The sequence below is a fragment of the Meleagris gallopavo genome, chromosome 2, assembly GCF_905368555.1.
Source record: "Meleagris gallopavo chromosome 2, MGAL_WU_HG_1.1, whole genome shotgun sequence".
Classification (NCBI taxonomy): Eukaryota; Metazoa; Chordata; class Aves; order Galliformes; family Phasianidae; genus Meleagris; species Meleagris gallopavo.
In genome coordinates, this window is record NC_139405.1 from 95726812 (window position 1) to 95865902 (window position 139091).

Genomic DNA, 139091 nt, shown 5'->3' on the forward strand with positions numbered 1-139091 from the left:
CCCAGTCTTGCCAGAATAATTATTGGAGGAGTATTGGCACCTTCCTGTTGCCTCCTTTGAAATACAGGTGTGCTGTGCTGGCAGAAGACAACCCTTGTGTTTATTAGGTTGCAGAGGACAAGTCTCACATTTTCAGTTCAGTGAGACTGACTCACATATCTACAAAATGCCTCATGCTGCTCAGAGTGGAGCAGCAGCAACCGTACGGGTCAGTAGAGAATAGAAACAGGATATTAGAAGAGCCCAAGTCCAGCCTTTGAAGGTGAAAAGGGCTGTTCAGCACTCAGCTCTCGGCCTCGGTTAGCTTTGGAGATGATTAGATCACCTTTGGAAATGGAATGCAGGTGTTGAAAGAGCAGATATGTTGTTGAAAATATGTCTGTTGATGTTTAAAGGAGATTCCCCCTATTCTTAGCTGCAAAGTGTACAGGTCAACCAAGTCAATACACAAACACCTTTACAGGAAAGCACATTCAGTGTTGTGCTCACTGCTCCAGTGCAAATGAATTTTCTTAATAACTGTCATGGACATGTTCTGAAGATGAAACTCAAGCATCTGTAGTTTTGAAAATTTGCCCCAACTCATTGTAATACGAGGAGTCCCCCATTCTCCTTTTAAAAGGCTAAATTATATTTTAAGTCAATTAATCTTCCTTCTCATTTCTCAAAAAACCTACCCCAGATGCTATTTCAAAATCCATCCCACCATTTGATGCCTGCTTTCACCTTTAAACGTCACATTTCTGCTTTCAAACTGTTACATACACAACCTTTATGAAGGCCACACAGTGCCTTGCACTTGAGGGCAGCAGAGCCAGCTGGTGCATCTTGCAAATACCATCTATACGCCTACAACCGTTTGATGAGATTTTGTACTGCATATTTTTCTCTGTTATTGATCAGAAGGTAGAATAACCTCTGAACAGTTCAGTAAACTGGTACTGGAAAGGGGAGACTTTCAGACAGTGTCAAGGGCATCCACATGTCTGGATCATTTTGGAAGTCAGTGGGAGTGGAGGACAGACTATCTTTGCAAGGCCTTTGGTCATGGCTCTCTGTGTCAAAGACTGTCCTGGCTCCACTGGACCATGCTCACATGAATATCCTCGGAAAGCTATTTGGTGAGATTTGTGTCCCTGACTTCTCCAGAGTTTCTGCCTGGCCAATGGAGTCCTCTGGGCATTGTTTCTGTCTACTTTCCTGACAGCAAAGTGCATCAAGAAACGTCTGATGGGTAAAGCCATTTTTTGCTTCTGCCCCTTGGCCATGCTGTAATGTGTCTCACTCCAGGAATGGCCGGTAGGTGGCTGTGAGAGGAGAGGCCTTTGGTCTGCATGGGGCAGACCATTCTGTTTCATCCTTGTGTGCATGGCAGGACACGAAAGCAAGGCCAGGGAGAGGGCAGTGGCCTGGAATGGCTGTTGACAACTGCTGCCTTTTCCTACTTCTGAGGCGCTTGTGGGGCACCAGGAGCAGCAGGTTGCACAGTGTGGTGGTTGTCCTTCCTGGAGCAGCTTGCCCTCCAGACTGAAAGAAAGAGTGCAAGCAAATAACTGATCTCTCTCTAAAACCAAGTCACCTGGAAGGACTGACCCATCCCATGAATTTCCTATGATTAATACTGCTGTTTCCATAGAGATCCTCAATTTCACATCTCGGTGATGCTTGAAAAATCAGAAATTGCTAGATTGCATTGTGCAATGCAGACCTTTCATCACTTGGTAAAACTGAATGCTGCTATTGGAATGTCTGTATATTACAAGGGGACAATCTCAGCTGTGAACTTCTCATGGCTTGACTGGGATAGAGCAATTTCCAGGACATTGATGCTCATGATGAAGCAGCTTCTTGTCTCTTTCCCCAGAAGGGTCTGCAGTTTGTTAGTTTGGCATACTGGCACCTTGGTACCACTCTCTGCACCCCATAAGCAGGAAACCATCTACTTTTGTGCTGATGGCACTGACATAGCACCCCCGATTTGATGATACATCATGATGTTTCCTCACTCCACCAAATCCATGGCATCTTCTGGTGAAGACTGGGGGCTTATGAAGGGGGTTCACAGGATGCCTGCAGGTTACAGACCACCCCTTGACCTATGGCTGGTGGGTGATCCTGCCAGCTGCCCTGCATGCTCGGTGGCCACGTCACCGGCCAACGCTGATGGCTGTGCTGGCACACTGAAGGTCTCAGTCAGATAGACCTGTGCAGTTGCCCAGATGTGCTAGGAAGGAACTAAGCTAGCTGGCAAGTGCAGAGCATTTGTCTAAGTAAAACTGCGACCAAGCAACTGGCCAGGCCCTTGGGAACAATCACATAAGATGATAAATTTCTCCTCTATTAATAAATGCCAGGTGACAGCTAGATAGCTAGACAGAAGCTTGTTAAATTTGTTGCTTAGGTTTCCTCTTGCAGCTTTTTCTTTATCTTGCACAAGCAACCATGAACTGAAGGTTAAGGCACACAATCAAATTTCTTTGTTTATTTTCCTTGGTTTAGGGTGAATGCTAACCTCGAAACACTCAGATTTAATTAATTAGAAGTGCTGTGGGAGAGCTGGAACTGGAGCACCCTGGAGCCCGAGCCAGCTCCTTGCTCTGCCCAGTCTCCCACCTCTGAGCAGCAGGCAGATGAGACCCCCTTCTCCTCCATCTCCCTTCTCTCCCTTATCAGCTGCAGGCCAGGGGAAATCTCTGCGTGTCCAGGGCTGGCTCTGAGTGGAAGCAGTTGTCTCTCTTACCAGGTTAGCTCCTCAGCCCATGGAAATGGAAGGAGATTTCTGATGTGGGCAAGGGTATTAGACCAAGCACAAGACCAGAAGTTCTGACAGCTATTGCAAATGCTGGGAGGAAAGAAATGTGCATTTTCCCAAATCCTGTGAAGTGCTGTGGCTCTCTGCATCCTCTGCCTTTACTCCAGCTGGCACTAGACTTAATTTTCTCTTTGGTTTAGAGAAAAATGGGAACTTCAGTAGGAAAATGAACATTCTGGTTTTTGTTTTTCCTTGGTATGGAAAAATCTGAAATCCTGAGAGAAACTTTTATGTGTTTTTTTTTTTTTTCCTTCTCTCTGAATTAACAGAGGAAAGATTTCATTTCTTTTCCCTGTTGCTAATATGTATTTCAGAACTTCTTACGGTAGTTAATTACGGTCTCTATAGACATAACCTTCCTTTTGCTTAAATGTCATTTATTTTCAGAATTTTAATTTGTGCTCCACATATTAAAGATATATCAGGAGGCAAAAATGCATTTAATCTGTGTGCAGTGTAGCTTCCTCCCTACTAAACAGCAATTCAAGACATTCAGCGACATTATTTAAAATTAAAGAAAGTGTTTTCATTTATTTTATAATATTCTTAGTGGTATTTTCTATCAACCACAAGTTCTTTATTACTTTAACCTATGTGAGAGCTAAAACAACTGCCACAACATTAATAGGGCACGTGAGGGCAAAAGATATGGTAGAAATACACGGTGGTGTTGGAGCACGAGATATCCAGTGTTTAGAGGCTTTCCTGTAATTTGACAGCTCTTCTCTTCTGTCTAAACTCCTGTGGTTTTTCCAGTCCTTGCTGTCAGATTTCAGGACTTTGGTGCACACTGGAGCTCAAGTACAGATTTATTGAGAGTATTAGCACGCTGAAACAGAACCTGTCAGAAAATGTTTGTGCTGTGGCATTTATGAAACATGGATAATCTTAAAGCCTTGAGAATTGTCTTGCCATCCTCAGTGCTTTAATGAAACACATCTTCAATTTAATTGATATGCTGCTGTATTTACCATATGCTCTCCTTATAAACTAGTCTGTCATCACCATAAAGTCATATAATTGCATGATCTAGTGATACAGCATTCTGGAAATGCCAAGTAATAACTAATTTTTATAGGGAAGCAAATCTTTGCATTCACAGAGACCACTGTCTGCCATTTGAGTAACTCAAATATTTGGAGCTGAAAAATGGAGCAGTGTGTGATGATATTCTTTATGATACCTCAGGGAGAAATTTTAAACTATGGTTTTGCTTGTGACATAGCAAGTATTAGAGCTGGTTGGGAAAAGAATCTTTCCCCCACCATGACATTTCTGCCTCAAACTTTTCTTTAGCTGAAATGTGTATGTAGTCAACTATTTTTTTCACTGAAAAATGTCATCAGGAGACACCGATCATGAACAAGGCAGCTCTGGATCTAACAGTGCCTTGAGCTGAATGATAGGATAATGATGTACATGCATCTGTTGCATGCACAGGTAAGTGTGTAAATATTTTTGCACATATAGGATGGAAAATTTGTTATTATTTGTTATTATTTTTGTACACTGAAATTACCACGTGTAGTCCTGCAGTCTAACAGTCAGCAAGGAAGGGATGAGGTCCATCAGTAAAACTAAGGAGTAACTTGTGTATTTCTAATTCTTCTCATGTTAATGAACCTGTTAATGTTAGATTCTGCTAAACTGAGATACCCATCACATGAGGCAATGGTGGTGATTGACATATTCATATTATGCCAGTGTGGCACCTAAGGGCACAATAGGGAGATGGCTTCCTCATGGAGTGGTTTCCAAGCTAAATCACATTCCAGAGGGCCCATCTTTCCCCAGTGACCAGAAGGAATTATTTAGGAGAAATATCTACCCAGCTGAGCTTGTGAAATCAGGCTGTGCAGGCTGACTGGGATGAAAATCTTTTTCTTCCTTTTTCCTCAATTCTGCAGTTCTCCCTAGCAAGCTGATGGAAAGGTCGTTGTGTCTGAGAAGCAGCTGTGAATCCCATTCTCAGGGAAAGAGGCTGTCCTTAGAAGGGGAAGAATCCCACTCACTGTCTTTGACTGCCCTGCAAGTGGTCACGGTGTCCTCTTCCTCTGCTGCAACAGTGAACATATTAAGAGAGAGAGACGTGCTGGCGATTGATTTCTTATCTTTAATAATGATAATAATAATATCTTCTTACGATAAATAATAAGTAATAATAACTCAGGGCTTATGCTGTCCCGGGGAGTGGACAATAATTTGCCTCTTGAGTACAAAGGACCTTTAGGATAGCTAGATGGGTAACCTGGGGACAATCAGCAGTTATGGTCTGTATTGGGTCCAGTCACATGTGGAAGCATGGGAGCTATGCTCTAAAGGCTAAATGCAAGTGCTGGGAAGGAGACTGAAATCCACGACCTCCGTGCAGTGTTGGCTGAGAGACGGGCAGACTTCCTACATCCCACTGAGTGAATGAGACAGTGATGCAGGCAAGAGGGAAATAGGACGTAAAAGGAATCTGTGGAGTGAGAAGGTTACACAGGAAAGTTTGGCCATACCTTACAATGGCACTGGGAAGTGAGTGCAGTAGGAAAGCCACTCTTGAAGCTGTAGGAAAGTTGATGGGCACGGAAGAACCTGGACTGATGTGAGCTCCAAGGTGAAGATAGCTAATGTTCCTTTAAATGAACCTCTGAGGAGACCATGAGGGACATAAACAGTGTAACAGATACAGATAAGAGAGACCAATTATTGCATGTCTGCAGTGCTAAATGACTGAGGGCACAGTTTCCAAGTGCTTTTATACCAGTGCTAGAAGTCTGAAAACATAAGATGAAAGAACTAAGACAACCTGGTGCTGTGGGGATCTCAGGGATGTGATGGAAGGAGGGGAAAAAAGGAAATTGAAACAGAGATTCTCAAGCTATAAGGCTTACAGAAATGTTAGAATTAAGTGTGTAAGTGAAGGAGTGGCATGCTATGTGGAGGATTACATAAAGTGAAACACCATGAAATTAGTGTTGCAAAAGAAGCCATCCATCTGGATTTGGTCTACAGTAGTGCACAAGGTCTAACCTGGGAGTATTAGTGGGAGAAAGAATCTATACAGATTCACAAGTAGTTTTAACACTGTGGTGGCAGAGAACAGATCACATTGATGCAGCAGGTAGATATGAAATCCAGAAACTGGGAGCAACGTTAAGAGGAGGTAATTAGTTAAAGAAAACACACAGAACAATCTGAAACAAATACTCTGAAAAGCTAAAGGCCCAGGTGAAATATGTACTACAAATAAAAAAGAAACCAAAGTAGTCCAATAAAGCACAGCATGGTCTATAAAAGTTCAGGGTGACTTTCTGAAAGAAAAGATGAGTGTTCAAAATGAATAGAGCCATTTTACAAAAAAAGTGTAGTAGCAAAGCCCATAGATTACGTGGGATTGAATGCAAAGCAGGAAAATAAGAGGTTTGAAAAAAGAATTTGGAGAACACCTCAGGAAGGATGCTCAAGAGCAAAAATTTCATTAAGTATGTCAAAAGGTACCAAGAGAAGAATTAGTGGGAAAGTATACTTGGGCCTCAGGGATAGGAAGGCATAGCTGAATGGCTAAATGAATTCCTGATGAACTGACTGCTGAAAATGCTGGAGACATTCCCACATCAAATGCACTCCTTAGGACCCTTGCGTCAGAGGAGTGAAATCAATGTCAAGTTAATACATTGCAAATATTAGATCAAATAGATGAGTTATAAACTGCTGGCCAAGGTCTGTTTATAAACTATCATCATGCCAGATAACTTCTGAACTGCCTGTTTAATTCCCAGCCACCCAAGAAGCTGTAGAGATGCTCTTGGATATGACAAACCAGTGAGACTGACTTCCATTCCTTGTAAGATGGTGGACTCCATAACAAAGAGTAAGTTTTCTGAGTACTCCTCAGTAATCAGAACAGGGAAGGGGGTTCTGCTGCTTTCTGGAAAGGGAACTTCTGCTCCACCATCCTGCTATAGTTTTGGAAAGTAGCAGAAAGTATGTGGATAGTGGGGTTTGTCACGTCCTGCCCAGGAAGGGAGGGAGAGATGATTGATTTGCGAATCCCCCCCTGGTTAGATTAAGGTGAAACTCACACTCAAGGTCACCCTCAGATGAGCTTTTCTAATGCTGCTGAAGGCAGGCCATCCATCAAATCTTGAGAGAGCCCTTTCTGGATTCTGTCAGCCCATAACAGAGATCTCCTTGCCCCCAGGGTGTGGGGAGGAGGACAATTTCTTCATTATTCCATTCTCCTAAGGATAGGCTTAGATTTAACATTAGTCAGGTAATTTTCCCCCAAGTTCATGGGCTCTTTGTTTTTCCTGTCTCCTTCAACTAGTTTGTAGGGCCGGGGCATCCCACAAATGGTCTTGTAACTGAACTGCATATAACTTCAATGAGATCCTGGGTCAGGGTGGGTCATTCTATTAGGGGTGGCTATTAATAACACAGGAGAAGACACTTGCCAGATTGATAGACGTTTATCTATCATATATCAGCTGGAGACAAGAATCCTTCTGCACATTTTCTGTAAAATGATTTACAGTTGGGATCTCAATATAAATTGGATTTTTCCTTTCCAAGGGAGCCAGGTTTCCAGCCCAATAGGCAGTCCCTTGAGGCTTCTGGTTCTTAACTTCTGGTCTGCTGAACCATTGGTAGTCAAGAATACTCCAAGCCTCCAGTATCCTCATACTTCATCTTCTGATTACAAAACTCAATCTCTGCCAGCCAGAAATACCCTATTTACATATTCTGTCTCAGCACACTTTGTGGCTTTTCCTTTTCCCAGCTACATTCTCCACTCCTTAGCAAGGGTTGTAATTCTTTCTACATTGGGATGGTGCCAATTGTCTCAAGTGATCCCCGGTGTGGAAGAGCTTGCCTTATATATCTTCAACTTCTCAATAACAGCAGAACAGTCAAGCATTATCATTTCCCAGGCAGTCACTGCTGATACCCCTCTTGGCTTATAGCCTTTGTGGTGTATAGCTGAGAGGTAGCCTCCAGACTTTTCAACACTGATGGGATCCTGCTGACTACATCAAATTTAGATGTCATGTCCCACCCCTGAAGTAAGGAAGGGGTGACCAGATTCACAGATCCCCCTGGTTAGATTAAGGTGAAGCTAATACTCAAGGTCCAAACATAATCATCAGTTTTAATGAGAATCTCTGTACTACAATTATCTTCAAAGTATTGGCACTCTTACAATTATATCTATTTAAGTTGTGCAGCTAAATTATATGATTTTATAAGAATTCAAATTAAGCCTTGCATTACTTAATAACTTTATGAGGGAAAAAGAAAGAAGAGAGAGAGATGGACAGGGAAAGAGATCACTGGTCTGGGTTCCAGCCTTGGTCCTTAGTCTGTGAGAGCGCTCATTCAGAAGTTCCAAAGTACTGAAGTCTCAAAGCTCCCCTGAGCTTCTCTTGGGCATTTTTTTACACCTGCTAAATTTATGGTGTTGTCAACAAATTAGCTGTAAATAAGTAAAACTTCTGCAGCAAACAGGGAAGTTTTGGACAGAACAAGACTGTCTGTCACCACAAGTCTCCCTGCTCCAACCACATCTTCAGCCTTCAGCCAGTTGTCATGGTGATGGTCTTGCAAGAGTTTGAGACAATTCTAGGTATACAACAGATAAAGTGTTTTTTGATGGTCTGCCGCAGGGCTCCAGTGAGTATCATAGGTTGGATAGATACTTGGATGACCACCATATGTTGTTCTGAAGAGCTAATTCCTGTTATGGTCTGAAAACTGGTTAGCCAACAGGAAGAAGAGGCCAGGTCTTTGCAGCCATTATTCAAGTGGGAGAAGGTGCACTGGGCAGCAAAAAGGGCAGGGATAAAGTGAAGGTAGAGCTACAATTAACCAGATCTATCAGCAAATAGCTGACACTCAGTGGGGTAGGTAGTATGAAATCCCTAATACAGCATTTGCTGAGGGTTTTGTGAGGGAAATGGATCAGAGAAAGCTGCAAGACCTGCATGTTGTCCCTAAACATCATATCCTACTGGAACCACTGTTCTGACCCAGCTGGGCCCCTCTGCTCCTGTGCAATGCCTGAAGACAGGGACACGAGGAATAAGGCATTTCTGGGTCTATCTGGGCTTTTGCACTCTTTGTCAGTCACTGAGCTGGGCATCTCCTGGCTAGGGAGAGAATATGGTGGAGAAAAGAGCCATGATTGGGCTCCTAAGCTGGAGATGTTGCTGTGTATGTCTCACTTCCTTGCCACAGTTCAGCCCCAGGGCACTGCATCTGTGTAGAAGACTAGGGTGCCAGAAGCCTTATTTACCATAGTGAAACAAGAATGAATTTGTTCTAGAAATATTAGCAAGATGGAGGACTGTGGGGTGGGGGAATGCAAGTACACCACCCTTCGGGGTTATAAACAGGGCTCTGTAGTGCTACAGGTGGATAGACAACAAATCACAGATGTGCCCAGCCTCGGCTGGATGCACAAAGCAGGGTGTGGAGTATCTGGAATGCTTGTATTTGTATAACACTCTGTGTCTAACAAAGATTCAAAGGCCATTTGTGTGCATGCTGTGTGCCATGAACTGCATATTCTGTTCATTTACCTCTCAGACCGGCAGTGCTGGTGAGGAGCTCACACTTTAACAATGGCTAATGACAAATTTATAAGCTTGCAGTACTCAGTTTTCTCATCTGAGGGGGAAACAATAAGGATGAACTTCATCCTGACATTTAATCTATTACCGTGTTTGCAGCAGTTCAGAGGCTAGACTAATAAGTCTGAGCATGCTCGTAAGGGACTTTTGGCTGATACCATTTATTTGGTGTATGCTGGCATCCTTGGAGAAAGAGCATCAGGTTTTAATGGAAGGGTCCAATGAAATCATGTACACTTATGCTCCTGGTAATGTACTGAGTTCTTCCAGCTGGAAATAAATAATCTATTTTTCTTCATTTAAAGCAAAGTGGAGAAGGAGAGGTGTGAGATACTAGTCAGAAGAGTGCAGAAACATATATAATAAGGTGTACAAATTAATGATGATGTAGTTTTTAAAAGTTTGGTAAATGTTGGTTTCATGTGTCAAGGAGACATGTAAATAGCTTCAGGACATGCACAACATCATGCTAGAAACGACCCTTTTAGCGTCACTGTTTAGCAGAGAAGGGATAATTTTTGTTACTATTTTTAAATAGTTAAAAATATGACAGCAAGAATAGGTATTCACTATGTACTGCTTAAGATTCAGCTTCTGAAATGGATTCCTGTTGTTTTTTATCATATGAGCACAGTGTCTAGAGGTAGCTTCTTTGATATTGAGCAGATAACTGTTGTGTGTGAGACTCATTTCTTTTGCTATGTACTGTAAATACACCCATTGGGCTTCTAATTGGAAAAACTGAGCACCTTGTCCCTTGGCAACGACTGCATCCTGCTCTTCAGCGAGCTCCTTTCTTAATGGCATCACAACAAACTACATAGGAGTCTGCAATAAAAGGAGTTATTGTGTTTGCAGAAGGTGCGAGGCTATGTGCTTAGTATCAGAAAAAGGGTCAGCCTAAAGCAGGAATTGCTGTACCATTTTGTTTCCAAATACTTGTTAATGACTTATGGACAAACAAGTCAGTGCATATTCGCACTCAAATCAGCAGAGGAAAAGGCCTAAGCTACCAACTAATTGTACATATTCCAGTAAATCGGCTTCTTTACCAGTAATGAGACATTTTTGTTTATATTCATTGAAGAATTGTGTTCTTAAACAATTTCTTAAAGGAAGTACTGCAGTGTTTTTACAGAAGAAGAAACAACCCAAGAAAACAGAACAGTTCTGCAGCCCTAAGCCTGACATCTGGTATAATTGAAGCTGCTGAAACTCAGATCAGAACCCGAGCAGGATCACTTCACCTTGTCAAGACCCTCTATGAGAATTAAATCATAGAAAATCACAAGAAAATCAAATGGGATTTGATTTAGCTTGTGGCCTTATCTGTTGTGTAAGGACATTAAACATCCCCTTTGGGCTTTCAGCTCTGTCCACCACCTACCCAACCATCTTCCTCCCCGCTGTGGAGTGGGCACAACACAGCTCCACGAATGCACATCAGCAGTCCTGACATGCAGCACTGCATCCCAAATTCATGGAAAACAGTAGCTACGTGCAGAATATAAACCAGCCCTGGCCACGGTCAGCCCTGAGGTCTTGATCTCTCAATCATTTGTATCAGTACGTTGTCTAAACCATGTCCGTACGAACTGATTTTCCTCCCATTGAAGCCTGCTCATGGGAGGGTGATTCATAGCCCTTTGTATTTCATCCTGATGCCAGGTTGAGATGCAGAGAGGTCCATGGGTTTTGCTGCTCACAGCCTGTGGAGCTTCCCAATGACTGATGGCTCTCGGGTCAGGCCCCTCATTTTAACAGCACTTTGGGATGAAAGGATTGTGTCAAAGGGAAAGCTGTCAGCTGTGGCTGTAAGTTCTCACTCTTGCAGAAAGGAGCTGGTATTAATAGCTCTGCTGTGTACATCACCTGCACTTAGGTTTTTTTGTACAACATAATCTGAATGGTGATAAATGCTATCAGCGAAGATATCAGGGAAAGAGAGGAAATGGTAGGAAATGCTCATAAGTGTAATGATTAATGCAGTGCAGAAGTTTTAAGGTGGTTTGAGGGACTCTGTGTGGCTGGGAAATGCATCTTAGTATTGCAAAGTGTTGTTAGGTGTTTGAAAGATAAACTGCCTAATTAGCTGTGCTGGACACAAGGGTCAGAGCATTTTAGTAATGGTCTGAATAGCCTTAATGGCTTAAAAGACGAAGATCTCTAAGAAGACCTCTTCCTCAAAGATGATCTCCTCTTAAAATGAAGGAGTTCAGCTCCTGATCCCATATCAGGATAGTTCAGTAAAACTTCTTCTTTCAAAGAGACAGTTCATCTAAAACCATGAATAATGCTTTGGAGATTCAAAATATTTATCATTTTTCAAGGCAGAAGGGAAGTTACACGTTAAGTGTTTTTTTTTTCAGTTGACCTTATAGTTCTTTTGTCACGAAGATCAAGATAAGCATTTTATTGCAATTCTGAGATAGATGTGTGCTGTGAATCTTTAAGTAAATCAGATTAACAACAGCCCTCAAACTAACCCTGGAGCTTGTCCTTCAGAGCCATTTAAATCAATGGAATTAGAAGCTGCTTTGTCCATGTGAGAGCATATTGCAATACATTTTCTGACATCTACTCTTTCTTCCAGAGCCTCGCCTCCTCTCCTCTCCTCTCCTCTCCTCTCCTCTCCTCTCCTCTCCTCCTCTCCTCTCCTCTCCTCTCCTCTCCTCTCCTCTCCTCTCCTCTCCTCTCCTCTCCTCTCCTCTCCTCTCCTCTCCTCTCCTCTCCTCTCCTCTCCTCTCCTCTCACTACTGTATTCACGTGAAGGATGCATTCTCAGGCATTTCTCCAGACTCACATTTCCCAACTCTCCAGTGTACTCCTTGGTTGAATTTGGCATATAGATTACCTAAGGCCCACTTCTCACTGTGTGAAATGACAGAACAACTTCAACACCCCAGTAGACCTTCCTTCTCCAAACCACTGGCACCTGTTAATGAGCTCTTCTATTTTCATTTCCTATAGAGTAATGGGGAAAAATATAAGTATAGCTCCCTTGGAATCACACTACAGTGAGTGCTTAACACTAGAGCATCCTGCAAGCTGCCGGGAGTGCTGCAATTGCTCTTCATGTCTGCCTCTGGTGCTGATGGGTCCCATGATTGCTGGAGCACAGAAATGTCAGTGATTGCATGTCTTTGGTGGCTTCTGACAGCGATGACCCTTCGAGCAGCTGGTGCCCAGGAAAGAGACGTGTGAGATGGCTGTCTGGGTTTGGGATGTGAATGACTTTTCTATCGCACGGTGGTTTGGAAATGTCAGCTGTAATTGAAACTTAATCTTCTAACAAGTTTTAGCTGGCTGCTATTTGCAGACAATGCGAGTGTTGCATTTTAGTAAATGGCATCTGAATTGAAAGGTTCTGTCGATTCATCCCGTCTTTTTTTTTTATCCAAAAGGACACTGGCAGCCAGGGTTTGGGTCCTAGATTATCACTAATGAGGTACTTCCTGTTTTCCAGATATTATATTTTTAAAAATAGGCTGTATAGCAAGAAAACAACACTCCGAAACTGTGAGCTGCCCCAGCAGGACCTGCAGTACTGCTGCTATTTGGGAACTGGCAGAGCTGAAGTGTTCAAGCTAAAAGGTGAATCTGAACGTGTGTTTGCAGCTAGCAGCTAGCTGGTGGGTAGTACATAAAAGCAAGAAGCAAGTAAATTTAGGTCAATACAGCCAGCATTTATCCAACACCTAGCTATGAGAGAAATAAAATGTGTTTCAAGATGAAAGCCTACAACCAGAAAAGGCTGTGATACCTTGCTTAAGGGGTTTCGGGAAGCCTTTGATCACACATGCTTATTGATAAGGACAGAGATACCTCCTTTCCCTTCCTCCATCCCTGCAAACTGAACCTGACTTGTTTGGGGAGCCAAGAGGGTTTGGTTTGCTCCAGGTCTGTCAGACCCCAGCAGGTGTGGATGCAGCCCACTTCCTGCAGCAGTCTCCACAAATGTAATGGTTTGGGCTTCATCACCAGTTCTGCAGCCGGTCGTGAGTGAGAGCTGTTCAAATATGGAGAACATTCTGTGAAGTTGAACAAGCTTTGTGTGAAATTTCCACTCACTGTGGTTATAGTGGTAGATGAAGCGAGTCTCTCAGCATGCACGGTTTCTGCTCATGTTGCAAACACGTGGATGATGCACACATTCAGGGTGCACAGAGCCACCACAGAGCAAAAAAAGGAAGAAATCAGCAGAGCTATCTGTGGATCTGGTTTCTGTGGTCCCAGATCCTCGGTGATGGAATCTGAGCTCTGCAGCCTGTCCTCTCCACTGTGTGAAGTTTGTTTAGAAAGAATCCATCCCAAAAAGGAAAGCATGTCGGAGATGGAGAGTTTGGAGTCAGACTTTCAAATCTTCTCTTTATAATCCAGTCTCTGAATTGTGCCCGTGGAAAAATGTACATGCACACATTGGACTGCAGTTAACTCTTGGAGTATGAGCCCTGTTTTGAACTTGAAAGTTGTATTCAAGCCTCCCTTAAAATGTTGTGTTTTATAGTTTATTTAATCAGAGAGGAAAAGACAGCAACCCAAACTGTCACTCTACATTAGAAATCCATGAGATGCTGACATTCTGGATATTGTCTACATTGTCATTTCATTTTGGAAAACAGCCCTGGTCCAACATGATAAGTTTCAGAGAAGAGTGTTAATCTGAAATGTGAAACCCACATCCATATCAGGATGTACTGAACAGATCAGACTTTGAGCACCAAAAGGAGATGACTGAGGGGTGATGTCAGATGGTCGGAGAGCAAGGAAACAAAGGACAGTTATTCACTACCTTTCATAATACAGGTGTCACCAGAATATAAGGCATTAGTAGAAGGAAATTTCAAATGAGTAACAGAAAGAACTTCTCATACATACGTGTGATTAAACTATAGAACTCATGACAAAACATTGTGGAGGTAAAAAGCAAAGAGAGGCTGGAAGATATGGTCAGTTGTGTCAATGAAGCATGAAAGTCAGGTGTAGCCCCCAACTTAAGACATCTCCATACTGCTGATTGCAAGGAGCCAGGAAGAGGTGGGAGGGATGAGCATTATATACTTCCCACATTCCTTATGCATTTTCATTGCTGCCTATTGCTGGTTAGCATTAGGGACTTATATGGCAGCTTTGCACTTGATAATAAGATTTGGCTTTAATTGCATTTTGAGTAGCATCCATGGAAGGGCTTCTCTGGTCATCTTAGCAAGGATCCCACCACTCTGAACCCCATCCAAATCTCAGACAAGCCCATCCATCTGCTTTCCAGGACTGCCCAGACACATCTCCATGCTCAGCCTTGGGTCTCCCTGGTTAATAATGTATTTCCTCAGCTGTATATAGGTGTGCCTGTCCCTGGGAGTGGGGCACCTCAAAAGTTCTTGTGGTCTAGGGCTGGGCAGAGTCACTTGAACTGACCTAAAGAAGCCAGAATAGTTAGGTGTGGTTGCATAGATAGACCGTAATTTAGGATGGTGACAGCTACCTATCTCAGTGTTACGGTCTAGTAGTGCATTAAGCATTTCTCCAGGGACTTCAGACATGACTAGGCTATGTGATACTGTACCTACATCTTCTATACTTGATTACTGTCCTAACGGCTAGGCCATGGAGATTCTATCCTAGGGGGTTTGCACTTGCCACTGCCTCTCCCAAAATGGAGCCACTTGGTAGCTATGCTGGCTAGTGCACAGGCTCTGTGAAGGAAGATGGCCTTGGCTCTCCTGCTGCCCACCTCTACCCCTGAGGAGGCAAGGCAGAGCTGGGTCTTGCAAGGACTGTGTTGTCCATCTTATTGCTGGTGGCGTCTTTCTCCTTGATCTGCTGGCCTGTGGAGTGTCAGGACTATGTGTCCCATGCATCCTTTGCACATCTTCAGCAGCATCCACACATCTCCACGAACTGTAAAGAAGACTCCACAGGGTATTTATGGCTGCTAGAATGCTCTGTTCCTCTTCCAGATGCCTAAAATTTCAATGGAGCTTTGCCTAAATGAGACTGACTGGAGTCTGTCCAATGTGTCTGCTCTAATGGGTGGTTTTATTGCCTCAGCTACAATTGTTTTGGAATGTGCTTTGTTTATAGCAATAATTGATCATGTCTTTGTTAGCAGTGAATTAGTGGCAGCTGGAAGATCTAATCTTTTATTTTCCTTCGAATAGGAAGACGTTTTATAATTTCCATTGCTCATGTATGAGAAATTTTTTTTTCCTTCTTCTTTTCCTTTTTTTTTTTTTCCTCTTCTCTCCATGGTTTTGGAAATGTTTTTCTAAATGTGCAACTCACAACTGGGGCTCATCTTTTTGATTTAAAAAGATTGTTTGATATTGCTCTTTGTTAGAGAGAATCTAACGGAATGCTTTACAAATATTAATCCAACATAATCCAGCTTTCATAAGGAATCTAAAAGGGAGCATTCCTGGGTGGCACAAGAATAGAAACGTCTGAGCTCATTACCATTAGCTAGGGCAATTTGGTATGCACAGAGAATACACTGATGAGGGGACCAGGAGGCGTGATCTACCTTAAGCATACCCACTTGGGCTCATCAAGGTCTGCAAGATAGGTAGAATTTCTGTGAGATGAATGAAAACATCTGCATAACGAAACCCTGACATTTGGAATGGAATGTTTTAATACTGGCTTCCAATTGTCACAGAAAGCAAAATTAGCAGTCCGGCTAAATACTGTGGCATTTTAAAAGCCACTCCAGGCTGTGTACGGAGCTGCTGCAATTTTCTGGCAGCTCTGGCAGCGAGCAGGGCCCTTGGTTAAGCACCTTGCCCACCTCTGACTGCCTGCATCATGATGGGACGAGGTGGGCACCTCCCAGATGATCCATCTCTCAGGAGAGGTGCATTGTGCTGTCAATTTCTCTGTTTCTCTCCACTCCTTAGAGAAGGCAACAAGGAATTGTAGGATAGGTCTGGGACAACCATATCATGGGCTCTAGGGAAGCTGTTTGGCTTTCCTGTCTTTGTTTTGCTGCTTAGGAACGTAGCTAAACAACAAAAAAGAATGGCTGCACAACTCTGCTGTGAGAATTAGAGTATATGCATAGGGCTTAGGCAGAGAACGTGGTTTAAAATACAGCCAGGTTGTAGAGCACTGGCTGATTTTTCAAGTAATAAGGATATTCACTTTGAGTCAGGAAGGTCAGCTGAAACCTGATTTTAAGTTTGAATCGATTCCTCCTCCTATGCTCTCATAAAAGAAACTTGTTTTGCTAGGCTAGAGCAGGAAATGAGCAGAAGCCAATAACAACACAAACCAACCTCCAGTTTCCATCAGCTACGGGCAATGAGCAGGTGTCATGTACTTCCTGCTCTTTGATCCCTTTACTTTGAATACTTCACAGCAAAAAAAGAAAAAAAAAAAAAGCTAAAAAGCTGCTGAAGAAGTCTTGTGTTACATGGTATGCCAGGACACAATGCTGCTATGCTCTTCTCTGCTTGAAGTAAAATACTGGACAGAGCAGCTGTTCCAGTGCCCATTACCCCGAGTTCAAAAACATTGTGTTGGCTAGTTTGTCATCTTACACTCTCATCATACTTTTGTTTGCAGAGACAGGAGTTAACAAGCTTGATGGAAATTATTTTTTATTTTATTTGTAAAGACAAACATTCAAACGCATCACTCAGGGTTACTGGAAAAAGTCTTTTCCGACTCAGAGATTTTGCAGGCTCTGGGCAGTCCCCTACACTGTCTGTATTCGTGTGCTTCACGGACAGTTTCTCCAGAAACCAGGGCTGTTGTTTCAGGCACCTCTGTGTCTCAAAGCCTCAAGAAGGCCCAGGCTTTGGTACCCCTCCTGGCTGGAGGCCCAGGCCACAGGTAACTGTACTCCCCAGCAATGTAAGGTGAGGAACAACTTGTAGCTGTCAGCATCCAGCCTCACGCACTGAGCTCTTTTGAAATGGGGCTTTTATTTTTTAGTAACCTTTTAAGAGCCCAGAGCTCTTGGAAGGCTAAGAGACAAGATACATTTGAAAATAGGTATTTTGTTGCAAAACATCTGAACTAAAATTTCTTCCGTCTCTGTTCACAAGTCCCCAAAGAGCTGGCCTCCTGTAATTATTGATCCCAGCTGGAAGAGCTTAGTGCCTCTGGTGGGGATATTTACACAGCCGGACAAGGACAGCCTCAGACCTTTGGTGCCCATCAGGGAAAGGAGGAGCCTTGCAATGTATTGGTCTGGGTTCTGGTTCTGAATGGTTATGCTGAGATGTTCTTCTCCTACTGCTCACCATGTGAAACCTAGCGTGGCTGGTTGGGAAGACTTGTTGAGCTGTCCTGTTTGCTTCAAAGGTATTGATGTCCTTAATTACTCTGCAGTGGGTTCTTCCTCACCTTTACAGCTGGGATTAGATTAAATGAAAGGAACAGTGCTTTAATCTTGAAAAATTAGAGACTATTGCTGATTTTGAAAAATGAGTCCTTTGCATTTCATTAATAGACTTTTTAAATTCAAGTTTAACGAAGGTGACAGGAAGAGCTCTGAAAAATGCACCCATCCATGACAAAACATATGAGTTCCCTCACAAGCTGGAGGTTAGTGTCTGTAAGCTGGAGTCCCACTGTGTGGTGGTGTATAGACAATGCCAAAGAATTCTGTCTGTATTGGCAGGTCAGAGAACAGACTTAAGCCTTTCAGAGTGGGTGCTGATGTTCTGAAGCCACATCTGTTCTTTAAAAACTTCACTGTTGTTAAATTTCTCCAATTCTAGAGGCAGCGGGGCTGCATTGCTGGAGTCTGGACATGCTCTGCTGCCTCTGCCAGCACTGTTTGAGTGCTGCTGTTGGAGCGTTCTGCTGTTTGTGTTGGAGGGGGAGGGGTTAATATGTGTTGGGCTTTCGCTGTCAGGGTCTGGTGTTCCCACCTCCTTTGTTGCTCCAACACACTGTGCAGATGGCAGCTTGCTGACCAGAGGGTGAGATTCTAATAGCTTGAATCTTGTCTAGACAGAGAAAATGGGCAGGGTACTATGTTGCTCTGAAGCTCACAGGTGGAACAAAAATGTGTTGGGTGTGTGGGCACACCTATGAAAGTGCTTGCACTTGAATCGTGCTCTATTTGCCTGTGGCAATTGTCCTGTGGCAATAGACACCTGCATATAGGCACTGAAATTAAGAGTGGGACTTCTTTTTCTGAGCTGATTTTGACTTTAAGGACTAGTCCTTCCAGCAGATCTTCATCTTGTGCTGGACAGTCCAAGTGCCTGTTTCTCTCTGTTGCTATGAAGGGAGCTCATGGTGACTGCTGTAGGAGGCAATGTCTGGGCAGCTGGGTCTCAGCACTGTGGGATTTTTGTTCCCCTGCACCACCTGGGACCTTGCTGGACCAGGGGATGCTGTTGTTCCCTGTTGTAGCTTTGCCTTTCAGCAGCTCAGGAGGTCGAACTTCTTATATGAATGAATGATAGTAACAAAAACAGACAACAAAGGAATGAAATGGCAGGATTTATGTGATACACGTGAAAAGTCCCTGGAGTGTGTCCCTTAAAAACATTTCATATCCTACGCAGAGAAAGCCAGGCATCTTTCCAGACAGCTTGCTTTGGAAAAGCTGTGCTGCTGCTCACATGGCAAATGGCACAGGATTTCTAGCATGTGTTCTATTTTAAAGCCACCAGCTGCCCAATGACCCCTTGTCCAGGTGGGCTGGGGTGCTGCCACCTCTTTCCTGGATGTACTCTTGCTCCCTGTATGGAAATCTTTCCCAGGTAAGTCTTGCTGTGGTGCTGCAACGGCACAACCCTCTGGCCCTGAGGCCTGCCCCATCCTCATAACAAACACTGTGCAGCAGTGTGGGTGCTGTGCCTTGCTTGCATGATGCAGCAGCATCACCCTGACCTGGGGTGCTGCAAAACACTACATGGGACATGGCTACTGCTGTGACTGGGACTGAAACCAATGTATTGCAGTCAGAGCTTCGTGCTCATCAGCATTAGATCTTTTGTACCCCAAATCTGAATACAGGCTTCTGCTTTGGCACTTGTAAGATGCTTCTTATTTAGATGCTTAAATACCCCTTTGCAACACCCATTAATTTAGGGTCTTGTATCTGGCTCGTGTCAGGCTACCCTGGCAGTTTCCTGTGACTGGGGACTGTAAATTTGCTTTGTCTTATTTGAAAAGTTATCTTTGTAAGGAAATGTAGGATTTCCTCTATTCCTGAGCGTATTTCTCAAAAAGTAACACTATTGTTTATATACCTCATGCTGCATTTCCCACCATGATCTTATCAAGCCTCAGGCTGGAGGGAAAGGAAGCAGCCACAGGCAGCAGAGCAGCACAACCCAGCAATACAGCCTCACTTCAAAAAATATCCTGGCTCCTGGTAGGGTTTTGGCTATTTGCAGCACTGTGTGATGAGCTGCCAGAGGTGGTTGTGGACACTTTTAAGCACAGTTAGCTTCCAAAGCATCAGGAGCTTTCTTACTTACTTTTCCTGAACATCCATCATAGATGTTCCTGGAAAATGTGGCTTGTGCCTGTACTAGAGTTGTGTTTCAGCATAAAATTGGAGCATGGAGCACTGAGGTGAAATGGTGAACAAGGAAAACATTGTGGACGAGCTGTTGAGCCTGAGGGATGCTTTGCTGAGTCACAGCTCTGGGGCACTTTGGGCTGTTCTGCATGTAGTTCTGGTGTAGTAGATCTAGGAAGAACACCACACTTCTCATCAAATAAGAGGAGATAAGCAAACAGGAAATCAAAGTTGATTTTCAGACCTAAATCAAAATGTTTTCTTCTTCCAACTGTGGATTAAAAAGCAGGAAATTCCAATTGAACTTTATTATTTTACTGATCAGTTTCCACAGAAGCTCCCTCATGACTTCATCTCAGAAGGTACAGCTTGTCAGAGAGATTTTTGGCAGGGCACCAGGCTAACCAAGCTTGGTACCTCTCTCTACTGCCAAACAGCAGTGTGTGCCTCTCTGCAATACGGAGTACCGTTACTGGGTGTCTGATGCAGGTGTGTACACAGTTTTGCATTTTTGCTCTTTCTATGCATATAAATCATCAGTATTATAGTTTCCTATTATTTTCTACAGTGAAATGCAGATGTCTTTTTGCTGTTACAAGGTATCTTTCCAGGGTCAATGATAGGAATTTTTTTTTCTTTTTAATTAATATAGCACTTTATTTCAGCTTTCCTAACAATTTAAAGGCAACTAATGAGAATCTGCTTTGCTGGATGTGATAGGTAAGCTCTGTTCTTGAGAAATGGATTTCAACTTATGTTCGACCATTTGTGTCTCTAAGAAACAAAATAATATACTTTTCTACTAAATTAAGGAGATTGTTTGTTTGTTTTTGTTTTTTTTTGTTTTGAGCCAGTAGTAGTTTTGAGTATTCTCTATGGACATTTGTACTGGTTAATAACAGAGCCGAGGGCTGATTACGGAGTGTGAGGCCAAGGAATGTGGGCTGGCTCATGTCATTCTGCTCCCTCTGAAGCAGGCTTCTTGCATCTCCACCTAACAGCACTTGGCCCTGGGTCTGGTCTGGGACCCACGAGGGGAGATTTTGGCCATAAAAACATGATTATTACTTTTTATTGTGTTTTTTTCCAGTTCTACATGTCTGAAAGGAAATGAGTGAAGAGCTGCAGTGGGCTGCAGCAGTGGTTTCTTCACATGATCCTGGTGATATGTTTTGCTTATACTTTGCACAAGGGCATATGAGGTTGCAAAACCACTTGGGAGAGTGCTGGAGTGGAACAGAGGGAAGCAACCACAGCACAGTCTGGTCTAGTGAGACTAATGGTCACATTAGGGGAAAAGTCCTGCTATGACCCAGCCTCAGTGTGCATGGCCAAGCCCTGAGCAGGCAGCTGCTGGGAAAGGCCCAGGGTAGAATCAGAAGTGAGCAAAGTTGTGCTAAGAAGTTGAGATTTAGAGCTGGACTTTCTCCCCATCTTCTTTACTTAAGATGCCAATGTATCTTGTATGCAAAGGAATTTGCCAAATGGTTCACCTTGCTGCAGCCTGCACCTTGTGTCTGTGCTCTGTGGTTTGTGGTTGAGATGAATGCTTTGGCAATTGCCCTTCAGAGCTGCTAGCATCCTGGAAGCCATCTTATAGCCACACGAAAGCCATCTCAACAGGATGTCCTCTCCAGCTTCCAGGACCCCCAGGATGCATCCCTCTTGCCAGTGAGATCCTTACTTCTGTGGCTGATGGGCTCTGGGTGAACCCAGTCTGGAGAAGGGCTGCTGTCTCACCTTTCTCCAGCACCTGTGATGGGATGAGTTCCCCTCCCACTAATGAGCAGCAGGCTGTGGAGAGAGGGAGGAAAGACATGGCTGGGGCAGCCCAGAGGCATTGGCAGAGCTCTGCTCTTGCCATGGGAGTAGGATTACAGCCTTCAAGATAGATTTTTCCCAGTGCAAACCAATGCCGAAACAGTGCTGCGTGTGGCAAGGGCTTGGATGCAATGCAGCTGTAAGGAATAACTGAGCTGTGTATGTAAATCTATTATTTTTGCAGATATTGTGGCTTCTGCTTTGTCTCCATTATCTGAGAAGGCAACTCCTGGCATTCTAATAAAACTATGGAGTTAATTTTAATTACTGACATCTGCAGCTTGTGTTGCTATAGAAACACAGAGAACTGCCACTTCTACAAGTTTCATCTGTAACTTGCTGTCTGGAAATGTATGAGGTCTGATTCTTCCCTCTCATCTCACAGTAGCAAAGCAGGGATGGCTGCTGCATCAGTCAACTGTAAATGCTGCACAGTGAGTGTAGGTGAGAGGAAAATCTCCATCTTATCTGTGCCATTTCTCTAATTGTCAAATAAAATCAGTATGTTCCCAGTTTTCTAATGACTTTAAAAACAGTCCTCAGTCAGTTGATGAAGGAAACTAGAGCACAAAATCGTTGATACTAGAGTTGAAAAGCAGCTATTAGGTCATGCAGTCCCTATGCAAAATTATTCCTATGCTACTTTTTCCTACTACTTTTCACTGTCTAATTATAAATGCAGCTGCATTTGTAATAAACCCCCCCTCAGTTTTAGTTTTAGGGCCAGAATATTGTACCTGGAGCACGAGTTATTGCACAAAGGTGATTATCCAAATGTTTCCATTCTGAACTCCCTTTTCAGTTTGTGGCTACCTTTGTAGGCTGAGGTTTTTAAGTTTTTATTCTTTTGTCTGGGAGTTAATACATAGATTGCTCTGAAAGTAATGCTTCCTATTTATTCCCATGGAAACTACAACAGATGCAAAGAGAGCACAATAACACAATTGTATAGTGCAAATTCTCAGCTACAAAACACTACTTTTCAGTATAGTAACCTTTATGAGCTACGTATTTTTGCCAGTAATGAATGAGAGCCTGCATGCTGTGCTTGTAAAATCAGCACCAGCAGAGGTGACCCACTGTCACCACTGCTGAAACGTGCCACCCATTGCCTTGCTGTGCTCACACCCATTGTTTGGTCTCCATAAGCGTTTAGCAAATGTCCATGAATGTCAGTGCGTGCAATAAGCTTTTGGAGTAGCCCTTGTTCATCAGTATTTGCTTTTCACAAACCTACTGTGCTGCATGCTAAAGAGATTGTTGAGATAGATGAGGATGGTCTAGCTTCTTTAGGGCCTTTAGCTACATAGATACTTTGCATAATTTTTGCATTGCATTGCATTTGTGAAAGGCCAAAGGAATACGTGCTGTTAATGAGTGTAACTCTGCTAACTTCAATAAAATTTCAGTGCTAACTCTAAAGCTTGGTTCATCACCCTGGTTGCAGAAATAAGTCTTTATATATGTATAGCTGTTAGGCAGATAAACCAGTCAGGTCCCAGCTTTCCAAAGTTACAAGTACTTTTTAAAAAGGATTGCGAGTAGGATTAGAATTGTCTTCAGCTTCCTCATAATAAATATATTACAGGTTTCTGCTATGTCTATAATGTTTCATCACTGCACTGTGGTACTTGAGTACAATTCCCACTGATTTCAACTGATTGTCCCATTTTTGGTAGCCAAGTGCAAGCTTTCTCTCATACTGACCTGAAGAACTATACGTGAATTATGCTTCACTTATATTTCTATGCAGGATCATAGACCTGGTTTTACATCACTAGCAATGCTTTTAATGTGGTCTTGTGAACCATTTGGAAATGCAGTTAGCTCTACTTCCATTGAGGTTTGGAAGCTCTTTCCTAGCAAGGCAATGTTTGGTGGTACTGTATAACATGACAGCAAAGTGATATTGAGATAAAGGAAGAATCACAGGTCGGCTGTCCGTGGCAAAGTAATTTAAACATGATGTACAGTCTTTTATCCTTGCCTTGTCTGGGATAATGAGCAGATAGCTTGAAAATGAGGTAGAAAATGCACCCTGATTTTTATAAGCCTGCAATTACTTTTTTTTTTTTTATTGCTAAGTTCTTATCTTCTAGGAGTTACTGTCATGCCTGGTTTTCAGAGCTTTACTTGGGAGAAAATGAATCTTGAGCTTGGTGAAGCTGTCAGGGAACATCTGGCAAGTGTGGGAGGACAGGATGAGGACCAGTGCTGATGGGATACTTAACCACACCACAGTGCTGGCTTCTAATGTCCTTACACACCACACATGAGATTGGTTCCATGTTTGGACACGTGTGGTTGTATTCAGTCAGTGGATTTCAGTGGTAGCTGAAAAGCCCTATGACATCCTGTTTGGCCTTCAGCTGCCTCTCCAGGTGTTCAAGGATCTTCTGTATGTCCCAAGTCAGACGTGCCATGTCATTAACGTGATACGCCTTTCCTCAAGTGTCTAACTTGTTACGATGGACAATAGCTGCTGGGGAAAGCTGAAGATCTATGCCCCTGGAAGTACTCAGCAGTCAATTGATGAGGCCCTGTGCAGCTTGCTTTCTCTGCCCTGGATCTGAGCAGGCCTGAACTAGGTGGCCTCCAGAGATCCCCTCTACCAAGGGGCATTTTAGGATTCAGTGACTCCAATGGAGAGAGTAGTTCCTACTGCAGACTTGAGAAAGTGGCTTAGTTAGTCAAACATACATATGGGATTGTAGTCTACCCAAGGATGGGCTGAATTCTTCTCAACGCTCTACTGACTGCATGTGCTGAATTGACTCAGGAGCACAGTCACCTCCAAACTGTGGGGCAAAGGGTCATAAAAGCTGACTTTGTTCCTTGATTTATTTAGATTTCAAATTGTAGGATGTATTACTGATACTGTGGACAGAAACTTTAGAGGTCTCTGGGATGTTCAAGACCAGGGAAACAGCCTGAGTGGGTATTCAGGGGAGACAGAGCTCTGAACTGATGGTACAGGTGTTCAGAGCAATGCGTGACAATTAATTAAAGTTCAGTTATATCTAGAACATCCCTTTAGTTTGTCAAAATAGGCAGAATGTCTTAATAAATGAAAAAATTGGGTCTTATACCTTTCTACTGGTACATTTGGAGAACTGATAAAAAGCACAGACTCTGTGGTAACTTCTGTGGAAAGCCTTTATAAGGCTGACAACTCACATTTGAGCTGATGAATGACTCAAATAAGAGCTTAGCTCTCGATCTTGCAGCTGTCACCCACGAGGAATCTGATTTCAGACATGTTCTTTGTGATTAAGAAATCTATAGCATACTTCAGTTCTGAGCTGTTGGCAGACCATAGGAAGATGTAAGCACACCTCCCCAGAAAGACACCTCTGGCTTTTGAGGGGATGTATTTTCAGGAAAGGGCTGATGTGGTGGGGACCAGGCAAATTCATTTTTGTGCTGCCTGCATGCACTACTTCTGCCTTAGGGTCTGAATGGCAGCTTTTTCTGAGGAGCCAGGAATGACAGAAGGAGATGCCAAGTACTGCTGTGACTGACTTGACTTGTCGTGGCTGGGAAAGGCTCCCACAGCTTTGCTTTCTACAGCTCAGGGGCCACAGCCTGTCTGTTGGCTTCTTTTCTTCAGGGGATCTTTTTTTTTTTTACCTGAGCAGTGTCTACCTGCACTACTGTGGTCTAAGATTGCCTTACCCCCAAAGCTTAGTGCTTGCTATCTGCTTGAGTGTGGGATGGCTTGATACTTCCTCTGGTGATGGAAGGGAACTCTGGAGGAGTTGGACACGGTTCACTTCTCTTCAAGTGGTCTGAGGGTGTGATGGCTGCTCCTCCCCTCTGACAAGGTGAATGATCTCTTCTCTTACATCAGCTTATTTGGGTTTCTGAGTGTTCCTCTAGGTGTCTTCAAGACAAAGCTCCTTATTGTCTACTTCTTGACTTTCTTTTCATAGAATCACAGAATGGTTTGTATTGAAAGGAACCTTTTAAAGATAATTTGATCAATTCCCTCCTTACTTGCCATGGGTAGGGACACCTTCCACTAGACCAAGTTCCTCAACATCCCACCTAGCCTGAGCATGAACACATCCAGGGATGGAGCTTCTCTGGGCCACTGTCTTACTACCAACGTAGTGAAATTTCTAAATAATTTTGTAAATTTATACAGTCCTTCTCACTGGGATATCAAAAGCTGTTATGATTATAGCTACTGTACCTCTTGTACAACTTGGGGTTTTTGTTGTCAGAACTGTGGGGTAATAGAGGTGAACTTCTACCTCTACAACCAGATGTGGTTGTTTTCCAGCAGAACAAATCATGCAGCTGTAGCATGTTCTTTCCCTTCAGTTTTGCTGTTTTCTAGTCTCTTAAACAAATTGTTTGCTTCAGGCCTGCTTAAAGTGAAGATGTCAAACTAAATGAAGCTTCTTTTGCCTGCATGGTTTTTCATATGACTGCTATTTTCACACAGTCTGAGTTGTTTCTGGATAAAATTTACAACTGGCTTTTGGTCCGCTCTCATCTGTGCTAGTATGAAGCCAGTCAACTTTTTCATATGACCACAAAGACGGTAAGAGGCAGGCTAAGTTTTGTAGTACTTCCAAAAGAAAGATTATCACAGGAAGTTCATAATGAAATACTAAATTAGCATGTTTTTTTTGCTAATCAAGTACTTTCATTGCAACGCCCTTAAAGTGAACATGTCAAAAATGTTCCCTTAAATGAAGAAGTTGCCTGTAAGACTATTCAGCAAACAAGTAAGAAAAACACGATCCTGACTTCTATAACTAGAAAGGGGAAAAAAATCCTGAGCAATTTCTCAGTATGATTACAAAAAAAAAAAAAAAAAAGCCTTTTGCAGTCTTAGGATAAATAACAGCTGTCTGTAACAAATGGTGTGTGATGCACAGCGACAAGAATAGGTCATGAATTGCACTGAATTGTGCCACGTAACCATACCTCAGTGGACATAGCTATGCTAGCAATGGAAGATTGAGTGGGGTGTGATTTCATGTGCTTTGACTACTTCATGCTTTGTTCTGTTATTCTCAGAACCAGCTCCTCAGGCTGTCTGCTCTTCTGCACCCAGAATTCTTGATCAAAGGGAGAAGAAATGTCAGCACTGCCCCTTGCTCCCTTTGAGCTGCCATGAGGCCTCCCCTCAGCTCCTCTGGGCCCAGGGGACTTCAGCCACAACACATTTATTGCCCTCCAGACCCTTCCCCATCTTTGTAGCCCTCCTTTGGACACACTTCTATGCCCTTTGTGTTCTTGTGCCCCTAGCCTGCACCCAGTACAGCAGATGAGGCCACACAGAGCAGAGTGGGGCAACTCCTCCCCTCACCTATGGGCAGTGCTGGGCCCAGCACACCCCAGAGTATGGCTGGAACTTTTGAGGGCTGTATGTGGAATTTGTAGTCAACTCTTTCTCCAGAAGGATCTTCAAATGGAGGCACTCTGTATTCTCCTTTTGCACTGAATGAGGCCAGTTTGTATACCTGGTTGAGGTCTCCAGACCAGTGCTCCTGTCTGCCCTGATGAGCACCAGCAAGTGCAGAGCAGCAGTGTATAATTCCCTTCTTTTGTAGAATCTGAGCTATACTTAAATTTTAAGGGTTTAGTTACTGTGGTAGTTTTGTTTACCTACTGGATTTATCCCTCCCAAAAACCAAGACAGAACAGATAGAAAAATATCCCCGTGTTTCTTCCTTCCCACCCAGGTGGGGGTCTCCTCCAGGGAGGTGTCACTGCCCCTATCACCTTCTTACTGTGCCATGTCTCTCATACCAAAGAGACTGTGTTCTGCAGTTGTCATGCATCAGAAACTTTCCTTCTTTCCTTCTCCCTTTGAGTTTTGTGTTTGCAGCTTCTCTGTGCACTTCATGGTACATTTTTGTGCTCATTTCCGTGCCGAGATGACTCATGTGATAGAACGTCATATTTCCCAGTGAGTGATGAAAGTAACTGAATAATTGTAATGCTTCTGAATGCCACATTTTCTCAAGCAGATTTCTGTTTTGTGTGCAGGTTCCAAGTAGACTCTAATCTGGATATTTTTTTTCTTAATTCATGCTAGAATCTCTTAAACTTAAGACTCAATGAAAAGGCTGGAGTTGTGATGTGCTTTAAAAATTCAGCTTCAGTTGCTTATTTTTTTTCTGCTTTCCCCCTGGAGCTTATAATGTTTCAGATATGTTTGAGTGATGATTTATTTAGTAATAGTACACCTTCATATTTAAAATGTCATGCATGCGTTTTAGGATATTATATAAAACCCAATATATTCTTAAACTACATTCCATGTGTAAGAAGTCTTCTATTTTCCCTCTGTATGGGAGCTATTCAATACAGTGGCTTTATTCTTTCCATCGTTTACATGATGCTTAAGAAGTTCATGGAAGAAGAAGCTGTCCATGGTTTGTAAGATTTTATCATTTAATTCTGTACCAGTAAATACTGCTCAAAAATAGGTGTAAAGTAGCATAGGAGATAAATTCAACTGAGGTATAGGCAAAATATCTTTCTCACAGTTGTACTTGACAGTTTTGAAACGTTCAGCCCATCACTTCACTTTTCTGAACTAATGAGAAACTTCTAAATTGAATTTGTGCAAAGCAATTCCACTGAGTCAGTGCCTTTAATGTATCTTGAATGGCTTGTCAGGTGGGCAGGCAGGCAGCAGTCTGAGGGGTATTGCACCGTTTACCTTGAACATCCACCTGCCAGTGTCTGGGCCAGTCATAAGGTCTTTGTCTCATGAAGAAAGAATCAGCCTTCTCTAGGCAGTGATTCAAAAATACAGACTGAGTTTCTGCCCCGCCATGTCGTAGAATCATTAAGGTTGGAAAAGACCTCTAAGATCATCCAGTCCAACCATCCACCTACCATCAATATTGTCCACTAAACCATGTCCCTAAGTCCTACATCTACACATCTCTTGAACACCTCCAGGGACAGTGATTCCACTGTTTCCCTGAGCAGTCTCTTTCAGTGCCTGACCGCTGTTTCAGAAAAGAAGTTTTTCTTCATATCCAACTTGAACCTCCCCTGTCCTGTGGGAGCTTGCAAAGGAGAGAATGCTGGAGGAAAATACCCTACAGCTACCTCTGCTGTCTTCTGCCTTCTCACTTTGTCCTTTCTTCTTGGGGGACTCTGCCTTGTTCAGGCTCCGCAGGTGGAGAGGATGCTGTTCAGGCTTATGCTTATCTACTTTTATTTCTATATCCTTTTTGAGCATGCTCTGAAATTTTAAGCGTTACTCCTATTACTGAATCTATTACACATTACTCCTATTCTGAATCCAAGTTAAACCTGTGTTTTACTGAAATGCACCATTTTAGACAGGATGTCACAAAATTGAGAATTTACATTAACATAAACCTTGCTTGCTAAACCTTCTTCTTCCTTTTTTCTCTTTCATGTTCCTTAATTTCTTCTATTTTTTTTTTTTTTTCATCCTCCATCCTCCTTTTTCTTTTGCTTCCCTGTCTTGCTTTTTGTTGGATGAGAGCAATCACAGATGAACATCAAACAGATTTATGAGTTCTAGTAACTGTTTTTTATCTCGGGAGATTTAAAACATTGTCAGAATATCCTGATAATGCACTGATTGAAATTCCCCTCTGGAGTCTCAATTTCATACATACTGTTGTTTCCACTGTACCTCTCTGCAGACAGACATTTAGTGATGTTTTTGTTTAACCTCTGGAGAAGACGCAAAATGGAAAACAAGCAAGTAACAAGTATTTCCAAATCCCAGTGCTATAAATCTGTTTTGTTTCCCTTCTGTTTGCAAAAGTAGAAAATTATTTATTTTATTACGTGATATCTCACCAATAACAAGAAGAGTCTGTTCTATGTAGCCCAATTATGAAAAATTGCCTGAGATAAAATGAATCACAACAGACCTGTTTTTCATGGCCTGTTATAAAGAAATATTTACCTGCTTGAAATTAGGAGAATTTACATTCGTACTTGCAGCCAAAAAACACCCAATCAGAAAAAAATATTGTCAGATGAAATGTTTGTCAGTCCCAGTTGTTTAGATCATTTTGCTTATACATGAAGTCTGGTTTGACCCAGGCGTCAAAGTTTGCCAGCGTTGTCCAGTGGAGGATGTTGGGCCATTGGGATGGGTTAGAGGACCCCCTGAAGTCCTCTCCAAACTGCTTTTCTGAAAGGCTGGGAGTTGGCTTGTTCATGTTGAGCCATGTGTAGAAAGAAAATATTAGTAATGTATGTCAGCAATAAACTTGGTTCCTGACTTATTTTATTCAGTCGTAGCCATCTCCAGAGGGTCAGGTGCCCCTTTGTGCAGAAAGTCAAAATGGAAGTACGTGGTAGAGGCAGAGGTCAAACTTAGATGTAACAGAGGATTAGAATTTTTCCATGTTATCACTAGAAATAGCTAGTGCCTTGATGTCCATTTGAAGTACAGCCTGATAAGCCTTCAGCTACACCTCCTGCACGCTTCAGGGTTGGGTTTTGTCCATCCTCCTGGCTGCTGGATGGACACTTATGGCCATGCTGGCTGGGCATCCTGCGTAGGTGCCCGAAATCTGCAGCCTTTGGCATCATTTGGGGCCTGGCCTGAAGCTTGTTGAGCTGAAGAGTATTTCTAGCAGTCCAGAAAGGCTTTATTGAGATTTAGCACTCAGTCACTGAGGGAATAGTGTATTTGTTTTCTTCATCATATGAATGTGACACGTGGGATAAGGTTCTTATTTTAGATGAAGGACAAGTGCATGGGTTTTCTATTTACCTGATGGCACATACAATTAGCCCTGAGGGTGCTGTACATTATCTTCCATTTCCCATTCTCACCCAACAACCTGTGGGTGCCTCTGCACCTGTTCCAGCAGTGAGCTTGAAGAGGGAGCAAGCCCTGCACATTGTTGGGGTTTTGCTAACAGGTAAAGCAAGTTCTGCATGGTGTTTTTTCTCTTCTTTGTCAGTTAGCATGCTGACAAAGGGAGGAAAAGTGCTTTATTTCCAGCTTAAGTGGTTAATGTTGATGATTAATAGCAGAGGAATATGACTGTGGTTTACCAGGATGGGCTTCTGGGATGATTAGTAATGGGGAGGGCTTTGGCAGAACATTAGGAGTGGGAATCATACATACATATCTGCCTTTTTACATGCTATATTTGCATATGTCTGTGTGCACATGTTGCTGGAAGATGACACTAAAAATGTCTATGGTCTTCTTTGAAATCAGAAAATTGCCTTTTTGTCTCCTTTGTATCTTCAAGAACAGCAATGGATAGATCTTAGCCTCCTAAATAATTTATGTTCACTCTGGGGATTTCTTTGGCCTTGGGGGAGTATATTTAGAAATACACTTTTAAAAGAAAAGTGTGACAGATGTACTGAGCCTTGCTGAAGCTCCTGGCCTGAGGTGATCCTTTTCCTTCAGCTTACTCCTATAAGCTGAGACATCCTGCTCCATGCAAGCCAGCATTTGCCTGTCCTTATGGAGAAAAGCCTGGATGCTCAGTGCAGTCAGGTTAGACTGCTTTGCTATGTGCTGTGGTTTGCTATGCACTTTATGGTATCTCTTTGAGATTCAACTGATGTGCGGTGGGGATTCAATTTCTGGTAGCCACAGGGATTGGTGGATCCTGTCCCTGGAGGCATTCAAGGTCAGGCTAGGAGCTGTAAGTATCCCTGTTCACTGCAGGGTTGGACCAGATGACCCTTAAAGTTTCCTTCCATCTCAAACAATTCTGTGGATTATGCTGCCATGGGCAGGTCAATGTCTTCTCCCATACTGCACCTGCATGAGCTCATAACAAGGCTGTTACAGGCCACAAATGGAGATTATTTTCCCTGTTTTTGGTGTATGAGAACAAACTTCTCTAAGGAAAGTTACCATCTCCTGTAATAAAGGCTTTATCCAACCCAAGGTGTTGGAAAAACAGTCTTATAACTTCAGCTACCAGGGTATTTTGAGTAGGAGTTCTTGTGTGCTATCTCCCCTCACTTTGGTTTTCAGAGACAATGGGACCACACAGTTTCAGTGTCCATTGTTTTTTTTCCTTTTGTGTTTTTCCATCTGTTGCTCTCTTCTCCCCAAGAAAGTTCAATTCTGATGGAGGCATCTTAAAGATGATGTATTTGTATGGGTATCATGACAGTTGCTCTCTAGGTGAGGAAAGACATCAATTAATGTCTCTGCACAGTGGCAGATTGCAGTGTGAGCACAGATATATTTGTAGCTTGGAGCCAGGTTGGCCTTACTGTCCTTTCTTCTGCTGGTGTGACCAGGATATTTTGGTGTTATTGGGAGCATGGTGGTGGTGAGCTTATTGGAGAGTACTGAGAGGTGGGGAACTTCTCTGTAGAAGCTTCTCACTGAAGAGCTGGGTGAATTTTACTCTAAAAAAAAAAAAAAAAAAAAAAAAAAAAAAAATTAAATAGTTATTTGAAAAAAAAAAAGTTTATATATAATAACAAGAATATTGTATGTTTATAGCTAAGCTATTAACAAGTAATGCACAAAGCTGTTTTCTTCTTGGAAGCCACAAACTATTAGATGCTGCATTAATTATTAACCTACTGTTTTCCCTTCAAATGTATCAAAAAGGGCTTTATAAGAAAGGAGAGCGTGCTCCCTTCTTTGCTTTACTCAGGTAGCCAAAAAAAGCCAGAAGCAGTATGTGAAAAGCTTCATGTTTCCATCAAGGGACAGCTCCATTTCCATCTAGATGCTTTGGTGCTCTGGGCTGAAGACGGGGAGAAGTTGTGCTGACTTTCCAGTGGGGTAGAGAGCTCTGAAACCTGCACTTTTTCCTAGCAGGATGATACACAAGGAAAGGGGGACCTGCTCTGGTTCTCCATTTGGGGTGACTTTTGGATGCTTCCAGGTTGGCTGAGCAGCATTGGGTGGGTGCCATCTTGGTGGGGCACGACTGTGATCCCAAGTGTCAGCCCCATCCTATCCACCCTCTCTCTGAAGAGTGGTGAACCTGGCAGGACTGCTGTGTGCTCTGGGTCATGACTTACAAAATGAGTAACCATACAGTGAAAAAGAAATCCACTCTGTCTCTTTGTGCAGAGGTACAGATATGCTCCTAAATGGCCCTACGAAATGCTCTTGTGACACTGCCAAGGTCTGTTAAGTGGAGCTGTCAGAAAAGGGTGAAATGCGAGGTGGAGATTATTAAGTTTGAATGGCAAGAGTTTCAAGCACAGTGCCTGGGACGCTGCAATCCACTCCTGGGAGTGTATGCATGGAAGTAAATTGTTGCTCAGTGGTTTATGAAACCTCTATTCAGATGGCACAGGAATCCTCCAGCTGCATGGTTCTGAACTGCTATTGGTGGAGAGACATGTCATTGAGAGAAAATTGTCTGTGTGAAAGTGAACCCTTTTATATTGACTCCAAAACTACTCTTGCTCTTTCCCTAGACTACTACTTTCTTGGTAGCTGAGAGCTTGTGTTTGAGAAGTCTAGCTTTTCATGGCATCACGCCCCTGGCATAAGGTTGTGCTGTCCTAATAATCACAGCAGTTGCATAGACCTGCATATGTTTATTTTTATCCAGATAGTTGGATACTGTTGTCATGAAACTCATGCAGGGTGTAGCCAGCAAGCTTCAAACCCTGCAGCTCCACAGCTGGCTCCTGATAAACCATCTCAGCACTGCTGCTCAAAGGGCTTTCTTGGCCACTGGTGTCAGTGGTGCAGCTGCTGAGTGGGACAGTCTGGTGAGCTGGCTCAAAACTGCCTTAAAGTCCAGTTTCTTTGCCAACAGAACTGGTTGGCCCCATGGGCTGTGGCTGGCAGCACTGTGCAACAGAAGCAGGGGGCATAACCAACAAGGTCATAGCAGCCACTAACAGCTATGCCACCGTTCTACCCTGGCTTATTCTGCCTGTGACACCACACTTGATGTATTTATCTCTAGACTTTGTTGTCTTAGTTCTGCCCTGCCACAGCTGCAGCATTAACATCTAACTTGCTTGTGTTAGGGCAGGCTGGGCTGCAGGTCATGCTGAGGCTGCAATTACAGCTGAGCTATGTGGGCACACCACTGCTCCTGTCTGCTCTTTGCATCTGTGCTCACTGTCTTTCCTGGCTCTTCCTATTTTTCCCATGCATTGTCTGCATTAAATACTCATTATTCCTGGCTATGATGTCTGGGGGGATAGCTTTGTCAGGTCAGAAGGTTATTGTTTCTCATTTGAATATATGTAAGGATCAAATCCAGATATGAATAAAACAATTAGAACGCTCTTGGCCTAGGGTTCCTCAAGCAGGAGAAACACAGGTTTAAACAATTACAAAAAGCAGTTCATCCTGACCCTGACTGGGTTTGACCAGGAGTTTGTCCAGCGGGCTGACACATTGGAAGCCTTGCACAGAGTGCTTTGGCCATGCTCTCCAATGTTCCCACAAACAGCTCTGTGTACGAGCAGTGCTGCTTGTGATGAGTGCAGTCTGATTCCTGTCTGGCTCGTTTCCTCCTTTGGTAAATTTTGCTTTCCACGAATCTTCATGAGTTTCCAAAGTTTGTTTTCTGTGAGAATCTGTGTGATCAGAGCTGGGTTATTTGCCTAAGAGAAGCAGACACAGCTGGAGCAAGTTCATTTTTAAAATCAGAATGAATATTAGTGAAAATATTTTTGGTCACGCTCCCTCTGGTCTGCCTTTTTGACTGATCCTTCTGCAGAACTATAGAAAAATTACTTTTCATTCCTTCAATAGGGCTACTACATGCCTGAGCTTCTAATTGTGATAAAAGATGTCCTTTGACAAGCCTGCCAATTTAAAAGTCAGCCTCAGCTTATTGAAATGAAAGAAAAGAATTGAACTTCAGCTCTCCCAGATAATCATTTTTCTCATATCCCAAGCACACGTTAACTCTGGGTCTCTGGAATACAATAGGAGAGAGGTGATTGAATTGAAGTTTCAAGCACAGAAGCAGATCTCTGGCCAATTACATTTTGCCAGGGTTGAAACTGGACTAGTCAAAAATGGGTATCAAACTGCAAACTAAAGCAGTGTGAATCAAACGTCTTCTGAGATGAAATGCTTCTTTGAAAGGACGAGGGAACTGATGCTGTATTTTTGTCTTTAATACCTGTCTGCTCTTCATGCTTCCTTCCTGACTTTGTCTTCTTTTTCTATCATAATCTCTATTGTATGGCTGCTTAGAATTCACTGAGTATTTGATGTCAGTGGAAAAACATCAGGGCACTTTTCCTTATGATTACTAGGCTTGATGATGGTGTGCAGAACAGCTCATATAAATGTCTGACATGTGCTGCTTCAGAATCTCATGAGGTCAGCCCCAAGCAGTTGCCAGCATAGAACATGAGAGGAGAGGCTGCATGTCACACATCCCATTGGTTGCAGTAAGACCAAGTTTTGTGACCAACAGATACCAAGCTGCTGCTGACTCTTTGTTACACTCCCATTCCTGTTGGAAGAGGACTTATGCTCTATACTAACTGCGTTGAGCCATGATTTTCTTCAAATATTTGATTTGCTGATGAGTTTTACTACATCTGCCTCCCTTTCCCATCATACATCCCCTCAGGCATGCTGTGCACCTCTTCACAAGGCACACATGCATCATCTGCAGGGCAGTCTGTAGGTGGTCATGGAACCCACACATATAACTGTTAGCTTCAAGATGCCAATGCCTGCATTAATCATCAGATTGACTCCCTTGTGCTCTGTTTTGTAAGAATGTCTGAATTGCTTAATTTGTCTCATTATTTGCAATCCTATTTTTATCGAGTTTTCTTACATGAATTATTTCTTCTGATGCGAAGTAAATGACTCAGTTTTCACAGACATTTGTATATGGTGCCATCTGTGTTTCTGTTATCTCAGAAACTGTTATTCTTTGATTCCATTCACGTACACAACACAAATGTGAAATACGTGATGCAAGGAGTCATCATTGGGTCAAAAGTACCAACATACAGACAACCTCAATATACTGAGATAACATGTTCTAAAAGAAAAATGACTCAACACCTTGCAGAAATGTCTGTAGCTTCGGAGAGTGTATTTCTGCTCTGTGTTCTTAAGCAGTGGACAATTCAGATAGTACAGGTTGTCTGGAAGTACTGTTTGTTTATTCAGATGAGATACAAGGCTGATATGTCAGGCCAATTTAAACATTGGTTGAAAAATTGATTTCAAGGCTAATGTTCCAGAAACATTAATTGATTTTGGAAGGACCTGATGCTGAAGACCCAGTGTTCACACTATGGGCATTTCAAGGAGGTTTGCTTTCATCTGGCACTATTCTCTTCTCTTTGATACAAATGCCATTAGCAGTTGAAGCCCACCTTCTGGTTTCGCTTTGTCGATAAGGAGACTGGTGTGCATGGTTCAATATCACCAAGTGAATCAAAGCATGGTTAACTAGAGCCCATTAGGAGATTTTGCTCTAAAAGTGGACTCTTGATCTGAACTAAGATGTTCCTGTAATGCACCTTAGTATTTCTTGTGATGACAACTGGAAGAAAATTTTCTGTCAAAATGATTTCTTCATGGAATATAGGAATTCAGACCAAATTAAATTATTTAGCAAAAGTGTCTCTTTTCCACAGGAGTGATTCGTCTTTTCTGTCAAAAGTTTTAAATTTATCCTGAAAGACTTCAAGCCATACCTCTTCCAGCAATCCCAGCCCAGGACATTGGGCAGCTCTGTGGGGATGTGGAGAGACGAAGGCTGGGTTGGATGTCAGAATTAGGCCTGGGCTTTGTAGCACTGCAGAGTGGCTTAGGCAAGGACACGTGGGAAGAGTCTGACTCCAGGGCTGCCCAGAGAAGAGGAGTGACCTTGGAACGGCTTCTGCAGTCCTTTTACCAAGGCCACCGGCTGCCCTATGGCTCATCCAGCCCAAAGCTTAGGCTGCTAAGCCGTAAGAAGCAAGGGGAAAAGTGCTTAGCACCCTAACACAGTGATTTAATTTCAAAAATCAATTGTAAAAATCAAATACTTTGCTTACACAGAGAAGTGAGGTGAGATTTTCAAAATTATGACGGGGTACTGGAGCTCTCACTTGGTAGCTTTCTACATTATTACCTTAATCTGGACAGATTTTAGCTGCAGTGGAACAGATGTTGTATTCTAATATGCTTTCTTAAGCAAAGGTCCCATTTGAGAATCTTTGGAAATACTGGATACTACAGCCTTGACAGGTGGAGTTTCTTTGGGGGTGTAGTAGTAAAATAGATGGTAACAGGTTCAACTTCTTCTGTAGTTTTGAGCTGAAACAGTAAGAAGAATGGGCTGATAGACTCTCAAGTAGGTGGCAAGGGTGTAATTTGGATTTACTGCTTTCTGTGGATTGAGTTACTGTTACTATTTTAGATGGAAAATTACTTGCCTGGGGCATACAGAGAATCTTAAAAGTCAGGGATCAATGGGAATAAGTACTCACACATTTGGTTAATTGAGATGTTTCCCATGATTTCTAGAAAGGAAAATAAAACTGATCTTCTGTAACACTTTAGCTGGGAAAGAAGTTGATTGAGACTGGTTGCAAAAAACCCAAGATTTTATTTGGAAAACATCATGAACTTAAAGAGGTGGTTTACCTGTTTTGTTTTCTCACCCTTTGTATTCAACTTTGGTGATATTCTTCAGTTAGAGGGTTTTTTTAAGCAGGAAAGGAACTTTAGTTTAACAGGGCAGAAAAAGGAAAGCACCAAAATGCTGAAGTGGTAGTCAGAACCCAATATACAGAATCTTTTCAAAAATAACACTTTCTGTAATATTTACAATTAAGCTGTGAGAAGTAGAAATGATGGACAAAGAAATAGGATGTGGTGATCTCCTAAACTAGCTCAACTCCCCTGCATTAGATCACAAGTCTTTACCATCAGCTATTAGCAGGAATAACCAGGATAAATGAAGCGTGCTTATTTCTTTCTGTCTCTTAATTAGTTACGATGCCCCCTTTCCTAAAGACATTACAGGATCCAAAACAGCCTCTGAGGTAGGAAACGTGTTATCTCTTGGGTCCCTGGAGCAGGATGCTGAGCAGATTCATTCAGTGCAATGTTAAATGTGGCACATCCTTGTTTATTCTGTTGGCTTTTTACAGTGCTGGTGGGCACACGGACAGAAATTTTTCTAACACATAGGAAGAACTGATGGAGAACCTTCAGTCTGAAGTCTTAGTAAAACTCTTCTAAGACTAACAAGTCTTAGATTTTGGATATCATTGGAGCAAGGGATCTCCTCTTTCCCATGCAGGGCATGATCAGTGGAGTGGCAGCACTCCATTGGGTGTATGGAAAAACCTCAGGGAAAAGGCAGGTACATCTATATGGCTTTTTTAAAAGGAGCAGCATGTTTGGTTCTGAGTAGACATCCCATAGAATTGGCCGTTCCTGGCTCTGTCCAGAAAGGCAGAGCTGTGCAGTCAATATCTTTAACAGCTCAAGAGGATTAAAATGAACTTATTGGATTTGTCACTTTCAGAGCTTTAGCCAGAAGTCACATTTAATTTCCAAGCTCTCAATGCTTGTAACCTAATTTCTACATCTCTACAGGGTGTGTGGAGAGCAGGGTGGAGTGGGGGGAGCATCGGGCTCAGGAAGACCCACTGTCAGTTGAAACATCACTCAAGCTCCTGGGGCCAAAAAAACAGGACAGGGCAGTGCATCAGACCGGCTGGGTGCTACCAGGACAACCAGCACCCCACGTTGTTTGGCACAACCTGCTCTCCTTGTTCCATTTGCTTTCACAAGTGAAGGTTGAGCTGCTGTCTCATTTGTTGCCCAGATGTTCCCACCTCAGGTACATTGTCTGTGCTTGGAGAAGTGTGGGTTCCCCTGCCTCACCTGAAGTTTACCATCACCCTACTCCATCCCTGCCATGTCTCCCAGCTGCATTTGCATGTCCATGCCCCTGTATATTTATTTCCTTGAGAATTAAGCCTTTTGAATTCATGGAAGTACTTCTGTTCTTCACAGCTACCTCTTAGCCAAATCGTACAGATTTAATTCCTCAACTCCTTCCAGCCCCTCAAGTCCTTGATCTTTAAATGCTTATGGTTATTAAACATTCCAATTTTGTTTTGTATTGGAGTCATGTTTTGAGATCTCAGGGATGGTGAAGATTTTTCTGGTCTTGCAGGTAGACATCATGGTCAGCGCAGATGACACTTGGTGATTCCCCCCTGAGCCTAGCAGCGTGTGTGAGCGGTTCAAAGCTAAAGAAAAGCTTGAACTAGATTATCCCCACACAGGGTATTTTTCGAGATCTAATGAGTGTTCGCAGCTCCTGATGATATTGAGATCACATCTAAGGCTGCCATCGCTCCATGTGCTGATGCTGGGAAGTGCTTTAGTGAAAGTTTTGAACCATCTGATCCCATGTTGCATCATATCTTATGGGCTTTTGAAGCCTTCGGCCTCAGAGCCATGTTATTTGTTTGGGGTTCAGGTCTTGTTTAACACAACCCCAAGAACTAGAAACAATAAACGTCTTGAAAGTAGAGTGGTGAATGCTCCAAGATGAGTGCTTGGCTTCAGAAACTGTCCCTGGTTTGAAACCAACCTCTCAGGCTTCCCAGAGAACAAGAGAACAATGGGGGTTTCCTTGTCGATGCTCCCCAAGTTGCTGGGGCGTTGACAATTCCAGCCAATATGGCAAGGATGGGATCACTTAACGTGTAGCAAGAGGCACATCTATGAGAATAGGGAGGAAATGGAGTGAGCACTTCTTTTTCCATATTTCTTCCCTTCCATCTTTTAATTTATTAAATATTAATATTTTATTGCATCTGGAAATCAACATTAGGTAGAAGAAATAGAATCAATTTTTAATAAATATGAGCAATAAATAAAACATTTCATAAATTATGCATAGCGAAAGATTACTGAAAGATTAAATAATGATCTTGTATAAATACTCAAGCTATTATTTATTAACAGCTTTTTTCAGTGCCGCGTTCATGACTCTCAGGGAAAGTACAGTTTTACCTGAAAGTAAGCAAGGACAGAGAGGAGCTACAAAGTTTCCATCTTTGCTTTCAGATCACATGTCTCAGCTCCATGAGGAAGGAATATATTTCCTTCCCCTCATCTCAGCCCTGGAAACTCCACGTGCCCTGAACTCCAGCTTTTCCCTTCTCTTTGCTGACAGTGTCTGGTTTCTGAGGGCTAGCCCTAGCTTTCCTGTTGTTCCCTCCCAACACATGTAACATAGAAAAATTCAAGAAAGCCTAATGAAAAAGCCAGTGACAGTCAGTGTAGTATCTGGGACTCTGTTTTTAGCTCTACAGATACATTACTTTTTCTGATACCACCTTTTCCTGCCCAGGGAGGAGGTGATGGCAACAAACAATTTATGTCAGATATGGCTCCCCCTGGGCCTTGCTGTCACATCTACTGATGTATGATCAATGTATTTGCTGACCAATGTATTTACAGCTAAACTTGTTTCCCTCTGCAACATTTTGGCTTTCAGCAAATGCAGTTCAGCAGAAAACCAAAACCAAAAATGCTTTGTCTTCTAAAAGAGTCAGTTTTATATCAAATTATAAATGGATTAATGAATATCTGATACACATCACGGTCAATTTTCCTAAAAAATTTGTTTTAACATATGTAGGCTGAGTATTTCCAGCAGTGACCAAAGGAGTGGGAGTAAAACATCCAATTGATTTTTTTATTATTATTATTATTTTTTTTTTTACTTTCATTCTTTCAGGAGAAATTGTGTATCAAGAAACTGTGTATCCTTTTAACAATTTTTTCGTATTCAAACTGCTCAACTGTGTGTCTCCTTCCTTGTCTCGCTGTGGTGCTCAGCACTGGCAGAACAGTCTGCAGCAGCAGATTGGGACCCATTTGGGGCCTCCTGGAAAGTTGCTGTGTCTGCTGGCAGTCTGGCACCTCCTTTCCTTTCCTTCAGAATTAGCCCCAGTGATAAATATAACTACTAATTATATTTTAACCTACATCTTTTTTTTTTTTTTTTTTTTTCCCTTTATGTATTCCTCATTAGAGTGTTTAATTGCTAGTAGGAGACTTAAAGGTTGTTTTTTTTTTCTTCTAATATATAATCTAAGTGTAAGCTCCCAGTGATCAGTAACAGAACCTTGATGTTTCAGTTAAAATGAAAAGTTAAATAATGCAAGAGCAGCTGGTGATCAAACCTGAGCTGCCCATTGGCAAAGGACAGCAAGCCAGGCATTGTGTGCTGCTGAGATGAAAGCTTGTCCTCCTGCCCCAAGGAGGGCTCTGCTTCAGTCCTATTCCAAACAGAGTACAGAGGGGGTGATCCCACTCTGCCCATTCTCGTGTGTACTTCAGTTCCAGTGTGACGCAAAGGAGTGTACGGGTCAGTTTCTTCTCCCAAATAATTGTGATAGGATGAGAGGGAATGGCCTTAAGCTGCACCAGGGGAGGTTCAGGTTGGATATTAGTAAATATATCTTTTCAAAAAGAGTGGTGAGGTACTGGAACAGGTTGCCTAGGGAAATGGTGGCATCACCATTCCTGAAGGTCTTCAAGAAATGTGGAGATGTGGCTTCAAGGGGTGTGGTTAGTGGTCATGGTGGTGATGGGTTGATAATTGGTTTAGATGATTTTAAAGGTCTTTTTCAACCTTAATGATTCTGTGATTCTATGGTTACACAAAACACACAAAATCAGATGATGAGCCTTGGTGCAGCACAAAGCAAAATGAAAGCTGGGGGAACTGGGTCCTTTGCTAGATGCTTGACCTGTGAGCGATTCTGGGATTGCTCCTCAGCTTCAGAGAAAGCTCCCTGCGGTCTTTTTTTTGTTCCCATCCTGCCATTATGATCTTGAAGGAAACCAGACTAACCTGATCTAGAGGGTGGCAGCCCTGCCCAACCCTGCCCATAGCAGAGGGATTGGAACTAGATGACTTTAAGGTCGTTTCTAACCTAAGCTATTCTTTTATGCTATGAGTAATACCAGAGCGAGCTTTTTTTTCTTTTCTTTTCTTTTTTTTTTTTTTTTTGAGTGAATTGTTTTCTAACCACTGCTAATGTCACTGAGCACATTGCTGACATCAGAAGGAACCAGGCTGTTGAAATCATGGAATCATTAAGGTTGGAAAGACAGAATCACAGAATGGCCAGGGTTGGAAGGGACCTCAAGGATCATGAATCTCCAACCCCCCTGCCACCACATGCAGGGCCACCAACCTCCACATTTAATACTAGACCAGGCTGCCCAGGGCCCCATCCAGTCTGGCCTTGAACACCTCCAGGGACGGGGCATCCACAACCTCTCTGGGCAGCCTGTTCCAGCACCTCACCACTCTCTCTGTAAAGACCACTAAGATCATCTAGTCCAACCATTGACCCATGATAGTGACCATTCTGGACCACGTCCCTCAGTGCCACACCTACCCTCTTCTTGAAAACCTCCAGGATGGTGACTACCGCTTCCCCAGGCAGTCTGTTCCAATGCCTCCCCACTCTTGGAGAAGAATTTTTTCCTAATATCCTAACTGAACACTGACACAACTTAAGGCCATTACCTCTCCTGCCCTATTACAGTTACATGGGAGAAGATGCTGGCCCCCACTTTGCCTCACTTCCTTTCGGGGAGCTGTAGAGAGCACATAAAGTCTCCCTTGAGCCCCCTCTTCTCCAGACTAAACTATCCCAGTTAAAGCCACAGTCGAGCAGCTCACACCAGGCTGTTTCAGTGCTGCTACTTCAAGGGGCATAGAAGGTGAAGGTGCACCACTATACATGGTGTTTTTTTTCCTTCAATGCTATTCATGCATGGCATAGATCCATCCCTAGCAGGTGCCTGACAGCACAGAATGTATGTGATGGATACAGCAACAGCATTTTACTTGAGTCTGCCTGTGGATTTCTTCATCCTGTAAGATTTAGTGTCTGCTGTGTGAGCAAGCCAAATGCAAGTCCTAAGAACTATCTTCTTGATCTTGAGACAGCCTTCGTCTGTACCTCAGTGTGACTTTTGTCAATGAGATTTACATTTATTATGGCTGAGTCCCAGCTCCTATGAAGAGCAGAAAGGACTGGACAGCCTCCCATGCCCATCTGGACTGCTTTGTGTGCCTTCTCTTACCTTGGGAGATGTAGAAGATGAAGGGAGCTCAGCACTTGAGACCTAGTTTTTGGATAGAAATGGTATCAAATCCTGACCTGATTCTGTGTGGTCTGGGGAACTCAGAATCTGTATTTCTTAGGGAGATTGTCCTTAGCGCCTTCTCATTCTCCTTCACACAACTGCGTGAGAACCAAGAGAGCAAAGTGAGAGAGAACCAGTGTGGGCTCTGAAGCACATCTCAGGCTGTACAAAGATCTGGGCACAGCTTCACAACACCAGGCTTCCTCCAGAGGCAACAAGAGGTGGCACTCAGATGAGGTTGAACTCCACGCTTCACTGGTTGATGCTCCCCTCCACCTTTTGATAAGGTCTGGTGGGACAACCTTCATTCAGGGAAAACAGGTCTTTCTTTGTAACACAGACATAGTTCAATTTCCTGATCTGCCTTCTGGGCTGCTTCATGTGCCATTTAATTAGGGAGGGTCTCACAGGATGTGAGGTTGGGAAAGAACCTGATGGTTTGCAAGCCCCATTCAGTTTTAAGGGAGCTTGAAAGGGGTTTACCTCAACAGCTGGAGGTTTCCTCTGGGAATGGTGGTGTTGTTAGGTTGTAAATGTATGTTGCAGGTGACATTTAGAGGAGAAATGGAAGGGAAGGTACTTAAAACCCCTCTTGTAATTTTTGCTTTTTTCCAATTATATGTGAAAGAATTGTATATTGATGCAAAGGGAGATGCAAGGGAAATAATAAAGCTGGCACCTCCGCATTGATCATTTAGATTATCAAGTTTTGGCAGCACAAGATACCATCTTACAGTGCATATAATATAATAGTGAATTCCCCAAAGTGGGATCTTTCGGTAGGAAGTACCGACATGCAAAAGCTGAGGCAATAACATTTCCTAAGACTTTACCTTCTTACCGTGTAAAACAGAAGTTAAAAGGGTGCTGTGGGAGAGCATAAACAAGTGTGTTTATTTGTGCCTGTGAAGATTCAAAGAGAGCGGAGGCAGTAGCTGTGTGTGAGAGCTGCTTCAAAAACATGAAATCTTACCCTTACTGAAGGCAATGGGCTCTCTGATGAGAATTGGAGAAGAACATTGCTGCTGGTGCTACTTAGATCACTAGTGAGAGAGGGAATTGTGTTTGCCTTTACTTGCCAGCCTGTTCCAACACGAAAGCATATTTCCCCTTGCTCGGGCACTCAGGGTCTACTAGCTATGGTAACTTTGCAAAACAGTGCAATTCTTGATGAGTGTTATATTTTAAAAGCAAGGAAGTAAAAAAATAATGCACGAGTGTCGTTTAGGTTTGAGTCTCAGTGAACAATACTGGATGTAGAAAGCTCAAGAAGGTAACAAACTGACAAATTTTGCATGAAAGGGTTGAATTATTCATGCACTGAGTCAGTAAATGAGGTTACAGTGCCAGGAGTGCACTGGCCCTCACATAATAAATATAATCAGTGGGTGTTACCATTTTTCCTGGATTTGTTCAAGGGTAAACAACTCAGCAGCATTCTAAAACTAAAGCTTTTGTGATGAGATGCTAAAGCTTGCCCTACTGGTAGCTACCAAACAGTCATGGAGTAATCTGGAAAGCATTCAGAGGTGATGGATTGTTATGAAACATTATGCACAATTTTCTGTGGCTCAGGGAACTGATACTGGGAAAAATCCAATGTTTTCCAGAAACCAGGAATATTAATTGCACCCACACACTTCTCTGAATGTGTACACAGCATAGGTGTGACTAGGCTATGCATGTGTTTGAAAGCCTTTGAGTGTCTCTATTTGATGGAAAACCATGGCCAGAAATCCCATATGTCTAAGCCTGGGGATCCAACCAGTTTTTGTGACTAGTTGTGGAAAGTTATCATCAGGGCAGTGGTTCTGAGCACACAGGTGAATAGAGCAATGTTGTGCCTGGAGAAGGGGCAGGGTGGTGTGCAATCAATCATGTAGTTAATGCTACTATCGCTTGGCCAGGCAGTGCCGATGTCCACGGATGTGAACAGCAGAGAGGAGTGGTCTGTTTCTAATGAAACAGCATATTTTAGCTTTTGTTTGTCTTTCTTGTTTTCCTTTGTTTTTAATCATATTTTTTTTTTTTTTTTTTTTTTTTCTTTTTGACTGTCATCACAGAATCTTCATTCAGGTCCAGATGAGGGATGTCCATGTCCCACCACAATGGTGGACAGGGAGCCAGGGAGTTCAGTCTGGCTCGTGCCATCGTGCCATGGTCCCTTGATGATTAGCAGATAGGCTATGGGTGTGGAGGTAGGTGCCAGGGCTGCTGTTGCAGGTGCAGAATTTTTCACCAGAAGCTCAAATCTTGAGGGGAACACTACAATAGATATGAGTGAGCAGGAAATGTGATTATTTGTATTACTTTCCATTTTGGAATGAAAACTGAGAGTTCTGTAGGCAATTCTCATTTCTGGATCTTCTGAATAGTCATAGCTGTATTTATACAGTGACACAGAGGGCTTGCGTATTGGAGGGCAAAATGTGTACAAATACACATTGCTGTTCCCATTTGAGACCACTAAGTCCATTAGATAACACTGTTGCTGCAATAAACCCTTATCAGCCAGCTGTGATTTAAGGAGCTTTACTCTCCTTTTGCTGTAACTACAGCTGGTGGATGGAAGCCTTGCCTTTCCCTGGAAGTGTGCGTGGGAATGGTGAGTTGATCCAGCAGTACTGACTTATGCAGCCGGAATCCCAGCTAACAGTGGTGTTTGTGTGCTTGCTGTGCTTTGCCTGCATCATCATGGTAGTGATTTCTCCCATTTCCTTTCTTTAAGGTAAAACATTGAATGTTTTTGTGCTGTGAGTGTCAACTTCTCTTGCTGTTCTATTTGTAGCACTGAGATGGACACCCTTAAATTACAAAATTATCAAAGTTTACGAGTGGAAGGACTTTTAATGTGCTAAGAGAAAGGCACTTTGGTTGGTAATAGTTTTGAAGAGCCTACCACTCATCTGAGTTACATAGAGAAAAATGTATTGCTGCCACAAAACATGGAAGGTTAAAAGGTTCTTTTTCTCCAGAAATCAGATTCGCTTAAGGGGATATTATGCTTCAGCTATTTGTGCCAAGTCTTTGTCCTCAGATTCCTTTTACTGAGAGATGAAGCATTAGCTGGGCCTGGATCTGAGCCTGGAGACGTTGCCAGTCTCATCCAGGAACAGCAGCACATACAATGGGATGACACCAAGAAAGCTGTTTGCAGGCCTAGGATAGGCACCTGAGCTGGGCTTTAGATGGGATTGACTGGGAACCTGTGTGTGGATGGGATGCCCGTATGGAGTACCCCCACAATGGTTTGTGGGAGCCCAGTGAGCGAATCGCTGAGTGAATTTTGATTCTGTATGCATATTGGCATCAGTTCATGTTGGTTTTCACCAGTTTGGGGCGTTCTATCTGCTTTTTTTCCCTTAAATCTTTTGCCTTAAGAAAAAATAAAAAGCTGAAATACGAACATCTTGAAAGAGGTTTTAAACGAAGAGGGAATTAATAGCTGAGTAAGTCCATGAATAATTATACGTAGCAATTCCAACATGCAGCTACCCTTGGGAATTAGGTAACACCATCTGTGGGAGGGAGAGAGGGCTGAGGGGAACAGGAGGCAGACACACAGTCAGGCAGGAATTTAGACAATGGATGAGACAGTTCTGGTGAAATCAGGTAGTATCAGTCAAAATACTTCCAAAAGCTCCAGTGAAGTAAGTTGGTGTGATTCACAGCTGATGAAGACAGAGCTGAGGCCGAGGTGCCAGCCCACCCTCTCTGCTAATGCACTGCTCAGCTGAAGACAGTACATGTTGCACACCTGTTTTTTGCCTTTAAGCACCAGGAATACACTTAGGAGCAGCTATATGAAGGTGTCTCATTTTTCTGGCAATGAGTATACAGGCAGGAAAAATAGAAAGGGAGAGGAGGTATGGAACGTGTTATTTTGAAAAGCTCCTCAAACAACCTTAGATGTCTGCAGCTTACATGTGAGTACTCATTCTTTATTCTACTGGGATTGGTAAATGTTGACCTGAAATGGCTGTTCTTCCAGCTCCAAAGAAGTGCTCCATAATGGTGAAGCATGCACTTCAATTATCTGTCTCAGAGGAAGCTGAAGAAATAGCTCTGGGTACAAAACCAACATTGCACCATCAGTGACAGTGATTGCAAGTGGTAAGTAGAATGAAAGGACATCAAAGTCCTGAAGAAAAGAATGGAAACTCAGGAGCTGTGCAGAGCTCTTCAAAATGCTTCCAAGCTTTTCAGAAGTGCTTCAGAAGACTGACAGTTTCAACAAACACGCTGTGTTTTGGGTTTTATTTTTGATTCAGAAGCTGTGATCAACCCTGGAGAAATACAAAAGATGCTCCATCTTTAATGCTATTCACAGATAGACTGGCCAGGCTGAAGAAGTAGGCATAAGAGCTAATTAGTTTGTTAACCTTGGCTTCAACGTGAGGCTGATACATCATTCTTCTTCTGAACCCCCATCATCACAACATCCAAGTGTCCCTGAAGAAAGCTTTAGTGAATATATCTGCAAAGCAGCACTCTAATCATCCACTGCAGATGGGGAGCTGAGAGGAAGAGACTCAGTGATTTAACAAAGGTCACGGAGACAGCTGATTTAAATCCTGGTGCTGGAGCTTGGATTGACTAAGAACTGTTAATGATCTGTGTTATCATGTTAGTTCAACTGAGAAGTACGCTTCAAACTGAATCTCCTGTTTGTCCCCACCTCTGGGGACTTGGCTGCAGTTGATGGATAATGCTGGATCACATGAACTGCCCTTCTTTTGCATTGACCTAACCCAGGAGTGGGTGCCAGTCCTCAGTAACAAAATAAAACCCCTCAAATGTGAATGTGCTCTTCCTGTGCTTTCACTGCTTGCTAATGAAGATAGCCCCAGTGGCCCACAGTGCCAACTCCGTAAGTGCAAGCTGTCTTTGAGGATGAAAAGCAATCCAGACATAATGAAATCACTGTGAAATACACCAGTTCTGCCTCAACTAACAGCTGGTTGTTGGAAGCACAGCATGTTCCACGCCTTTGATCTTGCTGAGGGATCACCAGCAAGCAAGTTCATGTTCAGTGAGTGCCAGGGCTGCTCCTGGCAGAGCATGGGTTTCGTGTAAACAAGGATGCAGAACCAGCGATCTGGTGAATTTACTTGAGCAGAGCCTAAACCACAAAGCACATAAATGAAATTAGCGTATGTTTCCTGGATAAATGCCGTTTAATCAATATGGAAACCAAAGCTCTGCCAATTTAATAGGATTCATAAAGCTGATTTGCTTTGTGTAGCTTGAAGTTGAAGTCAGGATGTCTGGACTTTAGCCATGTTTTTGACAGTGAATATGTGGTCAGAAGAAACCAAACCAAATTCAGTTGATACATTTTTACGTGTTGTACCAAGATATGATGTGCTAGATACCTACATATAGCATGATAGATCTCTGAGGAAGGCGAAGGGTAGTATTTCCTCCATTTCCTTGACATTGCTTATGTTGTATAATTCTTAGATCCTTTTGAATGGTAAATAACAAACCCTGATTACAGAATCAGACTGTGATGTTGCAGTGCTGTTAGACACCATCTTTAGCATGATGCAGCTCTAATTTACAAAGCCTGTGAGCAAGTTGTGGGGGCATAAGGAAGCATAATCAGCTGCTATTGGGCTGGATTTGAAATCTTACAGGAGTAGAGGCTTTACTTGTCCAGCTCACCAAGTTTTCTCCTTTTATAATGGGACTTTGTGATCAGGGAAATGGCTGATGTGCTTTTGCTAGGCAGCAACTACAAAGAAATGTAATAGGCTGCCTAGGGCCAAAGTGACAGTTTTCTCTGGCTAAAATGCCAGCGTAACAAAGAGATCAAGATTTCAAAGTCAGACTGTGAAATTAAGGCCTCGAAATATCCTTGGCAAGTTTCCTGATGACTTCAAGAAAACTGAATTCCACCCAAATCTTTCAGTACAAATGGGAACTTCTTGAGCAAAGAGTGCTTAATACTGTCTGTGCCGGAGCTGAGTGGACTTTTAGATCATGAGATTATGTTCTTTATTTGTCTGTCAGCAGCTGCGTAATTTATGTCCACACCTTCAATTTTATTGTGATTTAAGCCTGTCTACGCAGCAGTGTTAATAGCACTGCTGGGAGCAAGGCCATAATAAGTATATCTGCCCAAAGGGCTCCTCATGGTACCCATAGCCATAGCTGATGTGCAAGGTAGCACTGAGAGCTTTTCTTTTCTTTCTCCTTTTCCTTTTCTTTGCTACCACTAACAGCAGTTTCAGACTTAGTTCCCACAGTATGTTCTCAACTAATTGTCCTCAAGTAGTAGTCCTACTGAATTCCTATGAGAATTTAACATTAAGACATTAGATTTTTCTGTCCTCTCTGTTTCTTTCTTGTCCTTGCACAGAGGTGAGTTTGCAGTCAGATCCAGTGCACAAACAAATAGCTGCTTTACGCCTAAACAAGTGTACAAACTGCCTGACTAGAGGAGAGCACAGGTGTTCCCATCTGGTTTTGCTTTAGGTTTTGCTGCCAGTCAAAGCTAATCTAGTTTGCAGAAGCCTGCTGAGTGCAAAGGTGTGCATGACTGTGGGGCCTGAAAGTTATTACTCCAGCATTTCCAGCACTACCTCTGGAATCATCTTGAATTACAAGCTGTCTTTTATATGTGATGAGTAGCATATTCCACTGAACCTTTTCAAGTGAGGGAGCATTCCTTTACATATTGACAAATGGGTAGGAAGGAAGCTCAAAAATGTTGTCTAGAACTTCTTGAAGTCATCCTTAGTTACAAGTGTTATAATAAGGTGACAAGAAAGCACAAAATATTTAGTCAGTGCTCGTGTCCAAATACCACAGCATGTTAAAGCTCTTGGGATTGCCCAGTGAGAATATACTCAAGGAAGTGATAAACGATGGAGGCAACACACTCTCAGTGTGGAGTTTGTGTAGTGTTTTCATTAGTTACATAGCAAATGGCTTCTCTGCAGAATCCTGAATGGGTATGGAATTTCACTGTGAGTTATTCTCAAGGTGTCTTTCCATTTCAGAATCACAGAATCATAGGGGATAGAAGGGACCTCTGGACATCCCCTAGTCCAGCCCCCTGCTAAAGCAGTCCCCTACAGTAGGTTACACAGGAATGCATCCAGGTGGGCTTTGAATCCTTCCAGAGAAGGAGACTCCACAACCTCTCTGGGCAGCCTGTTCCAGTGCACTGTCACTTTACAGTGAATAAGTTTTCCTCCAGTCTTCTCCAGTGAGCATGTGTGTATATGAGTAAATCATACTTTGATAGTTATAGCTATTTAACTCAGAGAGGGTTTCTCTGCTGTCATTTCTGGAGCAAGGAGGGTAAACTGTGAAATTCAGTGTGTTACAGGATGTCCTGTGGCAAAACAAACCAGAAACCACCATACTGATGTGCTCCTCCCACCTGCATTCGCAGTGATTCACCTCTCAAAGGTTGTAGGGGAAGACCATTGCTCACCATAGTAATGGTCTTATATGTTGATAGTTCCCATCTGTCACCAAGTCGTACACAGGGACAAATCTGCATGCATTTCACCCGCAAATTGGGCTGTGAGGGTTAACCCAGGCACGCTGCAAGACACTTCTAACAGAAATAAATCCTGCTTTTCTGAAGTCAGAAAGATTGTTTTTGAAGATTTCAAGCATAAAATGCCAAGGATTTTATCCTCCCCGCTAGTTCTTACAATACCAGCACAAGGCCAGACAAAGTTTAGGTAGAATGATTAAGATGATTCATTGGTAAAGGCATTGGCAACAGCCTAATTTTGTATCTCCTTCCTGCTAGTTTCAAATCATGTATTTTGAGACATTCATATAACCAATTAGTCTTACAAATCTTGTGTAAATTAAAAGCTTAGAAAATTATATTATTTACTTAGAATGGTATTCATATTTCCTTTAAGATTCTTGAAAATTAGCCTGCATTTTGAGGAGAAATTGTGAAATTGTACTTATTTTCACTTGAAAAATAGGATCCTTTAAAAACATTGATTGCCTCATTTTCATTCAAAAATGGCTCTCTCTGTGAATGAAAGCCAGTTTTAAATGGAGTGTTCTGAAACATTAGAGTAATTATTGACACGAGAAAATAAATATTCGCATATTGAAATGCAAACATAAAAGAGGAGCATTCATTCTTTCCCATGAAATAATTTAGCACATTCTTGCATGCTAATTGGCTGCACCAGCCCGTGGTAAGACCACACACACTGAGATTCATCTCTGCAGAACAGTTTTTAAAATCTCCAGCTCCGTAGCAAACTCAGAAGTGCAGGGTGTGGAGTGAGGGAGGGGTGGGTTCATGAAGACAGCATGTACACAGTGTGTATTTTTGCCTCTGTGCAGGAGCTCTGGAGCATGTGTTCAGTGGGCTGCAAAATCACTCAACAAAAACATTTTCCTTCTTACATTTTGGGAAGCGACATTACTCCCTTTTAGTCTGAATGTGGAAACTGTGCTTATCCTACTGAAATTGTACTTTTTAGACCTTTCAAATGAATGAATCATATCCACATATGGGGTTTCTGCCTCGGCACAGGGTTTCACTTCATTAATAGCTTCGTTATCTCGCCAGAGCGTAGACTTTTTTCAATGTTAAAGCAGATCAGGAGTCACGGTTCTTCTGTCAACCCATCAGAGGTCTCTGCTCTACCTGAGTCATTCACTCATTCACTCCCAAGATGTCATAGACCCAGGACAGAGGGCGTCAAGAATGGAATTAATCACAGATCAGCTGGAGCTGTCCCTTACTCAGCCAAAGGAAAGGATGCTATACGGAGGTGTTCCTGAAGGTCCCCTGCAGCTGGAGAGGGCTTTACTGTTACTATTACCTAAGACCAATATGCAGTGGCTCTTTGCAAAAAAATTGTTTTGTTATTGTTTATGCATTTTTTAGAAGAGAATTCAGTAGGAAATATTCTGTCTGGTCAAAACAAAGCCATCTTGCAGAACTATGCAAACCTTGATTTGAACTTGTGGGGTCCAGAGCAGGGTTTCTACTGGAAACAGGGAAAGCCTGGTGGTTAGTGATTTCTGACTCAAGTCTGTGCTTTAACCTGTTGATGACTGTCACCTGATGATGACTTGACTCTAAATCTTCCATGTATTGGACCGATCACCAAAACTAAGTGGCTACTAGGGAGTTAGAAGGACTATCTGTCCCTCTCTCCATGTTGGTTTTATTAAAATAAAAACAGTGAGAAGTCTTCAGGTTTGTCCCTGTGTGGAAGATGTCCATTGAAGTTAATAACTGCTAAATCTAAGGTCTAGAATTTCCTTGACCAAGGTGTTTTAAATCGATAAAAACAAAACGAAACAAACTTTATTACAAAGGTAGCTTTTCATCACTTTATGTCACAAAAAATTCAATGTCAGGATACTCCACAACAGAACATACTGAGACACTTGCCTCCCAGGAGGGAGGTTTTCTCCTGTATCTTCCTGCTGGACCCCTGGCAAGCTGGCCTGTTAGCTTTGCAGTCCAGTAACTCATTGGCAGTTGCAGCTGAGTTGCCTGCAGTGGCATACAGCAACCACCAGCATTAGTCTTATAGACACACTCAGAAAAACACTTTGAAAGTTCCAGGGGCAATCCATGCCTCCCCTAAAACTTTTGCATCTCACGGAGCTGGGAAGACAAAACCCAGATAAGTTACTTATTTATATATATATGTATGTATATTTTGCAATTACCTGGCAACAACTTTTTGTAAAAGTAATAGATGTGCGTTGATTTTCACGAAGGCATATTACTATGGTGTATCACCCAGGGACACCAGCAGTGGTGGTCTGTCTTCTCCAGCTGGCTCCTGTAGGCCTCAGTCTCTCAAAAAAACTGCTTAGCAACTCAGCAGATGGTTGTCACACAATTAATTAGGCATGGGAAGATGGGGGTCTGGCAGGAGCCAGCACTGCCAGCATTTCCTCTCATGAGCACTTGTTTAACAACAACTCAAGTTGTTTTCTCACGAGATAAGAACTGGCGTGGTTGTGGGTTGGCTGGGTTTGGGTAGTCTTGCAGTAAAACTTTTCACATGTTTTAAACACTGTTTGGGACAAGCTGACACCACTTGAAGTCCCCAGGCGTGGGTGGGTTGGCAGGGCCCTTACTTTGTTGACACATTGGATTATATAAGCAGCCGGCAGCTTTCTTGAGTGTGTATGGGTGTGTGTGTGCATGTGTAGGAGAAGAATAGTGATGGTCCAGACCAGAGACCGTGATGCATATGCATCCCATAATAACTTCCATACGCTGAACTGTCATGTTTAACTGTATGAGACGGGGGGCGGAGGAGGGAGGCACAGCTTGATTTTTACCTCCAGCAAAATTCCACACTGGTGTGTGTGGGTGGACCTGCCATTTAGTTGAATGCAACAGGGTTGTACTCGTTTCCCTCGGTTCCTGGGTGGTATCTCACTGGCTGGTCCTGGTGATAAAGCTTAATGGGAGTAGGTTTAATACCAACTGAACCAGAAAATAAACTTCAGAAATTGTGCTTCTTATCCATATCAGTGGGATTTTAAAGTAAACACAGGAGGCAATTCCCATCTGAGTGACTAAAGGCGAGGGAGAGCCTGCTAAGCTGTGTCTCCATGCCCATGGGGTATGGAGTGTCTAGGTTGGACTCAGCACCTGAACTTGATGATGAACACAATACTTAGAGGTGCTTTGTCAGATGAGGCCTCACATGTTACAGGGTCACAGATTGTGGGTGTCCCATTTTAGGCAGCTGGGCCTTGTTTTTATTGCAGGTACTGTATGGGCACAGCCTGAGTTGGAGGTGAGAGGATGTGCAGCCAAGGACTTGGCACTGCCAAGCAGTGGTCTCAGCACTGATGGAAATGAGAGGCTGCTGTGGAGAATTCTGCCCTTGAACTTCTTGGGCTTAGATTCTTTGAGCTTAAGTGAGGATTTTTTTTTTTCATCTACCTGCCAGGCTCATTGTGATTAAATGGTTTTGAAGGTGTTTAAGGGATTAGAGCATTTTCAAGGTGGAAATCACCAGGCTTCATTACTTCTCTGACAAAATCTTTGAGGATCAAGTGTGAGAATAACATGGGATTTTGCTGCAATGCTCTAAGAAGCAAAACAAAGCAACGAGTCAGAAGCCTGGAAATTTGAGATGAATGTAATATTTGGAAATTACCTTGTGGTGAAACCTCTCAGATCTTCTGTGGCAATGAAAGAAACCTAAGGGATGATGTCCCCACACGTCTCCACAGACATGATCGTATGGATCATATAGACTCAGGTAACAGTATGTCCTGGTAGAGCAGCTCTCTTTTGGCTTCTGTTTCATGGCCAGTGGTTGTGCATCTAGGGTCTGAGTTTCAGAGTTGGGATCAATCGCAGATATAGTTCACAACAGGGGTACCCAACCCTGAGAACTAAGCCCTTGGCAGCTGAGCCCAATGTACCTGGGGTTTGCTGGTGACTGCAATGAGTCTTGGATGTGAATCCCTCTAAGCTAAACCAAAAAAACTCACCCGAGAACTGCCTCTGTTGGGTAATCTCAGCACTGGAGCATGAAGTCACCACGACAGAACCCTCCTGGAAGTTAAAGTTATACCTTTTTCTTGCCATTTTTAGGTTGACTGAGATAGATAGAAACCTCCTGAGAGTAATTCATCATGTATTAGGAGAAACATCTCAAACATTTGATCATATTGCCCCATTTTCTCTCTACTACTGTGGAAGAAGCATAGATGAACATTTTAGGCTGAAGAAGCAGCTTTTTTAGTACAGAACTATCTGAGATAAAGCATCTAAAATCCCGGCCCTGAGACTGTTCATGTTGATAAGAGGTTCATGTAGATAAGAGGTAGCAGAAGAATCTTCAGCAAGTTTAAAATCTTTACCAGCACTCTCAGACTGCTCTCGAGTGTGTTACTGGCCCACTGATAAATGTTTTGCTTGGATTCACGTTGATCACAGTGTCAATTCTTGGGCTCTGTGAAACACAAAAAGCAGAAGATGATTTAAAGGCCTTCTACAAGCTTGTGTAGAGGAAGCTTACAAGCTTACTTGTATAGATTGACTTTCTGTTTGTAATATATCTACAGTATTTGTTCACAGAAGAGGAAGAACTTGGGAAAAGAAAAGTTCTGTATGGTGATATTACTCATACACGTTTCTCGTGGACTTCTTAATTTAAAAAAAGCTTTAGTAAAAGGTATTTTAGGTTACTCATCTCAGGAAGTGTGTGGAGGAGGTGTGCAGCTATCCGGGTTACAGGCCCCTCACACAGTGCCAGTGCCAGTATCTGGAAAAACAAGTTTAAAATCTCCTCTTCTACTTCGCCCTGGCACACAAGTGAGAGAAACACCAAAGTTTTTTTGCTTCCCTCCTGCTGGTCTGCACTTGTTATAACTGTGATTTTTATGGAGGTGGCTGGTTATAGAGATTTTTTTTTCACTCTTTCTGATTCAAGCCAACAATACAGCCTTGTTAGCTTGACACAGTCTTGAGTTGATTGAAGAAATTGTATTTATTGATAATCACCCCTAAGATCTTCTTCAGCTTTCTCAACCCCTCATTATGAAATAGGCATTGTGAGAAACTCAGAGTCTAGGAAAACCCCCGTAATTGTTTTATACTCAAGAGATTTACAGCAGACGTTTGCTAGCTTACATACCCCACATCATATTCAGAAGAGATGCTACATCCCTCTGCAACTCAGTGTCATTTTAGATTGTGGTTGGTATTGATTATATTTCACATCATGTTCTACTTTAATAATCCTCTTTCTTTGGGATCTTGTGATTATACAATAGCAGAGTTTATCCAGTCTTTTTTTTTTTCAGCACAGAACAGGGATTTTCTTGTCATATTACACTGTGCTTAAGAGAGCTGAGCAAATGGATCTAATCTCCATAACATTAATTTTTCTGCACATTGAGGAAACAAAGCAACAATAAATCTGCACATCCGAGTTTTTGTTTAGTTTGTTTTTTTTCTTCTGCTCAGATATCCCAATTTATGTAAGGAATTTCTGGGCAGAGGGAGGAGTGATGCAGCCAAAGGTCTCTAGTTAACTATGAGTCATAGTATATTTAGCAAGGGATAATGCAAATGCTGAAAAAATAGAGGAAGGGAGAGGAGGGAGAGAAGTGCTTTTCCTGATAGGAAAGCTATTAATCATTTAGCTCAAGAGACATCATGGTTTGTGCACCCTCCCTGGACTTTCCTTTATAAGGAGGAGCTCTGGAAGATTCAGGGTAAGAGAAGAGGGGATCATTAGGAGGATGCTAAAGGCTTGAAAGGTGGTGGACCTGTTTGAAGTTTAGATATCAAACTGAATGCAGATGTGTGTCCGAGGGAGCAATGCTTGGGAGCAGAGCACCCTTTCCCATTCAGTGCAAAACTTGTTTTCCAGACCTTTTCTGATGAGAAAAGTTGTTGCTCCTGGTTCTTCAAGCAAACCTTTCCTTACTGGAGGGAAAGGCAGGTGGCAGCTGCTGCCTGGGTGCATGCCAGGAACTGAATCAGGGACCAATGGAGCTGAAAGCATTAGTGCTTAGAGGCTGTGCTAATTGTGTTTTCCTCTCTCATTCCCTGTAGTACAGATGAGGCCAGACACACACAACCCAACCCAAGTGCTGCACTGGTCATACATCCCCATCACAGAACCAGTGTGATTGCAAGGACACTGTGTGCACTTGGTCTGCTTTGTGTCCCTGTGCAGCCCCCACTGACCATGTCTCCTGGACTGAAGGTTGCCCTGACTCTGCCTGCACTGCCTGTGTGATTTTTTTTTTTCTTTTCCCTTTAAAGTAATTGTATTTCCATATAATACTTTGCCATATCTAACTTCTCTGCTATCCAAACAGCGGATCCTAGAAGCCCCAAAGGACAAGGAGCCAGAGCTGTGGTGCAGGCCTGGGAACAGTGTCAGTCCCTTAGTCACCCTAGGGCAGGTCACCCACGAGTGTGAGCCACAGGCTGGGATTGATGGCATGCCTCTTCTCAGGAGTGCGGCATCTGTGTACTCTTCCAAGCCAGGGCTGAGCTCAGCACGCAGGCAGCTTGATCCTGCATCCCTTATCTGCTCTGTCAGGTGGTCACGTACCCACTGGAGGATGTCTTCTGAGAAAATCCAGCAGCAAAGCTCGGGCCTCTGTGTCCCAGAGGAGCAGTCATTGCTTGCTTGCTTGCTCTTCTGGGCATCTCTTGAGTATCAAGGGTGTACGGGTTCACATGCTGTACTTTTCTGGGGCATAGCAAGGAAACTGAGTGCTCAAAGGAGGTGCTGCTGCTTCTAGAATTGTTGCTGTATCTCACAATAGGGTTAACAGGACACAGACTCATTTCCAAGGGATAAGAGCTGAGAATAAACTCCTGAAAAGATCTGCAGATGAGGCTTAATGTGGTTGTGGATGCTGCGATTAATAATGCAGGAGAGCGAGGGATCTGAGACATCTGAAGGAAAGCTACCGAGACAGGCTCATGGCTGTGTGAGCAGAGCCACCATCAGACTGCTGCCCAGCTGTGGGCCAGCACCACTGCCCTGCTTTGCACTGCAGGATGGCCATGAGGGGCTCAGCAAGAACAGTCTCAGTGTCCTAAAGCAGGTATCTTAAAAAAAAATAAAAATCATGTCATCACATTCACATTACTCTAAATATTTCTTCTACTATCCTGCATATGTATATCCTACACACACTGTGCACAGAAATGATCCTGGATTGCTTTCAGTATAGCTTGTTCAGAAGTCAGATAGGCAGCGTCTTTTTTTCTTGGCTTCAGAATGGAAAAACTGCAGTTTGAAGGAGATACCACCTCAGTGTAGCAGAACCTGATTAATTGAGAAAGACACATCTGTCATTCATTTTTGTCTCTCTTACAATGAGTCCCTGATGTCTTCATGGAGAGCTGAACAATGGAAAGGTGTATTCATCTCTTCACTTCCTGTTCTCTTTCTCACCTCCCTCTGCTGTTGCATGCAGCCCTGACTTCACTGGGCACCACAGTGGCCTCTTACTGAACCCAGCAGTTTGGGCCCAGCTTGTTTGGGTGTGCCCTGAGCCCTGCAGAGGACACTTGGTCCCCAGCTGTCTTGGAACTGCCGAGTTTCTCTTGTTGCATGGTGATGGTTGGAGACAAGCCCACCCAAAATGGGTCATATCACCATTCTAGTTTCTTGCTGTGCAGGGATTTGATGTTCATTGGAGAAAAGGGAATGTATGAAAATACAGCTTGCGTGGGAGGGGGAGGGGTGACAATTCACCTGGGGACAGCACCTCCACAGCTGTAGTAGATCTGAACCAACGATCTGACATGGGCTTCATTCCATGGAGTGGCTGGGGATGGGACTTGAAAGAAGACAAGTTCAGCTCAAACTTTAAATATGACTGTGGATGTTATAGGAAAATATTTATTTTTTAAAAGCATGAACATTTCTTTACTTATTTCAGTGTTGTGATCTTTTAGGACAGGAAGATTAATCTAATTTCTGGGACACAGAGACAAGAGCTAGATGTTATTCCCAGCAGCCAAGGATGAAATATCAGGAGCTGTCAACAGCTGAACAGAGCTTGAAGAGATGATGGAAGACCTGTGGTCAGATATGGGCTTTTAATGATGGGCAGCCTAGGCAGAATGATATGAACTGGTTCTGCACTTCTGAAATGGCTAGAAAGCTGTCAGAGACCTTGGAGACATTAGGACACTGCTGGAATGAGTTTGTGTGCATACTTTGCTTTGTCAAACACAAGGATGTAAAAAGACTGTATCCCACCTGAAAGCTGCCTTGTTTCAGAGTCACATCCAGCATCACTGCAAGCATCTTTAGATTGTGAGGAAGTGAAGTCTGTAGCAAGGAAGCAATTGTTAAGGGAGACCTAATGTTACTGAATAGAATCTGCATTTGTGGAACAGAATTAGGAGGCTCTTTCTTTAAATAAAATAAGAGGAGCTATTCACAGGAGACTGCTTACAGAGCACAAGCAAGCTAGGTTGGGAGTTCATGGTAATACTAAATACCTTGCAGTACATGAGCTGTTTTTCACCAGGGAGACTAGAATCCCTGATCAGTATTAAGAGCCTGTTGTCCTTTGACAAATACAGAGCAAACACAGATAGCAGGTAGCCAGCCCTGGGAAATGTTTGTTTATTCTGATACAGTGAGAAATTTATACATAATTTGTGGACCTGTACTTAATCAAATCACATGAACATGTAGGCAAACACATGCTTGTGTCTTTCATCAAATGTGGTTGATAAAGAAAAGAATTAGTGTAAGGATTTGCATTGTTGGAGGGTATCATTGTGAGCCAAACCTCTATCATCACAATAAGCAGGGTTCCAGTAATTGTGTTTTAAGGAGTAATAATTGACATTTCAGGTACAAGAAGTGAAGAGCTTGGCTCAATTATAGAGTATATACCTCTAGAGAATGACACAGAAATGTTGTGAATACTAAGGACTGTGAACAAAACCTACTCCCATAACTGACAGAAAATTTTTGGCATCTTTCACCTTTCAGGGGACAGCAGATCAACACACAGCTTTCACAATTTTCTCCATTTGTGATGATTTCGTTCTTCTATTTATAGTCTTCCTTGGTGATGGAGCCCACAAACTATGTTCCACAAACTCTGTTCCATGTTCTTTGACTCCACCTACGGGCAGGATGGATGGTGAATGCTTCCTGATGGCATCCTCACCCAATTCAGGAAGCCTGCTGCTCAGCAGCTGCAGGTGAAGCACAGATCTTCCTTCATGGCATGAAACTGGCTGCATGGAAAGTGAGTGAGGACACAAGCACCTCATCCAGAACGTGGCAGGATTGTTCAGTCTTCCCCATTGTCCTGTTAACAAATCTGTTCCCAGAGTGGAGAACCTGAATGAGACCCAGGGCAGCTTCTGACATAGTCATGCTTTATGCTCTGCCATATATCTGCTGGCAAGGCACCCAGCAGCTTGGTTTGGCAGTGAGAGTCTCATTGCTGTGCTGGAGAAAGCCAGGGCTGTCACAGAAGTTGATGTATTTGGGTTTTCTTGGCTAGTGACGAGCAAGTGCTTGACAATGTGCTGTGCCTGCTCCAGTGCTCTGCTCTTTGCTGCCTTGGCTCTCAGTGGAGCAGCCAAACCCACAGGAGCTCATATCTTGCATGGGGTAATGAACTCCCAACATAAACCAGGAGGGTACCATTGCTGGGCAGTCAGGCACAGACAAAAACAGTCATTTAATCTGTGCTATCTATGGGTCTAGAACCAGAATAAGGCTCCAAACCCTTGGCAGCCTGAAATTGCTGGCAATAGTGAGGCTAGAAAAGCCCTGGTTTAACCTGAAAAGCTGTGCTAAACACCCTGCAAGATCATATATGTTCCTGAATCAGATCCTAATTCTTACCGTTGTTCTCTCACAGGCACTGAGGATCTCAGTGATGCTCTGGGCTTCCACTCTTAACAACTTAGATGTAGGATGAAATTTTCAGGAGCATCCATTATAGATTTACAGTAGGAAATCAAACATATATTCAGGCATTGAGATCCACTGGCACACTCACACTGTCAAAATTCTGCCTCCAGAATAGGAAGACCATATCCAGAGTGCCTACTGGCAGCAGCTTCTGTTCTGTGCTAACAACTGCTCTGTTCTGGTAGCAGTTCTAATAAGCATTATAGATGTATGCAAGCTGCAACCATGCCAGGGCTCTTCTAACAGACTGAGAGTACAGAATATTGATTTCCAGCCTGCATTGTTTGATTTATTGGTAGAGAAGTCTGTGTGAATTCTGAGCGTGAATCCAGATTAAAAACCAGAATTATGTCAGTCCGTATCCCCAGGGTCCCAGAAGAGCTGGAGGAACACTGTCAGTGCAGCAGTCCTGACATGAATTGTCCAGAACAGCTAACTTGCCTGAGTATAATATCTTCAGCTATAGTTGTATTTATCAGCCAGCTCCGGTCTTCAAGGACTTGGTTCTTAAAGAACCCTGAATTGATTAGTTGCCCACCTAAACAGAATTTAAATTCCAGATGGGCTCCTTTATTCAAATGACAGAGGGCAATTATGTGCTAGAATTATTGCCATGTCCCCCATATATGCCTCCAAGTGAATCAATGGAATAGTGATCACATTTATAAGAGAATTTGCTCCTACAAACTCCTCTAATTTAATGCCGTAGTCAGGGATCCAGATTGAGTTACATTCCCACACCTACCTGAAGATATGCGGACTTCCAGCCTCACCACCAGACACTTACATTCATATTTCATGTCTAATATTCTTGATTCCTATTTGTTTCAACTTCCATTGCTGCAGGTTCATTGCTGTAAGATATGTATTGATGAGGGGCCTGAGTTCAGGGACAGAACTCCAAGCAAACGCAGAGTGTTGCAGGATGTAGCAATGTTTTTTGTCATCTTTTTTTTTTTTTTAACAGGCAATTCTTCCATCACAGTTGCTGTGTTTCAGTAGAGCAGAATGCTCTGCTGCAGTCTGTGCGTTTCTGATAAGCTGGAGAACTAAATTCTGACTAAATGTGGTCATAAATGATCCCGTGACACTTCTACAATTACTCTCTGCTAACGTAGCTTTCTGCTCAAGCTCCAGCCTGTGAATGCTATTCTCCATCCACAGCACTTGCAATTGCAGGTGTAAAGAAGATTGTTCAGTTCCTGCTCTCACTTGCTGTGTAGGGCTATCGGTCCTGTTAAATCACTGTTTAATATTTCTAAGTGCAGATTCAAGCCAACTGCATTCACATAATCTGTACACAGGTTTCATCACTCATCTTTACTAATGCCCTTGGCTTCAACAGTACGATTTTTTACTTTTCTAACCACTGCTGAAAATTCTTTCAGCATATTTGGTCTGGGCATGTGGATGACACCCTAAAACTCATTTTTCCATGTGACCTTTTGGACTGGAAAACATCTTGCTGAAATGAAAAATTAATGCATGGCTGAACCTCCAACATATTTTCTGTGACACCAAAGTATATTATTGAGTTGATTTTCTTGACCTCTTTTCAAAGGTAGTCTTCAGAAAAGCATGATATTGTAACAGTGTAATTTTCCTCTTGCCAAATCAAACCTGTGGCTGAAATGTGTTGCTTTTATCTATCGCTCGTTTTCCCTGATATTTCACTCCTGGGCTCTGTGGGGAAATAGAGCTAGGAATAGAAGTTGCAGTTTGCAAAGACAAGAGCTTAGAGGCAAGAATTGAAAACATGGCTGACCTTCTGACAGACTATTGCATCCTGAGGCTTGTGGATTTATCAGTTATATCTGCGAAGGCCGATCTGATCTGCAAGGCCAACACATTCGTGTGCTATCATCACAACTTTTTGTTGTGTAATTGTCTCAATTGTGAAGACACCCCCCTGCCAGCATTGACTTTTAGCCAATTTCCCTTCGCTTTTGTATTCCCAGGCCCTTCTGGTCTTATTTATTCCTTTCTGATAGGTAGAGTGGGAGAGAGATGAAAAAGAGTATATTCCAGAATAGTGTACAGTAGGTGTCCCATGATGAATCATCCTTCCTGCCTATGTACCTCTCCTAAAGTGAGTCATTAGGAGAAGAACACGAGCCCTCTTAAGAGCTAGGCTTTTCTTAGTAAGCCAATCACTTGCTCTCATGTATAAGATCCATTCTTTTTAAGCTGTTATTGTGCCAACATGAAATAATTACTGAGATATTTCAGATTTTTGTCTAGTGCAAATATAAGAAAGATCCATAGTTTTGATGCCCTGAGAGAAAGGAGGCTTATGACTTAGAAAAGAAACCATCAATTTATTCAGTAGTCCAAGCTTTGTTTGGTTGTTTATTTCTTAAGAAGCATTCTGTTTTGTCCATAATTGCACAAAAAAATAACTGATGACTGGCCTTCCACTGAGATCCTAGCAGGGAGGACTTCTGGTCACACTGACAGCTTCCTAATAGCATTTGTGTCCAAATAAAAAGGCAGAGGGTGTTGTATCTCTCTCTGAGTGGCAGCATTTGTACTGCTTTCCTTACTACTCAGAAAAATCTAGAGCTGTGTTCCTGTCCTCTGGGAGCCTGGCTGTGCCACCACAGCAGCTAGTGATGTGATGTCTGGAGTGCAGTGAGCCTTTCAGACCATTTTAGGTGCCAGAATGGCAGACCCTCTCAATAGAGAGAAAGCATCACAGTTCTTATGTTCCCTAGCTGAGGTCCTGGATGTGGCTCCTGTTGTAGAATTGCTCCCACCTTTTCTCCTTGTTTCTTTTGGAGTTTCATGTAAAAGTCAGTGATTCCCTGCTGTTCTTATGTCTCCTACAAAATGCAATCACAAATATACGGTATCTTGAAAAATATTTGGAGCAGGGGAAGGTTTACGGTGCAAAGAGCATCAGTGGTGAATAAACAAACTGTTGTGAAATAACTGACTTGAAAGGTAAGAACAGACCTTGTAGAGAGTGAGGAACTGTATGGTGGCACCCTTAAGACTTTGCCTTCCCTTTCTTTCTTTCTCTAGCTGTTACAGTAATCAGAAGCTAAATCCATTTTCATAAATACATCATGGTATCATGTGCAGTGAATTCATTACAGTGAAATGACATACTCTTGAAGGAACTCAGACGAGAAATGAGAATTCTTAATGAGCTGAACCCTTTCATTCCAGAAGTCCCAGCAATGATGGCTCTGAGCATTGCAATGTGGCTGCAGGAGATCAGTACTGCACAAATGAGCTAGCAAGGCTGAAGATCTGTGTCAAATTTTACTTTAAGCCTTATTTTATTTATTTAGTATTTATTTGTCCACTAACAGCCTCCTGTTTAACTTTGTTCTCCCTGCAGGTAAAGCTTGAAATGCCCCACTGAATGGTGGAGCTGTACAATGATGGCATTCCATAGCAAGGATGTTAAATGGGAAGCTTTCAGTCTGTTTATTGAGCTTGTCATGATAAAGGTATCTGATGCATCCAAAAATTTTTTTGCTCTTCATCCTTCTTCAAGATAGTCTTACTGAACATTAAAGAAAACTGTGTGGTTATTTTTTTGTCAAATTTCTGTGGTAATACTGCATGCTACTGCAGCAGGCAGTGAGGGGAATATTAAAATGTTTTGCCAGTCCAGTGCCCAAAATCTCTAAATCCCAGAGGTATCACCAGCTTTTGGCAGAGTAGAGGCTGGCATGAAAAGCCGTGGACATTCCACCTACAGTAACAGAGCTCTGGAAAAGGAATCTGAAGGCTGGAAACTGCAAACGTGGAGGAGCAGATATGGGTCACCATATGGGTCCTCAGTCATTGGCTCCATCATCGCTGTTTGTAGCAAGAGTCAGAGCCAGGCTCTCCATGATGCGTCTCCTTCTCCACATCCATCTTTGCTAACTCCTCTATGTTTCTCTTCCTACAGGGGGAATAGTGCACTTCTGCTTAACATTGTGGCACTGAGGGGATGTGGTTTAGTGAGCATAGCGGTGGTGGTTGGACTAGATGATTTTAGCAGTCTTTTCCAACCTTAATGATTCTCTGATCTCTTCCATAGGGCAGCAGAACTCAGTTTTCCTGCTCTTGAAAAGACCTGGGAGTTGGCCCTGGCCAAAAGCCTGGCTTGCATTATTTTGTTTGCTTGGCTTTCACGCTTCTATGACCCGCTCACAACAGAGCAGTACCAGTTTCCTGGTTATTAGGAACCATACTGTACAGCTGTATCCACATTTTTCAAAGTTTCATCACTTGTGGAATTCTTCCAAAGAAATATGGAAAAAAGAACAACAACAGAAAACCCCAAACCCACAAGCCACATGATAGGACCATGCATCAGTAGATCTAACCTTCATCAGAGTTTGTTGTTCAGTTTATGATTATTCTGTGTACAGGACAGACTATAAAATGCTCCCTTGACAGCTCAATGACAGTATGGTTTGAAGTAAAGAAAGATTTTAATGGAAAAATATCCAAACACCTCTTGAAAATGTCTGTGACTCTTGTTGTCCAAAAGCCCTCATTTCTTTTGTGTAGGATAGAAAATGTTGCTATTTGCAGTTTTTGGATACCATAATCTGGCTGATTTCTTTTTATAACCAAAATAATTGTATGTCTGATTTGCCAAGAATTTAAAAAATTCCAGGCAGCTCACAGTATTTATGTCACCATAGCACCAGTTGTCCTGGCAGGGGTTGGAGATTTTTACAATGCATGCTGTACAAGCAGAGCCTTCAAAAAGGATCTGCATTAGAGCTTGATTCTTTACTTCTGCAACCCATTTCTGCCATATTTCATTCACGGTGCGAAAATGTGAGGTACTGAGACAGATATCACCACTCAATTAATGAAGACTAGTATTAGATCACCAGGTGAAAGTATATCTTGTCCCGTTACAGTAAGGTAAAACTAACAGGATCTTTCTGCTGGGATTATATGCGGAGATAGGATGGTTCGTGATGATAGCTGCTGCTGTAAAAACATCCTTTCTCAAGTACAAATGTAGAAGCAGTGTGATTTCTTAGGAGAAGAACCACTGTTATGCAAAGTTGAACCAGTTGACGGATGCTGGGGTAATGAGAGATGACAACATCTAGACAGGAGATTAAATGTTTTGTCGAGGGAGTTCAATGTTAGATTCATAGCAAGCTTTGGAACTCTCTCCACTTATCCAGATCTTCCACAAGCTTCACTTTGAAAAAAAGAAATATGCTACGTAAGTAGTACTTCAGCACTTTGATATCAGTGCAAGGGGAACCCAGCAAAAGGGCATGCTGGGACTCCTCTTTGTCCCAGCTGGACTTCTCACCATCAGTCAATGAAGTGACACAGATGAATTCCCTGGTGCCCGAAGAGTGTGCAAAATGCCATCATAGTGCTGTATTTTACCCAATTGCTGTAGCTTGGTTCTCTCCCTTCAAGTCTTCTTAAAGATTCCAACCAGCACATGAAGGGCAAAATACCATCCCCTTTTCTTCCTTTTCCCCAGTGCCATGGCCTAATTTCTAACATAGCATTTTTGGCAACTTTCAGTGCCAGGCTCCTTGTTTGGTATTACTGAAATCTTTCCATTTGAATTAATTTGGTTGATGTTTAACTTTGCCTCATATGCTTAAGTAAGAGGCTGAGCAGAACGCTTGTTACCTTGGGCAACCCAAAGCCGACTGCTGGTAATTTGGTTTTATTCGTTGGCAATTTGTTCCTAAATAGAGTTAGACAAACAATTAGTAGTAGACAATTCATCCATTTAATTTATCCCTTTCATTTTTTTTCTTTCTATTTTCAGATTCCTTTTTATACAGTCTTGGATTAGATTCTCAGTTGTTCTAAATTGCTGATGGAACTATACAGATTAAAGTCAACTAGACTAGACTAGTGCCACTCTGCTGCCATCTGACACACAGCAACAAAACGTGATGGGATATTGGTGGGAAGGTTCAACCTCTACTGCCGTACCGCCAACACCCACCTCTGAAGTCATGGACCAACATCATAAAGTAGGAGGCATTGCTTTTGGAGCAGCCCTCATAAAAGATATAATATGGTCAATGTATATAAAGTAACAAGACTTAGTTTAATTTTTAGTGCTTTTTATTGAAACGTATACAAAACACAGCTATATAAACACAGAACTGGTGGGTTTTGTGACCCTGTTCTTGTGAAACCAATGCATCAGGCTGGTTCAATGTCTGTGGATGCAATTCTCAGTGAGCTCTCAGGGTGTTCAGTAGAGACTTTTGATGAAATTTTTCTTCTCCTGTACTTCATCCTTCAAAATAGTTGTTCGCAATGTACGTAGAGCCAAAAAGTGATGACATAAGTAAGGCGTGGTTGTGAAGTGAGGGATATGTCTCTCTGGCAAGAGAGGTCTTACAAAACTCTGGTAAAGAGACATGGTCAGATTTTTAATTGCAACTCCATGCATTCAGTTTGAAAAATCACAAGTATTGTATTTATATTGACTGAAAATGGAGTCACAAATAAACTAAAAAATTGATGATTTTTTTGTCAATCTTGAAACCTATTCTCAAATTCCATTAATTCCAAATTCCAAAACAGAAAGCACGGCTTCATTTTCTTTGCTGTTCCCAGAACTGTTTTTAGCCAGTGTATCAAAATCCATAAACCTGTGCTGTTGTTTGATCTGGCACTGCACTGCACCCCGTGCCCTAGTTTCAGCCCAGATGAGGTTAATGGTGCACCGATGTCCATTGGTGCTGAGGGGCTGGGCTCCTGGACAGGAAGAGCTGCCATTTCCCTTTTCCTTGCACACACCAGTCATTGTTTGCTCAACAAAACACAAAGAAATAGAAATGAAGCTGGAGAAAAGTTAAGCTCAACTTCAACTGTTCAACTAGCTCCTATTTATTAAAAATAAAAAAAAAAATTAGAAGTCTACTTACCTAAATGCTCTAAATCTCTTTCAGAACTGCCAGTCATTAACCATTTACCTGGGACTTAACAACACTATTTACTAATCAATAGTGAGAACCATGGTAACCTTGGCTCTACAGAGCCTGATATCTTATGAGAACCATGCTAAAGGAACACCAATTCCTAATCTTTAATACCTGGTTCTTTTCTGCAAGATTTCAGAGAAAGGTAAATTTTCTGTTTTCCATATTAATAATCTCCTTTAAAGAACAAATTTGCTTTTCACCACCATTTTTTTTTAATAATTTTTTCCCTTTCTCTTTTAACAGCTGTGGTGTGGCAGGAGGGGCACAGTACAGATGGAGCAGAAGAATGATGCGAGGTGCAGTGACTATAGGGTCATTGGGCTGCACCTGTATCTCTGTAGCATTATGGCCTAGGAATCTGATCCAGTACAGCATAAAAACACTACATTTATTGTTCCAGGAGTCTATAGGTTCTCCCCCAGCCCATTTCTTTCTTAGGAAGGAAGTATAAAAATAAAAGATTGGACCATTTGCCCTCCTAGTAAAGCCTCTACCATAGGTTTAGGGATGTCATTCGCCATTGGAAATGGCTTTAGAGGCATTTGCTTTTATTTCAGTGAAAATTTCTGTGAAAAACAGCTGCTTATCACTGTGTCTCTGAGTCACATACCAGTTTTCATTAACTGAGAGTTTTGATGGAAAATTTTCAACCAGCCTTAATCATACCTACCAGCAGGTCTATGAGGATCTGCCTGAGAGTTTGTGCCAGACCGTCATTTTAATACCAGGAAACTGACTGAAATGCTAACTAAAAATAGAATAATAAAATGTTCAAGTACAAGTGCTGTAAGGACTGGGCAGAAAGGCTTTTGCAAAGAAAATCATGGCTTAGTAGTCTATCTAAAATTCCATCAGCATATTAATGAAGTGAGAACTGAAGCAGGACTGGGTGATGTCATTTGTTTGGGGGTCCAAAAACCATTTGACAAAATCCTTCACGGTTTTACCATTAAAATTACAGGCAATTGGAATCACGCCAGCTGAAGGGTATTTTGGCTGGAATTACAAAGCCTTAACTGAGATTAATTGCTTGAATTTCCCAATTGTCTTAGGTGAAATGCAATTATGAAAGCAATAGGTTGAGTCTTGCTCCCAGGTTTATCAAGAAAGTGGATGGCTGGTAAAAGGCCACCTAATAGGAGTTTCTGGTCCCTCTCTGATCCCCTGGCAGCAGGTGTGCTCACCTAGGCTATAGGGGCTGGGGAAGATGTGAATGGGGACAAATTGCTGTTCAGGCACAGAGTTCTGGGAGTTTCTTTTTTTTCCATCCCCGTTTAGGAGGAGGTGTCTGATGAGGCAGAAAGAAACCTGATCTTTAAATGCAGATGAACCCCCCAGTGACAGCTGAAATGGAAGGGAGGTCAGTGGGGATGCTGTATCACCTGACACATCTGCTGCTGATAGACCTGCCAGGAGATGGAGAGCTGTGAGCAAGGTTTGAACCCTTAGGCTTTACTAAGGAGTAGCAAATACAGCATGGAAGCTTGATGAAGCCCAACAGGGTGGGAGGCAGGTAAAATTACTGCAGATGAAGTTGTCAAGTAAACTTTATCTTAAGACTTTAAGAAGAAATTGTAAAATGGGCTTAACAGTGCTCTTTCTCACAAATGTGGTGAGCCTGTGGAAATTGCTGCCTCTGTGTATGGCTGGGCTTGAATGGAGTCAAAACATGTCTGTGAATAATAACATACCGTTACAAGTACAAGTCTTACAGAGACACAAGTTACTCCTTTTAGGAATGTGGTTTAGTGGGGAAAATTGGCTGCAGGTGAGTGGCTGGACTAGAATCATAGACATGGACTAGGATCATAGAAATCTTTTCCAACCTTAATGCTTGTATGATTCTCCCATGCGTCTGAGCGGGGTGACTTTATACCATAAAATAACCCCTCAGAAATGGAAATAAGGAAGAAAATTTAATTCTTTCTTAATTCCTACAACTTTTCTTTTTGGTATCTGGGTGCTGACAGCAACCTTCAGAATCTAGCCTGAGGGAGCTACAGCTGAAGTTTTGATTTATCAGGGGAATGATCAGTGTTTGTGGGCTGGTATTTGCTTATTGAGGTGCATAGCCATTTCCCACAAGCCCAATATCAACTATCCCCATGGGTTGAGTGTAAATGGTAGAAAATGCTAAAATGAAGCCTAGCAAGACTGAGGTGCTTATCTATACTTGACTTTAGGTAACTAAAGGAGCATACAGACCCACGTGCAAGGAAATGCCTACAAGTGTGACATGCAGGGACCTGCCACTTGAGCCAGTTGGAAGAAAGACCTAGGAACTGATTATATATATTATATATAGGTTACTAATTATATGTTGCCACTGTACTGGAGCATAAAAATAACATTTTTTAATCTCTCCATGTGTTTACATGGGAGAAATGGATACTCACCTCCACCTTAAATGGATTTATCAGAGAAATGTCTCAAAGCCCAGTCTCAAACTATGTATAACCTAAGGTTAGGGTGGATTGAAGCAAGGCAAGTGAAGGGGAAAAACTGAGAACAGGTTTTGTAGCTCCCTGGTAAATGGCCTAGTAAAGGCCCAGCAAAGCATAGAATTGGTCAAGAGGTCTACCAAATTCCTGAGAGGCCCTCGCTTGGCCCAAACACTGAGCTCCAAAGGCAGGATCTTTGCTCTGAATGTGGGTCATGCAGAAATGCCTGGACAGTCTTCTACTGCTAGTTTAGGCAGTTCCCTTGCAGTTTGATAATCTTGTTCTCTAGCTCCTAACTCTCCACTTTCATTGCACAGAGGAGCTGCAGTTCCTGACCTAATGGAAAAATGTCAAGCGCTGACTTTTCAGCTTCAGATATAACACAAAATAACTTTTTCTCTGGTCCAGTAACTGAAGAGTTACTTTCTTGCCTTCCCAGTTAGCTAGCTGATTAACACGGGTAACATTTTTTGGAATTAAGTTTTAAATGTTGGTCTGCTCATTCATAATGTAGCTCATTTTGCTGCCAAATGTTGCTAGAGATGTTTGGCAATGATCTGGCTGACTAGAAAAACTTGATTTTTTTTTTTTTTCTTTAAAGGAAAGAAAACAAGTATTTGTGAGTTTTAAATGAACACATACAAGTAGTAGTGTTTTTGCAATATTACGATGAAAAATCATACTTTTGATAAAAGTGGTTGTTTTTATATATATATATATATATATATTCAACCAGTCCTAATTAGCCTATCAACAAGGATGAGCTAATTATTAGAAGTCATTTCATCCTACAAAAGTAGGATAAGAAAATAAATTAGCAGTGCCACTGAAATTAATGTAACAAGGGAATTTGACAGAGGAAAAGTCTGGAAGACACAGAACATTTTATTATGTCAGTAAACCAGGAGTCTTGATAATACATTTTTTTTGAGATTTTAGATATTTAACAACAGTATGAACTTTTATTACTTTTAATGTGTTGTGCTTAGACTTTTGCCAGAGAGCGAATCTGATCTCTCAGCTCAAGCTAAAATACTTATCTCCCACAGCATACAGTTCACCAGTAGCTCACTTTACCACTTACTGCTGAATTAAAAGCAAACTGCAGTGTGAACTGTGCTCATAGATTAACATACCCGACTGGATATGTTATGACATTTCTGAACATTTAGCCCTTACATATGTGAATTCAAAGTGTAGGTTTTACATAATTAGGTGTAATTATTTTCTCTCTACCTGGTACCTGCTGTTTCCAGTACTCTGCTATCTATAGGGCATTAGTGAGGATAACTCACCCTCAGTTGTAATTTATAACAGAATATGGAACAAAAATATGTCTGGATATGTGATTGCACTGTGTTCAATCTGTGTAAGTAAAAAAGCAATACCAGCAACAAAGTATATCAGTCAGAGAACTGACTGAAATGATATATCGTTAATTTGGATTTTAAATGATGGTAGCTTCCATAAATGCAAGGTCTATGCTGCAGAGAGAGATATAGAAACACCTGAATTCAACTCTGTTACTTGAAGATGCAAATACAATCACCAAGATATAGCCACATACTTTTTTTACCTACTTTTTCAAGAAGGCACAGATTTGGGGGGAAAGATTGTCTGCTTGTTTAATTTATTTCATTTCTAGAAAGCTAGAAAGTTTAACTGTCCAACTTGCAGCCCCAGTGCATGGCAGTGATCTGCAAGATGAATAGAGATGAAATAGTTGATCACTGTGTCCCTGTTATAAAAATTCAAAAGCATAGGGGAAAGTAAAAAGAGTGAAATATTGCAAAAGAGTGAAAACGAAACACCCACAAAACAGCAGCATTAAAGAAATAGAAATAGATGATGTCCCTGTCTCTAAATTTGAGAGACATAGAATTGATGGATGAACCAGGTAGTGAATAAGGAATTAGCTGGACGATCTCGCTCAGTTACAGAAATGGGATCTAACTCAAAGAGTTACAGACATGGCTTGATATCTAAATGGGAGCCAGTAATGAATAATATTGGGACTGGCAATATTCAACTTCTTTGCTGTGACGTGGACATGGGATTGAGTGCACCCATTAGCAAGTTTGTTGACACCAGGCTGTGTAGGACTGTCGATATGCTGGAAGGAAGGCATACTGTCCAGAAGGACCTTGGCAGGACTAAGAGTTGGGGCTGTGTGAACCTCATGAAGTTCAACATGGCCAGATATAAGGTCCTGCACCTGAGTTGTGTCAATCCCAAGCACAAATACGGTATGGGTGGAGAATGAATTGAGAGTAGCTCTGACGGGAAGGACTTTGTGTTGAGAAGCTCAGCATGAACTGGTAATGTGCAATTGCATCCCAGAAGGCCAACCATATCCTGGACTGCATCAAAAGAACTATGGTCAGTCAGCAGGGAGAGGGAGGTGATTCTTCCCCTCCGCTCCACTCTTGTGAGACCCTTCCTGTAGTACTGCATTCAGCTGTGAGGCCCCCAGTGTAAGAAGGACATGACCTGTGGGATCAAGTCTGGAGGAGGGCACAAAGATGCTCAGAGGGCTGAAACACCTCTCCTATGGAGAGAGGCTGTGGGTGCTGGGCTTGTTCAGCCTGGAGAAGAGGAAGGTCTCCCAGGTGACCTTATAGTGGCTTTCCAATACCTGAATGGGAGCTTCAGGAAATATAGGGAGGGCTATCAAGGGATATAGTGATAGGACAAGAGGTAAGTAACAATTTTAAACTAAAAGAGGGTAATTTAGGTTGGATATAAGGAAAACGTTCTTAACCATGAGAGTGATGAAGCCCTGGCACAGGCTGCCCCAAGAAGCTGTGGATGCCGCTTCCCTGGATGTGTTCAAGGCCAGGTAAGGTGGGCCTTGGAGCAACCTCATATAGAGGAATGTGTCCTTTCCTATGGCAGAAGGCTTGGAGCTAAAAGTTCTTCAAGGTTCCCTAACCTAAACCAGTCTGTGGTTCTATAAAAAGGCAGAAAACATACAATAATGCTCATTTTTTTAAACTGATGAATGATGCCTGTTTACATTCATGCTAAACAAGGAAGAAATAAATTTGCATGAAGTAAATTCTCACGTAATCATGGGCCAACAACATTATGTTGTTCATTCTTAAAGTTTTATTCAGAGCTTCACCTAAGTACCAGGTGTCTGAAAAATTGTCTGAGAAATCAGTAATTGTTGGCTCTTTATGGCTGTGAGGGAGAATCTCCAAGGTGATGTTTAATTTATATGGCAGCTACCCCCATAATGTCTAAACATTAACTGAGTCTTTCATAGTTTCACCCACAGAAGTAGCACTTTGTGGTAGAACTTGCATTCACTTTCTCCTTTGTTTGAGAGTTTTGATTGCTGGATTTGTTGTCTGTGAAAACATTAGTAGTTTCCAGTTTCTCTGTGGAAGAAATGATGTGATGGATGCACACGCAGCAGCAAAATACCCTGGCCAAGATTTCACCCAAGAAGTTCTGGCCCCCATCCATTTTAGATGAATGGTTTGTTTCCAGTAAATAAATGCAATCTGGAAGCCATCTGTCCTCTTAAAATGAGCCTTTATTACCTCCTGGGTCCAAGTAACTCATTGGTATTAGAATAACAGCATCCCTTGGTAAACTCCTTCAAGCAATGAAGTTTCCCAATGTCTAGAATCTTAGAGAGATATAAGTGAGACATAGAAACCATGCAAAAAGAATGCAAGCAGAACAAAAAGATGTCTTGCTTACACATGTATGTGTATGGCAGCTTGATGGCTGTCTATCTGATTAAGATACCATGTGTGATCTGGTTGTACATGGCACTGTTGGCCTAGCAGGGTATGGCTGCTCTACCACATGAGGTCTAATACAGATGCACAGGTAATCCCAGCGTGCCTGGATACTGCAGGGTGAGGAGGTCAGGTAGGACAGATCTGTGCATAAGTAGGATAGGAGAAAAATACCTCAGGCTTTGGAGGCATGAATGCAAGGGAAGACCCTCACCAGACTGTGTTGCATGATGTGATGGGGTTGGATCCCACATGTGCCAGGATCCAGATACATCCACAGCATTGCTGCCCAAATCAGAGAAAGGTGGACACAGAAACCCCCCTGGGAAAAGGGTTACCTGGGAGTTGCTGGCTCTTCCATCTGTATATTTAAGGTGTAGCAAGGCATTTAAAGAAATTAAGTAATATAAAACATAAACTAGGGTTGTGTATTATTCCAGAGTGTTTGATTTTTACTTTTTTTTTTTTTTTTTGGTACCTTAGAATATACATCACTCCGTCCTACCATTTCCTCCAGTTTTTGCTGTGAAATCTATCTGATGTGGCACAAGAAGAATCTGACAGAAATGTCAAAGTTCAAGTTAGACTCTCAGGTGCTGTTTTTTAGGGATCTAGGGAGGAGTAAACGTATTCTACCTGTCATTGGAGTGTAAGCTCTGGTGCTTGTGCTGACAGGTGCTGACTTTTGAATGGGAGTAGATGGCAGAGAGACATCCAGCAGATCTCATTAAGCCTTGAGTCATCACAGTAACAATGAAGGAAATGTGTTGAAGTCCAGCTCTGTCACGCTTGGAAGAAGTTCTGCTAGGGTTGCTTGGAGCATTGGAGAAAAAAAGTAAATTATTGCTATTTATTTTATTCAGTTCTGTGTCTTTTCAGGTGTGTCACTGAGGAGGTTAGCAACTCTAATGCACACTCCTCTATGCCTTCTCCTTCGTTCAGAATGGGAAGGTTTTGTTGCCAATAACAGCTAGTAGGACTACAGAAGGATGCAGGAGACGGGAGAAGCAAGTTGCTAAACTATGCCGTGCTGGATAGGAAGAATCCTTGTGCAGTGATCCATGGTTTAGACCTCATCCTCTGTTATCTTTTCTCTTCTCCTTTTTTCTCTCTTCTCTCTTCTTTCTTCTTTTTTCCTCTTTTATCTTTCTTTCCATTTCCCATCTTCCCCTTTCTTTTCCCTTTCTTTTCTCTTGCACTTTCACTAAAGCCATATGTGGTCAACAAGTTACTACCTCTACTATGTCTGTTCTTTCTCTGCATTATGAACGCAAGAAAATCAAATTGTTTAAAAGCCTCATTTTCCAAGTGACACACTGTGAATGCTTGGAAAATGCTAATTACTGAATGATAAAAAGGGTTTGCATAAATTATGTTTTTTTTTTTTTTTTTTCCCTAGGAAAATGTAGCTTTTGTTCAAATCTTCTTTATTTTCTTTGAAGCTGCAAACCATTAGGCACGTATTTGGATAGTGCATATAGATATTGTACTTATAACCAAAATATAATGATTAAAACACCACTTACTAAACAAAACTTGAAGCTTTTTATATAAAAACCATTTGGATCACACACACGCACAAGTAGCAATTCTCAATGTGGTAGGATAATGAGCAATCTAAGACACACAGTAAAGTGCAGATAATGAGACTCCTACTTATTCACATTTCATTAGGAGTATAAAGGATCTAAATCAGCTCTGTTGCTACTCATTCTATAAAGCATTGTCATCACTTTCATTTAAAAAAGATCTTAGTTCACTATAATTACTGTATAAAAGCCCTAGATATTGTTTCCAACAGATCAGGTTTACTTTCCCGAACAAAAATGGGTTTGGGCATCATAATGAGCCACATATCACCTAGTCAGGTTTATTCACCCCCTACAATGGCTCATCTTACCCTGAAGATAAAGGAACTGCTGGCTGACCTCGTGCTTCAGAGTTCATGGGCAGGGAGCCACTTTTGGAGGATGGTTCACCTACACCTTGGAGTTACAGCATCTGTTAGCATCAGGCAAAATACAACCGTTCAGATAGATATCTCCATGGCTGAGCAGTTCTTGGGGATGGGAAGGTCCCACGAAGTGCTGGGAATGTGAGGAAAAGGAGGTCTTCACCTCCCTCAGATGTCACTTTGTGTGTTGCGACACTTCTGCCCAGCGGTACGCCTGTGATACCACTTTTGTGCACTGTGATGCACTGTGGGCCTGATCCAGAACTGCCTGGTTGGTGCCTTAAGTCCTTGCAGTGCAGCTCAGTTACGGGGAGCCCAAGGCAGACAGAGGATCTCTTGGTAGCACTCAAAATTCAGGAAAGGTTTAGTTCAGCAAGGCTCCATCTCAGTAGGTCTCAGCAGCATGAAGTGCTACTCTCAGGTAAAAAACAGTGCCGACACCTTGGTATGTCCTTCAAATTAATTAGCCAGGCCTTGTAAATCTAACCCATGCACCGTACCAATAAGATAAACAGAATGCTACATTAAGGGAGTGATTATCACATTGCATACATTTTTAATTAACGAAGTACACAAGAGGTCAAGCACACAGCCATGAGCAACATTGGGAGTTCAGTTCATGCTGTGTATATTTAACTTCTTTGAAGGTCTCTTCCAAATGGACTATTGTATTGAGTTTTGAGCTGCCAGGAATCAAGTATTGATCAATGTGACTTCTCAATGCAGTATCCCTAATGTATTCTGTCAACTCCTGTTAGTTCCTCAATGAATTATAGACACAAGCTAGGACAATTAGGAAAAAATTATTCTCAGAAAGAGTGGTGAGGCACTGGCACAGGGTGCCCAGGGAGGTGGTGGAGTCACCATCCATGGAGGTGTTCAAGAAACATGGAGATGTGGCTCTAAGGGATATGGTCAGTGGGCATGGTGGGGATGGGCTGATTGTCATACTAGATGATCTTAGTGGTCTCTTCCAAACATAATGATTCTGTGAATTATCTGTTATGTACACCTACATCAGCTGCTTAGATTAAAAAAAAATAGGCATCCTAGTTTTATGTTCGCAAAGATTACAGAAAATCACTTGCTCTGTCTCTGGTGTCCATTTCCCTTTTGCACAGGGAAGTCGCAGCCATTCTGATTTTGCCATCCTGAATAAATCAAATGGAAATAACCTAGAGGATGAAATAGTTGCTGTGTGAGATGCTCTGGTACAAGATCAGAAGCCAGGAGCTCCATGTCCTGCATAGGTTCTCACGTGATGCAGAATGGGACGCGTAAGGGCTTGAGTGATTCTTACATTAGATGTCATAATATCTAATGCAACAAATATTTGTACCCTTCTACTGAACAGTTATATTGGCCCCTTTTCTGACTCTTTTCTACTGTGAGTATTATTGGTTTGTCCCAGAAGCATGTTCTTGCTAGCTCAAGATTGCCTATCTTCACTTTCTGGCACTGTAATACTTACATAAATGTAACCTTATTGTTTCCATCCTTCATCAGACCCATACTTCTCAAGTCTTTTGAGTATAAAAATCTAGAGCAGTCTCTTCTGAACGCTGCTATCTGACATTTAATAACTTTTATATACTTTCCTGGCTAGATATGCTCTACTTAAAAGCAGGGTATCTCTCGCTTATTTTCATTCAGCATGATAGCCAATTAATACTGGTTCATTGGTACTCTTCATCTTGAACCTGCATGGTCGGCATCAATTATTAAGCTTCACTGCATCTATGTGAGAGACATACTCGAAGAGTGGCAACTTTACTTTTGCATGAAGGTCATTCAAAGCAGTGAGTGAAGGAGAGCATTGCCCAGTGTCTCGCAGAAGATCTTTGGCCGCTGAAATTCACTGAATTGATCAGTAGAACACTGTGCAGAGAAATGAATTTTATGTCACATTTCTTCTTGGAAATTATTCGTCATAGCTGAATAATTGCTTTACAATACAAAAGAAATTGTAAGAAATTATATAAGAACCACTTTGGTTAGTAATATAGCATTATTTAATCATCACATTATTAAGAAATAGGACATTTTGGGATTTTAATGGCATAATGTGGGAGAGGGAAAAGATTTTTTCTTTACATTACTACTAGTCCATTTTTAAATTTTATTTTGTTTTGTTTTGACTTGATTAAAAATTCATCCTTGTATCAGTGCATCTGAGTAGAGCATGAAAATATTTGGGTCATGATCCTTGCGACATACCTTCATAGACTTCACTGACACTACAAGACTGGTTGGATGAGCTGGCAGCTTTAGTCAAAGAAGCTTTGGTAAAATGCTGTTGACTCTTCAAAATATGCTGTGAATGAAACTGATGGCCAGAGTCCAGCTTATTAAAGAATACAGACATGTTTCCTTTAATGTGTGTCTTTAGAAAAATTAGCCTCTAAGAGCATTAAAAAATCCCTTATGAACACACTTTTTGGATATTGAGGAGCTATATCTAAATTTTTTTTTTTTTTCTCCAGGGAGGAAAATACGAGCTCTTCCTCCTATGCTTTGCCATTTAACCCTGTAAACCTCTGTAAAAACAGACACAAAATGCTAATGGATCTACATGGGAGGATTTTTTTCTTTCCCTCCTTTGTACCACTCATAATGGCTTCTCCAAATGTTGCCATCAGTATATTTGTTCTATATTCCTAACTTCAAAGCCAAGTTTCAATCATGAAACAAATGTTTTCATCCAGTCAAATCAGGAAAAAGCAGCTTGATTTTTGTAATGCTGCTTCCATCGAGCTTATTACGTCAACGTTCAGTGCAGTTTCTGAGCAGTCTCCAATGGCAGCATGCCAGATGGAGTTCTCTTCTGAACTGCAGGCTGGCTGATCAGGTTGGTAGGGATGTGCTAAGGGGTCTCAGAAGGGAAAATGCTGCTGATCGCTGTTGTTCCCCTTCCCTGTAAGCTCCTAGCCCTCCCATTCAGACTCAGATATTCACTCTCTTTTGACACCCCAGGACTGCATACTGCCAATGTGTCTTACACTGTATATGTCGTGCTGAGATCAGATTGACTCATACAATACCAGTATGCCTTGACTTCATGCATATCTATGCTGGAAATTGGTTTGAACCTATGTAAGAGCAGAATATGCTGCAAATTATAGTGATGATTGTGGGTATGCACTAAAAGCATTTCAGTGTGTTTTTCTGGGGCTTACTCTATCCTGGTCCTGCACACTCAACACCTGCTATGCTGCTTCTTGTTCAGTTTTGTCCAAAACTGGTTCAGCTTGGGCACTCAAGATGAGGCTGTGATATGAATTACAGTGCAGTAAGTGGAAGTGACTGGGAAACTCCCTTCAAAGGCACACTTGTGATACAAGCTAAAACATTACAGCACAATGCACTGACATGGGCAGAAATTTCAAGAGGGAAAATTCTGGTCCAAGGGAAACTAATGGCAAAAAATGATGATGGCTTCAGAAGCCCAAGGATTTTTCTGATATTGCTCTTCAGAGGGAAGAAAGGAATAACTCAGGGCCAGGGATGCAAGAAAGATTAAATGAGAAGGCACTGAAATTTCGGAGAAGTAGATGGATAACAACAGCAAAACTGAGTGGGAGAGCTCCCAGGATAGTTATGCTTTTAGTTGCTGGTTTGACTTATAAAATAGATGTCGAGGAGAAATGATAACTGGCAAGCTAGGAAGCAGGCTCTTTGGAAAGTTAGCTTACTATTCTTTTGTGCTCAGCAAAACCCCATCGAAAAGAGAAAAGCTGATCCACTGGATTTTGTGTCAAATGCAAACTCGGTATGTAGACAACAGACTTTAGAAATGCTGTCTACACATGAGTTACAGTAATGACCAACACATGATGTGCGTGCTTCTTAGTCCCTTAGGATTTTCAGAGAAACATGCTTCCCAAATTACCTTCTCATGCCTCCCGTGGTTTCCAGGCATCACAGTAAGCAGGAAAAAAGCAAGTCATTGTCATCTGTTTGGGTGGAGAAAGGATGTGTGATGATATTTACACCATGCCATGAAATTGAGAATGAACCATCCCCATGCTCTGAAAAGACTACAGTAAAGCAAAGGAAAAAAAGCAACCAGATATTTCAACAAATGTACATTACATCTTCATAGCCTTTATAGTCTGTTTAGAAACTTCTTGCCAGACATAACGTGTTTAATTTCCATACCAATGTCAGCTTTAGATAACATCTCTTCTGCTTAATACCCTGAGATGATATTAATTGCTATCTGAGTGCTCATCTCTATTCAGCTGCTTGGAGACAAGGCAGTGTGTCATTCAGAGATTTTCAATCAATTAACATAAATATAAACTAAATGTTATTGCAGGAAACCTCTATAGCAGGCATGGGTATGGATTTAAAGTTTGTTTGCTGGGAAGATAGTAGGCAGTTTTCCCTTCTTTTACTGTGTGAGACTGAGTATGGATCAGAATCTGAAGTAAATTTACATGCTCATTGTTATTCTGAGTGCTTACATAGTTGGTAAGTCATGTTAATTCATTGGTAGACAATGAATTATAAAACATAATTTCCATTTTTACCATTTAAAGATAGTATCAATACTTCTCTTTTTAGCTTATTCTAGTTATTACCTATTAATCTCTGCTTTTCCTAGCAAGTTATAATTGCTCTTTTCAAATCCTTACTTGCTTATCAGCTAATTTTTAAGAGTGAGTTATGCTAGCAAGGTCAGATTCCAGTAAATTCTTTACTCTGAGCTGCTTTCAATTCTACTTATGTTTTCTTATGATGGATTGATTATTATGCTTGCATACCTAGCGAAAGCTTCAAAGCCTGCTGTTTCTTTCTGAAAGAAATTACAAACAGAAATATCCCAAACAACAAAGAAAATCATTGCTTTGTATTCCATTTCTCTGACTTCACTTGATCTCTCTTGCTTATGCTAAATAATGGCTTTTTACCAAGGAGTAGGAAAAATGTTTTCTAGGTCTGAATATATTCTTTTACAGTCATCTGATGATTCCAATTCTGAAATCTTGAAATACATCTTAACCTTAAAAGGTACACTGATTAGAGTGCTCTTTCTTTTGTTTGCAATCACCTGTGTTTTGAAGTCCCTGGACTTCAAAGAGTTGGTTTTATTGTGTCCTGGCTTCTTCTGGATCTGGATTTTGATCTTGCGAATAATGGTGTAAATAGGAAAAACTTGCCTGAAATTGCTGTGTCCTGTCAACAAAAATAAGATCTGACTTGGATTTTATTAAAAGAACCACATTTGCTCTGTGCTTCACACTCCAGTTCTCCATTGGTTTTCTGACTGCTCCCAGATCCCCTTGGAGAGTGTCCATCTAGCAAACAAACTGCCTGTGAGAGCTAAAGCTTAGCTCTAAGTCTTATATTTTTTGCACTTATAGCTTCTGTTTCTGGGTTTGCTCTCTCACCTTTCCATGCATCTGTAGGTTTTTCACTATCACATCTAATTTGTCCCTGCCTCAGAGATCTCTCTGTCCTGAGCTGCTCAGCTCCTTCAGCTGTCTGATTCTCTAGAAATGACTCTGGACTGCATCCATCCTTCTCTTGTAGCACTGAGCCTTCTTACTGTGACTAATCAGGACGTTATCCATCACATGAAAAGATGGCTTGCAATCTGTGCTTCCCCATGGGTCATAACAGTGGACAAATAATATTCCACAGGCAGTGATAAACTTTCTTCTTGTTCATTCTACTTTTATCTTTTTGACACTCTGTAGGAAGAAATGAGACCAGGATTTTTGTGAAGACAAAATGACCCTTGTTAAGGTTCACAGGCAAGTGAGATAACATTTGTGTAAAGCCTTTCTCTTGATATTATTTTGTATTTGTGAACTTTGTGCCCGTAAGCACCATGTGACCAGCTTACACCACAGGGTTTAGATGTTTCATGATTTTGTTCTCCTGACTGCTTCATGAACAACTCCAACGTGTAATGCAAGTAGATCTACAGTGAATTTGATGTGGCCTTAACCTTTGGCAGAGCTCAATGAGATTTTGGTGAGATTTTTTTGGAGTTTCTGGGTAAAAATGTGGCAACGGCTAAGGGAGGTTCAGGTTGAATATTAGGAAAAATTTGTTCTTAGAAGGAAGGATGAGGCACTGGCACAGGCTGCCCAGGGAGGTGGTGGAGTCACTGTCCCTGGAGGTGTTCAAGGGCCTTGGAATGTGGCACTGAGGGATGTGGTCAGTGGGCATGGTGGGGATGGGATGGGGTGATGGTTGGACTGGATGATCTTAGTGGTCTTTTCCAATCTTAATGATTCTGTGTTTCTCCTGTGAATCTTTTTTTGTCGTGACAATAACCAAATAATCTCCTAGGAAGAGCTGCATTACACTTTGTTACAGGAACACTGGTCTCAAAATTCTCCCCTCACCTCAGGGTCCACCTGCTCAGTGCCCCCCCAACAGAGCTGACTTCCTGCTGGCCAGTCACTGCAAGCGTTTGTGCAGAAAGGCCACATCAATATAATCTTTTTTTGTTGTTTTTATTGACTCTTCATGATATTTGACAACTGAAAATGAGAAGGAATGTCTATCTCCATGGACTAAGTAGCGAGAGGAGGAGACAGATGAAAACTGTTAAGAGAAACTGAGCCCAGAACAATGTGGGACAAAGCATTTATTTCCTGGAGATGCTTCTCTAATGAAAAAGTGTTATGAGAAAAATTCCATTATCTATAGAGAATCAGAAATCATTCAGAGAAAATGGATTAATGCAATTTTCCTATGCTTTTTTTAAAAGAAGCGAGCAGTGGAAACATTCAATTATCTCCATGAGAGACTCAAATGCACTTGTGTGTGCTGCAGGGATAATGGCATTTCCTGGGACCCTGAAGGTACTTGCTCTCATCCCATGCCCGGCTATTGGTGGAAGCTTTCAATTTTCCAAGCACAAGGAAAATGTTTGTTTAAATAAAAAGGAGGCCAGTTCTGTGGAGAAACCTTGCAAGATTTTTTATTTATTAATGGTGTTCAGCTTTGACATTCAGATGTCACCCTTGTGAGGCAGCAGATGCTTGGGACACATTTTCACCTGGTGATGCTGGAGGTGAGAGAGAGCTTTGAAAGGACTGCTGGCAAAACTAGTGTCTGAGTTTAGAAGTTCTGTGTGCACTCTGAATATTACCCCATGCAGCTTGAAATCTCAAAGAGAAGTGAAATTGACCATTGTCAAGTAGAAGAATTGACCAATGGGACTGTATTTACAAGTTTTGTGTTCTCATTTTCCTGGAAAAATGGCAGTAAAAATCACAGAATGGTTTAGATTGGAAAGGATCTTAAAGCCCTGGCCATGGGCTGGTTGCTACCCACCAGATCAAGCTGCCCAGGGCCCATCCAACCCAGCCTTGATAGCCTGCAGGGAAGCTCTTGGAAAACTCTCTAAGAGAAGTTCTAGTCTCACTGAAGGAAATGGGAGTCCTCCCAGTGGCGTTACCTTCATGGTGGGATGGTATCTTCCCTAACATCAGTGGTGTGAAAGCCTGGTGTTGCAATCTCTCAAGATCTATTTCATACATCTCTCTGCAGTGTAGACTGAATGCCCCAGAGAACTGCACATCCTCCCACTGGATGCAGAGCAGACTGGGCACCTAACAGTGGAATGGTGGATGGGTGAGGGGCCCTGCTTTTACCAGCTGGTGAACAAATCAAACCTTCAAGAACTGCTCCTGGGGGAGCTTCACAGAGGTGGAAAAAACTGTGCTATTTGGAAACTTAGGAACTTACATATCTTCTTTTGAAAATCCACTGATTTTCAGTCAACACGATATGGGTATAACAGATCTGTTGAACTTTTTAAAATTAATCTGGTTTAGAATCATTATTCCATCCATGAAGCAGAAGATAATATTTCATCTCAATGGATTATCCCAAATTCCATTGATATTAGGACCTCCTCCACAAGGTTATTTGCCTCACTATGAGCCAATCTCTGGTGGTATTGATTGTTTTTAGACTGGGAAGCACAACATAAATCAGAGAAAATTCTAAAAGGAATTAATGTTTGAATTTTGTGGAGAAGTGAGAATTCTTTGTGCTTATTCTTATGTGTATTGTCAGACTAACTTGATACTGGGGACCCTTCCCTCAAAAAAACAACAAAACAACACCAAAAAATTGAACTAATTCCATTGCACTAATTCCTTTTGTTGACATCTCAGCCATAAACTGAGCAGATACAGAGAGTAAACGTTCCTTCCTTCCTGCAGCAGCAGCATAGGAGTCAGGCAGGGACAGAGCACGGTGGGATTCTTTATAAGGATAAAATCACCTGGGGTTCTCTACACAAAGCTGTGAAAGGTGTGTATGAGGGGATATTGATTTGTGCTATGCAAAGCTGTTGCCCGTAATTTGTTACCTAACACTGACCAACACAGTGATTCAATAGGACTTGGGGCATCAGAGGGCAAATTTTTCAGTCTCTTATGAAGCAGAAAAATGAGTCCCACTGATTTCTGATAAGGATTCAGTTTTAAGTCTGCAATCTCTACAGTATGAGAGGAGTACGGAGTAAATATTCCCATCTAAACATTTCCTCAGTCATTCCGAATTTCCTCCAGAAAACTGGAGAGGAAAAGATATTTTTTTAATGTGAGAGAAATGTGATGTGTTTGAGGATCTTCCCTTCTGAGGAAGACCACCCCAAATGAATGATTCCTATTGCTGATTATAGCCTCCCCATAGCTAACTGGGATGTAGAGGCGGTCATGCCCAGATGACAGACTCCTGAATATCTTGTATTTTTTTGAAACTGGTGACTGGGTTACCTGAGGGACATAGCAAGACTGGGGACATCTGGTTTGAGGATGAAAGGAGGAAGAATTTTCCATAGCTGTTCCTAACCATACGTATTCTATGCATAATATCCTTCCTTGGCTTTCTCATTTGTAACAACTCCAGACCCCTAACAGGAAGTCTTCATTAAGGGAAATGAAGTAGTCCTAAGCTATGGAAAGGAGAGAAGCAAAGTGCAGAGTAACAATATCCTTTCCAACTCCCTTTATTGCCATACATCATTTTCTGTTACCACTGTGGAGATCACAGAATCACTGAATCATTTGGTTTGGAAGGGACCACCTGGTCCAACTCCCCTGCAATGAACAGGGACACCCACAACTCCATCAGGTGCTCAGAGGCCCTGTCCAGCCTCTGAGCTGGGATGGGGGATCCACCACCTTTCTGGGCAACCTGTGTCAGGGCCTCACCGCCATTAACATAAAAAAACTTATATCCAATCGAAATCTCCCCTCTTTTACTTTTTTCCTTTTTCCTATCACAATAGACTCTATGAAAGAATTTGTACCTTTCCTTCTTATTACCCCTCCTTTAGATACTGATGCTGTTCTTTCTTAAATACACAATTTTAATACACTAACGAAAAGGATTTCAAGCATGTTATTATTCATACAGCATGCATCTAGGCTCATCACATCTTGATGAGGAAAGCAGCCATGGTGGGATTTCCTACAGCATCACCGGCGCTGCCATAAACACAGGCTTCATCTCATTGGCTTTGTCTGCATCCATCTGTGTTGCAGTCTGAGAACCAAGCACTGTGCTCAGCCCCACCAGGGACAGCTGAGGTCAAACTCTTTGTGGTCTCTGAATGCGAGGCAGCATCGCCTAAATGCAGAAAGCTGAGGCTAGGAGCCATTTCATCTTCAATTCCTACTGGATCTTCTCTCAGTGCCTGAGAGTCTGTCCAGTAAGAGCCAGATTTCCTGATCTGCATGATTACTGGGTAAGAAAAGACCTTCTCTGAAACTGCTCGTCTTTCTGTTGTCTGTATGTGAGCCAACAGCTGATCTGCAATCCTCATTTATGTATCTGAACACCGTGTTGCATGAACTCAGACCTGACTTGTGTTAGTTTCGCCTCTAAGGAACAGAAGGTTTTGCTGTACTACAGTGCTAATTCTGCAGCACTTCTTTTTGGAGGAGATGAAAGAAGAGGAGAATAACAGTGATCAGAAAAAGAAAATGGAAAACATTGTTGCTAACAGCAGAAAAACAACTTCACCTCTGCACCCAGGGCTGTCAGCACACTCCTTGCTCCCTACCCCTCCTGGACCAGGGAGCAGTTCCCCCCCGCCACACTTTATATTTTCTTTATTATTTTATTTCTTCCGCAGGAGGGCTATAGAAATCAATCCAAGTAAGAAAAGGAAGAGTGCTAACAAAATGATGAAGAGACATTGGCAACGGTCAAAAGGTAGGAGAGAAAGTGTGGGAGTGAATGCTGGAATGATGAAAAGGGCGAGTTTGCCTTTTGGAAACAGGACAGTGCTGATAAATAGCCCTGTGTAAGACCGTGGTGAGAAGAGGAAAGAACAGTGTGGAGATGGATAGCACAGATCAAATGCAGAAGGAAATCAATGCAAATGAAGAATGAATAAGGAGAGTAAGGAAAGAAAACTGAGTTTGGATAAGTTAATTTTATTTATACTCTTTTTAAATATAAGGAAGTCTTTCCCAGGAGACATTGTGCATCACAGCTGAAAACAAAAAAGAAAACAGTGATGTTGATCAGATAAGGACAACAACTTCCACTGCTTGCTTTCAGTCCTCAGGACAAACATATGCAAACAGCTGTAAGCCTGGAAATCCTGCTGCAGAAATCCACTCCTGCCAGAAGCCCTGCAGGTGCAGCAAGGAGACTGCAGCACCAATAAACAACTCTGCCAGGCCTGCTGGGCGTGTGTCCTGCTCCCTCTTGTGCCACTGCCTCCTAATCCAGTTAGGCCTATGAAAATGTTTCACAGGAAGATGAGGGAAGATATAAACAAAAGAAACCCCTTCTTTAAGAGAAAGCAATGGCTTATGGATGGGTATGTTTATCTCAGTTCCCCAGCTCTTTCCTCCTCCTGCTCTAGCCCTATTGTACTGTTTCTTTTCCCTTGAATTAATGCTAAACAGCTGCTACATTTATTTTTAAACATTGATATGAAGCATCCTGCCTCTATCACAGTTGCTTAGTTTATGCTTTTCCTAGGACCCTTCAAATAAGCCTGAGCAGGTCCGGCTGGGGCTTAGCAGCAATTACAATGAGTGAAGGAGTGATTGCTTCCTCAATCTTCCGTCAAACCAAATCAAGCTGGGCAGAGGAAAGAGAGGCTATTTTCTCATCAGGTAACAGTGGTTGGCTGAAGATAAGTGGAAACAATCAAAACTAAGCTATAGCTTTTCTGCTTCCTGAACAGAAAGTGGTCTTTCCTACCAATTTTTATTAAGTTGCAGGAGTTTTGCTCCATGCAATTATCTTCTTCCTTACTTGCTTCACAGAGACTGTGGGCATTTGACATCCCATGAATAAGAGAAATAATGGCAGGGAAGGGAGAGGGACGTTACACCCACTTTCCTCTGGAGGAATAAGGAAAAAGGGGCAGAATTTTGATAGGTTTAGAAAAGAGGAAAACTAAATACCACCCGTAAAAGAAAGCAAGACAAGTTTAGAAGCACAACTTCATAATTAAATGGCCCTGATGTTGCCAGCTGCTCTCCATTATGTATGCCATTGGGCAAACACCATCAGCAGATGATGAGCTTCTCTGAGGTATGGCCCTGTTGGCTTTCCTGTGGTATCAAGCTGATGGTTGTGGGGGTGCAACCTGATGGCAGTGTGTTAAAGCAACTGTTCGTGACCTGGGTAAGAAGCATGCAGTGCAGGCTGGTAGGTTGTTGCTGACTGCACAGTGAAGTAGAATCCCTATAGCTCTGAGCAGAGACTGCACAGTATTGATGGCACTCAGCATGCTCTGCTGCTAGCTTGGAAGATATTGGCTAGGATAGATCTTTGTTGGGTAGGGCAGGTCACAATCCAGGTTCTGTTGACTTCAGTGTGCGGTCATCCTTGTGGCGTATTAAATAGTGTGTGTTCCATTAATTATAAAACAAGCCCCCAAAAGGTTCATGCTTAACCACTAGATTTTCCTCCTCTTTGTATTTTACTATTTTGTTGAAGAGGCTGTCTCTGTACCTTTTGACTTAGGCTGGTGAGCTGATGCTGAGAAGAGTGCAACTCCTAACTATAATTGCTTTTTGATGTGACTGATTAATGCCTTGCCAAAGTGATGGGGAGCTCAGATTTGTTGTGATAAGGATGTGAGCATATTGTCAAGATTCTTGCACTTAGTTTCAGTCTTGGTAATCATGTGTTACAGTCAAGTTGCTGCTAAGATTCTCCACATGGAGTTGGAGGCTTGGGGTCCTGGATTTGGGCAGGTGTGCTCAGCATAGACGAACCGCACAGAAAGGATGGTCTGTAGGTCGTTGTGAAATAAAGTGTGAAATCAAGCAAGTGCCAGCACTAAGGCTGGTAGAAGCCTGCTATTCTGGAATTCCCAGATGCTCATTTTGTGGGACAGAATTCTCTGAAAATATCCTCACAGTCCATGCTGATACCATATTGATGCAGGCAGGAAGGACTTTGCTGTTTAGCTTATAGCTCAGCATATCACGTGGTGGTGTAGGCTACACAGACCAGGGAGACAGACATAGTCTTATTTTGTTCCTTCTCTTTTTTTTTCCCTTCCCTCCCCCCCCCTCCCCCCCTTATGAAAGAGGATTCTTTACCTGGCTTAGCTGCAGTTATTGCCTTTGCTTTTCACCATCCCTTGTGTCTTATGCCTTTCTCTGTAAGAAAACCATGAAGACAAGCAGCTAATGCTGTCTTTTAATTTCATAAACCATAGAATCATAGAATGGCTTTGGTTGGAAGGGACCTCAAGGATCATGAAGCTCCAACCACCCTGCTGCAGGCAGGGCCTCCAACCTCCATGTTTAATACTAGACCAGGCTGCCCAGGGCCCCATCCAACCTCGCCTTGAACCATAGACATTCTTGTATCCATCTACTCCTTTGGACCATGCTGTAGATATTTTGTACCTAGCCACATTTCTTCAATTTCTTATGGTTCCTCTAGTCTTTATTTTTGTCCTCTTCAGTGAGGATCGGCAGCCCTTCTGGTACATCTGGTTTTGTGCTGCACAAAACTTCTTTGTGACAGTCTCTACTGTCACAGTATCATGTTTTATTGTATCATGTGTGCTGTTTAGCTGACTTTTCTCCCAGTTGTGGGTTGTACTGCGTTCCTTCAGGTTGCTGGTTTGTGTGTGAAGAGCTGTTTACGTTCTTCTAGATACTGGTTATCATTGTTTTCTGACTGCGGGCGGTTGAATAGGAGATTTCCTTAGAGATTGCTTCAGCAAACTTTCAATATGGTCTGTGGTGACACTGAAGAAGATGCAGACAACATAATGAGCTCTAACAGTGTTGCTGCAGCTTCTGCTGTTGCAATTAAGTAGTCTCAGCTTGTTATTCACTGTAAACAAGGTGAGCTTGGTGTGGATAAGACTCAAGTAAGCCGAACTTCTAATTGGTTTGTATATATCCAAATAATACATTATCATATAGGCTCCTACCATTTAGGAGGAACTGAAGCTGCTGACAGTGAATCTAATCGCCTGAAGACTGATAACTGTGGATGTGGATATAGTTAGATATTACAAATGTTGGCCTCAGAGGTGATACTACAGGCTGAGATGCAAAACCCTGAGCTTTTGCAAACAGTCTGTGGTATGAGACTCCATCAGAAAGAGGGTGGCCAGCAGGGACAGGGGGGTGATTGTCCCTCTCTACTCTGCTCTTGTGAGGCCCCATCTGGAGTACTGCGTCCAGGCCTGGAGCCTCCAAGAAAGACAGGGAGCTGTTGGAGAGGGTCCAGAGGAGGGCCACAAAGATGATCAGGGGACTGGAGCACCTCCCCTACAAAGACAGGCTGAGGGAGCTGGGCTTGTTCAGCCTGGAGAAAAGGCGGCTGCAGGGTGACCTCATTGCAGCCTTTCAGTACCTAAAGTGAGCCCACAAACAGGAGGGGAGTCAACTCAAAGGGTTGATAATGGCAGGGAAAGGGAAAATGGTTTTAAGTTGAAGAAGGGAAGATTTAAGTTGAATGTCAGGGGGAAGTTATTCACTATGAGAATAGTGAGGTGCTGGAACAAGGCTGCCCAGAGAGGTTGTGGATGTCCTGTCCCTGCTCTGCTGCTGCTACTGTTTGGAAGTACCCTGCTCAGGTACTCCATCTTCTGGGAGGTGTGACAAACCAACAGGGTGGAAAACTCATGTCATTTTCCTTGTGAAGGTCAAGAAAAGTCATTCCTGAGAAACTGCAGAATGGGCAATAATGAAAAGAATGAAAGTAATGAAAAGAAAAACAAGCAAGTGGAACAAGTGCTTATGAAACAAGAATGCTTTACCCTATGCCATCAGAAGAACCAAATATCTTCTATCTAATAATACAGTGACAAACTGGCCCTGGTAGGAAATGTTGTGTTTCCTTCCCTGTTGCTTGATGTGGGGATGGGGGATGGGGATGGGGGGGGGGGGGTGGATGTACAGGGTAAGATGACCTCGTGGGGAAAGGTCTTGAGCCCACAAAGTGCAGTGGTCTTCACCTTATATCACTGTTTGCCTCCACTCAGCATCTGGGTTCCCAAAAATTGAAAGCTGTAGTCAAAGTACTGAAAGAGGCTGCACAAAGATACTGAGTAATTGTGCTGGCTAAGCACAGGTACATAGTGCAGGAATATCTGCTGCTGTGGATTGCTGGCTGGAGTTCTGCCTGGTACAATGCAGCTGAGCTGCTCACAGATGAGACTTACAGTACACAGGTGTGCAGTAGGACTGTGTGCATGCAGCTGTTGTGCATTGTTTGGTTCTGCTACAACCCATCACTTCTGCCAAGCACTAAAGCTAACAGCAGAGAAACAAAGAGTGTAAAAAATGTGGCTGGTATATTTCCTAATCCCTCCCTCTGCCCGTAACTCATTTTGACTGTAATTAGGGGCAGTGTTTCTTGTTGAAAATTTGCTCTGTTTTTTGCTTTATTTCTTTGACCCGTTACTTGAAAAGCAGGAACGTTGGTACACTACTTGTTTGTACACGGCAGGCAGTTGATGAAGAGTTCTCCAAACAAAACTCTTGTGCCTCCATAAACAAATGAACAAGTCCACTTAAATCCTTTTCTGCTGTAACTCTTCTTCTTCTTCTTCTTCTTTTTTTTTTTTTTTTTGACAAAGTTTATTTAAAATATAGAATTTATTAAAATCATTGAATCATTAAGCTTGGAAAAGACCACTAAGATCATGTACTCCAACTGTCAACTCATCACCCTATGAAATGCAGTGGGTCCTCCCCTTCCCTCCCCCTTTTCTTTTTTTTTCCTGGAAGTATTATGCAAATTCTGCCTAGACGTTGTTTTTTTTTTTTGCTCAGTTTCTCATCTTCAATTTTTTCACCACTTGTGTCCATAGGTTGCTGCACTCTACAGCAACTGTTGCATTTCACTCCAGGTGGTTGCAACAAGTGCCTGAAAGCCTATAGGAGAAGTATTTGTGCTTCAGTGAACTTGATTGCTGTTCAAACATCAACCAACCACGTTGTTTGTTTTAAGACAGTATTGTTAGCATTACACCATTAGCTACAAATGTGCCTGTTATGTTCTCAGAAATCTGAACAATCATCAAGGAGAGGTCATGAACTCTGGAGAAATTTATCTTTTTCATGTAGAAGAGCGAGAGAAAACTGGTTTGGCAGGGAGACTCGCAGTACCCCAGGTGATGTCGGGAATGGAGAAAATCACAAGGAAAATATCTCGTCTTAAAAGAAGAAAAGATGGGGTCAGGGGTATCCACCTTGTGAAAATTTGTCTGTAAATGGTTAAAGGTAGGAAGGAGCAAGCTTCCTTTGTTCCTTCTCTTTACGGAAAACAGTTGTAGTGCAAGATAATAAACATGACTGAAAAAGGCAGCAATGCTTTCATTAAAGTTATTTTTGTTAGAACTTAATTTTCTGAAAATCCTGACCTGTACAGTAGGTGGGTGGTAGAAAACCAAAAAGGCTTCTCCCCATCTCACCGAAGTACTACGTAACACACTCATTGTTTTGGAAAGCAATAGTGGTGGGGATGTCAATGTGGTAATAATACACATCACCCAGATGGGTCTGTTTAAACATGATTATATTGCATGCATCACTGGAGCAGTCACATATGTTCTGATTCTGCTCTGGATGTGTTCATACTCTGCAGCTCTTCACAATATTTGGGATTGTGTTAAGTGGTGGGACTGATGTTCATCACACGCTGCTTGTCCTTTCCATGGCAAGATAATTAGATGTAAGAGATTTTCACATACATGTCACATACATAACAAGAGGTCGTTGGAAAGCCTTTTACAGGTTGAACTGAATGATTACAGTTTCTTTTTTTCTTCTTTCCAGAAAATACTGCAACCTAAATGAAGTTCTGTTGCAGTCTGTGTTATAGCAGAAAATAACTGTGCTGTAGACACAGTTGAAAGACATCCCTAGTTGACTACAGTAAAGCACCTGCATAAATCTATCCAGATTATCTACTGAGATACTGTGCAGGCTCAGAAGATTTGTTATGATCTTTCAGCATCACTTTATCTGGGCTGTCTCTATTCTTTACAGTCTCGCAGTTTTTCCTCTGCTGTTGTATGTATCAGTGTAAACTGCTACACTATGGAGCGCCTGGAATGATAATGCCATGAATAAATTAACAGAGCTTTCATGAAAATACACAAGGAGAGGTTTTTATAGCGAGCTTGCTCTGCACTTACAAAAAAATGACATAGAACATGACATGGCTAGAGAAAACAAGGTGCTGGTAGTGTAGCCAGCAAGCCCGGTTTGGATCTGGTTTTGGTTTTTTGGGGGGGTTGGGAGGTGTGTTATGAAGATGGTTTGGCTTGGCAACATGTACTGTCATCATATAGGCCCATGCTAGGCATATCACTGCTCTGTGTAAGGCATTTCTTCTTACCCCTCAAACTTTGTCAAATATGACAAATTTAGAGCTGAGTCCAAACTAAAAATTTTGCTTTGTTTCTATGAAGGCACAGATTTCATCGTCTCAAAAGAAATGTAAAAGAAACTAAACTTCAGTTTGGAAATATATAATCTACATATCTTAAAGACCCTTATTCTCTTGAGGACCAAGTACCACACTTACCCCTTTTTTTTCATTTCCCTGCTCAGCATGTCACTGAAACAGTCTGAATGAGATGGTGTGCTCACTTTTTTTTACCAAATATCCAAATTATTTAACCCAACCTTGACTTCAGTAGAGCACCCATATGTTATGATACCGACTTTGCATTTCTGTGAATCTGTTGCATTAAGTAACGCGTTATGGGAATTTTGAAGTTTCTTGCTATAAGAAGTCTCCCCAGAACTCCATCTCTGCTAGGAGCTGATCAATGTATGTTAGTAGAATAGGTGGAATGAGTCCAAATGTTTTATGTGATCTTCTCAGTTCACCTGAATAGCTAACTTTCTGTTCTGCAGCATTTAAAGGATTTTCACAGTTCACTTCTAAGCGTACCCAGTCTCTCTTTTTTTTTAATCTTCATACAGCAGTAGTAATAAATTGTACAAGTCAGATCAATAAAAGGGGATTTTGAAAAAGGGTGAAAATAAATGTCATACTTCATAATTTCTTTCAAGACATCACTATCTTTATTATTGTCACACCTACGCTTTGCTAAAAATAAGCACAGGTTAGAAGCTGGAGTCAAATTCATTTTCTGAAATGTCCTTTCCATGTGATCTCAAAGAAATATTTGATACCGATACACATCACTGCTGTGCCAAGATTATATCTTCAGAATCTCGGAGAAGATGAATCTTGTCCAGGCGTCCAGCCCAAAGGGATCATGACATTGTCACTCACTGTGAAAACGTCTGTAAACCTTTCATGAACTCATATCCTCCCAGCAGAGGAAGAGTTGCCTGATTGTGAATTTTGGAGGTGAAATTTCTAGTGTCTCTGTTGGATTTTCATCTATACAAATACCTGCTGGGGAGGAAGAAAGGAGTATAGAAGAGAAAACCAGATTCTTTTCAGTAGTGCCCAGTGACAGGACAAGAGGCAATGGATGTGAGTTGAAACACATAAAATTCCATCTGAACGTATTTGTTTTGTAAGGTAAGGGTGGTGAAACATTGGAGCACATTGTCCAGGCAGGTCATGGAGTCACCGTCAGTGAAGGTACTCAAAACCTGACTGGACATTTCCCTGGACAACCTGCTCTGAAAAGGTGGGGTTGGGAGAAATGGTCTCCAGCAGAGTCTCAATTGTAATGGACTGAGGACCTAGGAAATGTTTACGTATTGCAGAGCTTCAGTACATTGACACGTACAACACATTTCAGCATCCCTAAAGTTGTGTTATTGCTGCCTTGGAAGAAAAGTTCACATCTGCCTGGGAGTCTCCTTTCAATTGCTCGTGGAATTTTTTTCCTATGAAAGATGCTGTGTATCTACCTTAACGCTCACATGGCTCATACTTGAATAGACAAATATAAAAGAAAGAAGAGGAATTCTTGCTGAGCTGCAAGCTTTATTGTGAGTAATAGTATCCTGCAGTGGTTAATGAAAATAGAGGCAAGCCTCTTCCTGTCATGAATTACCAGGTTGAACCCTTCATCTGTAAAGAGTAAAGTTGTAAAGAGAACCTGCAGAGGTTATATTAGAGTTATAAATTGAAATCCCTCATGTGACAGCTTGGTGTCTTTTGGCTTACAGGGGCATCTAATTTATTGCATCAGGATTACATTCCTTTGAACGGCTGTGATCCAGCTGTTGAGAAGTAGTGCAAATGTATGCTTTAAAATGTTGTATGAAAGATATCACCTAATTTAAGTGCTCTCTTGATGTTAGTTCTGTCTTTTAGGGAGGATAGGTTACTGTTTGTATGTGGATGACTTTCTTTTATAAGTGCCCTTGCACTTATACCTTTATCACAGGCAATTTTACTTGTGGTGGGGTAAATTAAAGTCTGATCAGTCTGAAGGAAAAACGAAGGCTACAGAAATTAGTACTTACTGGGCCCTCCTTCATGGGTTCATGCCTGCAGTCTCTTCGGGGACGCTCCTGTGTTCTGTAGCCCCAAAGGACAGTTCCAAACCAGACCCTGCTTTTGCAAGCACTGGGGTGATGGGGATGCAGGGCGTGACTTGGAAATGCCTAGGGAACTCTAACCAGGAGAGATGAAGTCAGAAATGGGGAAGCGAGTGAGGTTTCAGGGACAGAGAGACTGTGTGGGGAGGATGACACCAAAGTAAACCTACGCCATCCGTGCTGTCAAATTGTTTGTTGTAAGGAGAGGCTGGAGTTCAGCATGCGTGAAAGCACAATAGACCTGTCCACCTCAACAAAGAGCTCTGCTGTCTTAGATAGAGGAAGCTGAAGGAAATTTGGCATATAGCAAAGGAGGGACTTTGAGATGTCAGAGTGCTCCCTGAGGGTGGACAAACAGTACTTCTCCTTTGACCTTTTCAGTGGTTTAAGCTCACACTTTCTAAAAACTTGTTTGTACCTTTAGTAACACCAAGTTTAGTTTCCTCCTGTCGCTGGTAACCATGTCTCATTCTTAAATATATTGCTTTCTTAAAATGGGAAGCTTCACTACCCAATCTGCAGGGTTGGTAATCATTTATTAGTGTGCCATCTTTAAACTATGAGTTGTTTGTCCTTCTGTTTATGACTTGTCCTGTGATGTATTTAGAAAGTGCAATCATATTTCTTCTCACTTATGGCTAGTAAAACAAGCTGCCATTTTTTGCTTTTCTGTGTAACAAGTTGTGGTTTCTCGCTCACTCTAGTAAACCTCTTTTTACAACAGCCCTGCTTTTAATCCCTCTCCCTTGTGTACTGTGGGCAGAATTAAGCATGTAATTGCAGATTAGGTCTCATTTTCTGTTAATGCAACCTTCTCATTCTTGCAGGAAATGTCTGATGGCTTCCTAAATGTCCCTTGGACTCTGTTGAGATTAGTGGGGGAATGCAGAACAGGTGTCATAAGGCTGACATCAATAGCATAACAAAACAAAGACGAGTTTGGAAGAAGAGAAGAAAATGAATAGAATGAGGTATGAAGTAAGGGTGGATCGTGCTAGATTAATCCAGCCTATCCTTGGTAAATGAGACCAAGCGCTGTGAATATGTGAAATTGAGTAGCAGGGAAAATTGTTAGAGGAAGCAGAGGAGTCTGGTGCTGCTTGGAGACTGCATGAGGAACAGCTCATGGGGAGACAGCTGCAGTGAGGATGGAAGGTTTGGCAGCAGGCATTTACTGGAGGGCTTTCCCAGGTGTTTCCCTCTGGGAAATCACATGTTAATACTTTCATAACAACCTTGGCACAAAAATGAGTGTGCTAATGAACTGGGCTTTTTGGCACCACTAATAAATAAGAATGAAAGATCATAGAGGAACAGACCTTAAGAATGAGTAAGGCAGATGGATGAAACAGGACCGTACAAAAGTCAGGACTGCACTTTTATGAGCTATGTAAATATGCACAAAAGATTAAAGAGCCTAGGCCTGCTGGTGGTCTCACTCTACCAACACACCACTAAGATAACTGGAAGTTTTGATGTGGTGTCAGGCAGTCTCAGTGGCAGGTAGTAAATTGTGTTTCTCTGGTTTCTGACTGTAGTACTTCTGACTGTAATACTTTACCTTTCCTGTCTTTAAAAGATCTCTTCCTTCTTGGGAGGGTATTCATACTTGCTAATATTTCCCAGCAAGGTGGTGTCTGGTCCTTACTCTAAGTCATTCTTAGGATGGTGCATCAGCCAAAGTATCTTCTGCAAAGCATCACTAAACAAAGTAGCTTGGGGAATTTTCATTTGCACTATAAAGTCATCCTGAGAAAACCTGGACATTTAGTAGAGGAAGGAGAGCTTGGAAAATAGTGTGTAAGTGCAGGTATTCTTCTTTTGACCTTAGATCAGATTCTCCTGCACTGCACACCTGAAAAACATTCAGGCTGTGATTGCAGGTGGGAAACATTACAGGGAGAATGCATGCACATGTCATGTTCTTACTGGATCAGAAGGAAGGACCATTAATGGCTGTGAAAACAGCAAAGACTTGCCACGAGTAGCTGCTAGCACTTCGATTGTAGAGATTTACTGGTTACGGTGTAGAGGATAGGACAAGACTTGCAGCGATGATGGGTAGAGACAGGACTTTAGGCAAAGGTTTAAGCAGAGCTGCAGAAGTGTCTGAGCAGTTCTGACTGAGCAATCCATGGACACGGGGGTGGCTGAGCCACCAGTTCACTTGTCATGATTTAGGGGATGGCAGCAGGTGCTTTGGGATGGATTCCTCTGTGATCCAGGGAACAGCACTGGAAGGAAAGGGAGAGGAAAGGCTCACCTGCTGAATGAGAACCAAGGCACAGCAGGGAAGGGATTCTGGCAATACTCCACCGTGGCTGCTGCTAGAAGGCTGAGGAGTGTACTGATCAGGGAACGACTGATGTGCCCCTGAGAAAAGAAATACTTATTCCTGAATGACTCAGTCTGTAATGCTGTTGCCCGGGGCTGTTTTGTTACCTCAAACAACAGTTTGTGTTTATGCAGCACATTTGTATGCAGGGGTGATCTTAACAGCCACCAAGAGGCAAAGATACACCTGTAATGCTTTTTTTTCCAGGATGAGTCATCTTCCCAAAAGCCTATATCTGGGATGACTATCAGCATGACTATTTGATACCTGAAGGTGTCATTAACTCATCACCTTGTACCATACTCTTATTTCTGGATGTATGTGGGACAGTCTCCAGGATCTTCTGTCTTGGAATGAAGAGGGTATGAAAGAAAGAGAGCAGCCGGGATATAGACTGGAATCTAAGTGTTATTTGTACAGTCAATGAAATGGCAGTCACACCTAAGTGATGACCATGACACTGTCTTATTTCTGACATCTCCTGACAGGAGGAGAAATGCACTTTCCTGTAAGTTAAGAAATCGTATACAGACCTGTTAAAACAGGAATAATATAATTTGTGCAAATTTTACATATTGAAGTATGCAACAGGGACACATGATGATTCTGTTATTCTTTAAGATCTAAACTCTTACATCTTTTTACCAAGAAATGTGTAAATACAAAAGCTAATGATCTACAGATACAATGAAAGGATGCCATGGATTTTTCCACTATTTCTGTATAGGTCACTTGATGGTGACAATAAATTTTAAATGGGTTTTCCCTACATTCACCACAGCTCAAGTCACACATCTTAGCAGGACAAAAACCTCAGAATGATGAAACAGAATTCCTTTTATTACTTCTTGAGCATATAGAAAAGTTAAGGCAAGGCACATTCAGTTGAAAGGTTGTTAAATGTTTTCTATTAAAAATAGTTTTAGGTGAAACTTATTCATTGCAATATTAAGTTCTTCAGGGATTTTTTCCCTTTCTTAACCATATCCAAAACAATAGGAATGATGGACAGATATGTTATTGCTAAGTACTATTACCTTTTTCACAGTATCCTGAGTATGTTCCTGCTATAGAAATACAGAAAAAAACTGAGTTCCTGTGTTGAAATTTGACATGAAAATTGAGTTGAATGAAAAATGATTGGAAACATATTCATTTAATAAGTGACTTATTCATATACTGGCTTCATGTTTTCATTTCAGCTGTGTTCATATGTTTCAGGAATCTTTGGATTAGAAGTCGTTTGGCATTTTTATCTTCAGCTTCTAGCAGTCTCCACTTCCTGGAGCTAATAGAAGTTACTGCTTTCATTTCTGTTTGAAATTCAGCAATGAAGAGACTTTTTGGTATGATAACAGTCTTGGACAGATTATAAAAAAACTGTAAAATATTGATTCTGCAACTTCTGAGTGTCAAATTTATTTGAATTGTCCTTTTAAAGAGCTTAGGCACTGATTCAATGTACTAAATGCCATTTTAAATAACAAATTGATGCTTTGCACAATTGCACATCTTAATGTAACTGCATATTTGATGATGGTAGATGAGTGTGTATGGCAGTAAAATGCATGCTCTGTTAAGGGCAGTTCTTTAGGCAGTGTTTAAGAGCAGCTCCTGTTTCTTCCCTATCTCTCGCCCAGGGATGTGGTTGATGCCCCATCCTTGGAGACTTTCAAGGTGAGACTGGATCGGATCCTGGGCAACCTGATCCAGCTGTGGTGTCCCTGTTCATGCAGGCAAGCTGGACTGGAAGACTTTTACAGGTTCCTTCCAACTCTAAGGATTCTATGATTCTACCCAAGAGATGTAAAGGTGCTAATAGTGAACAATGCTTTTAAGCACTACTTTCATTGGTAGTGCCAGATTCTCTCATTTCTAGCTCTTGCCTCCACCCACTGCCTCTTTTTCTATCTACTACAATGTTGCTCCTTAAGCAGACACAATTTTTTATTGAAGTGATATTTCAGAATATTTCCTTTCCTTCTGAAGCCCAACTGGAATTTTCTTAAATACCCTTTATTATCAGGGCAAATAATAATCCTTCATGTCTTTTTCCATATGCTATGACAGAACAATACTAAGCTGATAGCACAAGTTATTCCTTCAAGTCAGCACGAGAGTCAAGTGAAGGAGATAAATTATTTAGTGCACTTCAGATTTACTCATGCAAGTAAGAAAGCTCAAAGCTTTTGATCCAAGGCTCAGAAGTGCAGTAGCAGTTAGAGGGTTCTGCTGCCAACCTTTCTCTCCTAAAATCACCTTCTTGTTCCTCCCTGTATTCAGTGCTGCATATAACGTGAATTGGCTGGCAATAAAACCCTGTATGCAAGGCTGGAATTAGAACACAATGTGTATTACACCCTTACTGTGCACTTATGGAGATCTTTAAGGGAGCACTTAGATTCCTTCCTCTTGGAGATAGTCTGAAGGAGGTGCATGTTCAAATCCCACAGCTCCTCCATTTAAAAGGGGAAAGACTCTTGAAAAGACTTATATTCAGTCTTACTAGTGTTGTCTTACATTCTTTCCAAACTTATAGATTTTGGGGACAGGAAAAATTAGGTTTCTGGATCTCAATAGAAATTGAGACATTGCAGGGAGTAGAGATCACCTTTCTGGAGTCCCGGCTTGAAGCAAATGCAGGGCAGTTAAATAAATACCTAATTAAAAGTTGTAATACAGTACAAACTAAGATTCTCTTTCCTATATGGATTCCAAGGAGATTGGTTCAGAAATCCCCCCAGCTGAGGGAAAGAGCAGGATTTCAAAGTCAAAGCAGAGATCCAGTAGAAAGGGAAAACAAAGTCCAGAAACTATATAATAGACTGTTTGCTTACTCTTGCTAAAAAGTGAAGTGATTCATCCTCTGATTAGTTCAGAAGAGGCATTCATTTTGAGGAGCCCTGGGATGAAACCCTTCAAGATCAGGGGCATGAAGTGTATGGAGCTTGATGAGCGTTCAAGGAGACAGCAGCTTAACTAAGGAGGAAAATGAGATATGGTGCCTTGGATCCAAAGATGTTAAAGCAGTTATGTGGTCATGAATTCCCAAATCTCATACCAATAGCATTTGCTGACAATTTAATCACGAAAAACAAAGGTAGTTGGGCAGCTACATCCCTTCGGAAGGTGTGGGCCAAAGTTTTTATTACCTCTTCACTACTTTACTTGGATGACATTCTAGTTTAATTCCAGTCTCATTTCAATTTAAGAGGCACAGAATCACAGCTGTAACTGCTGACATTTACTCTTCTTCACAGGGACACCAAGTACAGGGGCCGAATTCAGCACTGCAGCTAAGCCCAAAGTTTGTCATCTTCTGAAGTTTTCCAAGCCCCAAGTTAAACACATGAGCACAGGCTGTGAGAAAGGGAAAATTCAGTGCTGTATTTAATCATGAGCCAGGTAGGATGAGCACTTGACTCCCCACCTAAGCTTGACTGGTCCAAGGCATGCTTGTTTAGTGATGCTGAGACGTACAGCAGCTTGGCCGCCTTTGTGGAAAAGAAGGCATATTCAGGCTCCGGAGGTGGTGCCTCAGTACTTTTTGTAACATTTAAATCATTTTAAAAGGTCGTTAAGAAGTTATAGTAAGCCCTTGAGTTCTTCCACAGGCCACAAATTAATTAACTTGCTCCTTAAATTCCAGCAAGCTAAGTGGAAATGCTTTAGAGGTTCCTCCCTTGGAAAACATAAAACATCCTCTGATTAACTCCCCGCTTCGTGATAATGATGGCCTGCATTGCTTTAAAGAGCTTGATGTGATTTTTAAAATTTATTAAACTATCAGAGTAGGCTTCTAGTTAGTGCTGGAGATTAAACTTGTGCTCTACTTGAAGTTAGAGGGAAAGGAATTAGTTGGCCACCAACAAGGATAGGCCCTTCTTCTATAAGAGGAGTATCCAGCTCTGCCTGCTGACTGAGGTGGTCAAGGAAGTCTGCAATAAAAAGCAACATAATGCTCGAGGCTGCAAATGGGGAAGAGCCCAAACAACTGCTCTCATACCCTCAAGATAGCACCGTTTTTCATCTCTTTGGCTTTTGTTTCTAACGTATGTTCTGCTTCATGAATCCTCTGGCTGGCAGGTTTGAAGTGAGATCTCCTTACAGATGACAGTAAAGAAAAATAAATCTGTTTCTTAGGCTGCTAAATGCAAAGGTCAGATGAAATCTTAAGGGACTTGAGAGACTACAGTGAGAGAACATGATCCTTGGGTCTGATAAAAACCATGTACTGCCCAGTTCCAGAGCAAAGAAATCATACTGGAGACAAAAGAGTCAGAAAGGAGGTGAGATTTCTTGTGGAAGGCCCAGTTCCAACTGGTCAGCTGAGGTGGGTTCTTTGCAGGCTCCTGGGAGTAGGTCCTGTGGGGTGTGGACAACGTAGTCACAGAAACGGGGAAGTGTGACATTTCCCTGGTTCTGATGCTGAAATCTCTTCAAATGGGGCTTTGGAACAACTCATTGAGGGTATATTGCAGTAGGGAATTGCCAGCAGGTGCAGGACTGGTGTATCTGTGCCAAAATACATGCCGTCACTGAAATAGGCAGCCAAAAGCCATATCTGATCCTGATGCCAGGGAGTGGCTTCCCACAAGAACTGGAGGAGCTGGCATAGCTGGTGCAGTTCAGAAATCAACTTTTCCCCATCACAGCACAGAACACCCTGTTCTTGGATCCCCGGGACTAGCAAGAAATCCCCATGGTCTTCAGTGTTTGTGATCACTTCAAACATTTCCCAGATCGGGGCTTTCTGGTGCATTTTTACTGAATTCTCAACATGAAAACTTTCCCACTACGTTGACTGACATTTTTCCTTTGTAAATCCTGAAATCCTTCAGGACTGAGAAATACTACACCTCTAAACTGGTGGTGTTTATTTTATGTCAGCACCTGTAAGCTCTGTAAGTAGGTGATGATGCCACAGAATGAGGTGCAGTACCAGCAGTTATGACTGGCTGAACTTGATAAATAATGGGCTACCCTATACTTCCTTAAGCACTTAGTGTTTGTGTTGCTCCACAAGATACACACAAGTTCTCCTGCGACATGAGAAGACTCATGCCTGCTGTCTGAGCTGTAGTTGCCTTCTGCCCCATCACTGTTTACTTCTCAGCAGAGTCCAGGGTGAGATGTCCCTACCCTTCTCTCTGCCTTTTCTTGTTGGATCCTCTTCCCAGATCCTGGCTTTCTCTCAGCATGCAACTGCATGGATGGCTTGGGTCCAAATCCATACCAACTCACAGAGATGCAGTATTTTCCTGAGGTTCCAAATCTTGGCAATAATTTGCAACCTTTCAAACAATGGGTGGACCTTCAGCAGTAAATCTTAGCTGCCTAACAATAGCTTTGTTTTACTTAGTTACCTTGTTTAGCTTAGGCAAGGCAAATCTTGATCTTGGCTTGTTAACAGTTTATAAGTGTTTGCACAGTATATAGTGAGCAACCTCCTCTGCAAACTGTACTGCTGGTTGTATTGTTAGTGTACAGCCTTTAAGGTACAGTTCTAAAAAGGACATGTTTCCCATGTCACTGGCTGCTCAGTGCTATGTCTCATTCCTGCACTGGGGTAAAATTTTGTTTAGCACTTTACTCAACCAAATTTCAACTAAAATGACTTTCTATTTATTTCATATGCCACAATAGTTACAATTTGCTGATGATCTGGCTCATAAGGGTTGTGCAAGAGGAAAAAATTATACCTGATTCTCACTAATATTTATATACTGAAGTATATAGGGGAAACAAAATGTGCAGCTACCTAGAGTGAAGGATTTTTGCATTAGGGATTTGAGGGGATGGATGAAATTAAAATCAATTGAAGCCTGAAAGATGTTCCTATAGGGTAAATAAAACAAGTGTTTGAGCAGTAGGTCATGAAAGTCTGGAAGATGACCAGATCAGCAAAACATTTTATCTTTACTGGATGATTGTTTCTATGTTACAGCTGTTTCATAAAATCATAAAATGTTTTGAGTTGGAAGGGCTCTTAAGCTCATCCAGTTTCACCACCATGCCATATGCAGGGACATCTTTCACCAGAATATGTTGCTCGAGGCCCCACCCTACTTGCCTTGAATGCCTCCAGGGATGGGCTACCCACAGCTTCTCTGGGCATGCCCATGCCAGGGCCTCAGCTCCCTTTGAGTAGAGAATTTCCCTTTAACATCTAATCTGAATTTCCCCTCTTTTAGTTTAAAACCATTCCCCTTTGCCCTATCACTATCGGGCCATGGAAAAGGTCTGCCTCCATCGTGTTTATAAACTCCCTTTAAGGACTGGATGCTATGAGATCTTGCTGGAGCCTTCTCAGGCTGAACAAGCCCAAGTCCCTCAGCCTGTCTTTGTAGGGGAGGTGCTGCAGTCTTCTGAGCATCTTTGTGGCCCTTCTCCGGACTTGCTCCTACTGCTCCACATCTTTCCTGTGCTGGGGGCCCCAGACCTGGACGCTGTACTCCAGATGGAGCCTCATGAGGACAGAGCAGAGGTGGACAATCCCTCCCTCTTCCTGCTGCCCACTCCTCTTTTGATGCAGCCCAGGATGCTGTCAGCCTTCTGGGCTGCAAGTGCATATTGCAAGGTCATGGTGAGCTTCTCAACAGCCAGCACCCCCAGGTCTTTCTCCTCAGGGCTGCTCTCAGATTTAAATGCTCTCATCCATTATCCAAGTAAAATAAAGTAAAAACTCTTTCATGCTCTCAAGTCAAGATGTCCTGTTATATTTTTCCCTCAAAGAAGATACTGTGAAAAGTTATGAAGTAGAAAACACCTCTTTACTGCTGTATCAGCTCCCTTATTTCGTAACGTAGGGCAGTATACAAATTGTGTGTTTCAATGAGTGTATTATCTGTGAAGATAACAAAAGCCCAAGTAGCTGAAAGCAAACTACTCAACCTCTTTATAGAAGGAAAACTCGCAAAGTAAGCGTGCTACAAAAAAAGGCGGTTATACAGTCTCAGAAAGTAGGTTAGGATACCCAAGAGACAATTTAAATGAGCTAGGAAGGAAAAACAGATGTGGGACTATTGTAAGACGTTCCTCTCTGTTAATATCGTAGGAATGAGTAAATCCATGGGAGAAAAAACTCACACTTCATATATACTGTTTCACATTGTGCTGATTTTTTGACACCTCAGTGAATCATCTGTATCTAAACTCTGCAGGAGGAAGGGATGCCAGGAGGAGGCTAACATTTGTGATCTGTGTAACAATGTTATATCTAAGTTTACGGGGGAGGACTGGATTTTGTTTTCCATGAATAAATGTACGGCAATGTTTGGACGTCTTTGTTTTTGTCATGCATTGTATCTATCTGTGCTTAACTGTTATTGCTGCTGTCAACAAGCATGAATAAATTCTGCCCTGACTGGGATGTCACTGTTTAGAAATATATACAAGAGGAGTTAGTGTGATTAATTGTGAGGGTGAAGGACAGGAGTGATTCATGGCACAAGCAGTATGAGGAATGTAACAGCAGCTCTGTGGCTGGGAAAGGCTCTTTCTCTAAGCACCATACCTGCGGCTCCAGCAGTACTGTTTGACGCAGAAGCTCATGTGTGGAGCCAACAGCAGTCCAAATTTGGCAAGTGATGCACTGCAAAATATAAGGCACAAGTTTTGGCTCTTCCTAGTCATAGGCAAGTCTTGATGCCTGAGATTGCTAATGGAGAGGGCTGCAGCCAGCCTTGTTGCAGCTGGGGCTCGGAGCGGGTGGGTCTGACTTCTGCATGCTCGTGTTTGGGCCTCCTGCAAAGAGTCAAGCCTCGAATCTTTTCAGTCAGTAAGCTGCTAAATTCCTTCCTAATGTAGAAGGAATTCTCCATGTTAAGCACTGTAAATTACCGAGAGGCAGAATATCCAGTGGACTTAGAGCAGCTTTTATGCCTCTGTTCAGTTACGCTCCAGTTGCTCCTTCAGCTGAGTACTTGCTGTAGGGGAAAAAGCTACTTATGCCATTCTTATACCTTCATAGCATCCCCAGGTGAACAATGCTGTTAAGATATACTCACTATTACCTTCTGTCTTGTTTATGACATGGGTCATTCACCTGAAAATAAAACCCTATTTGTTGCTAAAATTAGAAGCCTTTGCATGAAGTCGAAATTATTTTTATAGTGGTTTGTAGCTACTTATTTCATTTGGGATTCAGTTCAGTAATGTCCAAAGCAGTAACTGTGAATGCTGATGAACCTTACGCAGCAGAACTGCAATTCTAACTTTATTACAGTCTATAGCAAATATGTCAGGGACTAGGGTAGAGCCAGGATTATAACAATGCAATAGCAACAATACACAGATATTCCCAGTTTTAACTGCCTGGTAACATCACTAGAGCAAAAGATAGGGTGTACCTATGCAAGTTTGCATAGACTGTACAGATCCAGAAAATAGAGCTCCAAACCTCAAAAAAATTATAGAATCATAGAATCACAAGGTTGGAAATGACCTGCAAGATCATCTAGTCCAACTTCCTCCCATTACCATTGCTACCACAAGCCTCTAAACCATATCTTGTAGCTCCTCATCCAGACGCCTCTTGAACACTACCAGGGATGGCGAGAATCTTGAAGAAAAGATATTAAAAGGGAGAGAAGGTGCCCCATCCACCACCAATTGAAGGAAATCAGGCTGACTTTTCATTCCTCAGGATTTCCAAAATCAAGTGCTGTTCATAGTTACTGAAAGAGAAGGAAAAAAATGGAGCAGATTGTGTGTACTGAAGGAACCTGGATTCCTGTGGATTTGTCTGCCTGTTGAGCATTGACACCAATGGTTGCCTTCTTTCTTGGGAATAGAGAGACCTCATAAAATGGTCACATAGTTGGTGCTCAATGTGTGGGCTTGGGCTACTGCTTTTCCATTCGCCGAGGCGAACAGTACACTTTCTTTCCACGTTACTTGCTCAGCCCCGTGTGCTCGTTAAGCTTGAGGAACTAAATTATCACCGAGTCTTGCTTTTCATCTGCCAACATGTGGCTGAGATGAGCCAAAGGCTTCACAAGTTATTAGGAGAAGATGAGAAGACAGCGTGACTACTTTAAGCCTTGTTCCCATAGAAACATGTCTAAAAAGTGTATTAATCTTCAAATGGCAGGAACAGAGAGCTGTAGGGGATGGCTCCCGGTTTCTGAGAGCTTGGCTGTGGGCAGGGTGACATGTGGGAGCTGCTTGGTTTGCATCTTCTTGTGCTGGATTCAGTTCTTTGTCTGAAGTTCATAACTGGGCAATGGGGAGGAAGACTGCTCGATTGCCTGTTCTGACTGCCGATCCTGGGTGAGATGGGAACACTTTTTAGGAAAACACTTTTTAGGAAAAGTGCACATATACCCAGGGAAGGCTTATGTTCAGTGTGGTCTCCTGGAGAGAAAGAAAGCAGAAAAAGGCACTGGGAGATTTGAGAAAAGCATGCTCTTAGCTGGACTTCAAAAAAGAGGGAAAGTCAGTTTCCCTTAGGGCTCAGAGGAGCTGCACAGGGCTGGCTGCAAACTGGGAGCACTCTGGAACTGACTAAAGGTCAGCCCAGCAGGTGGGTTGCAAGGCCATCGGTGGCAAGAAGGAGATCTGTTACCATCCATTTCATTGTATCTTACCTGGCATATTTGAGATTCTCTACAGAAAAACTTATTTTCTGAGTAAAGCACAGCCTTAGAAAGCTAAGACTTTTTCAGTGGTTTTGAGTGTTCACAATGGATCCAACACCTATTTTTTGTGATAAACCAGCTGTCAGAGGCTCAGAAGTTTGCCACCGTACAGATTCATGACAGCTTGAAGGTCTTCTGTAGCAAAAGCTGCATAGTCACGATGCATGGCTGCCCTGAGAGGAGAGAGAACAGCTTTACTGCATTTTGGTGACAAGGACCAGGCAGGATGCCATAGCACGGCAGTGCAACTTTTGCAGCCAAAGTTCTCCCATATTAGTTCTCCTCAGGAATCTTAACTTGTTCTGCACACTAAGGATGGCCTTGGAACTCCTGGCCAGCTGCACGTCTTGTGTCAGCATGCAGAGTGACAGCATGGCAGTGATAAGCTGGAGATACGGGATGTCAGTTCTGCAGACAAGACCTTACTGGCTCTACACCAAACATGCCTTCTGCAAAACCTGTGCAGTGTCTTTGCCAGTCATTTAATAATATAGCATAGATTGTGGAGTTGGAAAACAAAGGGAAATGAAATACATACGAAATCCCTCAAAGGATCACTCCGTTTTGGGCTACCTCCATTGCTTTTGCTGAATATCTCTTTCTAAACCATATCTCTTACTGAACAACTCTGGGATCACATCCTATTCACCAGAGCTCCTCTTTTTGACATCTTACATAGAATTTCAGCCCTTAGCTGGACTGTACTTAATATAAGTTGGCGTTTCTGTATAAATCCAAGCTGACATTCCTGTATGTGAGTGCTTACCGTGGTCGTCTGGTCTCCTTTTGAAATTAATCTTTGTCCTTAATGAGCAGAGAAACTGAAACCTTGGAATTATGGAAATGAGATGCAGAAAAATAATTAAATGATAATAGATAATCATATGGGTCTGGTTCATGGTTTGATGAGACTCCTGTTCCAACTTTGACAGTATGACTCTGCTGGAAACACTCCTTGTCATCCCACTGGGACTGTGTTGTGGCCTGGTGATGATCCAAGCTGGCAGGGTGGAAGTGCCAGCCATTTTTACCCATCTTAGTGGCAATCTCGCATGCAAGATGATGAATAGATCTGTATGTGTATATGGAGACGTGGTCGAGGGGTGAGGAGTTAGTGTGCTGGTGAGGGCCTGATAATGCTGAGCCAATTAAAGATAATTCAGGGTATTTAGATTCTGATTCAGTAATTGCAGGCTGAGAACACTCTTTGCAGAAAATGAATATATTCTCTTCCTCAACTGTGTGGACTTGTTACAGAAATTTGTTTGATATTTAAGGCATCTTTCTAAAGCAGTCATCTTTCTTTTCCCTTCTGTCACTTGAACATGTTAGCTGCACATTTATTTGGCCTAAGGGCAATTACTTCTTTATGTTAAAGTTCTCATAGCTTATTTTCTGTTTGTCTCTTTGAAATTCTAAGTTTTTTTGTTTGTTTGTTTTTGTTTTTTTTTTGGGTTTTTTTTTTTTTGGTAACCAGTCTAAACTTGAGGACGCAATGAAATCAAGCAATTTAAATGTACTTAGAGCAGGATGGGGTCAAAAGTTTTTATCTAGATTGTGCTGCTGGGTTTTTTTTATTTCCCTCTGTTCTGTCTTCTAAAAGATTGAGTGGAAATCTTCAGGTTTTCAGAATGGTATTTTATGTGCATAATTCTTTTTTTAATGTCAACAGTTGTTTGTGGGTGTAGCTCATAGTTTTTGGAAAACTAGCTCCCTCTCTTCCATCAGAAAATGTCTTTATTATTACATATGCTGAATTCAGTAAATTGCACCTTCTGTGGTAACGTAGGCTGATGTGAGATCTTTCCCAGACTATACCCAACTACCTTTCTGCACACAGGATGGTTATTTCACATTTGTCAAATGTACTTTCTCTCCCATGCTTCTGAAATTACATCTATACACATATTGACATTTTACAGTGCTCACAACTCTTTCTACTTTTCTCTCCACATTAGTGTTTTGGGTTCACCATAATGCTTTTCACCTAATGGATGCTCTTTGCTACCTGAACCAATTTCTTTGAAACAGAATATCCCTTAGGACATGGTTAGTGGTCATGGTGGTGATGGATTGATGATTGGACAAGCTAATCTTAGTGATCTTTTCCAACTTCAATGATTCTATGTTTCTAAAGATCACGGAATCTCAGGGAACAATCACTTCTGAACAAAACCAGGCATGAGTTCAGCTTTGATGCTCCTGAACTGGCCAGCATTTCTGTTCAGAGGCTGAGTTTTGCATTGCAGGAATTAGAATTATAGAATCACAGAATCCTTAGAGTTGGAAGGGACCTCTGAGGACATCTTGTCCAACTCCCCTGCAGTGAATAGGGCATAATTCTTTTTCTGATATCAACAGTTGTTTGTGGGTGTAGCTCATAGTTTTTGGAAAACTAGCTCCCTCTCTTCCATCAGAAAATGCCTTTATTATTACATATGCACCACAGCTAGATCAGGTTGCCCAGGGCCTGATCCCACCTCGCCTTGAAAGTCTCCCGAGATGGGGCATTAACCACAACTCCAGGCAACCTGTTCCAGTACCTCACCACCTCACATAATTTTTCACTTATATCCTAGTACCTCAGGGTTCCTCCTGTGTCAGCATGAATGTAACTTCAATAGCAAATCCCTCCACATTATCCTCCTCTGTTTTGGACTCATCCACAATTTTATGAACATCCAATAGCAATAAATTAAATGGGCCATGTAAGACTTGCTCATATTTCATTCACGCGCATCCATTGGAATTGCCTCTTAAGTTATTAAAGGTATTAAAGTGCAAACCTGGATGGACACCCATTCCTGCATTATGTCATACTGACAATCTGTCATTCACGCTAAAACAGGAACAAAATGTCCTCTGCTCCACAATATGAATGTTTTGGAGAAACCAGATGGTTTCTACAGGATATTTTTTGAAGAGCTAAGCCAAAGGCCAGTAAGTGAAATTTGGGGCTGCAGGAAACCAGTACTGTGAATCTGAAAATATTGCTGATACAACTTCTGAAGAAAAATATTTGAAATACTGATTTTAGAAGCCAGGCCACTGGATAGGAGTGCTGGATACTTTGGATATCCATAAGGAACTCATGAGGAATAGGTCCCTGCTCTCCACAAACAGCTGTTCCAGTTTTAAATGAAAATCACAGTCTCTAACATTGTAACCACTGGAAAGTTTCAGGGTACCATTGTAGTAGCTTTAAACTCCGTTAGATCAAGAAGTTTGCTCCTGTGAGGATCAGAACAGAATGTCAGAACAATATGCATTTTTTAATTTGTTAGAAGAAATTTTAGCTTGCTGTAGAGATGAGTTTTCTTGTCCTATTTCCATTTTCTTTTCTCCATTCAAAACAAATGAAGCATTTCTAGAGGCACGGAATAAGCTTAGAAAATGAAGGCTGATTTAATTAGCCCCGTATTCGTTTGATTGTAGGTGCTTGACTGGTGTATCTCAGGGTCTGCTTACCATCCTGTAATTGTTCCATTTCTCACTTTCTTATACGAAGTTGAATGAGAAGAAAGCATTTTCTTCCATTGCTGCCACAGTGAATAAATTCTGAGGGAAAGAGCAATAAAAACTTCAAAGAAATAGATGGCAGAAATATCTTAGTTCTGCAAATGCATACAACATTGTGTTATTATTATTCCTGAAACAAATTCAGGCACTAAATTTGTGAGGTCCAGAGACGGTGTTCCCTGACTTCTAGCAGTAAAAATTTGAAAGCATCATAAATTATCTGATGAGAATGAAGGAAAAAAAGACGTGCTAGAGAGAAAATAGCAGGAAACTATAGAAAGCCATGGCCAGAGGGGGAAAGATGGGCTCACAATTAGGCAGCATGTTGAGACTCCATCTAAAATCAGTTTTTGGCTCTGTCACAGTCCTTTTTAAGCTTGGGAAAATTAATTGGTTTCCATCCCTCAATTTCTAGTCCATAAAATGTCTTCAAATATCCGGTAGGAATTCAGGCACTATTGTTATGGGCTCTCTGTAAAAACCGAGATATTTGGGATTTAGACTGAGTTTTTAACAATATAGAAATCTTACCCAATCCATAGTTCTTACAGTACTGTTGCCTCAAATAGTGCCAGGAGACAGCCTCATCTTTTCCTATATGCTTCAGGAATTTAATTTGGACACCCATTCTCTAGTGAGAACCAACAAAGGCCCAAATTTACAGTTCTAATTTTAGTTCATCTCTGTTACAAAGTCAAGATTTTCTGTTTGTTTTCTTTTTTTTTCTCTCTTTATTTTGATTTAATGGGAGTTCTTCCCATGATATGTCAGTGATGAGAAGAGTCAGATGTGATACACGATGTGAAGGACGCAATATTAGCAGCCCAGTTATCCCAGTAGCTTATTACTGCAGAGCAATTAATAAACCCTCATAGCAACTGGCTGGGATGGGAAAGAGAAGGATACAATTATGGCGTCCTTCATATGGTGAGGACACAATTATGTCAAAAAAAAAAAACAAGAAAAAAGCAACAAAAACACAAAAAAGATGAAACAATCAAATAAACAACAATGAAAAAGAAGCCCACCAGCATTCTTGTTTTCCTTTAGGCAATCCCAGAACACTTGGTATTCTAGGTGCCTGTCTTTCTTCTGTAAGTAGCTTGCATTAAAAAGACTTGCAAACTTAAAATTATTACAGTTTGCAAAAAAAATGTGATAAAATGAGACGGCAAAGATTGAATCAACTGTCTGCTGGAAAAAAATAGCGTGTGATGGTTTAGATCTGTCCATGGGATAGAAGATTAGGATGTTATTTCTTCTCAGAAAGAGTGCTGAGGCACTGGCACAGGCTGCCCAGGGAGGTGGTGGAGTCACCGACCCTGGAGGTGTTCAAGGAATAAGGAGATGAGGCACTGAGGGACGTGGTCAGTGGGCATGATGGGGATGGGCTAATGATTGGACTAGATGGTCTTATTTATATAAAATGCATGTACGTGTGGGTGTGCATGTATGTAGATACACCATTAGGTACCAAGCAAGAGTTTTGGAATAGCGAAAAGGCCTAGATTAGACTTTGGCATCATGGCAGTGTTAGGAAAGATGTGAGAGAGCTGAGTGGACAGAAATATGTAAGTATTAGAGAGCAGGGTCCAGATTTCAAAGGATTTTGGTTGCCAAAAAAAAAAAAAGATGCTGTGAAAAGTATGGGTCTGCCTTCCTCTGCCCTTTTCCCTAATGACTTTGCTGTTATTCTGAGATGTCAGGCACAGGCACTGAACTTTTCTCCTTTTCTTCTCTGTTTTCACTGAATTTTCAGTGGCTTTTTGCCTTTTGTACCTGAAGTTCTCTTTTTTAATCATAGGTAAAGCTTTCTCGGCCTGTGGAAAGAAGCTGACAGGGAGTGAAGGAGCAAGAGAACAGACGTCCTGCTGACAGGTTGAGGCTGAGCATTTCACTAATGGCATGGCATGGCTGCCTGAACCCATGTATCCCCTCTGCCAGGTACTCCCATTAGTGGCTACAGGTCACCAAAGCTAGGAAGTCACATCCCCCTCCTCTCCCTAGAGTAACAACAGCAGCAGTGGACTGAAGGAAGAGGTCATGTGAAGGATCATGGGTTGTGAATTTATGTGATACTATCAAATGAAGACAGTTAGTCTGGACATTGTGCAAAAGCTGCATAGCTACTGATGTTTAACAGCACTGCTGTTCTTTGTTATCCACTGTCACCTGGAAAAACTCCTCATACATATCAGCTGAAGCTTGTGCCAAGCTGGGACAAGTTCTTGGGTCCAAAGAGTGATACTAATTCAGCTCAGTCTCATCCCTAGCTTGAAGTGACTGGTTTCAGCCACAGTTTCCAACTGGAAATGTTGCTGTTTGTATCCTGGTGTGCTCCTTGAGATGGTGGCATCTTGGCAGGGTTGAGGACAATGTCCCTTCAATACAAAGTTTTGTTGTATCATTCACTGGAGAGTTAAAATTGTTTTCTGGTTAAGGGGTTTGCTTTGTGGTCTGTGTGTTTCTGACTGAAGAAAGCCAGGGTCACAACTTATTACCATTACTAGCCACAGACATCTCTAGACTTCACTTAGGGGAACTACTTAAAAACAGACTGTGAATACTGATTTAGTGATGTTATAATTACTGTACCAGACAAGGTGGCTCATTTTAGGAAGGGGAAAGTAGTTGTTACAAACACAGCATCTCTTAAAAGAGATTTTAGTTAAGTCAAGAGGCAAAATATAATAACAATATACTTAATGTAGGCATGCTATATCAATGATTCCCAGACTGACAGAGATATTAAGTTGATCATGGCTTCTACATCAGTGTAATTGCTGATTTCAGCACTTGACAAAATAAAGCCTGGGTCATAAAACAGGTGAATTCCCATACAGCAAACTATGGAAAGTTTTCAGCACTTTTTTTTTTTTTTTTTTTTTTTTGATTGAGTTACATTCACAGCGAGTGGATTAAGACCATGTGCATTTGTATAATGAGAGATAGAAGATCTTCAAACTAATGGAAATTACCTAGATTCTGCCTCAGTTCTTCCCAATGCAATTAACTACTGGCCGCATCTATTCAAATCTACAGTGCTCTTCATTTACAGTGTGCTATTCCTTTGTTCCATTCCTCACAGCAGCCTCAATGGCCTTTTCCTTATCCTTGGATAAGGATGGATGTCCCTTGGTGGTGGCCCTGTGTGCTGCCCCTCACTGAACCCCAGTGATGAACCTAACCTCTGTGCTTCCCTGGGCTGGCTCTGCTCCCACCTCAACTTGGAGCCTTCTCCTGCAAGGAAAGATAGGTTGACCTTCTAATCCATCTCAGGATGACCTTTCCTCCTGCTCTACATCTCTGCAAGGCAGCAGGGCTTCTTTTCAGGTGGGGTGCAGTGATAATCTGGGAAGCAGCAAGTCAAATATTTTCACGACCTTCTTCTGGGAGTAAGCAACAGGTTTCATGAGCTGGCAATACCCTTCTCAGGAGCACTGAAATCACGTATCCAAACAAAGATGACAGGGACACTAACAATGAAATGGCAAAGCAGAGGGTAGGTGGTTCTAGGTGAATGTAGTGGGTCTGAGGTTATGTATTCAAAGGATTATGTATTTTGTTCTTTTGAATATTGCAAGCATACTCGTTTAAGGATTAGAGAAATGCTAAAATAGATTAACTTGCAGTCCAATTAGTAGCCATGTATATTAATTTAAATGAGCCTTTCTGCGTATATTGATTACTGTTTCTAACTCCCTTGAGCTTTTTTCACTTTAGGAAATGATTATCTTTTATTGCTGACTACTGTTCTGCTGTAAAACCAAACCGTGAGAATTTTCTTACGGTTTGAGAGGAAAGGGTTAGTGGGTCTGTGCCTATGACCAAGGTTTACTCATACTTACAGGAACTTTCAGTTTGATATGTTGTAATGAGTAAGGGCCCAAAACCAGCTGCTGAGATTTCTTTGTATTAACATGATGCAGAATAGATATGATTACTTCAAAAGCTGTGGTCAATGATAATTGTTTTATGTCATGTTGGGTCTCCTGTGTGCTTTCCTCACTGAATTTCATCCCCTTATTGTCTCGGCTACTGGAAGCCTTAATCATTTTGTCTGCAGTACCCCCACCCCTGCAAGCAACTGATCTGTGCTCAATTTAGAAAGCTGAGGTGTGCTGGTTTGACCCTAGCCACGTCTTTGGAGCAGATGGTCCACCTGGGCTGTCTCATGGACATCCCCACTGCTTTCATGCCACAGTTAAAGCCCCTGCTTTGTCCTGCTCTAGCATCAGGTGGGAACACCAAGAGCTAATGCTTAAACTTGTAGTGTGGGCTCTGAAGGAAAGAATGGGCTATCAGGCACCTCTTGCTCTGTAGGCTTGTGCTGCCAAACACTTGAGACCTTGAACTGAAATCAAAGAGTTCCTACCTCTGCTGTAGATTTTTCTTTCCAAGTCAGGTAGACCCATGTCAGTAAAGATAATTTTAGGAGCTCAACTCCACTCGGAATGTTATTTATTTCTGGTTTACGACAGTATGATTTAAGCATTTGAATTTAGGTCTTCTTTCGGGCTGGATATTAGGAAAAATATATTCTTCAAAAGAGTGATGAAGCACTCGCACAGGCTTCCCAGGGAGTCACCATCCCTGGAGGTGTTCAAGGTACGCAGAGTTGTGGCGCTGAGGGCAGAGTGGGGATGGGTTGGTGGTTGGTCTGAATGATCTTAGAGGTCTTTTCCAAACTTAATGATTCTATGATTCTTAATTTCCAATATGTGGCTCCTTTATCTTTTATTTCCTGAATCTGGTAAGTCTGTTCCCCAGAGAGCAAACCCTGTGCACGTTAAATACTTTATATAATAGGGCAAGGCTACTAGCAATTTTGAAAATATTAATTTTCAGTAGAACTGTGGCACAGATATAGTAAATGAGAGTTGAGGATCCCCATCTGCTTATACAGCTTCACTGGTAATTTAAAGAATCTGATAGTACAGACTAGACTGTAACTCCCAATTATTTTGTTTGTAATGGTCCTTTTGACTGAAAGATATTTTGTGACTATTATTTGTAATCATTCCATACTTCAGAGCCACCCTGCTATTCCTGACTGTCATTAATGGGAAAAAGCAGGCCTTTTGGAATTCAAATGAGATGCAGAGAGCATCGTTCAGTGGGCTGATTCCACTTCTGTTGGCAATCTATCAGATATGCTGCCAGTGGGAGTCTGATTCCGCAAGATGAAGAGTCAAACCCTCTGGCCCTGCCGCAGCCCACGCTGTTTTTCAACCAGGCATGGAGATGAGTTACTAAACATCCATTCTCAGCCACAGCTGGTCGTGGGGATGGTCACGGCTGCCTGAAATTCTCTCCAAGGTAAGAATGTCTCATTGGCAACGGGATTGCTGCTAGAGGCTCCTGGGCCGATGACTGCAACATCATCAACATTTTAATCAAAAAAATCCTCTGATAAACATTGCCTCTACCTGTCGCATTTCTGTAGCCTGTGTTGGTTTGGATTTTTTTGTTGTTGTTTTATTTTTGTTTTTTATTCCTTGGGCTTAGTAACCCTTTTTGGTTTGCTGATTTCTTCCAACCAGATTAACTTCCACTTAACTGTGAAATTACAGGGAGGTATTTGGCTTGCTTGTGGTCCAGAAAGCAGATTCCCAGGGCCTGTGCATTTGGGTATGCTGTCTAGGCACAGCCTCACAGGTGGAGATGCTCTATTGGGACATCCAGGCAAAGCCACTGTGTGAAGAACAGGATCAAAGAATGAATTCCTGAAGTCAGGAGTTCATTTATTTTTTGCCTGGAACATAAAGCAATGTGAGAGCCATGAAGGATGGATGGGAAAGTCCAGGGACCTGCAGGTGTACTGAAGGGAAAGTAAAGGAGATGACTTACAGATGAGTCAGCAGAAGGTGCCTTTCCCACAACAGTGCAAGAGAAACATCAGACTGCTGGAAAGCTCCTGCATGGACAATGAGGCAGACAGCAGCAAATACAACTCTCTCTTAAAAATTCCCATGTGTTTTCTTTTCACAGTTAGGTAAAAGACATGCCAATGGGAAAACAGACAGCAATGCTGTCCTTGGATTTTTGATGTTACACGTGAATGCTGTGTCCCATCAGGAAGGGCTGAACATGACATGGGAGAGGTGTAAAGTTAATCGATAACAGTGTAAAGAGAGCAACAAAGAAAGATTCGAGCGATGCGCTAGAAAGAAACTCACACCACTGGGAAAGCAAGGTTGCGGCAAAGCAGAGGGAGGAAATGTTTTCTTATGTCTCCGTTCTGCCAACCACCGAATTATTAACAGCTGAACTATTTCTGATGGTGGATGGTCTTGTTCATCTGAATTGGTTTCAGCCGAGCTGCTCTTGTTTTTCAGAGCAAAGTGCAGAGATCAGCGCTCAGCCGTCTGTCTCCATGACAGCAAAACACTGTTTGTGGGAAGGGGAACGCTCGGACAGATTTAAATCGAGAACCTTTTGGCTTATGGAAACTTGAGGAAAAAAAACGGGTTTGTTGCTGGCAGCTGTCCTTAGTTATTCTCGTAAAGGGAAGGAGATGTCTGCAGGGCAGAAGGGAGTGCTTGGGCAATGCGGTCCCACCAGCGCAATGTGGCTGGAGGAGAGGGAACTGTGCCTCTCTCCACAAAGTGCTTGAGAACTGATGATGCCATGGGCTGAATAGGAACCTGGTGATGTTAGTGCTAGAAATAAGGTGTTCAGGCAGAAAAAGAAAGAGATCAAGTCACTCAATCCTCTTTGTACCTTTCTTTCCACTTGGCACCCTGAGCTTGCAGTCCTCATCATGCCCTTTCACCAGTCACATCCTTCTACGAGTGTCTGCACTCCATCCTTGAGTGGCTGTGCCCAGGTAGGTAGCAGGCAGCATAGTGTTTCTATTGCATCACGTTCCTTCAAAGCTGCTACCAGATGGGAAATTTCAATACAGCCTGTGTGTAGGTTTCCAGTCAAGCTGTAGAGGTGTAGAATGCTAAATGTTGGGGCTGGAGTCTGACCCTTAGAGAAGCTGAAACACATTTTGTGAGATAGAGTCAGACAGTGGTCAAGTATATTTAAATTTTTAATGACTTCTTTGATAAGTGAGTCTTTTATTGCTAGTCTAGCAATCAGGCTAATAGATGGAGCTTTCAGATCGCTTTCTGCCATCACTTGCCAATGCCAAATGCCCAAGAACAGGTTCTGTTTCTTCCAGTACCAGAATTAACTGAATTAAATTCAAACAAATGTAAGCCTTGCTTGTTTCTCCATAGGAAGCATTTCCTATTTAATTTCTGAGATATTACCAGTGTTTGCATGATTGTTCAGGTGCTTACTCTTGCCCTGATGACAATGCAGCCCTTCCCAGAAATGCTGTGGTTTGCAGAGTAAGGGAACAGTGAGCGTGTGTCGACGTGTTCCCACCTTCTTTGCACCGTAACCTATGGCAAACATCCAGAGAGGTTTCGTAATTGGGAATTTTATGCATGCTCACCATTTCATCCAGTATAGGACCTGGAGAGCATTAAACAAATGCCAGCTTCAGAAACAATCATCTCATCTGTCTTCCCTGACTCACCGAGACTCTGCAGTTCTTCTGATCCACTGACTCGTCCCACCTGAAGCCTTTATCACCCTCTGCACCTCTCCCAGCTGCAGGCTGTGGAGAGAGACACTCAAGTCATGCGCCATATGCCAGAAGGAGATGTTCCCTGCAGGGCCCCAGTCCCACAAGGACAATTGCTTTTCTGTTCTTTACTTCTCTCCTTTATCTTTGTTTCTACTTGTAACGTCAAATCTGTTGATTTTTTTTCCAAAACTATCCCATCTCTTGAGCATATGGAAAAAGATAATTTAAAATTCGTCGTTGTGTAGGATTATTTCCATGTGAGTCACTTTGCATTTATCCATAAATTAACCACTGACTTGATGCCCAGGTGCTACTGATGTCCTCCTGAAACTCCTCTGTCGTCTTCAGATTTCTCCATTCTAAATAGCTCTGTATCACCAATAACATTTTTCATGCCATTAATCAAATTCTTTACATCTCATTACATCTACTGTAACTTCAGGATCTTGTTGCTGGGTGGTAATGGTTTGTTCAGAAAACGCTGTAATAGAAGTAAAGCAAGAACTGTTCTTCTCGTGTTTATTTATTCACAGTGAATTTAATTTGTCATTCTAGAAAAATATGTTGCTTTAAGAAACACAAGACATTTATTTAAAACAGAATTTTTTCATAAACAAACTTAAAATTAAACTGCAATAAAGAAACTGATGATCTGTTTTAAGACATGAAACTATGACAAGTGCATTGAGATATAGTATCTGAAAATGTACGTTGACATAAATGAAACATAATATTTAAGAATGACATTGCTTATTTCCAAAGTTTGCAAAAGAAAGAGCACTAAGCTCATAAAAGTCACTAGACAAACACCCAAACCTGTTTTTTGTCAAAATAATAAGACAGTTTTACAGCTATTTCATCTCAGTGGGAATGCAGTGGGGTTTTTGTTTCAGCTCATCCCGTTCTGCTCAATGATGAGTTAATTGAAAGCTGAAAAACTGTTTGGAAATGGGAAAAGCAAGGTGTGATTTTCTGCACTAACACAGAAGTAAAAGTGAGATGCTTAGAGTCTGGCTCCTCTAGTTGTATTGTCTTAAGGACTTTCTGGTTAATAATGGCTAGTTCTATTCCCTTGTCTTAGAAAACTGTGCTTGTAAATAAATCAGACATTTCTTCAATAGCAATCACCATGAGGATTTAAATAATTTAGTATTTAAAGAGTACACAACCAAAATAGTCACATATTAAATGTTTTAAGCTTTGAATGTGTGTTTTTAAGCAAATACAGGTTGACTCGATTTGCCTAGGGAAAAGTCACAAACAATAGGAAAATATGACCTACACTTATCCAGATGTACAAATGCAGTCCCCCAGTCCTCAGAAAGTACCTTGTGTATCTTCTTTTTTCAAGTTGCAAAATGTTGCATCATAATGGGTGCCAGGAAATAAGAATTATTTTTTTGTTTGTTTGGTTGGTTTTGGTTCAAGTAAAATAAGTGAAGTGTGATTAAAATTGATTTGTTTCTATCTGCAGTTGGCAGAATTTCTTGAAACGGTAAAAACTGCAAGCAATCCAAGTCAGCTCTTTAGGAGAGCTGTTGCTGTATGTGTGTACTTCAGCCAGCAGCTCTATGTGCACTTCTGCATGGTCAAGGCAATCAGAGTAATTTTATAATATTACTTCTGTGTCTGCAAGCAAGGTATCAGAGTTATGCAGTCATGCATGTTAAGTGAAATGGAATGCTTAGATCTGAATGAATCTGAATGTATTTGGGTAAAGTCCTGTGCAATTTATCAACTATTACAGGTATGTCTTAGCATTTATATTAGAGTCTTCCAGACTGGGAAGTGAAAAACGATTCCTTTCTTGACAATGTCTCTGACATACAATCAATAGCATGGCTGAAGCTCGCAGGGTCCTCTGAGTTCACCTGGCCCAGCTCCTGCTCCAGCAGGGACACTCAGAGCTACCCAGAGTGTGCCAGCACCACGTCCAGGGGCTTTAGGAGACCTCCAGGGAGGAGACCCCAGTTGTTGATGGGTATCCCACTGAAGATGCCTGTTTGGGACCCTATATCAGTGAACCTGTCCTGCCTTCTGCTCCAGAGCTATGTCCCATTGTAGGCGAACTCTACAACTGTCCTAAGGGTGAGAGCTGGCCCGCTGCTCTGAACTCACTCAGAAAGCTTTGTTATTTAGAAAGAGTCCCTCTTGACTCTTCTGGCATCAGTCAGAATTGTGTCCAGGGCATGTTTTATAGCCCCAAGGACTGCAAAGGAGCAGCCTCAGACTCGGTCTTGTTTATGCATATGCCCATCTTTTAACTCTGATGTAAAGGAAATGGTTATCGCTCATGTTGATGATGGCCTCCTCCTTCACCTACCTTCTCTGTGCTATGTATTAGCTTTCTTGCTTCTTCTCTGATGAGCTAAACAGGGTGGCCCTCTCAAAAGAGGATTCAATTAACATGCAAATCTCCGACTGTATAGAAAATAGCTGACACCTCTGCCTAGACCTTTGTGAACTCGATTCACAAAGCACTGTAAGCAAAATAATTGCTTCTTTTTGAAGGCAGTAATAGCTGAGTACATTACATGTGGTGTTCAGGAAGAAATTATCAGTGTGCTATCAGACAAAAAAATCAGGAATTAATGGGAAATGCACCATTTTATGTCAAGGAAATACAAAACAAGGTCATGTCATTTCTGCAAGTAATTGCGGTAATGTAAGGCCTAATTCTGCAGGACCATGAAATTCACTCACTGAAGAGGAGCCCTGATCACGAGGGTAATTCAGAAGTGGGTTTCTTTTGAAATAATGGTTGTGAATAGCACTGCTAACTAGGTTTAAGTTAGTGTAACTCAGAGCTGCAGTAGGAATTGAGCTGCAGCTCAACACACATTAGATTCAATCATAAGATGCAGATGTAGATAATGACATTTAAAAGTTTCAGGGAGCCAGCCAGCTTGCTTTTATCCTATGTAGCTTTTTAAAGGCTAGCTATAAAAGACTGCCTCAACAGGGAGATACATCTCAGTGCTGATCTGAGGCAGAGCTTTAGAGTGGATGTTCCAAATCAGTGATCTACTACAATCAGGCAGATTTCTTTTGCCTGCGGTATTTTTGTGGTTCCAGACCAAGGAGGCAGAGCCAGTCTAAAAGCAGATAAAAATCACAGAATCACAGAAGCACAGATTCACAGAATCACAGAATCGTAGGGGTTGGAAAGGACCTCCAGAGATCATCGAGTCCACCCCCCCCCCGCTAAAGCAGGTTAAATGCAGTATATAAAATAAATTGCTTTTTAGAAAGAAAAATATGTAGAAAACTGTGTTGGAAATGGAGCACGTTAGATGCTGAAATATGTATTAAACTTGTCTGAACAACATGTAAGTAAAGGGTTATCGGCATCAAGACAGGGTTTGTATGGGTAGCGTGTCTCTGCAAGCTAGTGCAGTACTCAGGGGGGAGCTTAACCAGTCAGTCCACTGTCAAAATTGATCCTTCAAAACATGAGATGAAGAAAATCATAAGATGCACATGAAAAAAGACATTTTTTAGCACAGTAATGGCATGTGAGAAAAGAAAAGAAAAGAACAGGTTCACTTGCTGTTTGTCACCTGCCTTCATGCCTTGTAGTAGGTCACCATGCCCATCGACTGAGGTCTGCCCACGCAAGGCACTTTGGTGGAATTAGTCATAGGATGACAGGATGATTGTGTTGGAAGGGACCTCACAGCCCACCCACCCTAACCCCTGCCATGAGCTGGTTGCCCAGGGCCCACCAAACCCGGCTTTGAACTCCTCCAGGGATGAAGCTATTGGGAAAGTCATGTTTGCTTGTGCCAGGCGTTTTTAGATGCACTCAAATGAAGGAAGAAGGATCTCCATTTTCAGGATCCACTTACTGTCTAAGTAGTGCTTGCTCTTACATGTCCTCCACTCACTTCTTGGGGTCTGGTGGCAGCAGCTCCACTGTTGGGGCAGCTAAAACTGAAGCTTCTCACGCCATAAGACCCCAAGTCAAGGCATTTGGATACTACCATAGGTAAACAGCAGCACATGGGTGGTAGTTCATTACTTAAAATATTAGAGAAAGAGATGTCGATACAGTTATGAAACATTTACCACCACAGTCTTGAATTTCAGCAATGAACATCTCCGTGTGCATGCCACTTGTACCTGGGATTATTGACAGAATTTTAATTTATATGTTAAATACAGTACGCTCAGAGTAATGGTGTGATATTGCAGCAATCTTCTTATCTTTCATTATCAACACCAGAATCAGAGAATACTTTATGCTGGCATCTGCATGAATTGTAAGATGTTTTCTTCGTTCATCACAATAATTTTATTTCTTCTCTCTTTTCACGTGCATGTGCAACTTATCAGCAGGATTTCACCATTTCTCTCTTACTGTTTGAGATTAAATTTTTTTGAATTTTATTTTCCCTTCCAAATAAGACTGACTATGCAGTCTGATATTGCTTCTTTTCTGAGAGTATTAGATTTCTCAACAGATAAAATATGGATGCTATTAGATGGCATTGACTTTTTTAAAGCCGTAAGTAGTAACTGATACAATCAGTAACACAGACCATTTCAAGCAACCTTTCATCTTGTTCTGATATTACTAATAATTTTTTAGCTCAGTCTGATAAGGAAATTAATTTTACATAATGGAAGAAGACATTTATGGAGTCCTGAAAGAACATAACTTCTTCTGAATTATTGAGGAGAGTAGCTCTATTTTCTTTCTGAAGTTTGTGTCATTCTTCCTGATAAATGACTAATGATGCTATTGGGCCTGCGGGGGTTAACGTTTTGTGCAGTGGAAGAACTGGTTAATCTGGAGAACAGTTATTACAGTCACTCTGTGCAACTTCTGTAGTTCTATAAGGGCCTGCAAAAGGAAAGGGTAGCTAATTCTGAGGTCCTTGGCTATGTGAAGGTGGTATTGGCAGGGGATGCTCTGGGTGAAAGCAACGCCCTTACTTACAGCACTGACATCTTTTAGGGGAAGGCTGTCGTGCTAGAGTGGCCAAGGGGCTGACGTGCTCCACTGAGGCTGGGACAACAGCTGGAGAAAGTGTGTGTGGCTTGTTCAGAGGTGACCCAGGTGTACGTGGGTCTGCGTGTGACAAAGAGGAGTGGGGCAGCCTGCAGCCTTAGGATCAAGACAAAACATGCAACTATTACTGTGCTGATAACAAACAAGTAATATCGTTGATTTGTATTGTTGTAACACTCAAAGGACAAAGCCTGGGGCTCTGCTGTGTTGAGTGCTAGGTAAACATGTAATTGCCATGAACAAGTGGGAGAAAACATCAGCTTTGCTTTGAGGTGAGAACCCCTTTCTAATTAAGGGAAAGCTAAAACCTCTAACAGGACTAAATTACTTGGGTCATGTTCTGCAGTGTGATGCAAGGTAATGAAGACATATATTTTGGGCGTAATTGAGCAAGGGATTCCTGAGTTATAACGTGTGATCATGAAAGGCCTTCTTTCAGCTTGTAACTCAATCTTGCATTTTTCATCTTTCAAAAGTTTGAATTGGGTGTTTAGGCACTCAAAATGTCCTCTGGGAACAAAACTTGGCAATTTTTCTGACATTTAATGGAGTTAAAGCTTAGAATCATAGAATTATTAAGGTTAGAAAGGACTTCTAAGATCACTAAGTCCAACCACAACCCATCCTCACCATGGACCTTAACCATGTCCCTCAGTGCCACAACTCCATGGTTCTTGAGCACCTCCAAAGACAGAGTTCTTCCAAGTAGGTGGACCTCCTGCTTGGCTGTGAGGTTGCTGTGCCTGGCTGGCAGCACAAAGGCAGAAGCTAATGTCTCGAATCATGGAATGGCCTGGGTTGAAAAGGACCACAATGATCATTGAGTTTCAACCCCCCTGCTATGTGCAGGGTCGCCAACCACCAGACCAGGCTGCCCAGAGAAATAGGTCTCAGACCTACCAGTGTGAACATACAGATGTAAGGATAGCGGCAGAGCAGGAGAGCAAGTGAGATTTTCTTGGTGGTAGAGGAAAATCACGGGTGAGGGGAGCAGAAGAATTCAGTCTGTGTAGTCTCTTGTTTTGTATGCTACTAAATATGAAAACTATTATGGATAATCTGTATTTCAACAAGGTTTATGTTTTCTCAGTGCCTTGAAGAGTTTTAGAAGAGAAGGACATTTTAAGTACCACAGCTGTATAGACTTAGAGTTACTCAATAATTTCCATTCTCAAGCTTGGTTTTGAGTTGCTTGTGCCTTGTGAAATAAGATTGAATCCAAGTGGATTATGTATTTCATTGCCTGTCTCAGATGTTTGTCGGTTTGCAAGCTTCAGCAAAATTCAGCAAAAGAGCTTCAGCCTAATCTGATCCAGCAGATTTGGAAGAAGTCTGACACAAACAAGTTTAATTTCCTTACGTCAGAATTCTTGGAGTTCTTTTGCCCAAACTGCAGTGCTTCATCTTTGAGCAGGAACTGAAAGGATTTGAAAAAGGATTGATTTGGACCTGGATCAATTACCTGTTTTCCCTCTCACCAAACTCTGACAAAGACAGAAACCTCTGAAAAAAACACCCACTATTTCATATACTCTTTAGATATCTGGTAAAGTAGGAACATTCTTGGATGATTTCCTCTCCAAACCTAAGGCTCCAGCCCAAACCCTGGAGTTCTTTCTTCATGACTGAGCATTGGAGCCAAGAGCAGAGAAATGCTCTCAGCAGAAGCATATGGATGCATGAAGGAGAGTCGTGAAGAACAGATGACGATGAGGCAAACTGGTGAGTAGAGAACAGATGCAAAGATAGACGGGGTGATCTGGGCATTAGAAATAGGAACAGATTAAGAAGCATGGAAGGACCTGGGACACAAAGCATGAGGAGATGGTGGGTCTGTAACCAACAGGACATGTGACCTCCCAAGATCAAGTTCAGGATGAATGGGTTTCTTTAGCAGTCCACAACAAATGAACTGGAAATAATAAGTAAAACATGGATCTCTACATATATCAAAGGCAAGAGTCTTGCTGTCTCTGCTCCACTAAGTTAATTTGAAGGGATTCACGGATCAAAACAGTATAGTCTGGGTGAGGACTGGTGAAATCCTAGAGACAACTGAGGAGCTCTGTAAATACAAGTGGCAATAAGCCAGTGCATGAGGGGAAGCAGAAAAACTTTGAGACATTTCAGTGGGAAGTCTCCTCAATCACCACTGCTGGACAGGGCTTCCTCGAAGGACCACAACCAAGACACTGAACAGCTAAGGCCACGGTGACAGTATTTAAGTAGCACCATCAAAACGCTGGCAGGCATGTTAAGAGTACTTTGATATCTGATACAATACCAGCCAAGGACTGAATTGCTTTGCCAAATTTCATCACTGCAACTGGGACAAATTGGCAGAGAACACCACACTACAGGAAATATGATAGTTCAGCAGAAGTGCAGGAGACAGCACATTGAACATAATACCTTTCGCATCAACACTGGCTGCAGAAAATAGAGAGCACTGCATGTCTCAAAGCCCAACCTGAAGCAGTCCACTCAAATGATATGGTGAACCCTAACACTTACTGCTGTCTGGGATAAGGACTTGTCACAGAGAGGAGAGACAACTTGTGTCACACAGACAGGGCTGTGTGCTGTCAGTGTTTGAGCATTGAGGGATGCAATGAAAAGTCTAGGTCTAGGCAAGCACTGAGCTCAGTTGTGCCAAGGGATGTGGATCTCAGGAAGCATCAGACCTACAGCTTGAGCACAGTAATTTCTGGGCTGGGAGCAATGGAAGAATAAGGAAGAGCTGGGGGATGGATGTAGCTGAGTCATGAAGGGAGGAGGATGGGGGTGTGTGGGGTGTTTTGCACTTCCATTCAGAGATATGTGAACAACAGCATTTCACTTATGAATGACTGATGTGGGCTTGTTTGGAAGAAGCAGCTTTGTACCTCTGCAAAACATATTTTGGAGGTAATATTTGCAAGAGGAATCTGTTTCCAATATCAGATGAGTACTCTTTCACCATCTCTGGTGAGGGATGCCTTGCTGGGACTAAGGGGTGCACCCTCATGGGGAATGAGACTGGGAGACCAGTGGCAGGTGGGGCACATCCCCAGGAGCATCACAAGAGGCTGTTTGAGTGCAGTGGTGACAGCTGTACCAGGAATCATAGAATCACCAAGATTGGAAAAGACCTCCAAGATCATCCAGTCCAACCGTCCATCTATCAGTATTTTCCACTAAACCAGGTCCCCCAGTAAAACATCTAAATGTTTCTTGAACATCTCCAGGAATGGTGACTCTACCACCTCCCTGCGCAGCCCATTCTAGCACCTGACCACTCTTTCAAAGAAGAATTTTTTTTCTAACATCCAACCCGGATCTCCCCTGGTGCAACTTAAGGCCATTCCCTATTATTCTATCCTAGTTAGATGGGAAAAGACTCGACCCTCTCCAACCACAAGTTGTAGGGAGCAATAAATTCTTCCCTGAGCCTCCTCTTTTCCAGATTGAACAATCATAGTTCCCTCAGCTGCTCCTCATAAGATTTGTGCTCCAGACCCCTCACAGCTTCATTGCCCTTCCCTGGACACGCTCCAAGGCCTCAATGTCTTTCTTGTTGTGAGGGGCCCAAAACTGAACACTGTATTCAAGATGTAGCCTCAGTAGTGCTGAGTACAGAGGGACGATCATTTTCCTGCTCCTCCTGGCAATAATATTTCTGATACAAGCCAGGATGCCATTGGCCTTCTTGGCCACCTGGGCACACTACTGGCTCATGTTCAGCTCAACACTGACCAAGACTCCCACGTCAATTTCTTCTACCCAGTCTTCCAGGCACTCTGCCCCAAACCTGTAACATCGCCTGGGGTTGTTGTGGTCAAAGTGCAGGACCCGACACTTGGTCTTGTTGAACTTCATCCCATTGGCTTCAGCCCAGTGATCCAGCCTGTCCGGATCCCCCTGTAGGACCTTCCTATCCCCAGTGATATCAACACTTCCTCCCAACTCAGTGTAATCTGATAACTTACTGAGGGTGCACTCAATGCCTTCATCCAGGTTGTCAATAAAGATACTGAACAGGACAGGCCCCAGTACCAACCCCTGGGGAGCACCACTCGTGATTAGTTGCCAGCTGGACTTAACTCCACTCACCACTACTCTCTGGGGCCAGCCCTCCAACCAGTTCTTTACCCAACAAATAATGTACCTGTCCAAGCCACAGGCTGCCAGCTTCTCCAGAAGAACACTATGGGAGACAGTGTCAAAGGCTTTGCTGAAGTCTAGGTAGACTACATCAACAGCCTTTCCTTCATCCACCAGGCGGGTCACTAGATCATAGAAGGAGATCAGATTGGTCAAGCAGGACCTGCATTTCATGAACCTGTGCTGGCTGGGCCTGATCCCCTGGTTGTCCCTCACATGCTTTGTGATTTCCCTCAAAATGTTCTGTTCCATAACTTTTCCTGGCACCGAGGTCAGGCTGACAGACCTGTAGTTCCTCAGATCTTCCTTACAACCCTTCCTTACAACATCTTCCTTACAATCTTTCTTGTAGATGAGAGTCACATTAGAAAGCCTCTGAGACCTGCTCAGTGCTCCTCTAAGCCTTGAGCTTGGCACCGTGATGGAGTGCCATGCCATGGCCCCACTGTCAGCAAGTGTTTGTCCATAAGGCAGCTAGAAAATAAATGTGAAGGATTTGCAAGGGTAAATTTAAATAATTGGATTTACTCATTTGGAAATTTTTCCTAAAGCCCCGTTTGACTTCTGCATGCTTTTAGCGTGTGCATATCTTATAAGTGCCAGGAGAAATTCTCTATGCAGATCATGAAGTAGAACTTTGGATGGCCTCTCAGGGAAATGTGGGGATATTTAAAACAGGACTGAAGAATTACTCCTGTGGGGCATTGCTTTTCTGGCAGAGAGATGGCCTCCTTGGCTACTTTGATCGTTGCATCAACATGAAAAATTATTTCAGAGTCTTACTTTTACAGCAGAGTAGACTTCAAAATTCTCAAATCTTGGATTTAGCAGAAATGTAACATTTAACAATTACATGTAAATAATATACTGTCATATATTGCATATTGAGGGCTGCTTCATCCATGATTTGCACCTAAAACAAGGCACAGGTCTATGGTCCATCCCTTGCAGGCTCAGTTACCCAGTCCACAGACTGGGGCTGCCCTGAGAGTTTCCTTTCCATGACCAAAGATGGAGAGTTCGCACCCACCCCTATCCAAGCACTTGAGGAATATTTGGGTTCCTCTGTGACAAACAGAATCTAAAACACATAGCATGCATCACAACTGGCTTTTTCTTGCCCTGCAAAACCCTCATAAAAGAAGCTGCCCTTGAAACACTTTCAACAGAAGAAGAATGTGTTTGGCACACAGCGGCAGCTTCAGCTGTGTGCATAAAGTCTTCTTGGAAGCAGCTTTAAGGGGACAGCCTTTCAGTTACTGTTAATGATTTACCTAGGAAATGTAGTTCTGTAACTCTACTACAGCTCTCAGTATGTGTAACAGAAGATAAATTACGAGCTTCAGAATCTGAGTCAGTGCAAGCTGGTAACATCTGAGAGGGTTTGCAAACCAGTTCTGGTGGTGGCTGCCGCATGTTTCTAAAAATGCTGGTTTCAGTGCTGAAACCTTCAACACCATGTAGGTCTATTGCAACACTGTCTACCCAGAGTTAAGACCAAAAGCATGACTTTGGAGCTGAAATTGACTTTTTCCTCTTCTTTCAGGTTAATCACTTTTTGTATCGCTTATTTAATTCTTTGGTCACTCTCCAGGAGTTCCTATGGGGCATTTTGTCCCTTCCTTTTTCTGAGGGAAGGCTACACAGGGATTTTCCAGCTGTGCGCTAGTGCTGTGCAAATATGAACTTTAAAAAAATCCATCTTTTTAAAAGGTGAGAGCCTGGCATCCCTGCAAGGAGCTGCGGGAAATGATGGATGAGGATTGGAAGCTGGTTACGAATGCGGGTGGCTCTGCAACTTGATCTATTTGTTTTGTACTTAATTGTTGCTTAGCTTTAAATGAATCTAAATGCCAGAGCTGTCAATCTAGAGCAGAAATGGTGCAAAATCAGGGAATCCAACTGCAAAATTCACGTTGCTTGAGGCAACCTGCAGTCATAGTCAGAGGAAAAGGTATCCTGTCTTGCTGCTCCTACAACGCAGTTAGCTCTTTGGGTGATGTATATGCTGCTGTCTGCTGTAAGTGTTGGTGATGCTTTCCATGTAGAAAATGCCATCGGTGTGACAGATATTTTCTGCCAACACACTGAAATAGAAAACCTGCTGCAATCCTAATAGAAATATCCTGGGAGATCCTCAGTTGTGTTGAATGAAGGAAGAATAGATCAAATGTTTTTTTTCCTAAGCTCAGTTAACTCCACCAGATCTCCACAGGACACAGCTGTGAATCTCTTAAAGGCAGCACACATTCTCTGCCAAGTTAGAAGGCAATAATTCTTTGTAAATCTGTCTTTTTAAATTCAAGCAGATGATTGTCTCATGCATCCTTTCCCTAAGCAGGAAGGCTCTCTGAGCCCCACCTCTGGGTACCTTGGGTACTGGGTGCCCTGCTTATCAGGGGAGCTGTACCATGGGGTGATGACAGTCTTGTCAGCCCCACATACCCAGATGATGTAAGGGTGTGTTTAGATTTGAAGTGTTTTAACCAAAAAAGTTCCTGCCTTGTTGTACCTGACCTCTGTGCCAAAAATATTTTTTTTTTAAAAAAAAAGAACATTCCTAAAAAGTGACTGTCTATCTAATAGGCAGCAAAGAGCTGTAAGAAGGCAGGAGAATTACCTTGTTCTTACATCATGGTTGCATCACAATTGTGCTCACTTGGCTTGGTTACAAGACAGTCATCCCCCTAACAGCCCTGCTTTGCTACATCACCCTGTCTCTGAATGTCACAATGGCTTCTGCCCTTCCCAGTGACCTGCCATCACTGCTGGGCACACAGCAGGAGCAGAGAAGCAGCACATGCCTGGTGCCATTGTGAGCAAAGGCTGCATTACAACATGTGGGAGTTGGGTTGTGTACAGGGCTGAAAGGAGCTCACTGTGACTTGTGTAAGGTTTGTCTTGATGTTTTTCCATTTTTTTTTCCAGATAGGCATAATGTCTTTCATTCTTTGTAATGTTTTTTTTTTTGAAGCTGTACTGATTACACCCACCACTACCACGGTGTGTCTTCTCTGGCTGCCATTTGGTGGATTTAGTAAGGCCCTCAAAAATCAATAAACACTATGAGAAGGGGAGAGGAATTAGCATAAATTGTCCTCTCCCACGCTGCACTGGGACAACAATGAAAGAAAAGGTGTTTATTTACCTTTTTTTTTTTTTTTTCTAAGACCGTGTCATTATACATAATTCATTTACATTCTGTGGTAATGAAACAAAACAGGTAATCAAAATATTTCTCCTTATCAAGCTGTCTTAAGCCCAGCAGCAGAGATAACCCAAGGGATGGGATATGGTTTGAAACACATCCAGCAGCAAGTCCTGGCTTGGCTGCTTGGGGGCACTGGGTAGGACTGAGGCAGCCTGGGGATAAATGATACTTGTTGCACACTTTTTCAAGTGAAAAGGTATGTTCTAGGTATTAAGAAGTATAGGAAATTCTGCTGACACGTGGGGAAGTCCTGTTTTATCTCTACTGGCACTGTAGAAGGGACCTCTAGGGTCTTAGTCCTGCTCCTGCAGTACAACTGGCCTCAAAGCTAGGTGTTTGCCCAGGACCACTACTGCTGATACTTAAATTCTGCAAAAACTGGAAGAAATGCTTTGAGTATTGCTTTCGCCTGAATGTGTCTTGCAGGGGTGCTCCAGGCATGGCTGGAAGTCACCTGACTTGGACAAGAGTGTCTCATTTATCTTCCAACATCTTCAGTGCAGTGCTGGAGAGCTGAGCTGCATTTAAACCCTACGAATACGGGAAATTGTAGCTGTGAATCTTCTGATAAATCACAGCAAAACAAGGCTGGAAAGATTCACCGGGGCTCATTTAATCTTTTCTCCAGCCTCAAGGCAGGTTGTGCCACTTTATCATCTCTAACCACCACTTGTCTGACCTGTTGGTAGCTTGATGGAAATCTCAATCCCCTCCAGCCATCCAGTCTAGTGGTTTGATACCCTTACCTGTAGAAATTTGTTTCCCTGTATAGGCTCTGATTCTTACTTGCTTTAATTTAAGCTCATTGCTTCTGTTCACTGCAGGCATCCTCTTCTGCTTGAAACAACACATTACCACCTGGAGGAGGATGTTTCCCTTCCAGTTTCTCATCCTTCCAGCAGCCAGCCCCTGCTCCCAGCTTGCTTCCCACCACCCCACCCCTTCTCCGTAACTCTGCAGTCACCTTGATGGGTGTGCAGAGGTAAATTCACATTTCATGAGCTTTTCTCTTGCTTTATCTGACTCGTAACATCTGGTACTTCCACAACAACCGTGGCATTGTTGATTCTTGCTGCTGTGCAGTCCATAGCCATGCTCTCAGCCATTTTTTTTGCAAAGCTGTTACAGCTGAACCCAGTCTGTGTTTGCACAGCTGACCGTACCTGTCTGCCTGACCTGCAGCTTTACTGTGCTTCAACTTTTTCTCCAGGCCTCTTCCCCAGCTGCTCATAGCATATATCTTCTTTTAAGCATTTTTTAAGTTCAAGGAATGGTATGGGCTTGTAGGAAAGCCTTTCACTTTGAAGGATGCTTATGCTCTTAATAAACAAAGTGTAAAGGAAATCATTACTCTCCGCTATGGAAACAGCATTTGTTTAGCAGTGTCCTATGACTACACCCAATAACTTCATAGAGGGAATATCACCTCAAGAGAGAGGTCATAAAAATGTGAGCTGACAGAGGAGGGTTAATGAACACCGGCCATCATAAAACTAGCTTGAGATCTTTAATTAGCATAGATGATTTCCACTTGCCTTGATATCTTCTTGCCTTATCAATCCAGGAAACCTAAAAGCATTCCACAGATCATCCAGCCTGACCCTCTATTCAGAACAAGCTATGAAATTGCTCCCTGCAGGCAGCCACAAAGCTTCTGTGGCAAAGCAGTGTCACTGCCAGCATGGAGCTGCTGCCAAAGGTGACAGGGCAATTGTGTCAAGAGACAGCTGGGAGATTGCTGGGACTGCAGATGCTCCTGCCTGCTTGTCCTGAATCACTGAATCATAGAATGGCTTAAGTTGGGGGGGACCTTAAAGGTCATCTAGTTTCAACCTCCTGCCATGGGCTAGGGTGCCAACCACCAGATCAGGCTGCTCAGGATCCCATCCACCCTGGCCTTAAATGCCTCCAGGGATGGGGCACCCACAGCTTCTCTGGGCAGCCAGTGCCAGGGCCTCACTGGAATGCTGTGATGATGTCCCCCTGAGCCTTCTCCTGAGTGAAAATATCCAACTTATAAAATCATAGGAGTGTAGGGGCTCGAAGGCAACTCTGGAGCTCACCTAACCCAACCCCTTGCTAAAGCAGGTTTCCTACAGTAGGTCACACAGGAAATTATCCATTCTTTAATATCTCAAACCTCTGCGTTTGCTTGCTGGTGACTCAGGGTTAATGTTTTCAAACTTCCTAAGCAAAATACAGGATAGAAATATAAGTACTTTGAAAACTGAAGGTCTGTGCTCTCAAGAAACACATGAATTCCAGCATATGGAGCATTAAGAAAGCCCAAACACAACAAATTGGAAAACAGATTTTGTTGGGCCAGTTGTAACACAGTAGATATGATAACAGAGGATAGGAGGTGAGAACACTTAAAGCAGCATCGTAACACATCATGGCAAGGCACTGGCACAGACTGCCCAGGGGGGTAGTGAAGTCACCATCCCTGGAGGTGGTCAAGAAACATGTAGATGTTGCACTGAGGGATGTGGTCTAAAACAATCACAGTCATGAGTGGACTAGACGATCTTAGTGGTCTTTTCCAACCTTACTGATTCTATGATTCCATGATTCTATGATAACAAAATATTTTGGAAAATATCACTTCCCATTTGCAGCTGGAGCATGAATGCTAACCTGAAATAATTCCAGTCATGTCAATGCTTTCTATATTAAGAGGTGCTATTTTTGACTTCTACTTGCTCCTTCCATCCAAATGCAGGGTCTGCCTTTACTCCCTGAGCTGAATCTGTCCCTGAGGAGCTCTGCAGAAGGCTCTGCTGTGCTGCCGAGTGTGAATTTGACCTACTGTGCTTGGCCGTCCTACTAATACATCTGTCTTGGGTCCAAGTGTTCTCCCCATTTGTGCTATAATTATCCTAAAACTAGATTTTTCTAAATTCCATTCCCTCATAGCTTTTTATAGTTCTGGGATTTAATTATTCAGAGCCGTGGAAGTTCTCAGCAGTGCTTTTTCCTGGCATTTATGGGGAGAGCCTAATGCAATGCACTTCAGGCAGAGACGAGGGAATGGCTTAGTGTTCAACATGCTGTGTTTGGTGCATTCTTCTCTGAGAGCATCTCATTGAATCTTTGGGTGGCACTGGTGGTCTCTGTGCCCAATAAGGTTGCGTCCACTCCTTGCTGTTCGTATGCTTTCCCATCACTGAGATGGGAATGAAGTGAAGCAGACCTGCAGGGGAGGATGGGGAAGCTCAGTAATGCCAGTGGGTGGCAGAGGGCTCAAAGCAGGACCCGCTCCCCTACACTTGGCTTTGCAGAAGCAGTGCAGCAGCAGCAGCAGACGAGGCTGAGCCTCTCCTGCCTCCCACATCCTGCTCGGGTGAGAGCAGCGTGTGTACTTTAATTAGCAATGATACATGAGGGAGACAGGAGATGAAGCAACATTCAAATTAAGTAGCTGCAGAGCTGGTGAGAAGGGAAATAAGCGCTCCCATACCTGGGGGATTATTTTTAGTCATGGCCAGCCCCAGGCTCTCCCCAGGCATTTGCCCAGCTGGGGGCATCAGGGTATACTCCTGCCCCATCACTGCACGCACCCCTGCTTGTGCCACCAGGGTGTGACTTGCAGCATTGCACTCGTGTCCTGTGTTCTCTGTGTAACAGTTTTGCTCGCTTTTGTAAATGATGGAGTATTCAAGCATTGGGTAACGGCTACAATATGGCTTAAAGTGTGTTTCAAATGGGTAAACGCCAATTATTCACATCCCCTTTGCTGTGATGTCACTAAAGGCTGTTCCCAACAGAAGCCCAAGGCAATGCCACGTTGATTTGTACTGCTGGTGGGAGGGCATGTCTGCGAGACAGACGTGTGCTCTGTGCAAAGTTAATCACTCAGCACTGCAGTGCTTTATGCAGAAGGTGACCCTGGGCAGCACTTGTTAGGAACTCATCTGGTGCCCTTTATTACTTCTTAATCTGCTAGCAAAAGGGAGCAGAAAAGATTACTTTGAAGGTCTCTATTGGAATTAACACAGCTCAGATCCTCCAGCTTGGGACAAGCAAACAGACTTGTTAAACTTGCTGGAGTACCACTTTAATGCTCAGGACGGCAGAATTGGGACATCCATGTGATGACATGGAGGACCTGGTGATGATTTAAATGTGCAGTCAGTGCCCTTATTTAATTATTAGCGTGCATTTCTCAAACACCCAACAATGTGATTGTCCTATATAAGTATTTTCTCCAGGCATAAACCATCTTTTTAAAACAAAAATTACTTTTTGCTTCTTGAAAAAAGTTATTAATTAATACTTTTATTGTCCTCCCTTGTGATTTGCTTTCCCTTAATTACCAACAGGAGCAATACAAGAGCACTCCATTGCTGGTGCCAAAATTAAACTGACTTCCTCCACGTTGCAGTGAATGATTCACACGGATTTGCTTTTAGATATGGACCCCCATTCCATGAGAAATGGCACTTTGCTGTAAACCTCTGATTTGGGGATGGATCTGTGCAGTAGGGAGAAAGGTTTCTAAAAGCAGTAGCTCTCTGGGCCAGAGATGCAGCCCATCATCCTGTCACTGCCCTGCTGGCTCTGGGCAGCATCCCAGAACACACAGCATGGCACAGAACTGAAATAGCATCTTGTTGGCTCAAACATCCCAGAAATCACTGCCGGGTTTCCTCCTCATCCTCTTGCTCAGCCACATGAAAAAAAAAAAAAAAAAGCAGTTTCAGCAAAACTGTGGGGAAACAACAGTTTTACTATATTATTATTTATTGCCCTGATTGAATTAAAATGCTTTGTTTTGTTTTGCTTTTTTTTACAGCTGTTGTAATGCCAGCCTAAATCACTGATTTCCATTTAGATACACTGGTATTTTTCATGGTTAATTGCTGGCTTTTTTGTTTTCCCGTTGTGGTTCAGAAAATAAACAAGCAAGTTATTTTCTGCTGTGTAGAAATGCTCAGCTTTTCTTACTCTTTCCACCTCTCTCAGTGAAAGTTTGACGTTTTTGACCAACACTAAGTAAATTCTGTCGCCTCTCCTGTCAGTAAGTCCTGATGTGGGCGCTGAAACAGGTATACCCCTGCACATGGACCCATGAGAGAGCTATGCTCTGGTAGGTGCAGCTGGAAATAAGCACACGCGGGCGATGGAGCAGAGGAAATTCTGTTGTTTCTTTTCAGTAGGTATAGTTAAGACACCACCATCCCACCTCCCATGCTTTGTTTGATGGCACATCTCAGCATGACCAAGCACTGCAGTGCCAAACTAACATAAAGCACCACAGAGAAAAACTGTGCTTTTACATTTTCCCTATTTAGCAGGTTTTACCCATTCTGTGCAAGAAGCCTTTGTATTAATATCTTATCTGAAGCATCTAACTTTAGTGTCTAGCATAGCAACTGCAGCCTTGGAGGCAAAATGAAGTCCTTTTTAGATTCCCGTGTAAAAGACAATAGTCGATGAAATGAAAATGTGCTGGTTTAATTCGTAAGTTCTTCCCCTCTATTTTTTTTCCCCTGTTTTCTCACTCAGTCATTCTGCTAGCTGAGAGGAAGACCATACAGCCAGATGTCTTTTTTGTTGTTTAATCGTTGTTCTCTCTGACTTAGAGAAGACACCAAGTGTTCTTATATGCATAAATGTGCCTGATGCCTTGGCTGTCCATATGCTACGTCACATGTAGGCACTGTGGCTATCTCCGGGGCAACCTTAATACAGCCGTAGGTAGGAAAGTGCACTTTTGTCTTAGTACAGCTGTACAGCTTACATCTGCTGTTCCCAGCCTCACTGCCAGTCATCATGGCTCTCACTATTCATTTTTCCTCTGAGGGGAGGAAAGCAACTAAGACAAACTCCTGCTAAGCGGAAGAAGAGCAATGACACAGTGATGGAGTATTGCAACTATTTTTTCTTTTGCATCTATCTGCTTTTACTGGCACAGCAGCAGGCATAGCAAGTATGTTGGAAAGGAAAAACCATGCAAAAACTCCCTTATATATTGTGATGTAACTGATTTTCTGAATTTGCAGTTGTTCCATATTACGTCATTCAAACCAGACAAAGAAACTCTCAAGGGTATGGCAAATACCACCATCTCATCTCTCCTCACCCTCCAAGGTCATTGAAAACAGGGCAGAGAACAAGCTTCCTTTAGCAGTGCAACACACTGTAAAATCTGACCTGCTCTTTTCCACCTTCAGATTCTGTGATCCAGATGAATGGCAAAGCCCCTTGTCTATTTGCTTTGGTAGTACATTAAATACTGGCTCTGCCTATCAAAACAATTCTCTTGCCCACAGCTGGCATTTCCCAAGCAGCCAAGCTGGGAATGCAGTGGAAAGGAGCACTGACGGATGAGACTGATGCCTGCAACAACCTGAGCCCCAGAATCTGGTAGCAAAAATTGTGAGGCTCAGTAGATGGGCCCTGTTTGCAGTGGAAGCAAATCCTGGCTCTTGTAGCTCCCATCTGGCCTGAAAATGGTTGGAGCAGTCAGCTGCCTTCAGAGAGGGAGCTCTGGGTCCCCACAGCCATCACAGCTATCAGGAGATCCAGAGGGAAGGAGCAGTGTGAGCTTTAAATCCTTGACAGCAGTTTCCTCTGATAGTTTTTGGATAGAAGTAAGACGAATTGAAATCCCCAGAAACATATAGGGCTCCAGGTCTGGCTGATGAACTGCTCAAAAAAGGTAGATATTGCTTTAACACCTACCCAGAATCAATCACACCAAAACCCAGCAAGGCGGGTAATAGCTGGAGATTAGCAATAGCCTTAATGCTGCCACCAGAGCTCATGTTATTATGGCAGATATTTAAAGAATAGCAGTGTGCCACACATCTCGACTTTCGTCTCCACCTAATCCCTTGGTGATTAAGCACCGGACAGCAAAAGGAATTTTGCATGGTAATTTCAGATTCAGCAGAGCTAGAATCATCCAGATGAATCTAATTCAATCCCTCATTGTTTCTGTCTTCTGATTATAGAAACAGAATGAAAAGCAGAAAGAAAATCAACTGAAAGCTGAGATGCCAAAGCAGCCATGGCACCATGGTTGGTAAAGACCCGCACTAGGTGAGCACAGGGTTACTAGATTAGCTTAATAAACAAGGAGAAATGGTTTTAAACTAAAAGAGAGATTTAGATTGGATATAAAAGAAGAAGTTTTTTACAGTAAGGGTGGTGAGGCACTGGCACAGGTTCCCCAAAGAGGTGGTGGATGCCCCATCCCTGGCGACACCCAAGGACAGGCTGGATGGGGCTCTGAGCTGTGAGCATCCCTGTTCATTGCAGGGGAGTTGGACCAGATGGCCTTTAAATGTCCCTTCCAACTCAAATGATTTTATGATTCTAACATAAGACATTAAACAAAGAACTTCACATAAGTCAGACACATCCAATGGGCCCTTGCAAATGTGCCTGATATAACAGGACATGAAGTTCTTGCGTAAGTGGGCACAAGTATGTGTTTAAGCATATGATACGAGAAACTGACTGTGAACATACTAACTTTAACTTCCAAACACAGGGCTTGCTGTCCATGTATGTGGGTTTGCAGCTTCTCCTCATCACACAGGGAGCTGTGAGCAGCCAGCAGCTCGGGGAGGCTGTCCTTCCTTCCCTGGCGTTTCCCAAGAGACTGCTGTTAGTCAGGGATTGCTCCTTATCAGGAATTTGTGCTTAACATCCTCCAAAGTCTTGGTGGTGAGGGTTTGACTGACATCTTGTTTCTGGTCACAGCTGGAAGGCTGCAATCACTGAAAAAAAGAAGTTGAGTATAAAAGAGTAATGCCTCATTTGGTTCTTGCTAAGTGTTCCCCAGTAAAATCTGAAAGCAAAATTATTTCAAGTATTTCTGCAGTTAATCAAAGGTTAATATACTGAATACTAGAGGGATCAAAGAGAGGAAATGAGTTTTGTATTGAATTGAGCAGCCACGGGTGCTTCTCGAAGTAGTTACCTACTGACAGCAAAATGCCCTGGGTCTCCCAGCATGGAGAACTCCTGACTGAAACATCTGAGTGCTCCGCCACGTCAGTTCAGAGCCACATCTATCAGCACCCCATGGATCAGCCCAAGTTGTGCTCACAGTCCCGAGCCCCAGCACTGTGCCCTGACAGCCAGAAGGGCCAATTGTATCCCAGACTACATCAGGCCCAGAACTGCCACTGGGCAAGGGAAGGGGTTGTCTCGCTCTGCTCTGTGCTGTGCGGCCTCACCTCCTGCACTGTGTGCAGGCTGAGGGCCATGGTGTAAGAGGAACATAGAGCTATGGGAGAGCGTCCGAAGGAGGGCTGTGAAGATGGGGCTGATGGTGAGGCTTGACGCCAAGCACATTGGGTGAGGGGCTGTGCGACTGCCTGCTCCGTGTGAGCCACAGCCCCAGCACCTGGCAGTGCGCAGGGAAACCAAGGGGATTACTCATGTGTATCCACCCCCCGCGAGGAGGAGCGGGCTGCAGGCGTGTGAAGTTGGCAGTGACAGTGGTTGCATACAGTTTTCCATTCTGTGTTCCTGTTCGAGTTGCTTCTAGTTTTAACAGCGCAGGTTTGCCAGTTTCCCAGCTTGTTTTTGCCTTGGGCTGACTTTTTTTTTAATATATGTATTATTTTTTAAGTTGGCAAAATGGTTTAACTACTCTGAAAGGGGCAGGAGAAAGTGGTTATTGCTGAGTAACACTTTCAGCTTTGCATCAATAGTTTCAGTGTATTCCATCTCCGCAATAGAGGTAAAAGGTGGCTTTTTTTTCTTCTATTTTTTTTCTCTTTTTTTTAATTTATTTTCTGTCCTCACAGAAATCTGCAGACGACGTAGAGAGATAAGCTTTGAAAATCTGCAGTTTGGAGGCAGTGAGCTTTTTGTGCCTCCCAAGGTTTGTTGCTGAAATCTCTCAATATCTTTTTTTTCCCTGTGTGGCCCTGATTTCAGCTCTGCTCGGTTCTTATCTCGTGCCCGCACTGAATATGCTCGCCTGCGCTCCTACGAAGGAAGGCAGAGTGAAAGCTGCCAATAAGGCACAACGAGAACGGCGTTCAATTCTTCATATGTTCCTGACTCAAAAGTGTGCCGGGCAGGAGCTGAGGGAAAAATAGAAATCCTAAAGGAAGGATTCATTCCCTCGTGTGCTCTGCACGCCATAGCTGTGAAGAAGGCTTCCCATGACCTCTCTCGAGAAGCAGCTTAGCACCGAGCCCTCAATCCCCTCCATTTTGTGGCGGGGTGCGCTGTGAGGGCAGCTGTCCCCGGCCAGCGGCACCGCACCCGTAGGGATCCACCTGCCCGGCCCCGTGGGACACGGCTGGGACGGGGGAAGGGGGGGGGACGCGCTGGCTGCGGTGGCAGAACTCGTTGTAGGGCCTGCGGCAGAGCGCTT

General features: G+C 42.4%; 2 long non-coding RNA genes and 1 pseudogene across 2 annotated transcripts; all 3 read left to right on the top strand.

The window, feature by feature from the left end:
* Positions 1-18271: 18271 nt before the first annotated feature.
* On the top strand, positions 18272-118620 carry LOC146545091 (uncharacterized). The gene is made up of 3 exons (XR_014881617.1): positions 18272-18359; positions 114944-115111; positions 117255-118620. It is a non-coding gene; the product is annotated as an uncharacterized LOC146545091 (long non-coding RNA).
* LOC146545092 (uncharacterized) lies at positions 63596-75093 on the top strand. The gene is made up of 5 exons (XR_014881616.1): positions 63596-63708; positions 66015-66225; positions 67156-67330; positions 67432-67484; positions 68467-75093. It is a non-coding gene; the product is annotated as an uncharacterized LOC146545092 (long non-coding RNA).
* Positions 118621-121791: 3171 nt separating the features above from the next.
* On the top strand, positions 121792-126886 carry LOC146545093 (uncharacterized; annotated as a pseudogene).
* The last annotated feature ends 12205 nt before the right edge of the window (positions 126887-139091 follow it).